Source organism: Delphinus delphis, chromosome 5 (assembly GCF_949987515.2).
Source record: "Delphinus delphis chromosome 5, mDelDel1.2, whole genome shotgun sequence".
NCBI classification, from domain to species: Eukaryota; Metazoa; Chordata; class Mammalia; order Artiodactyla; family Delphinidae; genus Delphinus; species Delphinus delphis.
Window position 1 is genome coordinate 64,228,757 of NC_082687.1, and position 122,690 is coordinate 64,351,446.

A 122,690-nucleotide genomic window follows, 5' to 3' on the forward strand; every position below is an offset into this window, starting at 1 on the left:
AAATAAGTCAGCCACAAAAGGACAAATATTGTATGATCCCACTTCTATGAGGTACCTAGAATTCATAGAAAATTCATAGAGACAGAAAGAAGAATAGAGGTTACCAGCAGATGGGGGGAATGAAGAGTTATTGTTTAACAGATACAGAGTTTCTGTTTGTAATGTAAAGTTCTGGAAATGGATAAAGGTGATAGTTGCATGACGTTTTTTGTTTTTTGGCCACACAGTGCAGCTTGCAGGATCTTAGTTCCCTGACCAGGGATGGAACCTGGGACCCGGGCAGTGGAAGCACAGAGTCCTAACCACTGGAGGACCAGGGAATTCCCCCCAACCTTTTTTTTTTTTTGCATAACATTTTGAATGTACTTAACGCTAATAAACTGTACACTTAAGAATGGTTAAAATGATACAGAAAATGATACATTATAAATATTTTACCATAATAAAAAATATTTTTAACATTTGAAGGAAAAAAAGCAGAATATTGTAATTCATATATAATGAGCAAATCAAATACTAACATGACCTGTTAGTACAGTGTCCAAACAGAACTCCCTTTCTTCTTTCCCTCCTTTCCTTCCTTCCTTGCCTTCCTCTCTCTTTCTTAAGCTATACCAAACAACAAAACATTCTAAGGAAGACAGATGCATGAGGGAATTATAATGAAAATTTAATTTTAAAAAAATAAATCATATTGCAACAGAGACTGGCAGAATGAGGTAATCCAGAGCAGGGATTATAAAAAACTAGCAGGCAGAACCAAAGACCAGGAGGTATTTCTATCTTCAGTAAAAGTGAAAATGAAGAAAAGACAAAAATGTATATGCAAGCCCCAAATTTGTAAGTCATTTAGTTCTAGAACAACTCCTTGTAATTATCTTAAAGGATGAGTTAAATAATTCAGGTGGGGCCAGTCTCACTGGCTGTGAACTACTAGGCAAGGAGACAAAGCAACAGCCTGGATTCCATGCCAGCGGAGGCCAGGGATCACATCTTACACCATCTCTGAAAGTACAGTCTACCACTCTAGCTTCCCAACACTGCAGACATAATTTGTGGGAAATCAATTTAAAACTCTATGTGAGGGGGCTTCCCTGGTGGCAGAGTGGTTGGGGGTCCACCTGCCGATGCAGGGGACGCAGGTTCGTGCCCCGGTCTGGGAGGATCCCACGTGCCGCAGAGCGGCTGGGCCCGTGGGCCATGGCCGCTGGGCCTGCGCGTCCAGAGCCTGTGCTCCGCAGAGGGAGGGGCCACAACAGCGAGAGGCCCGCGTACCGCAAAAAGAAAAAAAAAAAACTCTATGTGAGGAAAAAAAAACCCAACTCTATGTGAATAGTCCTCACTAAATAGTAAGTCCAGATTTCCCAAGCTCATAGCTCATGTTCAACAACAAGCCAGTTTTAAGCATGCTCTTCTGCAGATTACTGCTCAGCTGTTTCACATCTCCAAGAAAAAGGTTTAGGGCCAAAGAAGAATGTTTGTATTCTTCTGCCTTTCACTTGATTTGACAAGAATCATCTATAAAATAAACTTTAAGACCTCAGGAAAGACTCAGCTTATTAAGGATTCTTTTAAAAAATCATGCCACTGTTACGATTGTAACTGGCAGAAATGGTCTCCTAAGATGCATTCCAACTCTAATTAAAACAGAGCTTTCCCAGGGCTCCCACTTAATTTTAATTTATATTACAATAGAAGAGCCATTCAATATACTGAACAACCACCCTAAATCTAGTGGCTTAAACAGGAGCATCTTCCCCTTTCATAAGCCATAAGCTTTGAGATGGGTAATGCGCTGAGAGATAACGTGCAGAATTACCCATGCAAGGGGCATTTTTCCAAAACACTGAAGAAATTGTTTTCTAAAATGCGATTATGCTGTACTTAGTCGACTATGCTGTACTTTCAAAGATGGAGCACTAAAAAGAGTCTGTCCATCGACAGCCATACCAGTGGACCTAATGGAAACTGTAAGAACAACATCTATTTGGAAACTGACTTTAATCAATATTGAAGAGATTGAACTCCCATAGCTTTTCACTTAATTATACCTATGATTTGAGATCTGGAAGAGATTCCAAAGAGTCCCATGGCTTCTTTCACTTCATCCAAAGTTTTCTGGGCTGCTCTGTGGAAACTTCTCACTCCACTCGCTCAGCCTGACTTTCCTTACAGCACTTATCACGACATGACACCGTGCTATATACTATATACTATATGCTATATACTATATACTGTTTCTTGTCCCTCTCTCCCACCAGAATATCATCTTCACAGCACAGGAGCCCTGGCTGTATGTCTGCTTTTGTATCCCAGCACCAAAAGTAGCACCTAGCACAGACCAGGCCCTTGGTAAGTCCCGTCTTTGTTTACTGATTGACCGGACAACTCTTGCCACACCCTTTTGGGTTTTTTTGTTTTGTTTTTTTTGTTTTACAGTACGAGGGCCTCTCACTGCTGTGGCCTCTCCCGTTGCAGAGCACAGGCTCCGGACGCGCAGACTCCGCGGCATGTGGGATCTTCCCAGACCGGGACACGAACCGGCGTCCCCTGCATCGGCAGGCGGACTCTCAACCACTGCGCCACCAGGGAAGGCCCACCCTTTTGTTTTATACACGAGATTATTCGAGGCCCAGAGGAGTAAAGTGACTTGCCCATGGTCACTAGACTAATTAGAGGGAAAGTTGGCCTCAGAGCCAAGCTTAACTCCCAGTCATCCTTCCAAAGTAGATACAATTATGCCACGCCCTGCTTTTGATAGCTCCTAAAAATTGTCAGGATGCTTCAGCCTTCCAAATCTCTCCAAATTTTGCCTGATCCCCTTCCTCTAGTCTTCTCTCCTGCCACTCCCTACCATGCCTGAATGTTCCTGCCACCTCAGTATACCATGGCCTCATGCTTGCCATATCTTTGCTCACTCTGTTCCCTACCTCTGGAATACCTTTCCATCTCCTCTCGATCTGTCAAAATTCTACCCACCCTTCAAGACCCAGCTCAACTATCACTTCCTCTGTAAGCAACCTCCTTATCTTTCTTCATTCTATCCTCCTTCCCCCGAACAGTCACTCCTTCTTCTGAGCCACCATAGCACTTGGACCTTCTATCACAGCACATTTTACATTCTTGTCTTTCTTCTTTACTAGAATGTGAATTCTTGATTTTGGCAGTGCCTGGTATGAACAGCTGGATCAGGGAAAGAAGGAGAAATACAGGGGACATACGCTACCTTTCCATATTCAATATGATTCCCAACATGACAACAAGCCTCCCAGCACCCCTACTGACTGTCCCAATGACCCAAATTAAAAAAAAAAAAATCGGTTACAACTAGAAATGGGACGTGACAGCACATGAAATCAACTAGTGAATTGTATGACATAAATCATAATGCATTCATTCATTCTGCAGCAATGTAAAAACGCTACATTCTTTTCTCAAGCTAGAAACTACAAGAAAAGTTCTCATTCAAGTGACCTGTACTTCCCTAATCTTTGTTCTTTTCACGCTATGTTCATGGTGCCCAGCCCACGGTTCGCAGCACTCAACACACGTCTGCTGACGTGAAATAAACTGGATTTACGATGACTCAGGCTGCATGGGATGTGGATGGTCATGGTACTTTTCATTAAGCTTCATACCGCAGGACACAGTTACTTATTTCTGGCCTACTCCAAGGTAAGCATTTAAGACTGCTATCTTGTTTTGTTCCTCTGATCAACTTCGGTTGTTTGCAACAGACAAAAAGCATAGAAAAATGATCTCTTGATATATTTTTATAAGCCACCCTTCTGGAAGTAATTGCCTATCTTCTCTCAACCTCCACACTGCCCCTAGTAAAAGGATAAGTTCGTGCACATTACTAGCTAGTAGGGATGATGAGAGTAATTGAAGTGTAAAGAGGTTGCCTGACAAAGTTGCTGCTCCTGAGTTGTCACTGATAACAAACTGATAGTAACTTACAACTCTGTATGGGCAAGGGGGAGAAAAAGACAGACTAGATCTGAGCTGCATAATGAAAACATCTTTAAGATGTTAATCTGAGCTGCCTATGTGGATTAGGAAAACAAAAATCTCAACTAAAAATAACAAATTTGGTCCTGAGGTTTTCTTCCTTTCTATCTTTGCCAATTAAAGACTATTATGTCACAAAATTGACAAGAAGCCCCCACTGGGGGCCACGGCTTTCGCACCACCTGATCCTGGCTATTTCTTCTTTGACTGGAACATCAGTCACATCCACGGTTAAGAGATAGTCACTAACAGCTCATAAGCTCTTCCTGTGGAACACCGGCTAAGCAATCTCTCTTCACTTTAGCTCTCCTCCCTCCAAAAGGAATACAGCCTTTAAATCTTGCTGCTTTGTCCTCAAGCGTCATTCAAAACTGTCTGAAATCTTCACAATGTATATTAAAGTATTCACTCAATTGAGCACCATATTTATTCCAGAGTTACAACTGTTAATGTCTAATAATTTAATGTGCTTTTCTCATAACTAAATAAAGCCATAGGGCTTCTGGCCTATAATAGGAAGGTAGAACTGAGCCTAAAAATCAACACCATAAACAAAACAAAGCCCCCCTCCTACACACGCACGCGCATGCACACACACACACAACACACACACACACACACACACACACACATCTGGCATAATACCTAATATGCAGTGACTCAGGCACAGATCTTGCAACATATGATAATTGCCATGCACTAAATGGTCTTTTAATGGTTCAAAGGGTTCCCATCTTCCTGAACACCTAACCTATTAGCAGAGAGAGATTACAGGCAATGGAAAGAACTCAGCTCAGTTACTTAACCTCTGAACTTAGCCTTCTCATCTGTAAAATGAAGGGTTGGTCTAGAACAACACCACCCAATAGAAATATAATGCAAGCCGCATATGTAGCTTTTATTTTTCTAGTAGGTACATTTTAAAAAGTAAAAGAAAAAAAAGGTAAAATTAACTTTAATAATGTTTTAGTCAATCTAACATAGCTAAAACATTATTTCAACATGTTATATTTTTAAATTATCAATGATATATTGTAGATTTTTTTCATACCAAGAGTTTGAAATCCAGTGTGTATTTCAAACGTAGGGCTCCTCCCAATTTGGACAGGCCACATTTCAAATGCTCAATAACCACATGGGGGACCAGTTACTGTATGAGACAGCACTGGTCTAGATGATCTTGGATATTTCTCTCGACACTAGAAGTAATTTTAATAAAGAGAATAAGAGATTTGGAGATGAAGGTATGCTTAAAAAAAACTATAAAGTGTTTTCCGAATATTCTCAGTCTATTCATTCTCATTCAAAATGGTGTTTTGCTTTTTTTAACTGTTATTTTTTTAATTCAAATGGGGTTGGATTTGTAAACAACTGACTAGGTCGTCTAATCTATTACTGTCAGACTTACCCTGTTCTCACTAACAGAGCCACTGTCCTACAAACCTATAAGGAAAGCTAACATTCAAGACAATGTATAACTGATAAATAAATGAGACTTCTAAAACCTCAGAACTAGAAAAAACAACTGTTAAAATGGGAGTTCAACAGAAATGACAAAGAAAATTATGGGACAACCATGTTATCTTCCACATATTAAGATAATGCCAGGAAACACCAAACGTGCACGTGCTTTTGGAATTGTTTCTCTAATTACTCAACATCCACTGAGGAAGATTCATGCTACTCCTCCCACACCGGTCTTGCTTATTAGTCCCTTTGTGATCAATGATCTGCCTTCGCCAGATGGCTGGTCTGCGTTAAGAGCACAATATGAGATCAGAGAACAAAGCAAAGCTAACTGGCCTTCCCGGGAATTGAACCTGTGACCCTGACCTCATTAACTCTAGAAAACAGTTAACCCATCACAAACATGCCTGGGCAGCTGCATCCTAAGTCGTGCCAAACAAGCCCACTGCATCTGTCACAATAATACTCTGGTAGAGAAAAAGTCACTCTACATCTATTAAGAACTTTTCAAAATGAAGAAAAGCTGGAATGCAATCATTGAGGGCAGCTGGAATTCATCGGCAGTGTCTTACCAGCTCTGCTGAATCCGTCGCAGGCTTCCCTAAGAACTTCAGCAGTGGCCCTGGCCTGAGATCACAAATGGCTTTGACAATGGGGTCCTGATGTTTCCTCTTCCAAAAACCATGATCTTGGGGCCATGGACTTTCCTTTTTTTTCTCCCAAGTTGGGAAAGTGTGGGTTAACAATTACATACAAGAACTTTCACAGATTATTTGTTGAATCCGGCTTATCCCTGATTTAAACAATAACTGAGTTTCTCTGTTGCCCCCGCCTGCTCCCCTTCTCCCCTATTACTGCCAGCCAATCCCTGACCAGGGGAGTGGAGACAGGCCCGTGGACCTCTGGGTGGCTTATTCCTACTCTCCCTGGTAAAAAGCCCAACACCTTTTTTACAAGTGCTCCCTCCTTTCTTGTTAATGAGAATAATTCTTAGCAGCTGGTATCAGCTCTAAATTCTACTCTAAAAACCTGTCTCTAGTGAGCTGAGTACTTGCTGCCAATTTAAATATTTCCCAAAGTGTTTCAGGGATGCAGCTTCTGTATCTTTTCCTCAAAGACACATTTTTAAAATATTACCAGTTTCAGAAGTAAGTTTATTAAAATTTCCACGCAAGCCTCAAAGAATACTATTTGAAAAATTCTACAAACATCTGGAAGAGCTGGTGAAGATTTTAAAATCTGAAAATATTTCTGCATTTCATTTTTGACATTTTAAATGGAATCATCTTTCCACATGCAAACTCACTAGAATATAAAAGCTATTACGTACAGTTGTTCTATTTGGCTTCTTAAATATTTCTGATAACATGTGACTAAAGCATTCAACATCTCTTAAATGTTTTTACTCAGTTTTTTCATTTCCACAAAGTTACTTAAGATCATTTTTAAATTTATGGATTAATTTAAAATTGTAATCTTGCACTTCTCATGTAACTGTGGAAATCATACATATAAGTAGATCCAAAATATGCCTATGTATCCGCCTCAAAGGCACTAGTACAAGTACATATCTAAATTGACTTTGCTCTTTTTATCTCAAAGAATTTTCACATCAAGAATAAAAGTAGTACAAAATGTAATGGGAACCCAGTTTACTTGCCTGAATGTAAAAACATCACAGTGACCGTTCAATAGCTGTAATGTTTCTTGATGCTCATAAAAACTATACCAATCCACTAAGGGTCAAGTGTTAGACAAAAGGAATAAATTAATAAAATAAGCATAAAACATAAGCTTATGACAACTGTACACAATTTCGTCAGGGGCAAAACAAGTTTTTGAGGGCTCATCTAAGGATAAAATCTGATGTCCAACAATAAATGAAACAATATACTCACTTTTATCTAATCTTAACAGAAAATGATGGTTTATGAAAAATATGTGGTTTCACATAAACCATGAAACTGCTGATCTTTGTCTAATATAGCATCATGATCTACACAAACTCTGATTTTTAAAAATCGTCAGTTTTGAAAATACCAACCTTAATTCAACAAATAAACTAGTTAAACATACCGGTGAAAGTTCAAAGCTCCATACACACGGAAGCTATAATGCAAAAGCAAAAGCGTATTTATATATCTTTAAGCACCTGGTATTTATCTTATTTATAAGATACACTCCTACGTGTTCAACCAGACACTGAAAAAGGCTGAATCTGTCAGACATAAGTGTGAAAGAAACAGTGAAATTTGCCTTTCCATTGTCATGTAAAATTATCTATTTGTGTTTCAAAGTACTCTTTATAAAATATATTGCCTAAATTCTTTCTCACAATATTTTTTTCACAATATTTTTAAAAGGGGAGGAAAGTCCCAGAACTACCAAAAAATTAAAATTAAAACACTGCTAAAAATTTAAGAAACATTTGCAAGGAAGTGAAAAACAAAAAATAGTACAGTTAGTGGTGGTTTCTTACAAGTACTTTACAAAATAAATACTTTCACTGCCTGGTGAGTTTGAAACAAATCAATATACTATAAAGTATTCTTGTAGCTCTTAAGTCTTCATTTTGTGCCTTAACAAAAGCCGACATTCATTTGTAATGAAATCTTTTTACAGTGACACAGCTATTTCATGTCTCTTCTGAATATGTATTAAACCTTTGGGTACACAATAAAACTGACCAATTGAGTGACTCTGTCATAAAAACCTGAGAAATTATTCCAAAATGTTTACATCAAAGACCAGCCAAAGTCAAAATGAAGTACTAGTCTATGCAGTATACTTTCTTACTTTACTAACTTGAAGATTTTCTTCAAACGGGTCCTTTCAAAGGAAACTACAAAAGATGCACCACAACCGGTAAGTTCTCAATATTACCATTCAAATTTATGCAAAAGAAGGAATGATATGTCTTCAGAAATCACTGTGAGAGAACCTCAGAACACAGTGTTGAGGCTGAAAGAGCATAGAGCTTTGGGGTCAAACAGAACAATTCTTGCTTCAACTCTCACTAACTTTGTGACCTTGTGCAAGTTCCTAAAACCACTTTGAGTCTTAATTTCAATTACCAAATGGAAACAGAAGACCTTCTTACAAGGCTGTCATGAGCACTAAATTAGATAACATACAAAAATAGACTGCTTAGCACTGTACCTAGATGGTAATAAATACTCAATATGTGGTTATAATTACTAAGAATGTTTAAAAACCTATTTTCAGTGTAATTTAATATTCAAATTCCAAAAGATGCTGTAAATCATTAGAGGGAAAAACAAAGATTCAATAACAGATTTTTCTTTAAGGCACTCATTAACCTGATTATCCTTTACATTAGTGCTTTTCAAATTGCAGGTCCTGGTGCATTAACGGGATATGAAATTATTTAGTGTATCTCAACCAGCATTTCTAAATAAAACAGAATGAAAAATATAAGAATGCATTGCACATAGGAAGTCTGAGCACTGATTAATGAATTTTTTTAAATTAAACACACTTGTAATGTATCTGTATGCTGGATGGCAAAGTAAAACTCATCTCTTATTGTGCCCCCAAAAAAAGTTTAAAAGCCACTGCTTCGTTACAATAATGAGAATAAAAGTAATTAGCTGACACTGAATGCTTAGTTTCTACTAGACACTGTGCTAAGCATTATGCTAAGCACATTGTTTCATTTGATCCTCCCCCAAATCCTGTAAGGTAGGTAGGTACTATTACTTTCACCATTTTACAGATGAGAAAACTGAGACTTAGAGAGATTAAGTCACTTGCCAAAGATGCAGAACTAGTGGCTGGTAAATCCAGAGTTCAAGTTTAGTCACCTGTCTCCAGAACTCGCACATTTAACCACTTCACTAAGTAGTGGGTTATAAGATATAACTTTTCCTTATGTAAAAGTTATTCAAAAGGTAGACTTTAATAAGGCCTAATTCAAGAGAGATTTCTGGAGGTGCAGCGTATCTTGGAGAAGACAGTGTGATTCAGAGATGAAAGCACCAGGCGTGAGGTCGAGCTTCTGTCCCTGGCATTGTTGCTTCAGTGGCGAGGAGTTGGCAAGTCATTTAATCTCGCTGTGTCTGGATTTCCTCACCTACAAAACGGGAATGATAGTATCTGCCCTGCCTCCCCACAGGCCATTGTGAGAAAGTATTTGTACATATAACAAGTGAAATGTTCTATTGTGCTACTCAGTTACATGAGATGATCATTAACATGACCCAAGGGGCCCCAGTCTTCATAGAAACATACATCACACATGATCAAAAAAGGAAGGTCACCAGGCTTTTATTATAAACTGTGTGTGGAAACAGTCTGTACAGTTCTTGGCACACAGTAGGACTTCAGTAAATGTTCATTAAACTAAAAGAAGTAAACCAATTCGATCTGTATGCATATTTTATCCATTTGCATTTTATTTTTCATTAATTCATTCTTTCTGCAACTATTTATTGAACACTTAGTATATACCAGACTGTCCCTTACCCTGGAGAAGTTCATATTAATTTCAAGTAATTTTCCCAAAATTGTGTAAGAGAAAACTGTAAAATACAGCTTCTTCACCTAGCTGTATAATATAATAACTTATATTTATTACAGTGCTTTACAGTTTTTGGAAAGAACCATGTGGAAGCTTTTGTTTCTCACACCAATTGCCTAAGTGTGTCAAGTCAGTATTATTATCTTCCTGACTCCAAATTCAGTGCTAAATGACTGCTAAGTCTTTAAAGTGAAAGTTTCCCCATTTCTGAATATCGGATTTGAAGAAGCTACCTTTTAATTCTGGAAAGGGGCAATCTAGTAGCCTGATTTTCCTCCCTTCACATGTCTGAGCTGAAGTAACGCAACCATATCACCTACATAAGATGCATTTTTCAAAATGTTTCTTAAAAAACCTGCCTTTGAAATCTTTTTTTCTTACAGTTAATTTTCTGTTGAATATATTGAACTAGGATTCAGTTTTCTCATAGCATAAAGGAGGGAGTAGTGGAAGTGTCTTTCCTTTGTTGACTTTTTAAAATTACTCAAAATTGTTGTTTTCAGATTTCTGAGTCACATACAACACCAAATAATTGTTAGCCTTTTTATATATAATTCAACAACTACTACAGGTGATTTTTACAGGGAAACGATGATTTAATGACAACTTGATGAACTGAAAATTTGCTACATGATACTAAGAAGCCTTTACTAAAATTGCCTTACCCTTTGTATTCTAACCACTCCCTCTCCATCACCACCACCCCCAACACACACGCACTCCCTCACCTACACCAGATCAGTTTCCGGGCCATTATTCTTAAAACCATATTAAAATTTCACAACACACGGTGGTAGTTACTAGGTTTTCTGCCCCCTGCCACCCCGCCCATTCACTGAATCACTGTGTCTTTAAATATATATATTTTCTCTGAAAATGCAAAATTCAGAAGATGATTACGATGCCTCTATTCTGAGACTATCTCAAATGTAGCCGTCTGCCCTTCTGTTTACTGGTAAGCCGGAATAAAAGCCATACCCCACCCACCGTCTCGGTAGGGTTAGGAGGTCCAATCTCGCCACTACAGAGCTCTGCAAGAAAGGAGGGTTATAGAACCAGAAAAACCTCTGGGAGGAGATAAGGAAAACACATTTTACACCACTGGCAGCGTGCAGTCTCCCGATTCCAGCCCTTGTAAACAGGGAAAACCTTTGTCTTGCCTCAGCCATCAAACTGGTGGCTCATCAGAATTGGAGCAACAAGAGTTCGTGCGAAATGGCTCGGCAGAGGTTAAACAAAGCAATGCAGTTCAGGCCCGGGGAGAAGGCTGAGCCAGGTCAGCGTCCGAGATCCCAGACGGCGAGGTCTCGCTTTGACCCCCGGCACAGTCGGGACCCGAGCCGGGGACCCCGGGACAGGCTGCTGCGGCGCGGGAAGGACAGAGGGAATTAGAAGGTCCCACGCTCTCTGCAAGTTCCCGGGGGCACAGCCGGTCCGCAGGTTCCTCGGGTGGGATCTAAAGCGGCGCACACCACGAGCGGGTGCCTCAGGGAGGGTCCGCGCAGAACGCGCGGGGACACCGCCCCAAAGTCCACGGCCCGCCACGCCGAGCCCACGCCCCCAGGGCAAAGGCAAGGTCGGGGACCCCGGGACGCCGCGGGGGCCTGGCCCGCGGGTCGCGAGGGGAAGGGAGAAGCCCGCCCGCTGCACCCATTGTCTGGCTCTGGCCGCGGGCCGGGAGGGCGCTCACCTGAGGTCCCCGCCTGGAGCCGGGGCTGGCAGAGGGGCTGGACGGCGACGGGCGGTCCCGCGCGGGCGGCGGGCGCGGATGCACAGCCCGCGGCGCTGCCGCAGCACCAGCAGACTCCTCAGCAGCACCGGCAGCGCACCCGCCTCTCAGGCGGCCGCGGCCTCCATTGCTCTCCCCGCCGCCGCCAGCGCGCGGCACTGCGCTCCCGGCCCCGCGCGGCGTGATCACATGCTCCGCCCGCGCCTCGGGCGCTCGGACCCGCGCCGCGGCCCCGCCTGGCTTCGCGCGTGGACCGCCGGGCCCTGCTGCGGGGCGCGGGGAGCCCCGAGTTCCCTTTCGCGCCCTCCAGGAAAGACAGGCGCCGGACGGCTCCCTTCCCGGGGAAGTAGGGGGGGGGGCCCAAAAACCGGAGCCAGGCACAGGGAAGGGCGTGGGATTGGTCAGTGCCCTCCCTACCACTGCAGGGATGTCCCGGCTGAACCCGTGGCGTCGGAGGTTACTGTGGTGAGCTCCCAGGGAGGCTCACGTGGGGCAAGAACCGGGGACCGTAAGTCACCACCCCACGGGATGCAAGTCTGGCCCCTGGTACCTGGATGAGTCAGAGACTCACGGGAACGACCTGGACTCCAGAAGGAGTTGCGCCCTGCAGAGCCCAGACAGTGAGAAATGGCAGTGGACTCCTGAAAGTCAAGTTGAAAGATGCTACACAAATAGAAAGGCTCAAAATTGCTTTGCTGAGTCGCTGTACGTCTGAACAGACTGACACTGACATTGGGCATTATTATCCCTAGCCATAATTAAATATTGACTTTGATATTTTAAGAAAACTATTTATCTTTTCCTTTTTTGGCCTAACTGGAAACACTAAGGTTTTTTCTCCATATGTTTTGCTATGACTATTTCGATGGAACTTGGAAATCCGTTTCTAGTGATCTTTTCCTTCAGTATGCATGCAAAGATGCTAAAAACAATTTTGTATCATTATTAATCAAGAAGTTGAAAACAAAGCAAAAAAAAAAAACAATTTCTGTGACAAAAGATGCAGAAGATGAGGGGTAAACTTAATAGGTGCTCCATCTTGAGTTGGATGTCCCAATGCCAAAACCAGGGCTACTAATTTAAATGCAGGTGCCTGACTTACAAGAGCAACTTTGATAGTGGGAGCATAGTGCATATTGCCTTATCCAACTGAGTTTTTCTAGATAAACAATTAACTACAGAATATGGTTGTGTATTTTTGTAAATATAGATATCATTGTTCAGTGTCTGCATATTCTAAATGATGTCTGCTTTATTCCAAATAAGCATAATGAAGAGTTGTATAAAGGCTTGAGCAAGTTCTCTTTGATTTGATCTAGTAGCACTAGAAGTTCTCAGAAGCCAAAAATTAAATCTGTGTAGAACATATAACTGGGGTCTTTTTCTTGACATATTATAGTCTTGCCAAGGACATGAATACACACACTATAAATATTCAAATTTACATAAATGAAGTGTAGGTCTACTGTCTTTTAATTTTGCAGGGCAAGGAATACCAAATTATACACCCTTAAAATATTGAAAGAGTTCTAGAGGATTTATGCTTATGTTAGAGTTCTCTAGCTCTAATGGACTTTTTGTCTCATGGGCCTCAGAAATCAGCAGCAATCAGGCACCACTTTTGACAGGTGCTGTTTTTTCCCTCACTTTTCAAACACATTGGTTCCTAGTTACTACATTCAGGGCTATAATAACAATGTGGCACATCAAACCAGGTATCAGTCCACTATTCCACTTTTGACATGTAAGACATGGATTTTCAGAGACCATAATACAATACAAAAGAAAGATGCAGAACATTAAGAATTTTTAAAATATTTAACCATTTAACTGCTGTATTAGAGGATACAGGTTAAAGGATATAAGAAAGAAATTATATAGTTAAACCAACAGTTCTCAATTGTGAGTGATTTTTCCTCTAGGAAACATTTGGCAGTTTCTGGAGACATCTTTAGTTGTCACAACTGGTTGGTAGGTGCTACTATGAGCATCTAGTGGGTAGAGGCCAGAGATGCTGCCAAACATTCTACAATGCACAGGACTACCTCCACAACCAAGAATTATCTAACCTAAAATGTCAACAGTGCCAAGGCTGAGAAACCCTGAATTAGATCATGGACTTCCAAAACCTCAGGATACTATACTCTACCATGTCTGCTTAACATCCCTTTCCCTGTGTATTCACATGGAATTTTCGTAGTGCTCAGGAAAGGAGTACAATAGTAAAATCTTTCACTGGGAGGAGAGACCAATGAACTGAATAGGACAAAAAGTAATGGTGCAAATAAAAGTTATATAGGTAATAAATAAATAAAGATAGGAAAAAGCTAAAGTAGTAGAAATACTGTGGTGTAGGAAGTATCGTGATTGTCCCTTGCAACTTCTTCAGAACCGTGTTGTGTTCCCAACAGCCTTAACCTCCAAAGTGAGAAAATTGAAGTATGACATCATTTTGCAAATTTCTATTAGTCAAGGATAAGGTTAGTAATTCCCTTCTGACCACTCCAGGGGATGGGCTGTTGTGAATATTCAGAGTTCAAGGTGAGTGAGGTGGACTTATTTAAAAGACTCAAAGGGCAGGCAGTGGCTCTTGGGATGGGGTGACACTCGGAATAACACCTACCCTATCCATAGTACTGGCTCTGTGTTCTGTGCATGGGATAATTCACTTAATTTCAGACGTTTCTTCAGGTCTGTAAAATGGGGATAATTGTTGCATGTTACATATCTTACATCTAAATTACAAAGTTATTCCTGTGATAAACCATAATGGAAAAGAATATGAAAAAGAATGTATATACATGTATAACTGAATCACTTTGCCATACAGTAGAAATTAAAACATTGTAAATCAAATATATTTCAATAAAATAAATTTTAAAAAATAAATTACAAAGTTATAATGGTGTCTAAAAATAAAGTAACAGCAAAGTATACTAGGCAAACACTAACAAAAAGAAAGCACATGGAGACAACTGGATATTAGTATGCAAAAGAATGAAACACCATCTCACACCATATACAAAAATTAATTCAAAATAGATCATAGACCTAAAAGCAAAAGCTAAAACTGTAAAACTCTTCAAACAAAACATAGGAGTAAATCTTCACATCCTTGGCTTAGACAATGGTTTCTTAGCTACAACACCAAAAGCAAAAGCAACTAAAGAAAAAATAAATAAAACAAGACTACATCAAAATTCAAAGCTTTTGTGCTGCAAATAATATCATCAAGAGAGTGGGACTTCCCTGGCGGTGCAGTGGTTGGGAGTCCACCTGCCAATGCAGGGGACACGGGTTCGAGCCCTGGCCCAGGAGGATCCCACATGCCGCGGAGCAGCTAGGCCCGTGCGCCACAGCTACTGAGCCTGTGTGCTGCAACTGCTGAGGCCCGCAGGCCTGGAGCCTGTGCTCCGCAACGAGGAGTGGCCCTGGCTCACCGCAACTAGAGAAAAGCCAGTGCACAGCAATGAAGACCCAATGCAGCCAAAAATAAATTAAAAAAAAAAAAAGTGAAAATATGACCCACAGGGTGGGAAGATATATAGGTTTCCCCTGCTATCTGAAAGCAGAGCATTCTTATGAAGACTTTCATAATCCAAAGTGGTGTAAAGCAAAGAAGCAATTACCTTAGGGCACAGCTTGCTAACAGATGCACAAAATAAATCAGGGTAAAGCACTTAGACAATAAGGTCCTCCCGTATAGCACAGAGAATTATATTCAATATCCTATGACAAAACATAATGGAAAAGAATATAAAAAAAGAATGTATACATATGTATAACTGAATCACTTTGCTGTACAGCAGTAATTAACACAACATTGTAAATCAACTATACTTCAATAAAAAATAATAACACAATTTTTAAAAGATAAGGCACAGATACATACAGACACAGTTCAAACTATGGCAGCTTGATGCTGAGATGCTTAGTTTCTGGGGAAAGAGCTTGGCAGTGCCACTCTCAGTGCTTGGGATGCACATCTTTTCTATAACAGCTTGCTGTAGAACGCTGACCACTATTTTTGCTTTTTGACTTTTTCTGTAAAGAGAAAATCCTCTTTGGATTTCTTTCAGTTAGCAAAAACAGGTACTAATACAACGAAGCGGCATAAAGCAAACTTTTGAAAATCCGGGGATACCTGTATTTGCAAATCATATATGTATCTGATAAGAGACTTGTAGGCAAAATATATAAAGAACTTGTACAACTCAATAGTTTAAAAGAGAAATATCCGAATTTTTAAATGGGCAAAGGATCTCAACAGACATTTCTCTAGTAAAGATATACAAACGGCCAATAAGCAAATGAAAAGATGCTCAACACCATTAACCATCGGGGAAATGCAAATCAAAGCCACAATGAAATACCACTTTACACCCACTAGGATAGCAATAATTTAAAAGATAGATAATAACAATTGTTGGTGAGGATGTAGGAACATTCAACCCTCACACATTGCTGGTAGTAATGTAAAATGGTGCAGCCACTTTGGGAAATAGTTGGCAGTTCTGAAATATGTTAAATATGGAGTTACCTACCATATGACCCAGAAATTCCACTCCTAGGTACACACCTAAGAGAAATGAAAGATATGTGGCACAAACAATGTACATGAATGTTTATGGTAGCGTTACTTATAATGGCCAAAAGTGGAAATAATCAAAATGTCCATCGACTCATGAATGGATTAAACAAAAGGTGGTATTATCCATACAGTGGAATATTTGGCAATAAAAAAGGAATGAAATACTGATACATGCTACCACACGGATGAACCTTGAAAACGTTATGCTAAATGGAAGAAGCTAGGCACAAAAGACCATATATCACATGATTCCATTTATATCAAATGTCCAGACAGGCAAATCTATAGAGACAGTAGGAGATTCATGGCTGGGGCGAGGGGGAGTGGGGAGAATGTAGAGTGACTCTTAATAGGTATGAGGTTTCTTTTTAGGATGATGAAAATATTCTAAAATTGGTTGTGGTAATGGTTGTACAATGCTGTGAACGTACTAAAAATCATCAAATCATACAATTTAAATGGGTGCATTTTATGGAGATATATAAAGTATATCTCAATAAAGCTGTTCAAAAAAGAGTAGAAAGCATAAGCAGCAATATTAATATTTGATAAAAGAGATTTTAAGGTAAAAAGTATCAAATGCTAAAAGGTACAAGCCAACAACAAAAAAACAGTCTTGAAAATTTACGTATCTAACAATAGAAATTTTGAATTATTTAAGCCAAAAACGGAAATAAAAGGAAAGGTTAAAAATCTGCTGTCATAGTGGGAGAGCTTTCAACTTTTCTTAGAAATTGACACATCACATAAACAAAGATAACTACACAGAAAATTAACAAGCTTGATTTAAAAGATGTCAAGAAATGTGTATCCAACAGAAAACATACACATTCCATACAGCACCATGTGGCACAGTCACAAAACTTTACCAAGTCTTAGCGCCACACACCCCCAAAAGCTCAATAAATTAAAAAAAAAAAAATCCTTGCAGACCACATTCTGTGATTAAAATTCAGTACATTACAAAGTTGTAAAAAGATCCTATGTCCTATGTGAAAAATTTTAATTTCCTTTTAAATAACTCATGTTAAAAATAGGGTGGTTCACCAGAACCTTTCTGGTTCACCCTAAACAGTCCCAGCTTACACTTATTGTCTGGACATAATATGCATATTTCACTCACGAAAGTATCCCAGTTTGGATGGTGAATTATATAGTGACCCCAGTTAATGAATAATCCAGAACAGAAAAAGGAATCTATTTAGAAAGCAATGACAAAATACCTTTGGGGGTACAGCCCAAGGTTCTTAGAGGAAATTTAAGAAAGATTAAAAGTAAACTAAGTATATAACTCAAGAATGAAAACACATAAAGGCAAAGAAAGCAGAAAAGAGGAAATGAAAGCAGAAGTAATGAAATAAAAACAAACAGTAGATGTGATCAGCAAAATAAAATGTTGATTCTTAGGAAAAGGTCAGTCAGTGAAGAGACACAAAAAATAAGCGTTTCACAAGAGAAACAATTAAGGTATGGATTTTTTAAAATCTAGATGAAATAGATTTTCCAGAAAAACTGAATTTCCAAAAGTGACTTGAGAAGGGGAAGAAAATCAGAATAGATGAATATTATAGGAGAAATCAAAAAGGTGGTCAAATGTTTTCTTCTAAAAAAGACACCTACCCAGGTAATTTCATTAGTCAGCTCTAACAAACGTTCAAGGAGTCAACAATTCCCATGTAAGGCAAAGGGTTCCAGGGCATGGGAAAAGAGAAATTTCACTACCCATTCCAGGACATTATTGGCCAGAGACGTATTAATACGTCTTTTGTTACCCGAACGTTATTGACCGGAGACGTATCAATACGTATTTTAGAGAGTGATTAATTAACATCACCTTGTGAAGCTGTTAGAGCTTAAAATTGATCAAGAGTTAATTATACAACTTATGATTGTCGTTATCATTCATATTTTGCTCTGTTAGGTTTTTGTTCCAACCTTGTGTGTATTATAAATGCAAGTTTATTACCATAAAATTTTCAAAAATGACACCATGAAATTTTGAGTGAAGAATTTTTCAGTGAATTTTATGCAGATGCTTTCTCTGATTGTCCAAGTGACATATATACTAATGTCTCAGAAGATGATAGTTCTTCAGACGATGTGAATATGAGACCAAGAGAAAGACAAAAAACGTTAGTGATTGATTCTGATACAGAAAGTGAAAATGAAACTCATGGTGCTGGAGAATGCTCCTTTGCTTCTACAGAAGAATGGATTGAACATTTCATGAAAAGTAGAAGACTTTACAGGTGTGTCAGGTGTAACTACTGAATGTAATAACCCGCAAAGTGTTAGTGAAATAACAGAATTAATTTTGGGTAACGACTTTTTTTTTTGGCTTCATTGGGTCTTCATTGCTGCGCGCAGGGTTTCTCTAGTTGCAGTGAGCGGGGGCTACTGTTAGTTGTGGTGCACGGGCTTCTCATTGCGGTGGCTTCTCTTGTTGCAGAGCACGGGCTCTAGGCGCCTGGGCCTCAGTAGTTATGGCTCACGGGCTCAGTTGTTGTCGCTTGAGGGCTGTAGAGCACAGGCTCAGTAGTTGTGGAGCACGGGCTTAGTTGCTCCACTTCATGTGGGATCTTCCCGGACCAGGGCTCAAATCCATGTCCCCTGCATTGGCAGGCGGATTCTTAACCACTGCGCCACCAAGGAAGTCCCGGTAATGACTTTTTTGAGTTGGTTGCTTCTCAAACAAACTTGTATCGCCAACAGAATGAAGAATCATATAAAAAGTATGATAAGGCTTTAAAATGGACTGATGTAGCCAACAGTGACATGAAGAAGTTTCTTGGATTAATAATTTTGATGGAAAAAATAAGAAAGTCAAACTGGAAAAATATTGGTCAACTGATCCCTTACTTGAAACACTTATCTTTCCAAAGATTATGACGAGAAGAAGTTTCAAACAATAATTTCTTCACTTTAACAATAACTCGGAAACTCCACTTCCTGTGGACAGAATTTCAAAAGTTAAACCTCTTTTGGATTATTTTTTCTACCAAAATTTCAATTGATCTATATACCCAAACAAGAGCTATCGCTTGATGAGGCAATGATAAAGTGGAGAGGACAACTCAGTTTCGAAACCTATAATCTCGAGGACTTCCGTGGTGGTCCAGTGGACTCCACGCTACAGCGCAGAGGGCCCGGATTCAATCCCTGATCAGGGAACTAGATTCCACACGCGCCAACAAAGATCCTGCATGCTGCAACTAAGACCCGGCACAGCCAAACAAATAAATATTTTTTTAAAAATCCTATAATCCTGGAAAACTTACAAAATATGGAGCTTTGGCCAGGATGGTTAGCGAAAGTGGAACTGGATATATATGCAAGCTTGAGATTTACACGGGTGAAGGAAAGAAACTGCAAGAAACAATATTATCAGTCCTACAACCTTATCTTGGTTCATGGCACCATAGTTACCAAAACAATTATTACAACAGTGTGTCCACATCTGAAATATTGTTGAAAAATAAAACCAGAGTTTGTGGGATTATAAGAGAGAATAGTGGTCTACCAAACCAATTAAAGGAGAAATCTAAAAATCTACAGAGGGGAGAAATGACATTCTTACAGAAGGGAGAAGTGATTCTTCTCATGTGGAAAGACAAGAGGCTAGTCCACATGGTGACAACTATTCATGACACCTCCATAGCATCACCAGGAAAGGAAGACAGGAGGACTGGCCATCAGATACCTAAGCCCACTTGTATATTAGAGTATAATAAATATATGGAAGGAGTTGATTGATCCTATCAATATCTGGCAAACTTCAATATCCTCTGGAAAACTCGAAAATGGTATAAGAAAGTGGGTTTCTATTTGAGTAATTGCAGTTTATTCAATGCGTTTAAAATTTATTGTAGCCTTAATGCACAGAATAAAATGACTTACAAGCAATTTTTGTTAGCACTAGCTAGAGAATGGGTAACTGACCATTCTTGTGAATGTAATGGTAGTCCAACACCTGGTCCTTCTTGTGGAGTTTCTAAAAGAGCCCCCTGCAAAGATTCACCTTGCCGATTATCAGGTAAAATAAAGGAATATATTCTAGAGGAAATAATACCCACAGGACTAAGAAAAAAAGTGCCGCCAGAAAGTGTAGTCTGCTCTTCCAGGGAAAGGGCAGTGAAACACGGTATAGTTGTAATAGATGTTCTGTTCCCCTGCACGAAGGTGCCTGTTATAATGCCTATCACACTCTAACAAAATATTAAAATGCCTTAGTATGACATGTACGAAGTTTCAAATAAATACATGAAGTGCAAAAAATGTTGTTGATATTTACTCAAATGCAGGTGTTTTAATATTCACTTACATAACACATCACCGGACACAGGCATTAGTGTCTGCAAAAATCCCCTCGTCAATAATGTGCTGGTAAGCAAGGATGACTATGACATCAAAGCTAGACAACACTGCTTTCACACAAAAGATGACTATGGGCCAGTCCCACCTATGAACACAGATAAAAAATTCAAATTAAATGCAAAACCAGTGGTGCATTAAAAATAATATTACAGCTCTGGAAATGAATAGTGGTGATAGTACTACAACATTGTGAATGTATTTAATGCCACCGAACTGTACACTTAAAAATTGTTAAAATGGTACATTCCATGTACATCTTACCAGAATTTAAAAAAAGGTAACATTACAGATGTTGGAGACAACTCTACACAGAGCTCTCATTTCTGCATGTTTTTTTCGCTGAGGTAGGGACAGTTTTTGTTCTGAACAATCTTTTCAAGGATGCTTGTAAAGCTTTGGGAGGTAGAGACAATGTCACCCCAGAGAACAAGGCAGCTTTGCTTACCATCCAATATAAGAAAGATAACATCTCCTTCCAGGGCAAAGGTTGTGCAGGTTTGCTTGAAGCCCCTTATTTGAGACTGAGGTTTCCTAAATTCCAATTCCTCAGTTGGGATATAAACCCATTGCATGTGCAGCATCCATCTAGGTCTGCCTGAATGCCCCCTGTGGGATATGGGGACAGGAGGAACTGGTGTAAAACTCACACTGCCTGCTGTGCAGTGATAAAGAGCTTCCTCCCTGACCCAGGAGTCTCTTGTCCTCTGCTGGCGCTTGTGAACCTGTGGCAGGCTACATACCAGGCTGTGAGCAGAACCAAGTCTCAGACCACTCACGGTTCTCCAGTTTGGGCCACAAAAGGATGGGTGCTGACAGACATGGCTCTCTGAAAAGAAAGGATGAAGTTAGGGGACAGGAGAAGGTTGCGCAGGAAATGATTGTAGTGAACGCTCTCACCCAAGTGTTGAGTGAAGGCGAGGAAATAGGCGTCCCGGACTGTCCTACCTGTTAGTGAATATTTAGAAGCTGAGCCATGAGAGGTACGATTGAAACAAGCTGTTGGAATGGTGTTCTGCTCAGGTGGGACAGGAAAGAAATGTCATCGTGACAACAGGCAGCAAGCCCTACAGCCCCAGTCGAAAGGCAATACACTGTGGCTGCTGAAATAAATGGTGTCAGCAATAAGGACATAGAACTTTGGTTCAGCCACTTGAAATTAGAAGTCAGTGCAAAGCTTTGCTTATTGGGGATGTCAACTGAAAAAAAAAAAAAGGTACAACCTAAAAGTTGGGAATTATGTTTTATTTGGTGGACCAAACTGAGGACTTAAGCCTGGAAGACAGCCTCTCAGCTCTGAGGGACTGCTCCAAAGAGGTAAGGGAAGGGCCCGGGTACATAAGGGAGGGGCCGGTTTTCTTTGCAACAAAAACCAGGTAGTTGGAACATCAAAATGTTACTGTTAATTAAAGAAAAACAGACCTCTCAAGTTAATGAATTTGGTGCTTTTCTAGGTATGGGAGGATGCAAGGGTCTGGGCTCATTGAAATCATCCCTTTGATATGAACCTTAGCTATCCAGGGCCAGGATCCTGCTTTTGTCCATCCTGAAATGCAGTCCCTGATGCAGTCACTGATGGCTTGATGGCCACAACATCCTTAGCTTACTGATATGGCAGGCGACATTCTTTGTCCAAAGGGAGGAGCTGCTCTCTCCCTCTGCGCCCTCCAATCTCCCCCTCCTTCTTTTTTCTGACCTCAGGAAAGTCTTGTTACTCTAAGAAACCAAATGTTTGGGTTTGTCCCAAAGGAGGGCTGAAGGCCATACACACTCTGTACAAATATACTTAGGAACCTCAGGGAGGGGAGGGACTCAAATTTCTATGGCTTCCTTGGATATAGGCACCCAAGTCACCATCCTACCTGGTCCATTGATGCTCAAATTTAATTGATGGGATTAGGACAGGGTTCTGAATGGGGAAGAGAAGCTAATTTGACCATATGGGTGGAACTAATTCAATGTGCTGCTGTTGCCTGTACATCTGAATAAATAGTAGGAATTGAGGTGCTATAGGCTTATACTCCCATCCTGTAAGTATCAGAGGGGATTATCCCAATCAGGGAAGTATAGAAAGTAGAGACATGCTTGTGAGATGAACTCCCTGCCATTTGTCACTAGTGGGTGTGCCTTTACCCTCTGATTTCAAAGTTTTCACCCTATAGATGACATCCTATTGGTTGGCAAGTCAGAAGCCTCCATCTCAAGGCCCCTATCACACCTACACTAGCGGGGTGGCTGATAAACCCTAACAAAATTCAGAGGCTGGCTTTCCAAGTGAAGTTTCTTGGACTTAAATGGGCAGATTCACAACCCTCTATTTCTCTGGCACCCCAGGAAAAAGTGCTGTATATCTGCTCCACCTACCGTCTTCCTCCAACCAAACCTTTGAGGTTTAGCTTCTTGTTGGACTTTTGGGGAACTGGAGAGAGTATGTGCCCACTTGGGCTTTCTATTTGGTCCTTTATATCAGCTAACCCACAAATCAGCATTTTTTGAGCGGGGCCCAAACCAATAGCAATGAATGCTCTCTTTGTCCCCTACAAAAAGCCTACATTGCAGCCTGCAAAAAATCATATGGTCTGCCTGAAGCAAGAAACTGCAGTGGCTGGCAATCTGACCTGCTGCTGTGTCTGTCACCCCTGTCCACAGGCTATGAAAACAGAAAAACTCATCCACTCTTGAACCATTTATTTTGCTTCGCCCAATGCCATCGATGGAAGCTCCCAGGCATGGACTCCGCCTTGTACCTGTACAAACACACACACCAACACAATCTTTTAAAAATCTGATCGATACAAATTCATATGCTTCTCCTGACTGCTGAGCAGCTTTGGGTTATGCCATGTACAACTCTCAAGGCTATCACTACCCAGTGACATAGCCCAGGTTTCTCAACCAAACCAGTGCGATGATGATCCCAATCAAGTTTAACCACAAACCCCAAACTGGAGTGACTTGTGACCTTTGGGCTATCTGTTTGTATGTGGGGGAGAGATGGCCATGGACTCTCCATTGTGGATGAGGGTTGCTGTTTTGCTCATCTATTGCCCCATTGGCAATGACACCAGAGATTAACCAGTCAATCTAAATTGCATGAGTCATAATGGATAACAGAATGACTTTAGACCACATCCTTCATGTCTAAAATAACACCCTCTGCTCCCCATGATAACTATAGTGGGCTACGTCTGGGATCCTGGAAGGCACAATTGAGATCAGTACTGCTGGTTAGCCTCTTCCTTCTGCTTTTGGGATCTTACTGATATTAGCCTTAATTAATGCTATATGAGACACATTGAACAGGTTTGGTCCCAGCCTCTGTTGGGCATTTTCAGCAGGTGGTCAATGGAGTGGCATACTCAACTTCGGCCAAGAATGTATTAAGATCAAGGGATAGAATATCCTTGGGAGAGGCAATGTGCCATACACCCCTGAGTATCCCTGTACATTCTTTCTTTATAAAAATTTATTTATTTTTGGCTGCATTGGGTCTTCGTTGCTGCACGCGGGCTTTTCTCTGGTAGCGGTGAGCGGGGGCTACTCTTCGTTGTGGTGCGCGGGCTTCTCATTGTGGTGGCTTCTCTTGTTGGCACAGGCTCTAGGTGTGCGGACTTCAGTGGTTGTGTCACGTGGGCTCGGTAGTTGTGGCTCGGGGGCTCTAGAGCGCAGGCTCAGTAGTTGTGGTGCACGGGCTTAGTTGTTCCCCAGCATGTGGGATCTTCCCGGACCAGGGCTCAAACCTGTGTCTCCTGCATTGGCAGGCGGATTCTTAACCACTGCACCACCAGGGAAGGCCCTCCCTGTACGTTCTTGTTGTGGGTATGCAAAGAATGCAAGGCCCCAATTTATCTTCATCCAGGCCATTTCTCAGCATTGTGTTTGCAGTGAGCAACCTTGGGGGATGAAGTGATGCATCCTTCTGGGACAAAGAGCAGGCTTACTAATTGCTTGCTATAAAAGAGATGGATTAACTAAGTTCAGTGCTCTAGGCTGCTACGTGAACCTCTGCATGCTTAGTATTCATCTGGGCCCCTCCACATTGCCCCTGTGGGGATTGAGGAGGTAAGGAGAACCAGTGCAAACATGATGCTTATGCTGCTTGCTGTGCCATGAGTAATAAAGGCCTCTGTCTCTGATCCAGGAGTCTCCTATTTTATTCCTGCATCTAGGAAACAGTAATAGGTTAACTTATTAGCTTGCAACTAAGGTAAAATAAAATCCCAACCATTATATTTGACTGTCTCTCAATTTCTTTAGTACATATTGTTCTCGTTGAGTTCTATTTTATTTCTTGTACCACGTTTCAGCATTTTTAGTTTTCATTGCATTTATCCATTTCATATATTAGCATATGTTCACTCTTCATACTTTTATTTTCTTAATATCTAAAATATTTGTAGTTATTTCCCCCTTCTGTGTTTTGACTATATATTTGTCTTGTTTCAAGTAAAGTTCATTAATCAGTCCTTTTATAGATCCAGCTCTTAATTTTGTAAATCTCAATTTTTGTGGTTGATATTATTGTTCTCCAACTCATTGTTTTTTGTCCTTTATTATTTCTGTTACTTTTGGCGGAGGAGGAGCAGGGATTACTGTTACTTTTTTCCAATCTCTTGATTTAAATGCTTGCTCATTTGTGAACAGTTTTATTTCCTGATTAACATATTTAAAATTATAGGTTTTCCTCTAATTACTCATCTTTAGCTGTGTCCCACAATTTTGATTTTAATGGTTTATTACTTGATTATCAGTCTAAATTATTTTACTTTCTTTATGATTTTCATCTTTAACAAAGGGTAATTTAGAAAGACATTTTTAGTTTCCAGACATATTGAAGTTTTTTCTATCCTTTTGAAAAATTATTTTCTAATTTTATGCATTATGGCCAGAGAAATGACTTATATAATTCTTTTGAATCTGAGGCTTCCTTTAAGGGCTACTATATGGTCTATTTTTTCAAATGTAAGAGATATGCTTGAAAAACGTGTATTCTCAGTTTATAGGGTGTGGAGTTTTATACATGTATGTACATATATAGCCATATGTTTATGTTGGCTATATCTTCTTGTTCTATTGTACTTGTTATTCTTCTTGTTGTTCACCACTATATCACACTTTTTTTCCACCCCAAGATTCTATCTTTTTAGATAATAAGGTTAGTACTCCAGCTTTCTTTTGGTTCCCATTTGCCTGGTGAATCTTTTTCTTTCCTTCTGTTTTCAAATTTTAAAAAGCATACCTCTCTTGTAACTCACATACTGTCTTGTTTTAATAAATTTATTTTTTAATATTTTTTTTTGGCTGTGTTAGGTCTTCGTTGCTGCGCGTGGGCTTTCTCTAGTTGCGGTGAGTGGGGGCTACTATTCGTTGCGGTGCGCAGGCTTCTCATTGCAGTGGCTTCTATTGTTGCAGAGCACAGGCTCTAGGCACGCGGGCTTCAGTAGTTGTGGCATACAGGCTCAGTAGTTGTGGCTCGCAGGCTCTAGAGTACAGGCTCAGTAGTTGTGGCACACAGGCTTAGTTGCTAGATGGCATGTGGGATCTTCTTGGACAAGGGCTCGAACCCATGTCTCCTGCATTGGCAGGCGGATTCTTAACCACTGCACCACCAGGGAAGTCCCCTGTCTTTTAAATCTGATTCTTTTTTAAAAAATAAATTTATTTATTTATTTATTTTTGGCTGCATTGGGTCTTCGTTGCCATGCGTGGGCTTTCTCTAGTTGCTGCAAGTGGGGGCTGCTCTTCGTTGCAGCACGTCGGCTTCTCATTGTGGGGGCTTCTCTTGCTGTGGAGCACAGGTTCTAGGCACACAGGCTTCAGTAGTTGTGGTCGTGGGCTCAGTAGTTGTGGTCGTGGGCTCAGTAGTTGTGGCTCACGGGCTCTAGAGCACAGGCTCAGTAGTAAGCTCACGGGCTTAGTTGCTCCGTGGCATGTGGCATCTTCCCGGACCAGGGATTGAACCCGTGTCCCCTGCACTGCCAGGTGGATTCTTAACCACTGCATCACCAGGGAAGTCCCTGATTCTTTCTTTTTATTGATGGATTTTATCCATCAATTTACAATTTATTGTGGTTACTCTTGCATAAGGATTTATTTCTGCCATTTTGTTTCATATTTTCCATCTACTGTACTTCAATTTCATTTTTTTGTTTTGATTTTTTTTCTCTTTTCCTGCTTTCCACTGCAGAGGTCAAGTGTTCTTCTGCTGGTTAAATATTAAATCACTTTTGAAAGCATCCCAAAATGACTTCATCATTATTAGTTAAGTGGTCATGGGCAAGTCTTTCCTGTGCTCTCATCTGTAAAATGAGAATAAAGGAGAATATGGTTGTTGTGGGAATTAATTAATATATGTAAAACTCTTGAGAAAGTGCCTGGTAAGAATAAAGTTCTATGTGTTTACTGTTATATCATTTTGATAGTTGCTCTTAAGACACCTGTTTGTGTTACCCCTCCTTGCTGATTTCTGAAATATCGAGATTTGTATGTTCTCCTGACAGGTATTTTACCTCATGTGCCTTTCTTCTCTTTCTGTCCTCCTCCCCACTATCTAGCATGTTGGTATTATCCAGATTCTAAAATTTTTGGTCTTAATTTTTATAGATATATTTTGTTTCTTTTTTTGGTCCCTCCTCTTCTTAATATGCTTTACCAAGCTATTTGATTATCTTTAATTATCATATCTCTTGCAGCATCTTCTATACCTACTTCTCTAATTGATTACTTCCTTCAAGTTTTTTCAATGTTGATCTTCATTTGACATTCTGAGACTTTGTATGCCTAAGAACATTTTTATTACACCTTCAGATTTGAATGACAGCATAGTTATAAAATAGGTTCAAAATTCATTTCTTTCAATGTTCTGAAAATACTATGTTGCTCGTTTCCAGTGTAATTATTGAGAAGGTTGATGTTGTCTCAGTCTGTTGGAATTGCTATAATAATTTACCATAGATTGGTAAACAATAAAAATTTATTTCTCATGGTTTTGGAGGCTAGAAGTCAGAGATAAGGTGCCAGCATGGTCAGGTGCTGGTGAGAGCCCTTTTCTGGGTTATAGACTGCTGACTTATTATTGTACCCTCATACAACAGAGAGTGCAAGAGCTTTCTGGGATTCCTTTTACAAGGGTACTAATCCCATTCATGAGGGCTCCATCCTCATGACCTAATTATCTCCCAAAGGCCCCACCTCCTGTCATCACATTAGAAAATAGGGTTTCCACATAGCAATTTTGGGAGACACATTCAGTCCACAACAGATGTAAATCTGACCCTTGTTCCTTTTTAGGTGACCTGTTTTCTCTCTGAAGCTTTTATAATTTCTCTCCTGTCTTCAATATTGTGTCTAAATGTGGGTTTTTCCTTCTCTCCTACTTGGCTTTCTCTGAGCCCTTTTAATAAAGACCTCAGACTTTATTAAAATATGCTTAATTTGGGGACATTTATCTCCATTATTTCTTAAACTATTTTCTACACTCCTGTCTAATATTTCTCATTTCTAAGGCTCATTATTACCTGGATGTTGGCACTCCTACACATATCCTCTATGATGCTCATCCTTTCTTTTACATTTTCAATCTCTTTTTCTGATGCCTTCTGGAAGAAGTCCTCAATCTTATCTTCAAATGCACTATTTTAAAGCTATATCTGTACCTAATCCTTCCTCAAAGAAAAATAGGAGCAGTATCAAACATAACGAAAAAGCACTAAGTGGAAAGATTAGGTATGAAAAAGGTCATAGTGGAAATAAAGAACACATGGGGGTTGTTGGTGCCTTGATAAGAATGGTTTGACTGGAGTAACGGGAATAAATTGTGATTAGGTGATTAGAATAGTTCAAGAAGGAAGGGTGGCATGAAGTGAGTATGGATAACTCCTTTCAAGGAACTTTTGCTCCAAAGAGTATGAAAAATGGAATGGTATGGTTCAAGAGGGTTTTAAAATGGGAGATTAAAAATGGGAGGTATTTTTTGATGATGGCCATTCTGACTGGTGTGAGGTGATACCACATTGTAGTCTTCACTTGCATTTCTCTAACGATTAGTGATGTTGAGCAACCTTTCATGTGTTTGTTGGCAGTCTGTATATCTTCTTTGGAGAAATGTCTATTTAGGTCTTCTGCCCATTTCTGGATTGGGTTATTTGTTTTCCTGATATTGAGCTGCACAAACTGCTTGTAAATTTTAGAGATTAATCCTTTGTCAGTTGCTTCGTTTGCAAATATTTTCTCCCATTCTGAGGGTTGTCTTTTCATCTTGTTTATGGTTTCCTTTGCTGTGCAAAAGCTTTGAAGTTTCATTAGGTCCCATTTGTTTATTTTTGTTTTTATTTCCATTTCTCTAGGAGGTGGGTCAAACAGGATCTTGCTGTGATTTATCTCATAGAGTGTTCTGCCTATGATTTCCTCTAAGAGTTTTCTAGTGTCTGGCCTTCATTTGGGTCTTTAATCCATTTTGAGTTTATTTTTGTGTATGGTGTTAGGGAGTGTTCTAATTTCATTCTTTTACATGTAGCTGTCCAGTTTTCCCAGCACCACTTATTGAAGAGGCTGTCTTTTCTCCATTGTATATTCTTGCCTCCTTTATCAAAGATAAGGTGACCATATGTGTGTGGGTTTATCTCTGGGGCTTCCTATCTTGTTCCATTGATCTGTATTTCTGTTTTTGTGCCAGTTGGCCATCATCAAAAAATCTACAAACAATAAATGCTGGAGAGGGTGTGGAGAAAAGGGAACCCTCTTGCACTGTTGGTGGGAATGTAAATTGATACAGCCACTATGGAGAACAGTATAGAGGTTCCTTAAAAAACTAAAAATAGAACTACCATACAACTCAACAATCCCACTACTCAGCATATACCCTGAGAAAACCATAATTCAAAAGGAGTCACGTACCACAATGTTCACTGCAGTTCTATTTACAATAGCCAGGACATGGAAGCAACCTAAATGTCCACTGACAGACGAATGGATAAAGAAGATGTGGCACATATATACAATGGAATATTACTCAGCCATAAAAAGAAACGAAATTGAGTTATTTGTACTGAGGTGGATGGATCTAGAGTCTGTCATACAGAGTGAAGTAAGTCAGAAAGAGAAAAATAAATACCGTTATGCTAACACATATATATGGAATCTGAAAAAAAAAAATGGTTCTGACGAACCTAGGGGCAGGACAGGAATAGAGACGCAGATGTAGAGAATGGACTTGAGGACACGGGGAGGGGGAAGGGTAAACTGGGATGAAGTGAGAGAGTGGCACTGACATATATACACTACCAAATGTAAAACACATAGCTAGTGGGAAGCAGCTGCATAGCACCGGGAGATCAGCTCCATGGTTTGTGACCACCCAGAGGGGTGGGATAGGGAGGGTGGGAGGGAGACGCAGAGGGAGGGGATATGGGGATATATGTACACGTTTAGCTGATTCATTTTGTTATTCAGCAGAAACTAACACAACATTGTAATGCAATTATACTCCAATAAAGATGTTAAAAAAAAAAAAAAAAAAGAAAGTGCCTGGAATCTGAGTTCAGAGACTTCTCCATATCCCACCATGATAAAATTTGATTTGAATAAATTACACTTAACTTTAGAACTAAGAATATTGCTACCATTATACAAAATTATTTGTAAGAAAGAGAAAATAAATGGACTGGAAAGTTTATTGGAAAATCTATGTCAAGCTCCATAATTTAAAATTATTTAAAACAAATTAAAAACATCTATAAAAGGTCAGAACATTCAGTATTTCAAGATAAAACTACTTTAAAAAATTGTATCATGGTTATGAAAATAACAATTATGGCAAACTATACATTTTTAAATTATAGAAACATTAAAAATAAAATATTGAACAAAATATGCCTTGCTGTTGTTTTGGGGAAAAGGTGGGGACAAATTTTAAAATTTTATTTACATATATTTATTAAAAGATTTTCCATATGACATTGTAAATAGTCCCATTTCTATTGTATTTTGCTGTAATACATGAATTCACACACAGGAGATAGAATACATAAAATTACATAGATGGTGAAAAAGTAAGCCACATCACACCAAATACACAATTACTGCAAAGGGCATAATGAGAACATATAAGGAATATTAGTTTTAGAAAAAGAGTGCTGTCCACCCCCAGGTACACACAAACACTCACACATAAGCTCCACTTTATTAAACCACAGGAGGAAATAAAATGTATCATAAATAATTGGTCTTCCATTTTCCAATGCTAGTTTTTAAGTTCTTTTTCGATCATAATGAAATCTATTAAGAACAGGATTTTCTTCAAATGTATGGTTTAAACACGATTAGTTTTTGTATGACAATCTATTTTGTACTTTTGTTCTTTTATTAATATCTGTATATATCTAAATCCTTTAAAGTTACAACTTTGAAAATTCACTGTAAAAAGCTGTTTTCTATCTAATATGCCACAACAGGTCAGTGTTTACATACTATTCTGGAAGACTGATAAATTACAACACACAGGTTTAGAAGCAAAAAACTGGATATTATTGAATGTATAATGGAATTTTAACAAAATGTTTTACTGTATTTACCCTATATATTGATATTTTTGTATTCAAAATTTTAGATTCGTACAGTGATAAATTTTATTTACTGAAAAGTATCCCAAATTTCTGTTCTATCGTTTTACAAAATTCTAAATACAGCTTTTAGTTTAATTTTGATAGCGTTTATATTATGTGAAGAGTCCATGTGGTAGCCAAAATAGTATATTGTATATAATATATGAATGTATCTTTTCTATCACAGTTCTTCTAGTTGGCAATAACAAATTATATATGGCAACCATTATTTTATCAAGACCTTTGCTATTATAAGAATAGACCTGAATATAGTCCCCTCAATGATAGACAGCATATTGGTGCATAATTAATTTTACATTTAGAAGAAAAAAGTTAAACATGACAGCATAGCATCAAAGTTGATCATCCCTTGTGAATGTATTAAAGATATGGGTTATAAACACAGGCATGGAAATGAGAATATTTATATACATATATCATGGTTCATTAAGAAAAAAATTATTAAAGCATAATGTGAATAATACATCATATTAATTCACAGTATAAACACACTTTGAGAAGTAATTTAAGTCAGGAATAATAAAAATACAGATATAACATTAGCACTATCCATACATATTCTGTTCTGTCATATATATGAAAATATACACATGGATATAGCTCTTTTAAACCAAATTTTTACATAAATATTCACTGATTTAAATAAAAGTTGACAGAGGTAGAATTTGTGTCAATGTTCATAATTTTCAGGAACAAGTGCTTCAAATATTTCATTACTGTCTGTCCTTTAAAAAAATCCATATAGCCAACTCATGAAAGCCATCATTCTGAAAAAGCGGGGAGGGGAAAGGTGGATTAAGAAAAAAATGATAAAATTACTCAGTACTTTCATGAAAAATTGCAATTCAGTAATGTTTTAACTGAAATTATAATCTCTAATAAAATCTTTGCCCACAAATTATAGTTAATAGTCAAGAAGTATTGTTCTATATTTCAAAAAGATATTCCCTTTAAACTATTATACAAAAGCACTTCAAAGTATAAGAGTACTGAAAGAATGATACACAGTGAAAAGAATGGGGTAACATAGAATGTTAATTGAGAAAAATCGTTCAAAAGAAGGGATACTATGATGTATAGGTTTCATAAAATTACAAACAAGTACTGTAAATTATGTTGTCTGAGTCTTAAAATAGCATGTTAAGGATAGTCAAATATTTTTCCAAGTATTTTGACCTTACGTGCTATCTAACCACCCTCCCAATTAAAAAACACAGACATTAAAATATAAAAAAATCACACAATGGAAACACTGAGAAAGTAATTATTTTTTTCTATATTGAGGAAGACATACTTAAGAAGAAATTATCAGGCAGGTTGTCAAATACTGATGTAAAACATTGTTTATAAGAAAAAAAAAGCTGGAAACAAACTATCGATATATGTTCCATAAGAGGAGAATGATTAAATAATTTATGGAATATCCATGTGATCAACTGTTAAACCACTATTTTAAAATGGCATTTTTGAAAATGCTTTTAATGATAAGAATAAATGTATGCAACTATATTAAGGGGAAAACCCCACAGAACAGAACAAAACAAAAAAACTGATAAAAACTATTTTGAGTATGATTTCTATTAGAATTATACATGTATGTCTATGCTTGTGTGTATATTTACTACAAATTAAACATAAGAAAGGAGTAGGGGCTTCCCTGGTGGTCCAGTGGTTAAGACTCCATGCTCCCCTCCCAATGCAGGGGTCACGGATTTGACCCCTTGTTGGGGAACTAAGATCCTGCAAAGATTCTGCATGTCGCGTGTCACGGCCAAAATAAATAAATAAATAAAGTTTAAAAAAAGTAAATAAATAAACCTTTTTTTTCTTTTTAAAAAGAAGAGAGTGTACCAAATGGCTAATTGCTATTTTCTCTGGGTTGTAGGATTAAAAGTGATTTTGATTTGTACATCCATGTTCACAGCAGCATTTTCACAATAGCCAAAAGATGGAAGCAAGCCAAGTGATGAATGGATAAACAAAGTGTGCTATATACATAGTATGGAATAATATTCGGCCTCAAAAAGGAAGGGAATTCTGACACATACTCCCTCCCTCATGGATAAAACTTGAAAACATTATAGTAAGTGAAATAAGTCAGTCACAAAAACACAAATGCTGCATGATTCCACTTACTTAAGGTACAAAGAATAGTCAAATTCATAGAGACAGAAATTGTCACGGTGATTGCAAGAGGTTAGGGGAAAGGGAGAATGGGGAGTTAGTGTTTAATGGGTACAGAGTTTTAGCTGGGGAAGATGAAAAAGTTCTGGAGATTGATGGTGGAGATGATTTTTGCACAAGAGTGTGAATGTACTAACTGCCAGAGAAATGTACACTTAAAAAATGGTTAAAATGATAAATTTGACCTTATGTATATTTTACTCCAATAAAAAAAATATAAAAAGAAGTGATTTTGGTTATCTTCTTTCTACTTTTGTATTTTATGTTTTCTCAGTGAGCATTTTTTAGATGCAATAATCAAAACAGTAAAAGCAAAACTGGATTATATATGTTAACTATTAGAGACACTGTAAATACGACTTGATATGAATATTTCATATTCATTTCTGGGTACTTATGGGGAAATCCCTTAAAATTAGTTTTGGTGACAACGTTAGAAAATATGAATGGAAATGTGCTACCAATTAACAACATCATTAGGATACTCTGGGAATTTGTTAATGGTTGTAGACATTTTCTAATCTACATCTACTAGAATGGCTATAATAAAAAAATGGAAAATAACAAGTGTTGATAAGGACTTGGAAAACTGGAACTCTTAGACTGCTGGTGAGAATGGTACAGTTATGTGGAAAAAGTTTGGCAGGTATTCAAAAAGTTAAACATAGAATTACCTTATGACCCAGCAACTCTAGGTACTCACAAAAGATATTAAAACAGACTAAAACAGATACTTGTACACCAATGTTCACAGCAGCATTATTCACAATAGCTAAGAGATGAAAACAACCCAGGTGTCCATCAACTGATGAGCAAAAGAACAAAATGTGGTATAAACACAAAGGAATATCATTCAGGGATGAAAAGGAATGAAGTTCTGATACATGCTACAACACAGATGAACCCTGAAGACATTATTCTAAATGAAGTAAGCTAGATGCAAAAAGACAAATATTGTATAAATTCACTTATATGAAAATCTAGAGTAGGCTAATTTATAGAGATAGAAAGTAGATTAGAGGTTATCAGGGGCAGGGAAGTGAAGACAGGGGACTGGAGAGTTATTGCTTAATAGATACAGAGTTTCTGTCGGGGTGATAAAAAATTCTGGAAATAGTGGTGATGGTTGTACAACATTGTGAATTTAATGCCACTGAGTTGTACACTTTACAAAATAGTTAAGAAGGCAAAGTTGAGGGACTTCCCTCGTTGTCCAGTGGTTAAGACTTTGCCTTCCAATGCAGGGGGTGTGGGTTCGATCCCAGGTCAGGGAAATAAGATCCCACATCCCTCCTGGCCAGAAAAAAAACAAAACAAAGCATAAAACTGAAGCAATATTGTAACAAATTCAATAAAGACTTTAAAAATGGTACACGTCAAAAAAACTTAAAAAAAAAGTAGGCAAAGTTCATGTTATATATATTTTATCATAATTTTAAAAAGTTTTCTAATTCATTACAGCTTTAGAGATTGCTGGAAAGCACTATGTTCTAGATCAGTGGTTCTTCTTTTTTTTTTTTTTTGCGGTATGCGGGCCTCTCACTGTTGTGGCCTCTCCCATTGTGGAGCACAGGCTCCGGACGTGCAGGCTCAGCGGCCATGGTTCACAGGCCCAGCCGCTCTGCGGCATGTGGGATCTTCCGAGACTGGGGCACGAACCCATGTCCACTGCATCGGCAGGCGGACTCTCAACCACTGTGCCACCAGGGAAGCCCCCAGTGGTTCTTAAATTATAGTTTGGGGATCCCTGGGAGTCAAGCCTCTTTTCATAAACTAAGGAATTACTTGCTTTTTCACTCATATTATCTCACAAGTATACAGATAAGTTTTCCAGGGGCTATGTGACATGAAAGGCCAGTTAGTAAATAAATATTTCAGATTTGTGGGCCACAGGGTCTCTGTCACAACTCCCTAATTCTGCCACTGCAGAAAAGCAGTCTGAGACAATATGTAAACAAATCGGTGTGGCTTAATAAAGCTTAATTTACAAAATTAGGCAGTGGTGTGGATTTGGCCTACAGGGGCCTAGTTTACCAACCCTTGATCTAAAATGCAGCTGTGAATCAAGCATGAAAAAAATGCTTGTGTCACAACTGCCAAGAGGCTTTATAATGAGAAGCAGAACCTCCATCTAATCACATTCAAATTAATGCAGCAGCTTAGAAGTTGTGAGGACAAAGTGACTGCTGCCAGCACTAGGAAGTGGTCCTCAAAGTGAAAGAGGAAGCCAAATGTTTTAGTCAAATAAACAAACACAAAAGCAAAAAGCACAGCAATCAGGAATCATTTAAACATAGGCCCTACAAATACCAATAAACCCTGGGGCATCAGTATATTAAAGAATAGAACATAGCTAATACTCTTATGAGGATTCTGAAGTCACCAAGGAAATGCTTAATTATCTCCTATAAAATTCTATTGAGAGAAGCCAAAAAATGAATAATTTTTAAAAGGACTGACTTTACTATTTCTGTCAATAAGCCTGCACTTTTCAGTCATCTACTTTTCAAACCCTGGGTCTGACATGCTTCTTTCCCATTCACTCCCATCTCCAATGAATGAGCACATCACTTTGACCCTTCCTCAGCCAAATGTGTCCTAGCTCTTTACAATCACTCTGGAAAACTGCTCAAGCTCGAACACATGCACGTCCAGTGACCTGACAATCTCACCCCTAAGTGTATACCCAAAAGAAATGCACACATCTGTTCGCCAACATAAGGTACTAGAATGTTCATCATAATTCTATCTGTAATAGCCCAAACTGGAAATTATCACATGCCCATCAAAAACAGAATGAGTAAATGGACTGTGGTATGTTCACATAATGGAATACTATACAGCAACAAGACTGAACCAACTACAAGTACACAGCAGTATGGATGAATGTCACAGAGGTACTATTGAGAAAAAAGCCAGAAATATATGATTTCATTTATAAAATGTCCAGAAACAGACAAAAGAAATCTATGCTTTTAATAACTGAGACAGTTACTTTTAGAGTAAGGCTTATGACCAGAAGGACACCCAAGAGAGGTCATGTTTTGTTTCTTGATCCGGGTGCAGGTTGCATAGGTGTGTTCAGTTTGTAAAAATTCATTGAGCTGGATATCCTATGATATAGCACTTTTCTGTATGTATATAATAATTTATCTTAAAATATCTAGCTTTCAATATTAAATAATATTTTCTATGTCTTTGTCCACACTTTCACTATCTGTTATTTGTACCTTGAGTTTGGCACTTTATCAAATATTACCCTGTGATACATTGTCATTTAATTTTTGTTGTGGATGTCTTCTCTCTCTCTCTCTTTTTTTAAATCTGCATCGGGTCTTAGTTGCGGCGTGTGGGATCTTCATTGAGGCATGCGGGATCTTTCGTTGCGGCGTGCAGGCTCTTCCTTGCGGTGCACGGGCTTCTCTCTAGTTGTGGTGCGTGGGTTTTCTCTCTCTAGTTTTAGTGGCACATGGGCTTCTCTCTAGTTGTGGCGTGCAGGTTTTCTCTCTAGTTAGAGCGGCACATGGGCTTCTCTCTAGTTGTGGTGCGTGAGTTTTCTCTCTCTAGTTGTAGTGGCGCATGGGCTTCTCTCTAGTTGTGGCGTGCAGGTTTTCTCTCTAGTTGTAGCGGCGCGTGGGCTTCTCTCTAGTTGTGGTGCGTGAGTTTCCTCTCTCTAGTTGTGGTGTGCGGGCTCCAGAGCACGAGGGCTCTGTAGTTTGTGGCACCCAGGCTCTCACTGAGGCGCGCAAGCTCAGCAGTTGTGGTGCATGGGCTTAGTTGCCCCACGGCATGTGGGATCTTAGTTCCCCGATCAGGGATCAAACCCACGTACCCTGCATTGGAAGGCAGATTCTTTACCACTGGACCACCAGGGAAGTCCCCAGATGTCTTCTTTTTTAATTAATGTATAATTTATGTACAATAAAATACATGGACTGTAAACGTTCAGTTCAACGAATTTTTACAATTGTATACAGCCATGTAACCATCACCACCATGACACAGCACATTCTATTACCTGTGAAAGTTCCCTACCACCTTTATAGGCAATCTCCTCTCCCCCCACACAGAAAACAACTCTTGTAATTTTTATAACCAGAGATAAGTTTTGCTTGTACTTGGTGTTACATACATACCTTTCTGATAATCAGTTTGTATGTTCAGGAGAATGTAAAGGAGACTTCAGAGTAGAACTAAGGGGTGGTGTGCGAAGACCGTGCCGACGCATCTCTTGGATTGCTCGTTCTCTGTCAATAAAGACAAAATAAGAGATTATACCAAAAAGTGGTAAACAAATAAAAGGTCCTGTTATTGTTGTTAAGTAATTTCTACTCAATTGATTAATTAGTATTTCTACTAAATTTAAATCCTTTGAAGGGACTTCCCGGGTGGCACAGTGGTTAAGAATCTGCCTGCCAATGCAGGGGACACAGGTTTGAGCCCTGGTCCAGGACGATCCCACATGCTGCGGAGCAACTAAGCCCGTGTGCCACAACTACTGGGTCGGCGTTCTAGAGCCCGTGAGCTACAACTACTGAGCCCACGTGCCACAACTACTGAAGCCTGCGCGCCTAGAGCCCGTGCTCCACAACAAGAGAAGCCACCGCATAGAGAAGCCTGCACACCTCAATGAAGAGTAGCCCCTGCTTGCCATGGCAACTAGAGAAAGCCCACGCAGCAACAAAGACCCAACGCAGCCATAAACAAATAAATAAATCCTATGTCTTTATATCATTTCTAAGTTGAGGATAAAAGATGTCAATTAAAGGAATATGTACTTTAAGAGATTGTTCAAAGCCCTTCTGAATATAGATTTTCAAAGTTGGTTGGTTCCCCTCTCTGCCCCTACCTTTCCCACCTCTTCTTGCACATAAATCTAGTCCTCTTCCTTCCTGTCTCAAAACGCCCAAATGTTAGAAGTAAAATAATCTACTTTCTGTTATGTCTGGGTCTGTCCCACAAAGCATGATGACTGTGTTGCCACCTCTACTGTGGGCTATTCACAGTCCCTGGCCCAGACTTTCTGACTTGAGCTCTTCAGTACCTAGGATTTCTACCTAGACGGGTGCTTCACAAACTTTTTTCATTATAATCCCCTACAAAAACTTTTTTAGATGCCCCTCCCCAAATTATTCCCCCTCCGTCCAATTTTAATACATCAGATTTTAATACATAGATACACTGTTAATACACTGTGGCCCTTCCGAGGGCCATAAATCACTGTAGTACCTAAGGTTTCTTTACCATTCCCTCTTCCCCAAGAATCTATATTGTTCCCTGCAGGGACAATATTGCCTCTTTAAAAATGCAAGATCTAGTTGCATGGTAAACAGAAGGAAAGACATGGTCATGTGGGTCAAGGTTTCTTTGGGGACCAGGGGCAAGGAAAAAGGAGAAGAATTAAGGGAGTCTATAACCCTAGGCAACAGAGGGCTTGGTTTAGGACCCTTGAATTGAAGAGAATTTCAGTTGTCATTAATAAATGAAAATCATTACATATATACAGTTTAGTACATTCAGAAAATAGATCTTCTAAATAACAAGAAATTAACAACACTACTTTCATGACACTGATGCAACCTCAGGCTTCATTTCTCTTTGAAATCACAAATACTGATTTCCTAGCAAATTCCATCTATAATCCAAATTGCACATCACTTAAAAGTTTTGAAGCAAATGGTTAAGAATAAGATTAGAGAACTCAAAATATTGACCTAAATAAGCAATCTGACCACTATTTGAGAATGAAATCTTAGGAATGCTGATGCCTATGGTATTAATACAGTAGGAAAGAATAATGGAAGAAAAGTAAATTGACAAGTTGATTCACAAATTAGACTTGGATTTTAACTGTTAAAGCAGGTCTCATTCCTGTGTGTAACACTTGGAGATTAAAATTTTCAACATAATAAAGCAAATGAACTGAAATATAAGTGTCTATAAAAATTCCTAAGCTGTAGGGAATATATTGAAAAGATTAAGAGCACAGGCTTTAAAATTAGACAAACCTATATGGATTTTAGTCTTGGCTCTGCTATTTACTATTTGCGTGACCTTAGTTTTTAATAACAATATAGGCACAATAATAGATAGTTAATAGGATTAATCAGATACATACATAGTATCTGGCATATATTTGTTAAGTGCCCTTAAGATCATCAGTATCATCGCTTTCATGATGATTTGTATTTGGAATTTCCTATTGGACCATAATGTTTTGGGCTCTTGTAGAATCCTTACTAGCTTGCTGATTCCCTAACTATATCCTTTGAAATAATGCCCTAATTTTGTCCTGAGGAATGCTACAGCAAACATTCATACAATACTTGCTACTTTATTGTGGGGATATTATCTTCTACAACACTTGTTGCCTTTTTAGGAAGAATTACCAAAGAAATTTATTTTACATATTAATGCTAAGAAAAGTTTGCTATTTGTAAGCCATATTAAATCCTTTTGGAATAGAATAGGGAATAAATAACAACGCTGTTCAATGCTAAAAATATATTCTTACCGTTCATATCTTTCAGTTGAAATCTGCCTTTTCAGAACATCAAGATCTGTTTGTAATTGTGCCATTTTAGCCCGAAGCATGGTGTTTTCCCGGCTTTGACTATTTCTTAAAAACAAATTTAGAAAATCAAATAAATAATAAATATTCTGTTTTATAGCATCAAGTGCTATGGATTTTTGTTTTTGTTATTAATAAATACAAATGGAGGTGACATATAAGGATGAAAAAAGAGAAGACTTTCCAACAATAATTCCATAAACGTCTGGAGCTTCTATCACAAAGTTTTCTTTTTCATTCATCTCATTTATTTAACGAACATTTACTAAGCTTCTAGTATGTGCTAGGCACTGCAGCAATGCTGGAGATACCAATGTGAGAAGACATGAATTGTAACATCAAAAAGTAAAGTATCTTTATTGGCTCTTTCTTGATTCCTACCTCAGAAAGAGATATATTTCTAATTCCTTTTAAAAGTTAATTATTCCACTCATACTATCTACTCTATGTTTCCTCCCTTCTTCCAAAAATATGTCCAAACTTCTCCATTATCAATCTCCTAAAAGGTAATCAATATTATGAGGGTCAAATTTCATGGCCTTTTCAAAGTCTTTTTCCTAATCCATAGCATGAAACACAGCCAGTTCTCCCCATTCTGAAATGCTCTCCCCTTCGCTGACTTCTCTCTTCAGTCCTCAAATTTAGGTATTTTTCTAAAGTCCACTCGTTCACTTCCATGGGTACCACCTCTGTGGAGAACATATACAAATTACACGCCCAAACATGATGTCTCTTCTGAGCTAAACCCCCTGAGTTTCCCAAAGCAGCGGCCATGTAATCAAAATACTTTGCTTTGCACTCCCATCCCCCAGTCCCCCAACACTTTGAAAACAAAATTTTTTTCGTTCCTCCACTATTTTTCTATCATTTGTTTTATGCTACAAATCTATAAAAAATTATTCATATTGAAAAATTATTTGTGACAAGCTATTTTCCTCACATAAGTTGATTCATGACGCTTACAATTTGCTTTCTGAAAGGGTTAACTTCTCTTTAAGTAGCTGAATTTCTGTATCCTTCTCGTGGGAGGTTAAATGGGAATGAAATTCTTTATCTCTATTTGTAGCCAACAATGATTCAAGGTTTTTAATCGTATGTCTCTCACTTGACAGTTGTTTTTTTAACAGCTCTGATTCTGATTTTACATTTTCTAATTCCACTGCAACCTACAAGAAAAACAAAGCAAGATTACTTCAGTATAATTTTAGACTTACTCTGAAAAATTATCTGCACAGCTATACACACATCAGTTGCTTCATTTTGGGTACTGATTAAAGATTCTGTAATACTTTTCACATATAGGAAAAACATCTTATTTTCAAAATAATCTTTGTTATTTTTAGCAAAGACCTATCCCAACCCTCAAATAGTTTTCTTTCATGTTATCTTGTCAAGAGGGGGTAATTAACGTAAAATCCTAAAATGTGGCCACCCTATCAGTAAGGAGGCCCTTCTGGTTTATTAAATATGTATATTCTGTTTACATAGTCAAACCAGTCTTGAAGCTTCTCAGTACCTGAAAATAAAGTTACTACTAAATAAGTGAAAACTGGAAACACCCATGTTTAAAAACACACATTGGGTTGTTTAAAGTAATGCTTCGGTTTGGGAATGGGACGTTCCAGTTAACTCGACTTTTAAAATTAAGTAAGATTTTTATCAGGAAAATATTCCACTTAGAAAGGAATCAACTGCTCAGTTCTTCATATAAGTCTTACTTTTAAGCAGAGAAAGAATGTATTGGGATATGGTCCTATTCTATAATTAGAAGACTTATATTCTCCTAAATACCCATCTGCTTCAAAACAGCACCTAATTTTATCATCATGTTTGCCAAAGAAACCTCGACAAAAAATGTAGTAGTCAAATTAGAGTAGGGCTGAATAAAACAATATGCTACTGGGACTTCCTGGTGGTGCAGTGGTTAAGAATCCGCCTGCCAATGTAGGGGACACAGGTTCGAGCCCTGGTCCGGGAAGATCCCACATGCCTCGGAGCAACTAAGCCCGTGCGCCACAACTACTGAAGCCCACGTGCCACAGCTACTGAAGCCCACGCGCCTAGAGCCCATGCTCTGCAACAAGAGAAGCCACCGCAATGAGAAGCCCGCGCACCGCAATGAAGAGTAGCCCCCACTCGCCACAACTAGAGAAAGAGCGCATGCAGCAATGAAGACCCAATACAGCCAAAAATAAATAAATAAGTAAATTTATATATAAAAAAACAATATGCTACAATATTATCTTTTAAGTTCTTACCCTCTCAAATTCAAGGTTTTTGGAATTCAATTGCTGGGTCATAATATCTTTGCCTGAATCAAGCTTAATGCAAAGGTCTCTAAGAGATGACACATCATTTAATACTGCTGCTTTCTCATCTTCTTGGTGTCTCAGCTCTTCTTCTAATCTAGACATGGCTTTTGCCATGGATGAGATCTGAGATTCATAAGCATGATGTGCATTTATGTGCTGAAAATAAGAAAACAGGTAAAAAGTTAAAGTAACCCAGTAATATTAAAGGTTTGAATCTGTGTAACTACAACGTCCCTTTATATAACTATAAAAGCCAATTTTTGCAATTTAAAAAATTTTGCAATTTTAAGATACTCTCAGGAAGCTGTCTTCTATTTAAAGATGGCCTATTTAATGCTTAAAAAAATAAACTGTGTTTAATTATTAATCATGGTAACTAAGTACCTCATGTATATATTTGGAAGATGAAAATTACTGCTTTAGGGTTGTGAACATGAGAGATCTTTTAAGTCATATTAAATTTTTCCTTTATAAACTCTGTTATAATAATGCTTTTTAAAGTAACATATATACTTATCACTCCTCAACTGCCTTTAAATTCTGAATTTCAAAAATGGAGTTTGCTTTAAAACTATATACCTAAACTCATATTTAAATTTAACTTAACCTAATAATAGTATACAACTTTATAAGATTTTAATAACTGAAATGACGAGCAAAATTTGAAATACTGATAAACACTTCTTTCCTAAAGTAATATACATTAAAAAAAATTAATTTATTTATTTTTGGTTGCGTTGGGTCTTCGTTGCTGCACACAGGCTTTCTCTAGTTGTGGTGAGCAGGGAGGGGCTACTCTTCGTTGCGGTGTGCGGGCTTCTCATTGCAGTGGCTTCTCTTGTTGCGGAGCACGGGCTCTAGGCGTGCGGGCTTCAGTAGTTGCAGCACACAGGCTTCAGTAGTTGTGGCGCACAGGCTTCAGTAGTTGTGGCTCATGGCTCTAGCGCTCAGGCTCAGTAGTTGTGGTGCATGGGTTTCATTGCTCCGTGGCATGTGGGATCTTCCTGGACTCCTGGGCTCGAACCCATGTCCCCTGCACATTCTTAACCACTGCATGGGCCACCAGGGAAGTCCCAAGTAATGCACATTTAAAATTTTTCACAATTTAAAATGTGAGTGATAAATACAAACAGATATAAACTCTACTTCTAGAATTTAGGAAGAATTCCACATTTGAAAATTAAATTATTAAACAAGCTTTACTAAAATGAATCAACATTAAAAATCTAATACACTGCTATGAAGATTTAATAAATTTCAACAATTGTAGAAAAGTACTTGGATTTTCCAAATATTAATGAATTAATTAATCAAAATTCCCCCAAAGAAATATAAATATGTAAGTCAATCTTATATACCACATAAGAACATGAACAATGACAAAGAACAAAAGAACTAAAGAATAGTTTCTCCCGAGAACTATTTTGAAGGTTGAAAAACATTCCTTTAGTTATTATACTCTTAACAGAAAAACTTACAGAAATAGTGTATTCGTTTCCTAGGACTGCTGTAACAAATTACTGCAAATTGCTGGGTGGCTTAAAACAACAGAAATTTATTCCCTCACAATTCTGGAGGTTACAAGTCTGAAATTTAGATGCTGGCAGAGTTGGCTTCTTCGGGAGGTTCTGAGGTAGAATCTGTTCCACGCCTCTCTCCAAACTTCTGGTGATTGCTGGCAATCCTTGGTGTTCCTTGCCTTGTAGACACATAACTCCAATCTCTGCCTTCACCTTCACTTGACATTCTCCTTGTGTCTTCTGTGTCCAGATTTCTCTTATCTCATAAGGATACCAAACATTAGGTTATGGCCTGCCCTAGTCCAGTATGACCTCACCTTAAATTGATTACACCTGCAAAGGTCCTATTTCCAAAAAGGTCACATTCACAGGTTCTGGTGGTTAGCATTTCAATATATTTCGGAGGGGCATAATTCTATCAACTCTCTGGCTCCCCCAAATTCATGTCCTTCCCATGTGCAAAATATATTCATTCTATCCCAACATTCTAGCATCAACTCTAAGTCCAAAATCTTATCTAAGTCAGAATGGGTAAGACTCTGGGTATGGTCCTTCCTGGGGCAAAATTCCTCTCCTTCCACAGACCTGTGATACTAGAAAACAAGTTACCTCCCTCTGAAATAAAATGGTGGAAAAGGCATAAAATGGTCCCATTCTGAAAGGGAGAAAATAGAAGGAATAAAGGAGTTACTAGTCCAAAGTAAGCCTGCAGCCAAGTAGGGCAAATTCCATTAGATTTCAAGGCCTAAAAATAATTATCTGTGTCTTGATACTCTGTCCTCTGGACCTGCTAGGGCAGCCCCACCTTCTCAGCCCTCAGGTATAGCCCCATCTCTTGGCTCACAGTGGCAGTGGCGCTGCTTTCTGGAATCAAGGAAGAAATAGCCCAGTCCCCTGGGCCTATGGTAGCGTAGCAGGTCCACCAGCTTTTGAGCTGCCCTTGGCAGCCCTGCTGATCTCTGAGCCACCTTCATTCTTCCCTTTTCTTGAAGGAGAACATATGTTCATAACTCTAGTGGCCTGTTTTCTGCTAGTAGGATCCAAGAAGTTTAACCTTCTTTCCTTGTATCCTGTTTCTGTCCCTTTCAGCCCAAGCTGGCAGTGTTTCTGCTGAGGTGATTGGTTGGGTCTATGAGTCACTCACCTACTCTCTTTGCCTAGCCACACTCTCGGCCCTGCCTCCAGAACACGCTATCTGGATAGACAAGACTTTTCCAAATCATCAAGTCCCAGCTCTTTTTTTGCTTAGCAATTCCTTCTTCAATCTGTCTCTTTCCTTCACATCTTACTATAAGCAGCAAGGAGAAACCAGGTTGCACCTTTCATACTCTGCTTGGAAATTTCCTCAGCTAAATATCCAAGTTCATAACTTATAAGTTCTACTTTCCTAAGAGTATACCATAATTCAGTCAAGTTCTCTGACATTTTATAATAAGAATTACCTTTTCTCCAGTGTCCAATAACATGTTCCTCAATTCCATCTGAGACCTCACTAGAAGAAACATTCTTATTTCTGGACAAATTCCATTCATGACGATTTATGTATTTTGTAAATAATAGAAGTTTTCTCTACAGCTTTCCTCTTTTTTTCTGCGGTACGCGGGCCTCTCACTGCTGTGGCCTCTCCTGCTGTGGAGCACAGCTCTGGACGCGCAGGCCCAGCGTCCATGGCTCACGGGCCCAGCCGCTCTGCGGCATGTGGAATCCTCCCGGACCAGGGCACAAACCTGCGTCCCCTGCATCGGCAGGCGGACTCTCAACCACTGCGCCACCAGGGAAGCCCTCCTCTTTTTTTCTGAGTTCTCGCCAGAATTGCCTTTAATATCCATCTTTCTATCTACAAACTTTTCAAGGTTGTCTAGACTTTTCTATCACGCACCTCAAAACTCTTCCAGCCTGTACCCATTACTCTTCCAGCCTGTACCCAATTCCAAAGACCCTTTTTAGGTTTGTTACAAAAGCATCCCACTTCCTGGTACCAAAATCTGTACTAGTTTCTTAACGCTGCCATAACAAATTACCAGAAACTAGATAGCTTAAAACAACAGAAATGTATTCCCTCTCAGTTCTGGAGGCCACAAGTCTGAAACCCAGATGTCAGCAGGATCGGTTCCTTCTGGAGGTTCTGAATGAGAATCTTTTCCACACCCCTCTCCCAGCTCAAGTGATTGCTGGCAATCCTTGGGGTTCCTTGCCTTGGTAGACACATCATTTCAATCTCTGCCTCTATCCTCATATGGCATTCTCCCCTGTGTCTTCTGTGTCTGAATCTCCCTTATTTTACAAGGACACCAGTTATCAGATTAGGGTCCATCCTACCCAGTGTCACCTCATTTTAACCGTTTTAAAAAACATTTATTTATTTTTGGCTGCATTGGGTCTTCATTGCTGTGCACGGGCTTTTCTCCAGTTGCGGCGAGCGGGGGTTAGTCTTCGTTACGGTGCACAGGCTTCTCACTGCGGTGGCTCTCTTGTTGCGGAGCACGGGCTCTAGGCTCACGGGTTTCAGTAGTTGTAGCTCGTGGGCTCTAGAGTGCAGGCTCAGTAGTTGTGCGCACGGGCTTAGGTGCTCCGCGGCATGTGGGATCTTCCCAGACCAGGCCTCGAACCCGTGTCCCCTGCACTGGCAGGCGGATTCTCAACCACTGTGCCACCAGGGAAGCCCACCTCATTTTAACTTGATTAAATCTGCAAAGATGCTATTTCCAAATAAGGTCACATTCACAGGTACTGGGAGCTAGGACCTAAATATATTTTTGGGGGGAGGGGTGCATAATTCTACGCACTACAGATAATCAATACTTTCTTCTAAAAAATAAAGACCAACTACGATTCTATACCAACAAAACAAAACAAAAGTAGAACTAATAGCCAACTGTTCCTTATCAATCTAACTTATTTAGCGTCCCTATATTTTAACTAAACTCAAAATTTTATCATGAGACTTTTTTTTTTTTTTTTTTTTGCAGTATGCGGGCCTCTCACTATTGTGACCTCTCCCATTGTGGAGCACAGGCTCCAGACACGCAGGCTCAGCGGCCATGGCTCACGGGCCCAGCCGCTCCGCGGCATGTGGGAGCTTCCTGGACCGGGGCACAAACCCACGTCCCCTGCATCAGCAGGCGGACTCTCAACCACTGCGCCACCAGGGAAGCCCTAAGAGACTTTTATTAGACTGTCTTTATGACAAAAGCTTATTTAAATCCATATGCAAAAGAATGAAGTTGGAACCTTACCTTATATCATGTATAAAAATTAACTCAAAATGGATCAAAGACCTCAACATAAGAGCTAAAACTATAAAACGCATAGAAAAAACAGGGGAAAAGCTTCATTATGTTCGATTTAGCAACGATTTCTTAGATATGACACCAAAAATACAGGCAAGAAGAAAAAAATAGATAAATTGGACTTCATCAAAATTTAAAACTCTTGTGCATCAAAGGATAAAACTGAGTGACAAGGTAAGCCATGAGATGGGAGAAAATATTCACAAATCACATATCTAATAAGGGATTGAAATCCAGAATATACAAACAATTCCTACAACTCAACAACAACAGAAAACAACCTGATTAAAAACTAGGCAAAGGGGCTTCCCTGGTGGCGCAGTGGTTGAGACTCCGCCTGCCGATGCAGGGGACACAGGTTCGTGCCCCGGTCCAGGAAGATCCCACATGCTGTGGAGCGGCTGGGCCCATGAGCCACGGCCGCTGAGCCTGCACGTCTGGAGCCTGTGCTCCGCAGGAGAGGCCACAACAGTGACAGGCCCGCGTACTGAAAAAAAAAAAAAAACTATGCAAAGGATTTGAATACATATTTCTCCAAAGAAAATATACAAATGGCCAATAAACACACAAAATACGCTCAACATCACTAATCATTAAGAAAATACAAGTCAAAACCAAAATGAAATACCACTTCACTCCCATTGGGATGGCCATTATTAAAACAAAAAAAAACAAAACAAAAAACCCCAGAAAATAACAAGTGTTGGTGAAGATGTGGAGGAACTGGAAGCCTAACATTGCAGATGGGAATGTAAAATGGTGCAGCCCCTGTGAAAAACTGTATGGTGGTTATTCAAAAAATTAAACATAAAATTATAATATGATCCAGTAATTCCATGTCTGGATATATCCTAAAGAACTGAAAATAAAGACTTGAATAGATATTGTACATCCAAGTTCATAGCAGCATTATTTTCAATAGCCAAAGATGGAAACAAACCAAATGTTCATTGACAGATGAATGTTTAGAATGTGGTATATGCATACAGTGGGATATTATTCAGCCTTAAAAAGGAATGAAATTCTGACACATGCTACAACATGGGTGAACCTTGAGATTTAAGTGAACCTTAGGCCTAAGTAAAATAATTCAGTCACAAAAAGACAAATATTGTATGACTCCACTTACAAGAGGGACATGGAGTAGTCAAATTCATAGAGAGAAAGTAGAATGGTGGTTGTCAGTGGCTGGGGGAGGGGAGAACGAGGAGCTAGTTAGTATTTAATGGGTACAGAGTTTTAACTGGGGAAGATGAAAAAGTTCTGGAGAAGGATGGTGGTGATAGTTGCACAACAATATGCATGTACTAACTGCCACTGTATACTTAAAAATGGTTATAATGGTAAATTCGATATTATGTATATTTTACTTACAATATAAAAGTAATGGGGCTCTCCTAAGCAAATTATCAGAATGACAGATTACCATTGAACTTGATTTTTACCAATGCTTAAACCTCACTTCAATAAAGTGCCTTTGAATGTTTTCTGTTTTACTAAATTCTGTCTGTGCAAGACAAATGAATATATTACCTCCTGAATTTCTTTTTCTAGTAGCTCCACTCTTTCTCGAAGGTGTCTCCTCTCGGTGTCAATAGAAAGAAGTTCCAGTCGAACTGAGCTGCTTTCTCCCTCAGCTTGATGGGCTTTGACCTCCCAGTCTTCAGCACGGTCATGAAGCATCTGAAATCTATCTAACAAATCTTGATTTTCTCTTTCCTGGTTTAACCACAATTAAATTGTTTCTAAATTAGTCATCATTACTCACTGGAATATCCATGTCATAAACATATACACACACTGGGATTTTTGTTTTAATTTAGGAAGCATAAGCTATCTGTGCAGACACTATACTAAGTAAGATCTGTAAGAAAATATACAAAGACAGTAGGCAAGATCTCCACTTTCATATGTTAATATCTAATAGAGGAGACAGAATAAAGAAACATGAAAAAGTTAAAAAAAAAATCAGTCTTAAATCCAACCTAAACAATGTTTTTTCACCTTAGAAGCCATTAAGCTCTCCCATCGTGACACTTCAGTTATGTAATTATGAACTCTACTCTTCATTTCTTCTTTTTCTTGCACTGCTGCTTCTAATTCCAATGAAATTTGCTATAAATCAGAAAATTGAAGACAAATCTAAAATGAATGTAGCACCTAATGTGTTCTATTTATGTTCAAATAGCTCTTTCTGAATTTGGGGAATAAGTGAGAGTAGGAAAAAAGGAAAACTGTTCCTGACCATTATTTTCACATGTTTTTCTGGACTGATCTTGACTTTTTAACCAAATATTACCATATATCTCCCACAACATATGTGACCACATATCTGGTATTTAAACTAAGGGCTAGCTACACTCAGGGGTTGACATTTTTAAAAATTTATATATCAGCAATATACTCTATAATGAATAATGTTTAAAAATAAAATATTTAAAATAAGAAAATTATTGGTTTTCTTGGTGTAATCCTTTAACAAACCAGCACAAACAAAACCAATACCTTTTAGTATTTGCCATTCTAAAATATTCATTAATTAACTTACAGGCATATCTCTAAGCCACTGGAAGTAAGTACGAATAATTAAAATCTATCATGGGTCTTTAAAACACAGCAACTTTGCCCTGGGAGTGATGCTGAGGTCCTCACCCAGTAGAGTAACACCGATTTCTGCCATAGAGAACACCATGCTCCCAGCTTCAGGATTCCTTGCAACAAAGACCACAATGGTGAGGGGACTACAGTTGTACCCATTACACACCCTGTAATATACCGCAGCATTCTAAACCACATTTTAAAATACCCTTATAAACACTATTCTCCTTAAAGAATTATTTCTTTTGTTGTTGATATTTATATAATTAAAATTTAGAAAGCATATTTAAAGCTTTAAAATTTAGCAAACAACGAATACATTGTATAACTGTATACTATAAAACTATCAAAGTTTATGCTTTATGCTCATACCTGGTTTTCTCTTGCCACTGTAGCCAGATCATCCTGTAATCTTCTGTTTTCCTTAAAAGACATTTCTTTAGATCTTCCTACTTCATCAAGTTCCTTGTGAGCTGCATCAAGCTGGCGCCGGAGGCTGCTTATCTCACGGTCCCGATTAATCAATGTTTCCTTTAGGTGGCTGTTACATGGGTGGTATAGCAATAATAAAGAAAGCTTTTTGGAAAATTTAGTTCATTTAACTGTTGTACTCTGATTTAAGTATACTAGGAATGCAAGAAATTACAACTACTCAACCTATGGACTGGGAGAAAATATTTGTAAATGATGTAACCAACAAGGGTGTATACCAACAGCTCACACAACTCAATAACAAAAAAACAAACAACCCAAGTAAAAACTGGACAGAAGACCTAAATGGACATTTCTCCAAAGAAGAAACGCAGATGGCCAATAGGCACATGAAAAGATGCTCAACATTGCTAATTATTAGAGAAATGCAAATCAAAACTACAATGAGGTACCACCTCACACCAGTCAGAATGGCAAACATTAAAAAGTCTACAAATAGGGCTTCCCTGGTGGCACAGTGGTTGAGAGTCCGCCTGCCGATGCAGGGGACACAGGTTCGTGCCCCGGTCCGGGAGGATCCCACATACCGCGGAGCAGCTGGGCCCGTGAGCCACGGCCGCTGAGCCTGTGCGTCTGGGCCTGTGCTCCAGAACGGGAGAGGCCACAACAGTGAGAGGCCCGCGTACCGCAAAAAAGAAAAAAAAGTCTACAAATAACAAATGCTGGAGAGGGTGTGGAGAAAAGGGAACCCTCCTACACTGTTGGTGGGAATCTAAATTGATACAGCCACTATGGAGAACAGTATGGAGGTTCCTTAAAAAAGAGAGTTACCATATGATCCAGCAATCCCACTCCTGGGCCTATACCCAGACAAAACTATAATTTGAAAAGATACACACGCCCCTATGTTCATAGCAGCATTATTTACAATAGCCAAGACATGGAAGCAACCTAAATGTCCACTGACAGTGAAATCTATAAAGAAGATGTGGTACATATATACAATGGAATACTACTCAGCCATTAAAAAGAATGAAATAAAGCCATTTGCAGCAACATGGAGGGACCTAGAGATTATCATACTAAACGAATAAGTCAGAAAGAGAAAGACAAATACCATATGGTATCACTTATATGTGGAATCTAAAATATGACACAAAGGAACATATCGAAGAAACAGACTCACAAACAGAGATTGTGGTTGCCAATGGGGAGGGGGCTGGAGGAGGAAAGGATTGGGAGTTTGGGATTAGCAGATGCAAACTAGTATTACAGAATGGATAAACAACAAGTCCTACTATATAACACAGGGAACTATGTTCAATATCCTATAATAACCATAATGGGAGACTTCCCTGGTGGTGCAGTGGTTAAGAACCTGCCTGCCAATGCAGGGGACACAGGTTCAATCCCTGGTCCGGGAAGATCCCACATGCCTCAGAACAACTACGCTCGTGTCCCACAACTATTGAGCCTGCGCTCCAGAGCCCACGTGCCACAACTACTGAAGCCTGCGTGCCCTAGAGCCTACGCACTGCAACTACTAAAGCCCGTGCACCTAGAGCCTGTGCTCCACAACAACAGAAGCCACCACAATGAGAAGCCTGCGCACCGCCAACGAAGAGTAACCCCCGCTCACCGCAACTAGAGAAAGCCTGCGCGCAGCAACGAAGACCCAATGCAGCCAAAAAAACAAAAAAAACATAATGGAAAATAATATGATAAAGAATATATATATATAACTGAATCATTTTGCTGTATAGCAGAAATTAACACATTATAAATCAACCATACTGCAATAAAATTTAAAAAAAGAAATTACAACTACTGCATTAAGATACTGATTAATTAGGTGAAGCAGATATTTTAGATCTCTACCAATCATTATGTGCAAATAAAGTCATAAAATAAATTTATTATTCCAAAAGTCAAGTAAAAACAGAAGACTTTCAAGTGTTAGGAGAACATAAACGATTTAATTGGCAAACACTTATTTAATGTTTAAGTCCCCACTATTATATAATATGTAAGGGTGTATAAAATAAATACAATTAGTGACTTTCGTCTTGAAGTAGAGACCAGACATAAAATGTAAAGTCTTGTAACAATGTTCAAAAAGGTTTAGATGTGGAATAAATTAAACACTGGCTACTAGGGTAATCTAAGTTTTAATGATTAGGGCCTGCACAGGGTAATTACAGTAGAAATAAGGAGCAAGTAGGTATGTAAAAGAATAATTAATAAGACATAATTGTTTAGATGTGGATGACAGAGGAGGGAAGAAAGTTAAAGAGGATAACATTTCCATGCAGGAGACTGAGAAAATAACTGCTACTGATAAAAATAGGAAAATAGAAAAAGAAATTTTCCTATTGCCAGATTGCTATTCAAATAGATAAAGCTGCATTCACTGAAAATTTCTAAAAAAACCTGGATGCCGGGGCTTCCCTGGTGGCGCAGTAGTTGAGAGTCCGCCTGCCGATGCAGGGGACACGGGTTCGTGTCCCGGTCCGGGAAGATCCCACATGCCGCGGAGCGGCTGGGCCCGTGAGCCATGGCCACTGAGCCTGCGCGTCTGGAGGCTGTGCTCCGCAATGGGAGAGGCCACAACAGTGAGAGGCCCGCGTACCGCAAAAACAAAACAAAACAAAACAAAACTGGATGCCGTTCCATTGATTACTTACTTCATAGAAGATTCATACTCTGAGACTGTTATCTTCATCTGAGTAATAGCTTTTTCCTATAGAAATTATAAAAATATGTAAGATTCTAAACCATTCATATAGAAATGTCTTCATTTGAATTGATACAATGTCACATTTATATAGTTTAAATCCAATTATATAAATTATATTATAAAAGAAACCTCCAAGTAAACATATTTCCATGTACCAATTATATTTCATATATTGGCATATTTCTACTCACTAAGAATTTGAATTGTTCCTTGAGTTTGCTATAATCATATATGATAAAACTGTCTTCTAGAAATAGAACTTTTAAAGATTCAAATTATTGGTATAAAATGAAATTTAAACACATTAGAAGATATGGCTTTGGGTCTTAGGAGCTTGTACACAGGCAATAAGAACTGCATATCTAAAACAGAGAATAAAATAAGCTTTTCTGTTCAGATGCTGGATAACATTACTTAACAGTCACATACTTTATTAGCTAGGTTTTCATGCAAGTTTGCAATCTTTTCTGTCTTCTCATCTACAGTCTCCTGAAGAATGTCTTTTTCTTTATCAATAACACCAATGGTCTTTTTCATTACATGAGCCTCTTCATTCTGTGAAGTCATCTTGAAGTGTAGTTTATCTATAAATGAAAAAGAAATGTTTGTTAGACAAAGTAAATTAGGATTGCAAAAACAAAATTGAAGAACACTTACCTATTTTTTCCTCCAGTATTTTAACTTGTGCTTGTGCTGATTCAAGTTCACTTCTTTTCATGGAAAGTTGGTGCTGATGGTCCTCAAGTGACCGCTGTAGCTGCTCATTTACTAGCCTAAAGAGTCAGTGGACAAAAACAAATGGTATTCTTTATCTCTGGTAGAAATAATTTTTTTTAAATGAAAGATCTTAAAAAATATTTTTATTTTTAAAGTTTCTTTTATTCCTTATTTTAAAGCTCTTCCAGTATAATCAATGGCATTATACTATATATATTATTCCTTTCTTCAAAACTGTTCCATCTTCCTCAAAATAATACAGTGTAAAAATCAAATTAATTGTATACTTTTTTCTAGAGGCTTCCTAGTAGTTTTAAAGCTTTTCTCCGTTTCCTAATCACAGCCCTCTTTCTCTTAAAATCTATTTTCAATAGTCAAGGCAAAGGAAAAGTCTTGCTTTTACAGAATGGCCTAGCACTTCAACATCCTGACCATCCTGACCAGCAAGCTTTGAATTCTGCTTCCCATTCTGACTTTTTTTGATAGGTAGTCAACGGGAGGTCACAGTAAACAGGGAAATAGGTATTAACTGTAGTGCAATGAGGATTTAAGACTAAAGATTGGTTTCAGGGAGCAAAAAAAAAGACATACAGCAAAAATAAAGACAATTTCAGACGAATCCCTTACTGATCAGTAAGATTAATTTTTTTTCAGAAGTAACAAGAATTTGCTCTCATGTCATCTAGGGTCTTTGGAAGCTTTTAGTCCTGGCCTAGGAATTCTTAGTCTGGCCTTGCTGGAAAAACATGGCTCTCACATTAGGCTATTTATTGGGGACTTCCACAGGTTCCTTTTAGGGTTTGTTTGAAGATGAGATAGTAGAAGATACTAAAGGTGGCTTAGTTTAGAATTGCCTAATAGGGAGGAGGTTGGATTCTGAAACCACTAGTAAGATGGGACACCTCCCACAGAAATGAAAAAGTTTTACATGCAACACTGAGATATTCTGAAACACAAAAGACATGACCCTGACTGCTCTAATAGCAAATGAATGATGACCCAGAGGCAGCGAGGGAAGTCAAGGTGAGGCTGACTTCTTTAGAATTGCACAACCAAATAAAACCTAGTCAGAAAGACTCTCGGTTCAAGCAATTTTACTTCATAAAATCATCTGTGAGGTCCAGGTGACTCACTGTATTCAAGCTGCTTGTAAAAGCTACAACTATTACTCTGAGGGATATAACTACACGGAGTGGAGAAAAAAGAAAGCTAATATTCACTGTACTGATAATTTACAGACATTACCTCATTTATTCCTAGGACAGTTCCATAATTAGAACCATTATCTTGATATTATAGAAACAAATAATAACTTGTTCAAGATGGCAAAGCTATTAAGGCAAAGAAAATATATAAATCCAGTTTAGTCTACCCTGATATCAATGTTTTTCTACTACATCACACTGCCTACTACGAAGAGCACAGGACATCTTCCGTGTGGAAGGGAAAATGTCTGCCAGTAAGCTATAAAGAATCCTTTCAAAACTGGAATGGCTCCCAGAGTTCCTACTGAAGGACACTGAGTAGTTGGCAGTGCTTGAAATCCTAAGTAGAAATGTAAAGATTTTTTTACATCTAAGTTCATTAGCAGGGTTAATTCCTAATGAAAGTAGGGTTGATAAATGAAGGCAGGATAACATCTTGATTGATTATACATATAAAGGAGGCCCTTAGTGAGTCTTAAAAATAGCTTTGCCTTTTCATATTCTAGTGCAGGCAGGCAAGGGAATAATAGAGATTCCACACAGACCTCGGCAGTAACCTTCTGACAGAAGGATTGCTGCTAAGATAAAGGTCTTCTTAACGAAAGAACTGAGGTATAAAGTTCATAGGAAAGAACAGTTGAGTGACTATCATATTATTTGTCATCATGGTGTTTGGAAAGGAAAATTTGAGAACCTGTTGAGAAGTAAGTTGCTAGGATGAGCTAATTTCTTAGCTTCGAAAGTGCTATAAGCAAAAAGCAAAGGGAAGTGATGACTTCCCACCAGAGAGTGAAGCAATAAAACTTAGAATCAAAATTCTAGCTCTCCACTTACCAGCCATGTGGCTGGATAAGACCATCTCTCTGAGCCTCAAATTCCTGAGTTTTATTACAGTACATGGATGTATACATGCTCTCATCTTAGGGGGCAAAAGTAATTACTTCTCTTCATGATAGAGTATATTTTAAACAAAGACAGCATCATAAAGGGTCCTTTATTCATAAGAAGTGTTCAAGTTGTAAAATGGAGCTGAAGCTCTATCTAAGAGGCATAGGTTTGGAATTTTAATGGCCTCTTAGAAGAAAGAGAGATTGATATGGTATCCCTGTTTTTTTTTTAATTAATTAATTTTTGGCTGCGTTGGGTCTTTGTTGCTGCCCATGGGCTTTCTTAGTTGCAGAGAGCGGGGCTACTCTTCATTGCGGTGAGCAGGCTTCTCATTGCAGTGGCTTCTCTTGTTGCGGAGCATGGGCTTTAGGCGCATGGGCTTCAGTAGTTGTGGCTTGCAGGCTCTAGAGTGCAGGCCCAGTAGTTGTGGTGCATGGGCTTAGTTGCTCTGCGTTATGTGGGATCTTCCCGGACCAGGGCTCGAACCTGTGTCTCCTGCACTGGCAGGCGGATTCTTAACCACTACGCCACCAGGGAAGCCCAGTAACGCTGGATTTTTTTTTGGTATCCCTGTTTTATTTCAGATGTCTTCAAGACTCTATGGTTATGACCACCACTAACTGAGAAAGTATCATCTCTTGATAACTGAGAGAGGGGAATAGGGATAAGGACTGGCTTTTCTGTCACATTTCTGCAAAAGGATGATGATTTATATCTGGTGGTCCTAGGTCCCTTGGCCCTTCTAAGTCCAGTTCCATGAGCTCAGCTGTCTTTACTTAGGGCCCTGGCTCCTCTTCCTGTCTTGGTAGAAAAAAATGTTAGACATGCCCAGAAGATAATTCTTAGGCATCCTAAGGAATCTATGAGCCTTATCTAAAATGGTTCTCAATTCCCTTAACAAATAAATACTTCTCAAAGGAGACCAGTTATATTTGGTTTTCTGAATATACAAACACACTCTACTATAAAAGCTGATACTTATTGCCATAATAATAACTCTAACTAGAGCTTATGGGCTCTTCCCAGGAAAATCAGCTAATGCATTTATTTGATCCTGGATAAGTACATAACCCTCTAGTTTTAAAGAAGGTACACAGAATAACTGAAGACTAAGGTGAAATGAAAACAGTCTGACGGTATTTTCAGCTGCAGAAATCTAAATGTTTAGAGGCTCATAGCTAGCAGTGGTGAGGATTAAGGCTATTGTCCTCTGCTGCTGCACCAAGAGACTAGACCAAAGATCCTCTATTTGGACAATTAGAGACTGTGCTTGATATAGAAAAGACTGTTTGGTGGCACTGAAATTTGATGAAAAATGCCTAACTCATGAAGGGAAAGAGAAAATGGGCCCACCAGGTGGATGAAAAGGAATATATGCTTTATCTATCTGAGTATCAGCTTCTTAAATGTCTTCATGTTAAGGGAAACAGAACTTGATGTGATTAAAGCGACAGCAAGATCTCTATTAAACATATCAAAAGTTGCATGAGGTTTGGACAAGGCGACTTCATTTCCATACAGTTCTTGGTATTATGTTTGTATTGGGTTCAGCTTTGGATGTGAATCTGACAGCTTGAACTCATAGTTCTAATGTTTACTGATGTATACTGATATGGAGAATGTGACTGACACACCTTCCTCAGAGACAAGTCTGATATTTGTCAGAGCAAAAAAAGTTATGGAATCCTGCAATCCCCCCATTATTACCTGTCTCTGTTTACAGACAAACAAAGGTAAAGAGAAAATTCTCCACAACCCATTCCTATAACAAGGTAAAGAGAAAATTCTCCACAACCCATTCCTATAACAGTGACTGGATTATTCCTAGGTGAGGGAAGTAGGAGGCTGGGTAAGAGAAAAGGGTATTAGTATAGTGGAGAAAACGCCCAAGGAGCTGCACTGTAGGGGATCCAAGGGAGGGCACTGAAAGCTCTGTCTTATAAGACTGGAAAGGGTATCCTATGAGGGAAGGAAAGGGAAGTTATAGCTATAGTTTGAAGGAAAAAGCAAAATGGACTAAATGCAGCTCCAATCATCTGGACACAAAACGGAAAAGGGTAGACTAGTAATTCTGGGTGACAGAAATATACCATGGTATTTGTACTTTGGAGTTGAACATAGATAGACATGAACCAGAGGGGGAGAGGCCATTCCATTCAGGTAGCTCTCCTTCATAGGATGTATGTAGTGCCTTGCAAGGAAAAAAAAAAAAAAACGGAAAAAGAAGCTTCTACCTTAGTTCTTCCTAAACAGTATTCCTTAATTAAACAGACAAACAGCCAGTTCTTGGTCTTATTACATAGTTTGTTTTGATTTTGTGTAACAAATGTTTCCTAAATCTCGCCACTGTTCTCCAAGTTCATTGCCACTGTTTCACTCCAGACACATTGTCTCCATTGTCTGCCATCAGTCTCTTAAGACTCCAAATTCACCTTCCCTATTTTTGTGAGAGTTCACTTCCTAAGAGGCATGGTAGGAAGTCACCCCCTTGGTTAAAAATTTGTTTGTTCTCCATGTTTATAAGATAAAATCCAGACACTCTTGGTTATCATACCAAGTTCTTTATTACCTGACTTCAACCTGTAGATACAGCCTACTTGGGCCATACTGACTTTTTTTACCATTTTTCAGACACATCACCTTTTAGACTCTGTATATAAATATTCTGATTTTACATTTCTTTGAAAGAAGAACGAGAAGAACAATGACATAGGTAGCAAAAAACTCTGTAATTTCCAGCAATTCTACACTAAAGAGTACAAATAATCTGAAGTACAGGCATACCTTGGAGATATTGTGGGTTTGGTTCCAGACCACCACAGTAAAGAAAATATGGCAATAAAGTGTATCATGTGGATTATTTGGTTTCCCAGGGCATATAAAATTATGTTTAATACTCACAAACATAAAAAACAAACTTACGGTTAACAAAGGGGAAGGGGGAAGGGGGAAGGGGTAAATTAGGAGTTTGGGAATAGCAGATACAAACTACTATATATAAAATAAACAACAAGGTCCTACTGTATAGCACAGAGAACTATAATCACTATCTTGTTACAAAACATAATGGAAAGAATATGAAAAAGTATATATGTGTGTATATATATAAATATATATATATATGCATATATGTATTAGTGAATCACTTTGCTGTACACCAGAAACTAACACAGCATTGTAAACAACTATACTTCAATAAAAAATATTAAATTAAAAATTCAAAGCCATTAAAAAAATAAACAAATGAAAGTTATGTCTGTACTATACTGTAGTCTATTAGGTGTGCAATAGCATTATGTCTGAAAAAAACGATGCACACACCTTAATTTAAAAAACCTTATTTCTATAAAATAGTAACCATCATCTGAGCCCTCAGTGAGTTGTAGTAATAGTCAAAGCTCACTGATCACAGATCATCATAACAAATATAATAATTACGAAAAAGTCTGAAATATTGCAAGAATTACCAAAATGTGACACAGAAACATGAAGTGAGCAAATGCTGTTGGAAATACGGCACCAATAAACTTGCTTGATGCAGGTTTGCCAAAAACCTTCAATTTGTAAAAAACACAACATCTGCAAAGCACAATAAATTGAAGCACAATAAAACAAAGTACACCTGTATCTGTTAGGGAGATTTCAGAAGGAGGTAGGTACAAAAATTTGCCTGCAATCATATCAAGCTATGAAAGTCTTTAGAAGTACAGATACTCAAAACTTACCCAGATTCACTCAGTGAACAGGAACCTCCAGAGATCAGTCCCTAAATCCATACTTTACAAAAGCTACCCAAGTGATTCTGCTGCAAAGCCAACTTTGAGAACTACTGCTTTTCAAAGGCCTAGTTCAAAATGCCACCATTATGAACCTTATATAGCAACAAGCTTGTTCCCAGAAGAGAAATGAAACTTCCAATAAACTTACCTAAGTGAGTTCATCTCTGTTTTCTGATGAGATGAGTCACCAGCCACATGGCTAAGTTTTTGAGCTTGGAGTTTTACTTTTTTCTCTAAAGACTCTATTGTTTCTTTCATTTTTAACATTTTAGACTTTAATTCACATTTTTCGTTTTCAAGCTATAATTAAATTTTAAAAATTAATAGGTATATGTCTCAGTTTCTTTTCCTTAAGCACTCTGGAAGAAAACTAAGGAAATAAATTAGATTTATTTAAAAATACTTTAAAAGTCACGTGTACACTTTAGGTTCTAGATGTCAGAATAGGCAAACACATTTTTCTCTCTCTCCTCTTCAGTATCATTGAAATCAAAGAAAAGATACCAAAAAAGAAAGGCAAGAAAGGAAGAAAAGAATGTATCCATAACAGCAATGAAGGGAAACCACTAGCAGGCCAAAATTTTGAGAAATTTCTAAAAAAAAATGTAGCTAGGACTGAACTGAAGAAAGATCAGAGCAGAAAATACCGTAACCCAAACACAAAATGGACAAGATTTACATGAGGAACCTGTAACATGTTCCTGAAGAGCATAAAACACAACCTGACAATGTGAAGACACACCATATTTCTGAATGGGAACACAATATTGGAAAGGGATTAAAATTTCCTGAAATAATTGTAAATTCAATAAAATTTCAGTAAGAATCCTGACACAACCTTTTTAAAATTAGATGGGTGACTCAGATTTCATTCTAAAATTTATTTAGGAAAAAAGAAAGTTAAGAAAAAACAGTAAAAATGGGGGGCGGGAGGAAGACTGCAGTTAGGCTTGCTTTATGAGATATCAAAATAAATGAAAAAGCTACTATAATTAAGACAGTATGGATTTCACATATGGATAAGCAGATACATCACAGATGTAAGTTTAGAAAAGGCAGCATTTTAAGAAAGTGGGAAAAGAATAAACTTTTTAAAAATAGAGCTGGGATAGCCACTCATTGAAGACAAAAAATTAGCTAGATTCTATTTTATTTTACGTACAAAAATAAACTCCAGATGCAATAATGATCTATATACAAAATTCAAAACCAAGAAACATTAGTGATAAATTTCAGTCTTCCAGTTGAAACTGTAGACTGACCACACACATTTTTAACACCCTTCTTCTGGAAACAGTGCTAAAATGACAGTAAAGAAATAAGGTTATATACTCATAAGGACAGAGAGAACAAGAGGGAAAACAAGGGTGAACAAGTGACTTCAAAAACTTGTGGAAGACAGAGCAGAGAGTGGTTCAGAGTGGAAGAAAGATATATACAATCTAAAGCAGGGTCTGAACCTAGGAACTAACGACCTTTGAGGCCAGATAATTGTTTGTTGTGAGGGCCGTCCTGTGCACTGTAGGACGTTTAGCAACATCCCTGCCTTCTGCTTACCAGATACAATAAGTACTTTTTCCCCTAATTGTGACAGACAAAAATTCTCCAGATATTGCCAAATATCTCTTAGGAGGCAGAACTGGCCCCAGTAGAGAATCACTGACCTAAAATGGCCACAGTAGGGAATACCAATGAGCGCAGCCAGTTGACTTAGCCTGAAGAAGCTCAACACGTGGAGGCATGAAGCCGTGAGGGGGGGGTCACAAAGAGAACTGAACAAGGAGATTGGCTGCAAGTCTATATACTGGGACACTCATACCCCAGTTATCTCTTTCTAGAAAGTTCTCTTGGAAATCAAATATATTTAAAAAATCAATAGAAGGGCTAAAAGACAAAGTTGAGGCAATCTCCCAGAAAGTTCAACAAAAAGTCAAAGAGAAAATAAAGGAGAAAGGATAAGAATATTAGATCTCTTTAGGAAGTCTAAAACCAACAAATAAAGCTCCAGAGAGAGAAAACAGAAGAGTATAGTAAATTGAAGACATAAGATAAAGAGAAAACCCCAAATCCTTTCAGAAATAAAAACATGTCATGTACAGAGGACTCAGAAAAGAATAGCATCAGACATCTCAAAGAAAGTTGAAAGACCAATGGAGAACAGTATTCAAAATTTTTAGTGAAAATAATTTTCCAATCTGGACTGCCACATGCCTAAGCCAAATCATAAATTATAAAAGTTCAATAAAGACATTTTCAGACAAGTAGAGTACCAAAAAAATTTCCTCCCGTGTATTCTTTTTCAGGAAACTGCTGGAGAAGATGCTATACCATAATGAAGGAACAAAGAAAAGAAGAAAACATGAGGTTCAACACAGGAGAGGGGGACAGGGAAAGTCTTATGAGGACAGCTATGGAGAGACATAGCCCATAATGAATCAAGACAGAAAGCTCAAGAAGGAGGAAAAAGGGGGAAAAAGACCAGAACTGGTTAAGTTTGAAAACTCAAAAAATATTGAAAGGCATGTGGCAGAGATGGAGTTCTTGATAAAAATTAGCAATGAAAAACAGAAAAGTAACAAAAAACAAAATGAAACAAAACAAAACAAAAGCAATTATTAACTCCAGGAAAATGGTCTACAAGAAAAAAGGTAAGAGTAGTACTGTCCCACTTGGCTGAGCCGTAAACCACGAGAAGTCTTGGTAATATAAACAATAACTACTTAAGTGAGCAAAATATGTAATTAAACTATGTAATGGGGGAAGAAAAGGGGAGTGCTAATCCATCATCTACCATCACGGAGACTCACTAAATAACCTTAAATCAATAAAGACTAAATAGCACGAGCACATTATTTAGAAACAGGGAAGTAAACACCAGGAAAGAGAGTTGTGGATGGTAATTTGTGGGATATGGAGGTGGGAAAGGAAAAAAAAATTTTTTTGCACTAAAAATCTTCCAGAATTCTTGTTCAAACAAGAGTACATGTGTGGTATAAAGACTAAAAACAGGAACGTTTGTGTACCCATCACCTGGCTTAAAAAATATTACCTGAACCTTTGACACTACTGTGAGCAGTCTCCAGTGACATCCTCTAACTCCTGCCCACAGTATCCACTAACCTGAGTCTTCTGTTTCTCATTTCTTGCTTTTCCTTAGCACACCACATTTGTATGAATCTCCAAACAATTTACAGTTTAGGTTAGCATGTTTTTCAACTTTACATAAGCAGAATCATACTGCATGTTTTCTTCAACATCATATTTGCAAGATTCATGCATGTTGATGTTTGTAGCTATTATTCATTCATTTTTGTTGCTCTGTAACATGCCATTGTATGACGTACCACTGTTTATTTTCCTCACAACTGACATCCAGATTGTTTTCTTTTTTCTGTCAGAGAGTAAACATTTTAGGTTTTGTGAGCCATATGGTCCTTTGCCACTACTCTACTGTAACAAAGACACAGCCATAAACAATGTATTAACAAATAAGCATGGCTGTGTTCCAATAAAAACTTTATTACAAAAACAGACTGGAGACCAGATGTGGTCTAGAGGCCATAGTTTATTGACTTTGATCCAGGGTTCATATCTAGAAATGTATTTGCTGGCTAATAGAGTATGCCTTTGCTAACCTAGAACAATGCCAAATTATTCTCCAAAGAGGTACCACCAGTTTGCACTCCCAGAAGCTTCACAAAACTAATAATACTAGCTATAACTTGTTAATTTCTGATGGATGTGAAATGATTTTGCTGTGGTTGTAATTGGTATTTTCCCTCTTATTGAGGTAGAACATCTTTTTATATTTATTAACCATTTATAATTTCTTCTGCCATGAAGTGTCAATTCACATCTTCTGTTGAGGTTTTTTTAGGTTAAATGTATAGTAAGTTGTTCTCTGCATTATTGGCTTGTCTTTTCAATTTATGGCAATTTGATAAACAAAGATGTTCTTGTCAATGTGGTCCTATTTATCTATGTTTTCTTTAAAGAAATAAACTTATTTGTGTCTTGTTTAGGAGCAAACACTGGCACCTGACACCTGCTAGCTGTGTGATCTTGGGCAAGCTTCCCCTCTGTTTCTTTATCTGTGAAATAAGGATAATATTAGCATTTACTTCTTATGGTTGTTGTAAGAATTAAAATTATATACATAAATATATACAAAATGTTGAGAATAGTACCTGACACACAGTAAATGCTATATAAATGATTGCTATTATTATTATTTTGTCAAGGTAAAAAAGATTTTTCTCTTGTATTTTCTTCTAAAATTTGTAGCTATTTCTTGAACATTCAAGGTTGCAAGTAACCTTGAACTGATTTTTGGGTCTGGTATATTTTAGGTAGGATCCAATTCTCTTTTATTTTTTATTTAAAAAAATATCTATCTAGCTAGCTAGCTATCTATCTACCTATCCATTCATCCATCCATCCATCCATCCATCCATCCATCCATCCATCCATCTAGCTAGACTGTGCTGGGTCTTAGGTGCAGCACACGAGATCTTCATTGCGGCATGTGGGATCTTTTAGTTGCGGCATGCAGACTCTTAGTTACGGCATGCGTGTGTGATCTAGTTTCCTGACCAGGGATCAAACCTGGGCCCTCTTCATTGGGAGTGCAGAGTCTTTCCCACTGGACCACGGGGGAAGTCCCCAATTACTTTTTCATATACATATATATGAACAATTGTCCCAGATACAATTTTGTGGGTTTGCTCTCTACTGGGTTTTATCACTCTCTTAATCCCTGAGCACTACCACCCTATCTTAATTAATGACTCTAAAGCCTTTATATCTAGTAAGACAAGTTCCACACCACGTTCTTCTTTAAAATTTCTTTGTGATTCTTGGCTCTTTGCTTCCATGTAAATTTTAAAATCTATTGTCAGTGTTCACTCTCACACACATCCACCCACCCAGCCATCTTCTTGGGATTTCAGCTGAAACTACAACTCTACAGATGAATTTGGCAAGAATTTACATTATTTTATAAACATAATATCTGTCACCTTTTTAATAAATTGGATATATCTCTCCACTTATTTAGGTCTTCCTTAATGTCTTTCAGTAAGGATGCAAAATGTTTTCTATTAAGATCCTGCAAAATTATACATAGGTATCTTGTATTATTTATTGCTACAAAAATGGTATGGATTTTCTTTTTATCTTGCTTAGGATTTGTCATGCTACTAGAATTCACTGTACATCCTGAATCAGAGGATTCCTGTGTTTTCTATCATACCTAGAAAAGTATCAGTTATTATGTCTTCAAATACAGCCTTCTCCCATATTTTATTATATTCTCCTAGAATTTTGACTAAATAAATGTTGGACCTTCTCACTTTATTCTCTAAGGCTTTAGCTTATTTTATATTTTCTATCTCCTAGTCTCTTTCCAATGACTTCTAGTACTTCAGATATATTTTCCAGTTCATTAATTCTTGCTTTCAGATTCTGGGCAGGCTAGAGTGACAGGGACCCTTCTACCTGAAATAACTAAAAATTTGGGCAAAGCATATGGAACAATGGTTTTCAAAACACTGGCCATTAGGCAATGATGGATAGTGACCCCTGAGAGATGAAACAAGTGAGATGAGCCCTATAATTGTTCCAGTTTATTGCCTGAAGAATTTCCAAGCTGTGGCACAGGGAAAGAAACCAGCTGGACCTGGTGATTCCCGTAAGTTCAGAATACAGGACTGAGAGTCAAGGGAGGCCAAAGCCGTTAGAATTCGCAGGGCGGATACTGGAGGAGAACTGCACAGAGTAAGAGCACCAGAGATCTATAAAGCGTGCCCCTTGAATCTTCAGCTGAGGAGAGCACAGCTCACAGAGAGCTACCCAAGGCCAGGGAAAGAACCATCAAAGAATTAGAGGGAACAGTACTGAGGGCTCATGCAGGGCCAGGAATAGGTTCTTTTCCCATCAGTCATTTGAAAACCTCATAATTCATGAGGCAACTGGTAGTAAGCGTACTCAAAAAGATTTGGTTTCAGTAGTAAAACAAAATTAGTCCGAAACTAAATGCCATTCTAGTCCCACCTAATTAAGCTTAAAAGCAAAATCAAAAAGTAACAAGCTACTTCCATCTGACTTAAGCGTATCCCAGAACAAACTTCAAGAGTGTTTCTAGGAATACAAGCTCTCCAGCAACCAAGAAAATAAAATTCACAATGTCTGACATCCAATCTAAAGTTAGCAGGCATACAAAGAAGCAGGAAAATACAACCTATGAGGAAGAGGGAAAAAAATCAAGTGGCCCAAAGCTGATAGAAACAGATGATAGAATTAGCAGACAAATAAAAACAATGAAGACAGGGAAAAAGAAACTAGTCAAAACAAAACACAGAAAGCAAAAAAGACTATCAGAACACATACCAATTTGTTAAAAGCCCTATCTCTAGTGAGAGCAATAAGGAATGAAAATGATTTTCACTTTTTACTCTAAGTCTGTATTACATGACTTTTTAAACAAGAGCAAAACAACAATAATCATAGCTAACACTTACTGAGTGCTTACGATATGTCAGTAACTATACTAAGTTCTTGATATCTATTAACTCATTTAATTTTCACAAAAACTCTAAGAAGTAAGTATTAGCACCATTTCTATCTTACAAATAAAGAAATTAAGGGATGAAAAGTTTAAGAAACTTGCCTACAGGTAACAGGTGACAAAGATGGATTTGAATCTAAGTAGTCAACCTTCAGAGTACATACTCCTAGTCACTGTTATACAGTTTCTCTAACATATTATTTTTTAATTTTAAAAACATAAAAAAAAGAAAAAGAAAAACAAATACCATATGCTAACACATATATATGGAATCTAAAAAAAAAAAAATGGTTCTGATGAACCTAGAGTCAGGACCGGAATAAAGACACAGATGTACAAGATGGATCTGAGGACATGGGGGCTGGGCGGGGGAAGGGTAAGCTGGGATGAAGTGAGAGAGGGCATGGACATATACACTACCAAATGTAAAATAGATAGCTAGTGGGAAGCAACTGTATAGCACAGGGAGACCAGCTCAGTGCTTTGTGACCACATAGAGGGGTGGGATAGGGAGGGTGGGAGGAGATGCAAGAGGGAGGGGATATGGGGATGTATGTATACATATAGCTGATTCACTTTGTTATAGAGCAGAAACTAACACAATATTGTAAAGCAATTATACTCCAATAAAGATGTGAATTAAAAAAAATGATAAAGAAAAACAAACAAACAAAAAAAACATACAGTACATTAAAACTATAATTAAAATAGTCATTCATACAACAAAATATACCCCAAATTCAGTTTGATAAATTACCTGGTGATTAACACATGTCAAATGTTCAACAGTTTTCTCTAATTCTGATTTTCCCAAAATACTCATTTCATGGAGATTCTGTAAGAGAATTTTATAGATGTTCACTCACGTCAGATAATAAAACAAAATTACCAAAGTAAGCAATGCAAGTCTACAGTACTATTTTATCTGTCTTTTTATAACATAGAAATGTTTTAGAAAGAAAATCATTCGAAATTTTACCAAAACAATGCTTTTGGTTGAAAACAAAAACACAAGAGGTTCTCATCTTTTATGCTTTACCTCCATGTATGACTATAACAGAAGACACAGATTGGTATGGGTTCATTTATAAAGATTTGCACAGATCAATCCATTAGCACAACTATAAAGGGAAAAACCCAGCAGGTTAAGTAAGCTCAGAATGCCCTCATGAGAGGAGATGAAAGAGGAAAAGAGTATAAAGGAAGAACAGATGGGATCAGAAAGACACAGGAAGCAGAACACTACAGGGCCATGCAAGTGATCAGTTTCAACAATGAGCTGGTCAACAGTGTAAACACGAGTGTTGTTATTTTTGGTTATATTACCTTATCCAACTTTTGCTGATGCTAAGTCTAGGACAAGTGACATGTTGGTGTTCTGTGAGAATTTTTCGTGCAAATTCTTACTTCCATCCATGTTATTCATTAAAAATAAGTAAAGACATCTGATGTTTGGATTATATATTTCATTGAAAAGATCACTGTGCTGTATGCATTTTTTTGTTTATTAAATCATTCAACTGGTATTGAGTACATACTATATACCCAGCACCAAGTAAGGTATTAGGAATACAGTAAAATGGATAAAGTCTCTGATGTCATAGACATTATAGTCTATTAAAGACAAACCTTAAACATATTAAAATAAAATCCATGAATATTCTGCTAGGAAAAGGAACTTTATGGCGACATACTGAAAGGGAGTCTAGGATCTAGGGTTCATTTCCTTTGTGAGGAAATGATGTTTAACTTGGCTATAAAGGATGAACAGGAATTAGCCAGGTGAGGGGACTGGAAGGGGTGAAGGATTTTTTCCTTAGAAAGTTGAGGGCAAGAAAAAGTCCATTAAGCCTAGCGTTGAGAAACTGAGGGGTGAGGAATAGGGGGGATGAGCTTGGGGAAAAGAAGCTAGACCTTGAAGTAGGCAAGGGCCAATCATCGAAGTCCCTGAAAACAGTTAATGGATTTTAAATAGGAAGTGATGTGATCGGATTTATATCTTTGAAAGATGACTCTGACTTCAGTGTGAAATACAGATTTGAGAGGCCGCTAATACACTAGTGCAGTTGAGAGAGAATAATGGCCAGAATAGGATGGTAGCAGGGGAACAGAAACAAGTAGGCTGATTGAAGAGAAACCAGTGTGAGCTGAGGAGCCAGATTCTTTGTGACTTCATTAGCAGGTGATCTTGGACAAATTATTATTACTGCTTTTTTAAAATTAAGGTATAGTTGATCCACAATATTATATGTCTTAGGTGTACAACATAGTGACTCACAATTTTTAAAGATTATACTTCATTTATAGTTTTTATAAAATATTGGCTGTATTCCCTGTGCTGTACAATATATCCTTGTAGCTTATTTATTTTATACATAGTTGTTTGTACCTCTTAATCTCCTACCCCATTTTGCTCCTCTCCCCTTCCCTCTCCCCACTGGTCACCACTAGTTTATTCTCTGTATCTGTGAGTCTGATTCTTTTTTGTTATATTCACTAGTTTGTTTTATTTAGATTCTATATATAAGTGATAACAGACAGTATTTGTCTTCCTCTGACTTACCTAAGCATAATACCCTCCAAGTCCATCCATGTTGTTGCAAACGCCAAAATTTAATTCTTTTTTTATGGCTGAGTGGGTACTCCATTGTGTGTGTGTGTGTGTGTGTGTGTGTGTATACATATATATATATATATATATATATATATATATATATGTATATATATCACATCTTCTTTATCCATTCATTTGTTGATGGACACTTAAGTTGTGTCCATATCTTGGCAACTATAAATAAGGCTGCTATGAACATATATCTTTTCGAATTAGTGTTTTCATTTTCTTCAGATATATACCCAGGAGTGGAATTGCTGGATCATACAGTAGTTGCATTTTTAGGTTTCTGAGGAACCTGCATACTGTTTTCCACAGTGGCTGCACCAATTTACATTCCCACCAACAGTATACAAGGGTTCCCTTTTCTCCACAACCTTGCCAACATTCGCTATTTGTGTTTTTTTTTTTGACGACAGCCATTCTGACAGGTATAAGGTGATATCTCGTTGCGGTTTTGAATGTCATTTCTCTGATGATTAGCAATGTTGAGCATCTTTTCACGTGTCTGTTGGCTGGGCAAATTATTTAAACTCACTGTAACTCAGAGACCACATCTGTAAGCATTACCTGACTAAAAAGGCAATTGTGAAGATTAGTTGAGATAGCTCTTGTAAAAAGCACTCAGAACAGAGCTTCCCACATGGAAAGGGCTTAATAAATGTTAACTATTATTTAAGAGGTAGCATCAATAGGACTTTGTGATTAAATGAGAGATAGGAGCTTTCAGGGAAAGAGGACTCAGTGCCTGGGTTCAACAACTGGGTAGATAGATAGTGGAACAACAGGAAACTACTAGAGAAGACTTAAAGACTGAGAGGATTAGTTCAGTTTTTATGTAAAAGACCTATTGCAAACTCATAAATCCTGACTCTTGTAATCCAGAAAGATTCTGGTCATATGAATGTCACTTTTTCTGAGTTTTTGGTACAAGCGCATTTTTTTAATCCTGTTTTTACATTCCTTAGTCATTTCAATGATATGGAAAAGGCTAAACCAGTAGCTTGTACTAAAACTTGCCATATTGCACAGAAGTTTTCCATTTGGTAATTTTAACAATTATTTTTATAAAAAAGCACTTTCTGGAAGGCAATATTCCAAAGGATCCCAATTAAAAGTATTTTGTAGGGGTAAAACTTTAACTGAAAATTTATGACATAAAGACTACCCTTATAATACTTAAAATGTTTTTATTCTTAATCTTAGCGACTAATTTCTAAGCATTAATTCAATAATATTTATTGGAAGTAAACTATGGACTCTGTAATAGTTAACAGTAATAGTTTAATATTGAGTTCTTATAATGTACTGAGCAGTATGAAGTGCTTTATGTATATTAAAATTTTGGGGGAGATTATAAAATATAAAATACTGTCCCTAGATATTATACCAAAAGCACACGCAATAAAAGAAAAAATAGATAAATTGGACTTCATCAAAATTAAAAACTATCTGTGCTTCAAAGGACAATACTAAGAAAATGAAAAGACAACCCACTGAATGGGGGAAAGTATTTGCAAATCATATATCTGATAAGGGGACTATATTGAGAATATATTGATACAAAGTATTCTTATAATTCAATAATAATGAGACAACCCCATGTAAAAATGGGCAAAGGATCTGAATAGACACTAAAGAAGATATACAAGTGACCAAATAAGCACTGAAAGTAAGCACATTAGCTAACAGAGAAATGCAAATGAAAACCACAATGGATACTACTTCACACCCACCAGCATGATGATAATAAAAAACCTAATAACAAGTATTGGTGAGGATGTACAGAAATTAGAACTCTTGTACACTGTTGGTGGGAATATAAATGGTAAAGCCACTTTGGAAAACAGCTTGGCAGTTGCTCAAATGGTTAGTTATAGTTATCATATGAATCTAGGTATATGTCCAAGATAAATGAAAACATATATCCACATAAAAAGTTGTATACAAATGTTCATAGCACCATTATTCATAACAGCCAAAAAGTAGAAACCACTCCAATGATAAAATATTTTCTATCCATAAAATGGAATATTATTCCACAATAAAAAGGAATAAAGTATTGATACATACTACATAATGGATGAACCTTGAAAACATTATGCTAAGCTATGGAAGCCAGACATAAAGAAACACTTACTGAATGATTCAATTTACATGAAATGTCCAGAGTAGGTAAATCTAGAGATAGAAAGTAGATTAGTGGTTATCTAGGCCTGAGGAGGCTGGGGAAAATTAAGAGTGGCTGCTATTGGGTACAGGGTTTCTTTTCGAGGTAATGAAAATCCTCTAAAATTGATTGTGGTGATGGTTGAACAAGGCTGTGAATGTACTAAAACCAAAGAATTGTACACTTTAAATGGGTGAATTATATAGTAAAGTGAATATCTCAATGAAGTTGTTTTGCAAAAAAAGATAATGCCCCTCCACATGAAGGACTTCCTATTGAGATCAGAGGTTGGTTCTTTTCTATAAAGAACCAGATGATAAATATTTAGGCTTTGTGGACCATACAGTTTTTATCGCAGTTACTCAACTCTGCCACTGCAGCACAAAAAAAGCTACACAAAACACATAAACGAATGAGTATTCCAATTAATGAGTATTATCAACAATGAAATCTGAGTTTCATAATTTTCATGTCTCATGAAATATTTTTCTTTTGATATTTTTTCAATGATTTTAAAATGTAAAAACCATTCTTAGCACACGGGCCATACAAAAACACAGCGTTCTGGATTTGGCTCATGTGCCATTGTTTGCCAACCCCTGATCTAGATTCAAAATAGTCATGTCACAGGAAAACATATAAAAAGACCTCCCCTTTTCTCAATAAATTATCTTTTAAAAATAAGTCAATTAAGTCAATACGTACTTTTAACTTTTCTTTTAAAGCTTCTCTTTCTGCCATAATCCTTCTTAAGTCAGATAATGCAAGTTCTTTTTCCTTTTCCATAAGACTAACAGTATTATGGGAGACTGTGGTTTGGGCAGATTCTTGTCTGAGTGCAGATAATTCTTCCTGAGCCTTAATGTATTAAAGATATAAATTAAAAAACATTGGACATGCTCCCAGTTTAAAAAAGGCAACTAAACATATGCTACTTTTGCTCTCTTCCCAAATGCCACCAAAATGAGAGTAAAAGGATTAATGTAATAACAGTAATAATAAAAACAAAGGACAAGGAGATTGAGGGAAGTGCCAGCCACAAAATTTGGGAAACCAAATAGCACATGGACAACTAGTAATAAACTAAGCAGTCCCAAGAAAGCAGAAATCTAAGCTAACAGTGGGAAAAGCCCAGAAGTGGATCAATTTGTACTGCAGAATCCCAAAAAAGCACCAGAAGTGAAAACGGCTTTTTCAACTTGGCCTCTTAACCCGTATGTCCTTCTCTCCCTCTAAAAAAAGCAATAGGATTTCATGGGAGATTGGTATGGGAACAAATTTTGGTGATAAACACCATGCTTTGCTCAGACTCACCTTGCCCTCTAACAACTGAGGCTTTATAATTAGCCCAAACTGTATTGAATCTCCCCTCCCTATCCCTAGAGGCTAAGTCCTTAATATCCAATTAGTGAGTGCTACCCACTGTTTCATAGACATACCCCAACATGTCTGAATCCCAAGGATACACTTGGCTCAGAGTCAGGCTGAGACTCATTCAGTAGTTTTAGAAATAGGGAATTATCTCTAACTGACCTGACCCATAGATAAGCTAGAAAAGAGGAAGAATAAATATGAAAAAGCAATAGAAATCTCTGCTTTGGGAACAGAATGATAGTAGAAACTATTATTAATTCTAACTCTGAAGGAAAATCACTAAGGTCCATATATTACAGTAATTTAAAGGATATATACTGGTACCATTACAGTTAACTGGTGCTATATAATCTGTTGGCTTAATTATAATCAATATCTTACTTCATTATATAAGACACTTAGTTTATCTCTTTCTGCTGTCAATAATTTAACATTGGACTGTATATCCTCCATATGTTTTTCAAATCTTTCTAGCATATGCTGAAGTTCATCTCTTTCTCTTGTGATCACATGAATTTCTGAGTTGTAATCACCCTGAAACATAATTCAAAAACAGAAGTTATCATTTGTTATAATTATCACCATGTGGTTGCCACAAGGATGCTGATGATGAGACTGACTGAAAGATGCTAACAGACAAAAAGAACACAACTTCCTTTAATGTAATTAAGGAACACAATTTTTAATCTATAAGGAGAGAAGGAGAGAGAGTGCTGGCAGTACTGGGGCAAATTTCCTGGCCTTCAAGTTCCCAGCAAGGGACCCAGTTGCCACTGATACTACTTGATCAGATTCCATGAGCTGTTTCAACTGTCATTCTCCCTGAGTTGTTTATACTGGTGGTAACTAAAGTATAATCCCCAGACCAGAAGCATGTAGCATCTGGGAACTTGTTAGGCATGCAAGTTTTGGGGCCCACCCCAGACCTACTCGATCAGAAACTTTGGGGACAGGGCCCAGTAACTGGTTTATCAAGCCCTCCAGGTGATTCTGATTCATACTGATTGTTGGGAATCCCTAGTTTATAACCCTCTCCAGGGGAGGAATTAAGAGGGTATGTGTATAGCTGCTCATCCAGTACAAGTAACTGTACAGCCCAGCACATTCCTCAGTGTCTTCTGTGACTGAATCTAAGATCAATTTCCCTAGCACACCAAACCCCAACTATCCCAGCTTCAAACCTATGTGAGGTCTATTTTTGCAATCAGATAAATATAAATATTTCTTTTTTTTAAGATTTATTATTTATTTATTTTTGGCTGCATCGGGTCTTAGTTGCAGCTCACGGGCCCTTTGTTGCGGCACGTGGGATTCTCTCCAGTTGTGGAGTGTGGGTTTTCTCTTCTGAAGTTGTGGTGTGCAGGCTCCAGGGAGCATGGGCTCTGTAGTTTGTGGCACGCGGGCTCTCTAGTTGAGGCGGGCGAGCTCAGTAGTTGTGGCGCGCGCAGGCTTAGCTGCCCTGCGGCATGTGGGATCTTAGTTCCCCGACCAGGGATCGAACCCACGTGGCCTGCATTGGAAGGCCGATTCTTTACCACTGGACCACCAGGAAAGTCCCAATATAAATATTTCTACCAGACGGTGTACATTAGGGATGTTCACTGAATAAGCAACTACTTCCAACATTTCTAAAACAAGATTTTGCCTATTATTCCAGTACAATTCAAAAAATCCACTATCTTCATAGCTATTGTAGAAAATAAATACAGTAAATGTAGACTTGGGATCTGTGGTATATTAATGTTCAAGTACTAAATGCAGAAGCTCCAGATAGTGATAATCTGATAATTTGGTACACTGGGAAGCATCCTAATCTATGTTATTCAGTATCTACTGTGCACATACCATGACCAATATAGACTTGGTAAATGGTAGATATCTGTGAAGTTCCCTTCACCTGCCACTTGGAAATAAGTTATCCTCTTGGTTAAACAAGCAAAATTAAGGCATAATGGATGAGATTAGCTATATGGACACCTTAAAGGACAAGATGTATTATAGGACAAAAGCAATTAGGGTGAGGACTTAATCAAGGTTTAAATAACAATAAAAGAAAATCTGTAACTTAACAGTATCTAAATAAAAATATCTTACAGAAGGGAGGTGGGCTGCCTATGTTTTAGAAAGGAGAGCTCAATGAATAAGGATTTGACAGTCTATTTTCATTACTGTCTAGGTCTCAGCTTAAACATCACTTTCTCTAAGGAGTCCTTCAGGATTCTCCAACCTAATTCAGATCTCCCTCAATGTACTCTCATAGCATTCTGAATCTTTCCTGTATTCTTTCCTCATTAACACTTACTTTACATGAGATTATAAAGTTATTTACATGATTGGGTGTTTAATGTGTCTTTACCACTAAAATGTAAGCTCTATCAGGGACACAGTAGGTATCTGGTCTTACCACATCTTCAGAACCTAGCACGGTACCCAGTAAAACGAATGAATTCTCTACTTTTCCAAATAGATCTTGTATGTAGGCATTTATATTTGTGTTAATAATTCCCTTTTACCACTCCATTGTTCCTAATACACACACACACACACACACACACACACAGGCACACACACAATGCTAAAGACTGTGAGGATAGGAAACAGGTCTTCTTTATCGCATATTCTGGGTGTCTCATTCATAGTACATTCTCAGTGTATGTCTACTGAACTGAACCTAACTTTCTACCTAGACCTGATGTGCTTTGAACCAGCAAATAATAAGGAAATGAAACATTTACTAGGAACTAGGTGTTAATGCTGAACCCTTCTACAAATTATCTCATGTAACCTTCACAAGAGGCTGTAGTTACTTTCCTCACTTTGCAAATGAGGAAACGTGGAGTTAGGTAACTTGCCTAAGGTCATAAAGCCAGTGTGCAGAGTTGAAACTTCTATCAGGTTTCCAAATCCAAAGCACTTTCTGCTACACTATACTCAAAACTCACATTTGGAACCCTAGTCAGTACAACGTGAAAGAGGACAGTGCCGTCCCTACACAGACAACAGAGAATCAATGGGTGTACTGTTGACAAAAATCATTGATATTAAAAATGTCAATATTTTACTGAGTTGCTGCAATCCCAAGAAACTCTGCCTAACAATTTGCCATAAAGCAGGGGTTGAAAACTCACAGCCTGTACCTAATTCAGCTTTAGAGAAGTCTTTGTTGTCTGCCAACAAGTGTTTCTAAGCACGTTTAAAATACCCAATTTTAGGTGGGAATTTACTCTAGTTCCCAGCACTCACAACTGTCTTACACTCCACCCATTTCACTCATGTACATCACCTATTATTCCCCACCATGCCTGAAATTTATTACTGGGACTTTAAAATGCTATCAATGTCCCAACTTTCTAAACTTTAGAAAGTGAATTCTTTATCTACGTCAGGTAACATTAGAATATTTCAAGAAGTAAATAAGTTGAAGGGGGAGAAAGTCTCTCCTAATTTCACCAGTACCTTACCAGTACATCTCAATTTGTCTTTCAATTATGAATTCACACCAAGCAAACAAATCAAATATTTAAAAGCGTTGAGGTACTTATCTACTCAGTTCTATTTAATAAATACTTGATTAAACTCATCAACCATCTTGTAGAAGATTGTCTGACACAATGAAGGTGATCAATTCAGTGATTTTTCCCGATCCCTAGGTATATATGGAGCTTGAAAACAACTCAGTACACATAAATTAACTTACACTGCATTTTCCACCAATTCATTGTGCTTGTAACAGATAACACAGCATAGTGTTTAAACTAAACTTTGTAAGTCAAATTCAGCCACTAGCCAATGAGGTTAAAAAACAGTCTAATCAGAAAATGACTCAAAACCATTTGACAATGGACAGAGATCTTCAGGAAAAAGATGACATAGTTGGTTAATAGAGCCAAGTCTGAAATCAAATGTTCTGAGTTTTAATGATTTTACTCCTAACTTCCCCTAATTTTATCTAGTGTGTAGACAACATTAGGGTCACATAAGCCTCCAGGACTCCCATAGCTCCAAAGCTTAAAATAAAGAAAAATCTAAAGAACCCAAATGATATTTATAAAATGTTGAAAATAATTAAGACCTAAAATAGAGACACATGCTTTTAATCTCTTATAAATCATGGTTAACTTTAAGTAATATATGTCTTTAGACTACCGAGTTGCAAATGTGATTGTAGTGGACAAATGGGATGATCTCTCCAGCACTCACTGACATTTTGTACCTTCCCCTGTTGCATAGTTATCATGGAAGATGACTGGTCTGTACAATGTGGCCTGGCTTTCTGACTGGTCCAAGGCTGGGAATGGCATGAAGCCATATAAACAAAGCCACTTTGCTTCAAGAGACAAAATGCATCTGATACAGAAAGTAAAGGATAGAAAGAGAGGGAATATCCAATAGCATGAGTTCCTGATTCCAGTTTCTGGAAGCTCAGATGCCCCTGCACTCCTCCCATATATATAATGAGCTATTCAATCTTTCCTTAATTTCCAGGAGTCAGTATGCTTTGCTTTGTTCTTAAGTAGTTTTCCTAATTAATACAGTGTTCCTAAAGTACAGGTCATGGAAGAAAACAAAAATCAAAATTAAGAAAGACTTCTTAAAAGCAAGTAGAATAACGTTAGATTTAATACAATAATAAACCATAAAAGTTTGCTCATAAAGATACTTTCTTGCCTTATCAATTACTCTCATAAAGAGATATTACCTTTTCTAGTGTCTTAATTACTGGAATTTTTTCACATGTAGAATGACTTCGAGAGCAAGATCTTCGCTGTATTAAATGCTGGAGTCTTTCTAGCTCTTTCTTATAAAAATCTCGTTCATCTTCTATACCTTTCAGAAACGTATCTAAACGAGAAGGTGACTTGTCTCGTCGTTTTATTCCATGTTCTAGCCTCATCCTCTCAACTTCCAAAGTAAGTTCTCTTTCTGCAAATTAAAGTATAAAATATTAAAACAATGTTGCATATAAAATGTATAATCAGCCAAATAAATTGTATCAATAACTTTTACAATGTAAGTTACTAAAAATCATTAGCTATTTCGTATATCACCTATAACTGCCAGGTATCAAAGAGGTAAATGCTGAAAGGAAAAGAGAAAAAAAACAAAAGCAAAAATTAAAAGTTTAAATAAAATCCAATAAGTCAAAGTCCTCTGCTTTTGTCATATACAAGGATAGGTACTATTTAGTACTACACAGTGAAGCAGTAAATCATCACATGGTACATTCTGATGACCTGAAAATGCACTAAAAGAAAATTTACCTGTAAACAATTGATCATAATGTGGGCAATTTTAACATTAAGCTTGAATTTAATATAGTATATATACAAAGAGGTCAAAACAACTAGTCTTTCTTTAAATAAACACAATTATTAACTTTTACCATAGAAATCACCTTTTCAGGAGTCATAAGTAGCCTAATACTGGCAATTTCATATAGTTCAATTTAACTGATATTCTTTACAGCTCTAAAGCATGAAATGATTTTCAAGACATATTCTGATTCACTTCCCATCTTTTCTTTCATTCATTCCACAGATAATTATTGAGTATTTACTATATGCCCAGCATGAGCTAAGGATACAAGTATGAAAAACATAGCCAAGGTCAAATAATTATTCTAGTTGTAGTAGGACAAGAGCTACAAAAGAACAGCATGCAATGCAATCTGGAGGATGAATAGGGAAATTCATTCTGAGGAGTGACCAGAGAGGTAAGAAAGTATGAGAGTGGAAGGAACAGGCAAATGTGTTAAATGCTAAGTCAAATAAACTGATGAATGGAAAAGTGTCCACTGCATTCAGCATAATGGAGGTGAGTGGTGACCTTAACAAGAGCTGTTTTATTGGTGACGTGAGGACAGAGCCAACTGGAGTGGACTGAGGTGATAAAGGGTAGTTGGTGATCAAGCAGAAAAGTACAGATGACTTTTTAAGGTGTTAAAGCTATGATGAGAAGGAAAGAGTGGCTGGATAGGAATGGGTACAATTTTTGCTTTTAGAATGGGAGAAGGGTAAGCATGTTTGAACACTAATGGGAAAAAAACAGTACAAAGGCTAAAGTTAGGAAAGGAGATAATTAATATGAAAGCATTATAAAATTAGAGAGAATGGGATCTAGAGAACAGATGGAGGCAGTGGCCTTTCCTAAGAGGTACAAGTAACAGGAGGGAAGATAAAGATGGACAGGTTCAAGATCTGGGGACAGGAAACCGACAGAATGCCTCCCTGACGGCTTCCATTTTCTTAGGGGAAACCAAAGGTTAAGATCATCCTCTTAGAATGGGTTTACTGAGAATGAAAAACACTTGAAAATGTTCCCTGCAGAGACTGGGCAACTAAGCAGTAAGAAGTATAGAGTAAGATTTCCACACATCACTGAGGGGTGGGTGCTGTGGTTTGGGACCATACAAGTTACAGTGCCGTTGATACTGTCGGGTGCACACGCAAGGACTGCTTAGCTGCTCATGTGTGAGTACTTTGGTTGATCCATGGCTAGGTTTTGTGCAGGGGGATATATTCAAAACACAAAGGAACGAGGGAGTTTCAGGTATCTGAAAAATTACACTGAAATGGCAGGATAGAGCTAGCATGAAAGGAAGTAAATTGCAAAGTTTTATATGTAGGTCTAAGCACTTTAATAATATATTAACCCATTTAATCCTCACAACAACCTTCTGGATTAGGTGCCACCATTAACCACACAGATATGGAAACTGAAGCAATGCTAAGGAACATGCTCAGGTCATACAGCTGGTAAGTTGAGAAGGTTAGACAGATTATCCACATGAATGCTGAAGAGCCTAGGATATAGCTTCTTCTTAAAATAGCACACTGGCTTTCTTTCACTACATGGAGTTTGATGGCACCAGGCTTCCACACTTGCCATCCCCTCTGCCTGGAAAATTGCCCCAGATCTTCATATGGTTGGTGTCCTGTCACTAAGCCCTTGGATCAGTTGATCTCTAGCATACCCTCCCATTGTATTTGAAAATTCTTACCACCTAAAACTAACTTCTTCACTTATGTGCTACTAGTTTGTCTCCCTAACTAGATTAAAGCCACCACAAGAGCAGGGGCCTTTGTGTATCTTGTTTACCATTATGTACCCTGGCACCAAAACCGGTTCATAAACACTTGTCAAATGAATGAATGAACAAATGAATGAATTCTTACAAGTTCCTTAAATCAACTCATTTAGGATGGGGTACCTGGCAGAAAGCCTATTTCAAGTGTGTGTGTGTGTGTGTGTGTGTGTGTGTGTGTGTGTGTGTGTGAGTGTACTTTAAGGTGATAAAACTGCATTTACTTAAAAAGATTCTATACTTCAATTTTCCACTATTTCAGAATGGTCTTCCGCGTAATCGTAATTAATTCTATTACTGCATGCCTCAAAGAAGGATATATGTACATTGAAAAATATTCAAACGGGGTTCCCTGTACCAACTAGTCAGAATGTAAAAGGCCCCTGTAAGGTCCCTGAGGCAGAGAGGTTTTCTACTGTATCTCAGTGCCTACTCTGGTTTCTGATACACAGCAAGCACTCAACAAATATTTATTGAATGAATGAATGAAAGATCATCTACTACTAAAAATAATACATTAAGAAGACATCACAATCATTTTTTAAGTTACCAACATTTCATATTTTACCTGTAACTGCGAAACTTTCAATTTTTTTGTTAAGTCTTTGCTTTTCTTGTTCAAGCTGATGAACAACAGTTTCCAGGTCTGATTTTATAAGGAGTTCATCACTCAGCCTCTCCTTTTCTTTATGACATAAGTTTAATTCCTGAAAATTTTAACACTATAATTAAGATTTCTAGCAACTTTATAAATATAGCACTTAAAACAGATATTTGTAAGCACATTTATTTAAGAGTAAGTCACATACACACTTTTAGTCAGTCAAATATATATGGTTTCAATGAAAGTTAATTATCAATTATGGCTAAAAGCAACAATAAAACCCAAATTCAACAGTGCTCCTTTCTAAAGTAGTAGAACTATCGGATTTTATTTTCTTTTAATTTGTTTCTTTTAATTTGTTAGCATACTGTCTTTTTAAAAAATGAATATGTACTTGTGCAATAAAAAATTTTAAAGTTTTTTATGTTTAAAGGAAAGCAGAAGTTAAGACAGTGCTCTAAGACTACCATAGGTATACATAAGTACAAAGGTTTCTCTCTCAGCCTCATCTGCACAATGAGGATAAGACCAGTACCTGGACACTGAGGATTCATCTATAAATGGATGACTCTGTGAATGTGAAGCACTCTGTACAGTGTCCGGCACATGGCAAGTACTTAATAAGTGTTAGCTAATGATATCATTAGTATTTACCTTAAAAAAACAAAAAATGTAGTGCCAATGGAAAAAATAAGGTGGTCAGAAAGTACAGCAACATCTTGCTGTCAGGCAACAATACTAAAATTTGGTCAGAGTTCTGAGATAAGCATTATGAATCACATATAACTGTATACAGCGTGCATAAAAACAGCACTGAACAAACAATAAAAATCCCTGTCCTCACAGAGCTTACACTGTAGTGAAAACATCAAAACATCTACTTTACATTTATTGACCTCACTGGAGAATTTAAAAATATCTACGAAACTCAAGAGTAGACAACATTTAGCAGGTTTAGCTAATTCAGTTATTCAATATTGAGCTCAACTGAATACCTGCAGTTGAGTAAAACAGGAAGCCATTGTGATGCACTGTTTATAGTGAGCATATAAAAATCAACAAGTATTTGAACACCTACTATGTGCCAGCATATCACAAATGGCTTTGTTTTTTAATTTGCCTTATGACTGCCACCAGAACATTACAGCTTGACTGTAAAAAGAGTATAAGTAATGAGAAAACTTGGAAATTAGTATTAGTCTTTTCATTATTAGTGGAAACTCATCCAATTTAACAGGCTATTAAAAAAATTCTTAACAATCTTTTGGATGACCACCTAGAAATTTCTACCTGTAAGACATTCTTTCTGCCAGTTCTAGACTCTAAGACTATATGCTATATCTAGGTTTATGCTGGGATGATTATTAGTTTTCTCATTTGAAGACCACCAGAACAAACAATATGACTAGTAAAACGGTTTGTAATGCCAAACAAAATTATTAAAAGACGACTGAGTGCTTTTAATAAAAGTCAACAAAATTTTACAAAGTAACTATCAATTTTTAGTTTAAATATTAGTAAACTGACAAGTCATGAAGTCATTTAAAGAATATAAAATTCCTAACAGGTTTTCCAAATTTGAGTGTAACTTGCTACCTATTATATATGACATAAAAGAATTATAAAAATATAAATGAAACTAAATATATACATACAATGGAATATTACTTAGCCATAAAAAGGAGTAACGATACATGCTATGACATGCTTGAACCTTGAAAACATTGTGCTAAGTGAAAGCCAAACACAAAAGGTCACATATTATATAATTCTATTTATACAGAATATCCAGAATAGGCAAATCTACAGAAACAGAAAGCAGACCAGTGGTCGCCAGAGGCTGAGCAGAGGAAAATGAGGGGTGACTGCTAATGGATATGAAGCTTTTTCCTGGAGTGAAAAAATGTTCTGGAATTACATAGTAATGAAAAAAACCACTGCACCTCCTATCTTCCTCCTCACTCTTTTGCCCACGCCAGCCTTGCCAATGGCAAGTTAAAGACTGACCAGACAGCCCCTCAGGGAGTGGATACAAAACTGTGGGAGCAGAGTAGCAATGAGACCCCCGAGAGATGAAGATCATTTTAATACCTTAAATTACTTTCCCACATTTTCTAAGAAACCAGTTCATTCATTGGAAACTCTGATGCCTTTGTCTTACTCTGCTTACACTTTAGATGGCTTTCTACTGTCCACTAGAATAAAATCCAAACATCCTGCCATAGTTTAGAATGTCTTCCATAATTTGGACAAACTATGGTTGCACTCCTTTGTGCCTATACCAAAACCGCTGAATTGTTCACTTAAAAGAGTGAATATCATGATAGGTTAATTGTATCTTAGTTAAAAAAAAGTATAATAAAACATAAAAATTTTCTTGATGAAAATGCTGGCAATTCAATATAACAGCAGTCCCCAACCTTTTTGGCACCAGGGACTGGTTTCGTGGAAGACCATTTTTCCACGGATGGGGGTGGGGATGGCTCAGGCGGTAATGCGCGTGATGGGGAGCAGCAGATGAAGTTCTGCTCATCCGCCGCTCACCTCCTGCTGTGCGGCCCGGTTCCTAACAGGCCACAGACCGGTACCAGTCCACGACCCGAGGGTTGGGGACCCCTGCAATATAACACCTACTTACCAGTTGAAGTTTTCCCATTGTTTCTTCAAGATTCTGCATTTCAGATAGCTTTTTTTTAATCTCTTTCTAGGAATAAAAAGCCTATTAGGTAAATACCTAAAAGTCAAGAATACTTATCACTAAGTCACAGTGCAAATGAGACCAAGCCATTTTCCGAGCAGTTCATGTTCCCTCTCACCAGTGAGACCTGAGGCATTAGCCAGCCCTAAGCCTCAGTTTCAATGAGGAGGAGGCAAAGTTTAGGTTTCTCTAATTTCTTGGTATCCTGAATGCTTACAGGGACCTATCTGTAACATATGAAACGAGAGGGCTACTTGAAAATCTTTTTCTATCTGTATACTTGTAGGACTTTTCTTGATCCTTGATTTTTAGGATTCATCTTGTGGCCCTGTCATTTCCTGACTTTCCTATCTTATTTGCTTTCTCACCACCTGCTACTACCAACCTGGATCCTCTACACTGCAACTGAGAGTGCTGAATGCCAAGATTAAAATATTATAACCTAGGGGCTTCCCTGGTGGCGCAGTGGTTGAGAGTCCGCCTGCCGATGCAGGGGACACGGGCTCGTGCCCCAGTCCGGGAAGATCCCACGTGCCACGGAGCGGCTGGGCCCGTGAGCCATGGCCGCTGAGCCTGCGCGTCCGGAGCCTGTGCTCCGCAACGGGAGAGGCCACAACAGTGAGAGGCCCGCGTACCGCAAAAAAAAAAAAAAATTATAACCTAATAGGAATCTTCTATTGAGCCAAGGTGTCATTCTTGATTACTGCCAATTGGACACATGAAGCTGTGTTCAATATGTTGTATGCACAGCACAGAATATGCAAAAGGAAGTGGAAAAGGAGAGGAATGAGATATAGGAGTGTTGCAATGAAACTAAAGCCACAAAAGCAAAATTAAAACCGCAATAATTATGTTCTTCATTTTCAAGGCTGTCTTGACTATTCTGGGTCCCTTAAGATTCCACATGAATTTTAGGATTTTTTTCCTATTTCTGTAAAAAATGCCATTGGGATTTGGAGAGGTATTACACTGAATCTGCACATTGTTTTGGGTAGTATGGACATTCGAGCAGTATACAGTCTTCCAATCCATGAACACAGGATATCTTTCCATTTATTTCTGTCTTAATTTCTTTCAGCAGTGTTTTACAGCTGTCAGGGTACAAGTCTTTTGCCTCCTTGATTAAGTTTATCCCTAAGTACTTTATTCTTTTTTGATGCTATTGTAAATGGGATTATTTTCTTAATTTCCTTTTTGTATTTTAATTACTAGCATATAGAAATGCACCAGGTTTTTATGCAATGATTTTGTATCCTGCAAGTTTGCTGAATTTATTAGTTCTGTTTTTGTTTTTCTTTTTCTTTTTAATGGAATCTTTAGTGTTTTCTACACATAAGATCATCTCATCTGGAAACATAATCTTACTTCTTTCTTTTAATTGGATGCCTTTTATTTCTTTTTCTTGCCTAATTCCTCTGGTTAGGACTGCCAGTACTATGTTGAATAGAAGTAGTAAGAATGGGCATCCTTCCCTTGCTCCTAACCTTAGAGGAAAAGTTTTCAGTCTTTTGTCACTGGGTATGATGTTAGCTGCGGGCTTTTCATAATATGGCCTTTATTATGTTGAGGTAGTTTCCTTCTATTCCCCTAATTAGTGGAGGTGACACTATAAAATTAACTCATATTATTCAACTGATGTAAAGTAGTGATCTTCAAACTAGGTTATACTCATTCCTGGGATAACATAAAGACTATCCAAGTATTATGTAAAACTATCATATATATATATATATATATATATATATATATATATATATATATACACACACACACACACACACAAATAATATATTATTTACAATATATATTATATATATGTATATATAGTTTCAAGGAATCAATATCTGGATTCTTTTTCTTTTTTTTTATAAATTTATTTATTTATTTATTTTGGGGTGTGTTGGGTCTTCGTTTCTGTGCGAGGGCTTTCTCTAGTTGCGGCGAGCGGGGGCTACTCTTCGTCGCGGTGTGCGGGCCTCTTACTGTCGCGGCCTCTCTTGTTGCGGAGCACAGGCTCCAGACACGCAGGCTCAGTAGTTGTGGCTCACGGGCCTAGCTGCTCCGTGGCATGTGGGATCTTCCCAGACCAGGGCTCGAACCCGTGTCCCCTGCATTGGCAGGCAGATTCTCAACCACTGCGCCACCAGGAAAGCCCTGGATTCTTAAATTTGCACATACAGTCCTTCTTAAAAATTATCTACCTGAGAACCTGCTTGTGCTCTAGGTATCATGTGAGTCCTTCTTTCCCACTTCCCCTTCCAAAACTGCCTTTTCCCCACTTTTCAAAAGAAGGGCATGCATCTAATGTAATTCTATCTCTACTTATAAAAAACTTCCGAAGCACCAGACAAAAAGATAACCTGAAATGTTGGAGCTGGCCGAAGCCTTTGATTAAGACACTATTTTCTCCCATTATATCTTACTAAGAAATGTATTTCCAATAAAATTTTACTTTTTAATTTAATAAGTATTTATCAACATTTGTACTACAGTTGTCACTTTGATCCACTGATTACTAATAATTATAATGATAACACTATTTAGAGGAAAATACTAAATACTAACACTCTGAACCTTAAAGTCGCAGGACATTTTTTAAAATAAAAAATTTCAATTCATGTATTTTTTTAACTGCAGAGACATTTGATATGAGTTATTATAAAAAGATATTCAAGCATAAAATATGTTAAAATAGGATAAAATTTTGTGAGGATTTCAAGAAGGGTCATTTGGATTATACTGGCTATATTTAAAAGAATGATATGACAGTTTTAAGAGATCAATACTTACAATTGATTAGAAATTACATCCTTTGCATCTATTTAAACCTGAAGATGAAAAATGTTAGCTATCAACTTAAAAATGTGCAAGGACATACACAGTTTTAAAAAATACCTTTAAAGGTTCATGAGCACAAAATGACCTAGAGGACAAACTTCAGAAGCCTGCTCACAATGCAGAGATAAAAGGACAGAGATGAAAATCTTGTAGAAAAAGAGGATAGAGTCTGGAGAGCTGTCCTAGGAAGAGATGTGCTTCAGAAAGACAAACAACTAGAAAAAGGGCAAGAATTTAGGGGATGTAAACAACACCTTAGAAAAACGTGAATTACAAAACAAACCAAAAGGCCTGAATAGGACATCAAAAGGTCTCAAGCTCACCATACTCTAGGAGAATTAATGAGCACCTCCACAACCTAGACACACCTTTGCTTCCTCAAGTTCTTTGTCGGCAGTCTCGAGCACTTCTTCTTTATGTCTTTCCAACTGCTGTGCTAACTGGTCTATTTCAGTTAATTCCTGGCAGAGTTTTTCATTTTTGTTACTTAAATTAACAACTTCAGTAGTTACTGTTTCCTTGGTTTCCATAAGCTCTTGTATATGCTTTTCCAGGTCTTTATTAGCTTGCTGAAGAAAGTCAACCTAAATTGAATTTGTAATTCATAAGGTATATAAATTGGAAAATTATTAAAATACTGAACTTCCAAAATATTTCAAAATACTATATTTAAAAAAAACCCAAAAGTTAAAACCCCAGCTCTTTTACATTTGCAAACTTATACTGTTTCTATTTGCAAAACTGACAATGTGTGGTTTAGTAAAAATATATATCCACTGTCTTCAATTTTCAAGCATGGACGGAAAGGATAAGTAAGAAATTTGTGTGAACTTTTTCCCAATGCAGAGTTTTAAAAATATGACAAGATTATCACTACGATGATAATATTAGTCTAGAGTGCTGTCCAATATAGTAGCCACTAGCATCCACACATGGCTACTGAGCACTTAAAATGTGGCTAGTCCAAACAGAGATGTGCTATAGATGTAAAATACAAACAGGATCCCAAAGACTTAGTACAAAAAAAAGTAAAACGCTGCAATGATATTTGACATTGATTACATGTTGAAATGGTAATATTTTGGATATATTTAGGTAGATACATTATTAAAATATATCTCATCTGTTTTCTTTTTACTTTTTTAATCAGGCTACTAGGAAGTTTTAAATTACATATGTGGCTCATATCCTATTTCTATTGAACAGCACTGCTCGAGAGTTACTGCTGATATTTGGGGCTTACTCTATTCTGGTTGCAGTCTAGGTAGCAGTGACATTTAAATTTCTGAAGGTCATGGAAACAACCTAAATGTCCATCAGAAGAATGGATAAAGAAGTTGTGGTGTGTAAATATATACACACACACAACGGAATATTACCTAGCCATAAAAAAGAATGAAATAATGCTATTTACAGACACATGGATGGGCCTAGAGATTATCATACTAAATGAAGTCAGAAAGAGAAAGACAAATACCATATGATACCACTTATATGTGGAATAAAAAATAATAATACAAATGTACTTATTTACTAAACAGAAACAGACTCATAGACATAGAAAACAAACTTATGGTTACCAAAGGGGTAAGGGGATGGAGGATGGATAAATCAGGAGTTTGGAATTAGCAGATACAAACTACCATACATAAAACAAAGAACAAGGTCCTACTGTATAGCACAGGGAACTATATTCAATATTATGTAATAAAACATAATGGAAAAGAATATGAAAAAGAATAATATATAATATATATAACTGAATCACTTTGCTGTATACCAGAAACTAACACACATTGTAACTCAACTATACTTCAATTAAAAAACAAATAAATAAATTCCTAAAGGTCATTTGTCATGCTTCATAGAAGTCTCTTGTTCTTTCACTCTTAGGTCAAATGCATGACAAGGGAAACCACTACATAGGTAAGTGAAAACTATATGTTTAATTTTTATATTTATTTTAAAAAACCACCTTTTATATATTATAAAAGAAATACTGTCATAAAAATTTTGAAAATGGAGAAAATCATAAAGAAGACTATCCCATCACACAAAGATAAACATTGCTAGTGTACTTTGGTGTATTCTCTTCTAGTGTTTTCTCTTTCTGAATGCATACACACATTTTTTTGGTGTGTGTGTGTGTGTGTTCACCTAGTGTTTTTTTTATTTTTTTATACAGCAGGTTCTTATTAGTCAGCAATTCTATACACACACACATTTTTTTTTAAAGCAAATTGAAGGTTACATTTTACCTATGGTTTATTCTCTTCTTTTAAATATTTATCATTATGGTGTATATATTCCTACCTCATTAAATATTCTTAAAAAACATGAGTTTTCAATAGCTGTACCCAATTTTGGATACTTTGACTCCATCAAATTTTTTCCACCGTAAGTAATAGCCAAGAAAACAACGCTGTCACTTTCACAAACCCACAGACCATTATAAACACTTATGATTTCATATGCTCAGTGAAATAATTATAAAACTCATTACCTGAATATTTAAATGAGCAATAAGCTTTTCGTTGGCTTTATTTTTAGTCTCCAGAGAAAGGATATCAGGGGAGCGACCCCCATCCAATGCAACCGACAGTCGTTCTATCTCTCGTTCTCTTAGTTCAATCTGAAGACATAAAGTCGTGCTATCATTTTAAGAACTCGGGTTTTCAACTGACATGATTAACACTGGACAAACATTTATTTGGATATACTTCCATTTTTCTTAGGTCCCACAATATATACAAAAGATTAACATTCATATATATACCCACACATAAATGGGATTACGAAATGCATTTATGCAGAGCAAAAATATACACAGAAAATATCAACCTAAGAACTGTCAACATAGGTTTCATAAGTATTTTTATTGAAGAGATTCTTCCTAATTTTTTTGTTTTGTTTTTTCCTCCTCTAAGAGTGGGCAATGTTTATATAAAAAGAAACTACTAACTACTGGAATTGAGTCTGAACTACTTCACTGCCTGGTGGAATAAATGTGGGATAAACAAATGAATGTAAAACACAAAGGAAAGTGATTTGCTACTGAAACTCAATATTAAAAAGGATATGAGGCTGGAGTGAATTTAATTAATTATCTATTATTTAGAAAACAACAGACTATGATTAAAAACATCACTACCAACCACGAATTCACATACAAGAATCTGGAAAAACAACCTGAACCAAGATGGCGGAGTAGAATGACGTGCTCTCACTCCCTCTTGGGAGAACACGAGAATCACAACTAGCTGCTGGACAATCATCGACAGGAAGACACTGGAACTACCAAAAAGGATACCCCACATCCAAAGACAAAGGAGAAGCCACAATAAGACTGCAGGAGGGGCGCAATCACAGTAAAATCAAATCCCATAATTGCTGGATGGGTGACTCACAGACTGGAGAACACTTACACCACAAGTCCACCCACTGGAGTGAAGGTTCTGAGCCCCACGTCAGGCTTCCCAACCTGGGGGTCCAGCAGCGAGAGGAGGAATTCCTAGACTTACAGACTCTGAAGGCTACTGGGATTTGACTACAGGATTTCGACACGACTGGGGGAAACAGAGACTCCACTCTTGGAGTGCACACACAAAGTGGTGAGTGCACTGGGACCCAGGGGAAGGAGCAGTAACCTCAAGGGAGACTGAACCAGACCTACCTGCTAGTGTTGGAGGGTCTCCTGCAGAGGCGGGGGGGTGGCTGTGGCTCACCGTGGGGACAAGGACACTGGCAGCAGAAGTTCTGGGAAGTACTCCTTGGTGTGAGCCCTCCCACAGTCTGTCATTAGCCCCACCAAAGAGCCCACCATAGGCTCCAGTGTTGGGTTGCCTCAGGCCAAACAACCAACAGGGAGGGAACCCAGCCCCACCCATCAGCATTCAAGCAGATTAAAGTTTTACTGAGCTCTGCCCACCAGAGCAACACCCAGCTCTAACCACCACCAGTCCCTCCCATCACGAAACCTACACAAGCCTCTTATATAGCCTCATCCACCAGAGGGCAGACAGCAGAAGCAAGAAGAACTACGATCCTGCAGCCTGTGGATCAAAAGCCACATTCACAGAAAGATAGACAAGATGAAAAGGCAGAGGGCTATGTACCACATGAAGGAACAAGATAAAACCACAGAAAAACAACTAAATGAAGTGGAGATAGGAAACCTTCCCGAAAAAGAATTCAGAATAATGATAGTGAAGATGACCCAGGACCTTGGAAAAAGAATGGAGGCAAAGATCGAGAAGATACAAGAAATGTTTCACAAAGACCTAGAAGAATTAAAGAAGAAACAAACAGAGATGAACAATACAATAAACTGAAATGAAAACTATACTAGAAGAAATCAATACCAGAATAACTGAGGCAGAAGAACGGATAAGTGATCTGGAAGACAGAATGGTGGAATTCACTGTTGCGGAACGGAATAAAGAAAAGAGAATGAAAAGAAATGAAGACAGCCTAAGAGACCTGTGGGACAACATTAAATGCAACAACATTTGCATTATAGGGGTCCCAGAAGGAGAAGAGAGAGAGAAAGGACCCGAGAAAATATTTGAAGAGATTATAGTCGAAAACTTCCCTAACGTGGGAAAGGAAATAGCCACCCAAGTCCAGGAACTACAGCAAGTCCCACATAGGATAAACCCAAGTAGAAACACAACAAGACACATAATACTCAAATTGGCAAAAATTAAAGAAAAAGAAAAATTATTGAAAGCAGCAAGGGAAAAACGACAAATAACATACAAGGGAACTCCCATAAGGTTAACAGCTGATTTCTCAGCAGAAACTCTACAAGCCAGAAGGGAGTGGCATGATATACTTAAAGTGATGAAAGGGAAGAACCTAAAACCAAGATTACTCTACCCGGCAAGGATCTCATTCAGATTCGATGGAGAAATCAAAAGCTTTACAGACACACAAAAGCTAAGAGAATTCAGCACCACCAAACCAGCTATATAGCAAATGCTAAAAGAACTTCTCTAAGTGGGAAACACAAGAGAAGAAAAGGACCTACAAAAAAAACCCAAAACAATTCAGAAAATGGTCATAGGAACATACATATCGATAATTACCTTAAACGTGAATGGATTAAATGCTCCAACCAAAAGACACAGGCTTGCTGAATGGATACAAAAACAAGACCCATATACATGCGGCCTACAAGAGAACCACTTCAGTCCTAGGGACACAGACAGACTGAAAGTGAGGGGATGGAAAAAGATATTCCATGCAAATGGAAATCAAAAGAAAGTTGGAATAGCAATACTCATATCTGATAAAACAGACTTTAAAATAAAGAATGTTACAAGAGACAAGGAAGGACACTACACAATGATCAAGGGATCAATCCAAGAAGAAGATACAACAAATATAAATATATACGCACCCAACATAGGAGCACCTCAATACATAAGGCAATTGCTAACAGCTCTAAAAGAGGAAATCGACAGTAACACAATAATAGTGGGGGACTTTAGTACCTCACGTACACCAATGGACAGATTATCCAAAATGAAAATAAATAAGGAAACAGAAGCTTTAAATTACACAATAGACCAGATAGATTTAATTGATATTTATAGGACATGCTATCTGAAAACGGCAGATTACACTTTCTTCTCAAGTGTGTATGGAACATTCTCCAGGATAGATCACATCTTGGGGCACAAATCAAGCCTCAGTAAATTTAAGAAAATTGAAATCATATCAAGCATCTTTTCTGACCACAGCGCTATGAGATTAGAAATGAACTACATGGGAAAAAAGTAAAAAACACAAACACATGGAGGCTAAACAATACATTACTAAATAACCAAGAGATCACTGAAGAAATCAAAGATGAAATCAAATAATACCTAGAGACAAATGACAATGAAAACACGACGATCCAAAACCTATGGGATGCAGCAAAAGCAGTTCTAAGAGGGAAGTTTATAGCTATACAAGCCTATCTCAAGAAACAAGAAAAATCTCAAATAAACAATCTAACCTTACACCTACAGGAACTAGAGAAAGAACGCAAACAAAACCCAAAGTTAGCAGAAGGAAAGAAATCATAAAGATCAGAGCAGAAAAAAATGAAACAGAAACAAAGAAAACAATAGCAAAGATCAATAAAAGTAAAAGCTGGTTCTTTGAGAAGAGAAACAAAATTGATAAACCATTAGCCAGACTCCTCAAGAAAAAGAGGGAGAGGATTCAAATCAATAAAATTAGAAATGAAAAAGGAGACGTTATAACAGACACTGCAGAAATACAAAGCATCCTAAGAGACTAATGCAAGCAACCCTATGCCAATAAAATGGACAACCTGGAAGAAATGGACAAATTCTTAGAAAGGTATAACCTTCCAAGACTGAACCAGGAATAGAAAATATGAACAGACCAATCACAAGTAATGGAATGGAAACTGTGATTAAAAATCTTCCAACAAACAAAAGTCCAGGACCAGATGGCTTCACAGGTGAATTCTATCAAACATTTAGAGAACAGATAACACCCATCCTTCACAAACTATTCCAAAAAATTGCAGAGGAAGGAACACTTCCAAACTCATTCTATGAGGCCACCATCACCCTGATACCAAAAACAGACAGAGATACAAAAAAAAAAAAAGAAAATTATAGACCAATAGCACTGATGAATATACATGCAAAAATCCTCAACAAAATACTAGCAAACAGAATCCAACAACACATTAAAAGGATCATACACCATGATCAAGTGGGGTGTATCCCAGGAATGCAAGGATTCTTCAATATACACAAATCAATCAATGTGATACATCATATTAACAAATTGAAGAATAAAAACCATATGATCATCTCAATAGATGCAGAAAAAGCTTTTGACAAAATTCAACACCTATTTATGATAAAAACTCCCCACAAAGTGGGCATAGAGGGAACCTACCTCAACATAATAAAGGCCATATATGACAAACCCACAGCAAATATCATTCTCAATGGTGAAAAACTGAAAGCATTTCCTCTAAGATCAGGTACAAGACAAGGATGTCCACTCTCACCACTATTATTCAACATAGTTTGGAAGTCCTAGCCACGGCAATCAGAGAAGAAAAAGAAATAAAAGGAATACAAATTGGAAAAGAAGAAGTAAAACTGTCACTGTTTGCAGATGACATGATACTATACATAGAGAATCCTAAAAATGCCACCAGAAAACTACAAGAGCTAATCAATGAATTTGGTAAAGCAGCAGGATACAAAATTAATGCACAGAAATCTCTTGCATTCCTATACACTAATGATGAAAAATCTGAAAGAGAAATTAAGGAAACACTCCTATTTGCCATTGCAACAAAAAGAATAAAATACCTAGGAATAAACCTACCTAGGGAGACAAAAGACCTGTATGCAGAAAACTATAAGACACTGATGAAAGAAATTAAAGATGATACCAACAGGTGGAGAGATATACCATGTTCTTGGATTGGAAGAATCAACATTGTGAAAATGACTCTACTACGCAAAGCAATCTACAGATTCAATGCAATCCCTATCAAATTACCAATGGCATTTTTTACAGAACTAGAACCATCTTAAAATTTGTATTGAGACACAAAAGACCTAAAATAGCCAAAGAAGTATTGAGGAAAAAAACGGAGCTGCAGGAATCAGACTCCCTGACTTCAGACTATACTATAAAGCTACAGTAATCAAGACAATATGGTCCTGACACAAAAACAGAAACATAGATCAATGGAACAAGATAGAAAGCTCAGAGGTAAACTCACGCACCTATGGTCAACTAATCTATGACAAAGGAGGCAAGGATATACAATGGAGAAAAGACAGTCTCTTCAATAAGTGGTGCTGGGAAAACTGGACAGCTACATGTAAAAGAATGAAATTAGAACACTCCCTAACACCATACACAAAAATAAAATCAAAATGGATTCGAGACCTAAATGTAAGAGCAGACACTATAAAAGTCTTAGAGGAAAACATAGCAAGAACACTCTTTGACATAAATCACAGCAAGATCTTTTTTGATCCACCTCCTAGAGTAATGGAAATAAAAACGAGAATAAACACATAGGACCTAATGAAACTTCAAAGCTTTTGCACAGCAAAGGAACCCATAAACAAGAAAAGACAACCCTCAGGATGGGAGAAAATATTTGCAAACAAATCAATGGACAAAGGATTAATCTCCAAAATATATAAACAGCTCATGCAGCTCAATATTAAAGAAACAAACAACGCAATCCAAAAATGGTCAGGAGACCTAAATAGACAGTTCTCCAAAGACATACAGATGGCCAAGAAGCACATGAAAAGCTGCTCAACATCACTAATTATTAGAGAAATGCAAATCAAAACTGCAATGAGGTATCACCTCACACCAGTTAGAATGGGCATCATCAGAAAATCTACAAACAACAAATGCTGGAGAGGGTGTGGAGAAAAGGGAACCCTCTTGCCCTGTTGGTAGGAATGTAAATTGATACAGCCACTATGGAGAACAGTATGGAGGCTCCTTAAGAAACTAAAAATAGAACTACCATATGACCCAGCAATCCCACTACTGGGCATATTCCAAGAGAAAACCATAATTCAAAAAGACATGTGCACCCCAATGTTCATTGCAGCACTATTTACAATAGCCAGGTCATGGAAGCAGCCTAAATGCCCATCGACAGACAAATGGATAAAGAAGTTGTGGTACATATATACAATGGAATATTACTCAGCCATAAAAAGGAACGAAATTGGGTTATGTGTTGAGACATGAATGGATCTAGAGACTATCATACAGAGTGAAGTAAGCCAGAAAGAGAAAAACAAATATTGTATATTAACGCATGTATGGGAACGTAGAAAACCGGTTCATCTGTACCATTTTTCAGGGCAGAAGTTGAGAGACAGATGTAGAGAGAAAACATATGGACACCAAGGGGGGAAAGCCGCGGGTGGGTGGGGGGATTGTGGTGTGATGAATTGGGCGATTGGAATTGACATGTATACACTGATGTGTATAAAATTGATGACTAATAATAACCTGCTGTATAGAAAAATAAATAAAATAAAATTCAAATATTAAAAAAAAAGAAAACCCCACACACTTTCAATATTTGGTTTTGTTTTCCAAAAAATTTGAAAACAAAAACCAAGTATTCAATTTAACAAACAATTATTGAGCTTTGTTCTTAAGTATACAAAGATGAATAAAACACAGTCCCTTACTTTCAGGAACACACAGCTTTACAGGAAAAGCAAGCAAGCTAACCAATAATTGCTTTAATATGTTATTCAATGGTAGAAAAATAGAAATAGGTATACGGTACCAAAGTAGTCAAGGGAATAGAGTGATTTAGACTCCATTATACAATCATTTCTATCGAAATTAATGAAGGCCTTATCAAATAAACAAGTCTAAAAAACTTATAAATGATGCTAGTCAGAGAAGAAAGGAGGGATGTTCCAGGCAGTGACAGAGAAGCATAAAGCAACACGATATGTTTGAGAGAGCAGAAATGACTCAGTATGACTGGACTGTAATGTGCGAGGAAACTAATAGTTGGAGATGAGTCTGAAGAATTAGGCAGGAACTAATTATGATAAGCACTGAATACTTCGCTGGGAGAAATATTACTCTGGACTAAAGGATGAATTTGATAAGAATAAGACCAGAGGCAGGAAGACCATTGTAGGAATATATGAGAGATGATTAGGGCCAGTGGGATAGGGCAGAGCAGAAGTAGTAAGTTTAAGAAGCACTCAGAACTGACAGAGCATGGGAGTGGTGTGTGACAGGAGGAGAATGAGATCTAGAAAGACTACAGAATGTTGGCTTGGGCAAATGCTGATGCTCCCAACCAAAGTAGAGAATATAGGAGGAAAAAGAGATTTGAGACAGAAGTTGGGAAGTTCAGTACTAGGCATATGTGTACAGAGAGCATTCATCCAAGTGAAAATGCCCAGTGTCAAGTTGGGTATATGGGTCTGGACCTCAGCAGAGAGGTCTGAGCCTGAGACACTGGGGAGCCATCAGTATTCAGGTAATAAACTAAGAGAGTGGATGAGACTATTTGAGAAAACACAGAGGGAGAGGAGAAGGAGTCAAAGACAGAGTCTTGAGAGACAGTGATATTTTAGGGAGCAGGCAAAGGAAAAAAGCAAAGAAGATATTATAAGAGGTTAAAAAAAAAAAAAAAGCAAGAAAAGGAAAACCAACAGAAAATGAAGCCATGGATGAGTTTCAAAGAAAAATTATGAATGATGTCAAATACTACAGAGTGGGTCACAAAAATGAAGACTTAAAGTATCCTTCTGGAGGTAGCAATTGATGTCAGTGGTATCAATTACTAGGTCAATTTATAAAGTGTGGGACAGAAGCCAGAATGCAAAAGGTTATGGAGTGAACAGGAGGTGAAGAAGCAGAGAAAGAAGAATAAGATACTCTTTAGAGAAGTACTTATGAGGGAGAAAACATTAATTAGCAAGAGGGAAAAGTAGTTAAAAGAGATTTTTAACGGGATATTAGTGATGACACTACTGCCTCCTCACCGGACTGTTAAGAAGACTAAAAAATTTATAATTGTAAAGCGGCCATGTAAGCTTGTTGAAGAATAATTGATTAAAGCAATATCCTAAGGAGAAGAGAGGAAATGGGGCCAAGTGCATAGGCAGAAAGACTAAACCTTAAACAGGAAGAAGTACCACCCTACCCACTAAGTCTTAAGGAGAGCCTGAGTGTGAATATTGCTCATTTTAAAGGGGTAGAGATAGGAAATTGAGAAAAAGGTGATATCCTGAGAAGGAGGGTCTTATAGTCCAGGGAAAGAGCTTGAAGAGAACAGTAAAATCTGGAATATATGCTGAGAAAAACAGAACAAGCTCAAACAAACAAAAAAAAACTGATAGGGAACACAGTGGACTCAATCAAGATTGATAACCACAATAGATTGGTGGTTTCAATCAGAATGGTCAGGTTATTTTCTCCAAACACCCCAGCCACCTCATGCAGAGATAGTAAAGATTGGTCAGTTTATGTTCATAAAGTACTTGGAAAAAAATATGATGAAAGAATGACTGAATATAAATTGAAAAATATCAATACAATTCATCTCATGTGCATATTTGATATCTTCAACATCTCTCCATGAAGTAAGTTTTTTGGTTGACATTATAATTCCTTTTAACTCCATTTTATCCAAGTAATCTTCAAAGTACTTTATAAACTTAACAGTTACACCAACACATAAGTTACATCTATATTTGTATGTGCAGATTTCTTCACTCCAAAAAAACGTAGTCATGTGCAGAAAATGAAAAACATGTTACCCAATTTAAACTTCAGTAAGCTGTTAAGAAAGAAAGCCTATAATTATCCAAGTCAGAATTTAGCCAAGACGTCAACAGAAAGTAGGAAAGAACAAAGCTTGTTAAAGTTATAATCTAACTCTGCATCTATTAATTCCCCTGCTTCTTCAGAAAACCGTGTTATGGGGTACTAGTGCTTGTAGCAAAAACATGCAACAAATATGGTAACACAGAAAAGTAACTTTCGAAGAGCCTTATATTCAAAATGACAAAATCTATAGTAAGATTAAAAAATTATTTAAAATACCATTACAAAGCATAACACACTTTAATAAAATACCTCCTGAGATGGAAACAGTTAATATGGTTATATTTGGGGAGACAGATGATTCACCTTAAAAAAATCAAAACAAAACAAAAAACTACTATTCACCTCCATGCATAATGAAGGGAATGGACTGAATGCCCTGAAGCCATCTAAGTCATTCCATCTATTAATTCTAAATATTAACAAATTTATGAAAAAGAAGAGCTGTTTTAAAAACTCAGTATCAGTAATATCAAATATAACTTAATTTCACATACAATCACACCTACTATGCAAGTAAATAAAAATCCTACCTGCTTGTTATAATCTCTCAGTCCACTTTCCATCACTGCTAACTTTTCTTGTAACTGGTAGACTTCTTGCTGAAGTTCTTGAATTCTGAAACACATTTATAACTAATGTCAATATACTTTTGTTAAGAAATACAAAATAACAAGAAATTAAACTACATGCCTTCTCTTAAAAACCCTCTACTTTTTGTTTCTCAGTGAGGTAGGAGGTGCTGTGCCAAAGGGTTCCGAAGCCACGGCATAGAGTACATCATCTTGCAGATTTAATTTTCCAAGAATAGATAAAAAATTGAGTGGTAAATAATTTGAAACTCAGATACATTATGCCTACTACTGCATTTTAATCCTCAGGACAACTCTTCCAGGTACTGTTGCCAATTCTCAGGTTCAGGGAACTAAGCGTCTAGTCCAAAATTCACAATATTATAAAGTGAAATAAGGGATCCTACATGACCCTGTATTTTCTAATGAACTATCCTGCAATCCTAGAAAAAAGAAAAATATTGAGAAATACTACCACTTTCCAAGTAACTACAGTAAAAAACCTACTCCTTTCCAGAACTCGTTAATTCTAAGAGAAACAAGATTTGTCTAAATTATCTGAATTCTGCAACTGCCCAAATGTATTTGTTTTACATCAAACTTTGCCACGCATTAATATAAATATGACACAACCACTTTCATACCGGAAAAATAAAGCCTGAAGCCAGGTCTGCTTTTAAGAGAGGGGCTTCCCTGGCGGCGCAGTGGTTGAGAGTCCGCCTGCCGATGCAGGGGACACGGGTCCATGGCCTGGTCCAGGAAGATCCCACATGCCACAGAGTGGCTGGGCCCGTGAAGCCATGGCCGCTGAACCTGCACATCCGGAGTCTGTGCTCCACAACGGGAGAGGCCACAGCAGTGAGAGGCCTGCATACCGCAAAAAAAAAAAAAAAAAAAAAAAAAAAAAAAAAAAGAGATTTTCCATGGAGTAGGGGTGAGTAAGGCTAAACACTGCTCGTCCCTGCCATTACTGGAACCAACATTTCCTACCAATCTAGGTGTAGGAGAGGAGTATGTATGCAACCACACTTACATATGCACGAATGACTCTGAATACAGTTAAATGTGCACATGCAAATTAAAACAAACAAGATAATCAAGAGACTAATGCTACCTATGATGGTTTGATAGAAAAGAAGAATGAAGAAGAACATTAAGGTGAAAGAAAAAGACAGAAAATGATAACACATGTAGCCCCCAAAAACTTCTTGCATAATACTAACACACTAAGTCCTAGATTATAACTGTACCATAAAAACAAAACATGAGATATTTCATGGGTAAGGTCAGATAACTATATAAATACAGGTACATAATACTGTGTGAGATGAACTGAGCTAAAAGATCCTAATTGGTCCCTCAATGTCTTTTTTTTTTTGCTATATTGAGATTAATAAAGTAGAAAACTCCCCCATATTCTCTGCATAATCTACAAAGTAAAAAGCTAACTGCACTAACCATTTCCACTAGTGTGTTCCGTACTTTAAACTGTTTCTGCAGCTAAGACCACAGAGGCTGTCACTAGTGCTCTCTCACTCCTCTGTACCTCTTATAATTTTCTTAATGGCATTTTGTGTATTCCTTTGTCTCATCTTTATTATACTGGGTTATAAGCTTCTCAAAAGCTGCAACACCACCTTATTCATCTTTACATCCCCAGAACAGTTACATAGTGCCTTTTCCAGAGAACTTAATGAAGTTTTAATTAAAACAATTTATATCTGATTCCAATTTAAGGAAATATCAACATATACAGTTAGAGAATCATGAAGCAGAATTTCAAAGCCAGTTACAAGTCTACTCATGTCTACTGGTATTTGACAAAAATCTGAAGTAATAAGGAGTCTGTAAAAGATTTACTGGGTGATGAAACTAAATGTCAAAGCAACTCTACTGAAATAGGCTCTAGATGGCACTAAATTGTTTTAAATCAAATATACAGAAACATCAGATATATGATCTCTTTGAAATCAAAAGTTTCAAAACAAGTAAAAACCTTCTATATTCAGAATACACTCAGAAAGCATTTACTGAGTGCTTGTGCAAAGTTCTGTGCTAGGCACCAGAGATACGCTAGTTAAGAAGACAGAAGCCCTACTATGAAGAGACTGAAGGGGAACCAAGTGATCAATTAACTGAAGCCAACAAAGAATTATTTAATGCACCTGTTATCAGCCACTTGCAGGAGGTCTGCAATATAAGGGTCATCTGGCTGAGGAACTGGGTAACAACTGACTTCGGAAGGAGGGACTGGTTCATCAATTTGCATACGCTGGCGCCTGAAAGCAATACTTCTTTTCTTGCCACCTAAAAAAAGCAAATGTGTATTTCAAAAAAAAAAAAAAAATTAAAAACAAAACAAAACACTGTCTTAGAATTAAATATTTCAGAAGGTTAGCCTTTTAGTTATAAAGTGTGTCTCTAGCTCATATTACATACTGATAAAATGTTTTCTCCCTTATATATAAATACCCACCTGATCTTTAAACAATGCATTCCTAAAAACCTCAACAAGATATGGTTATAAAACAAGCTTTATTTTCTGCATGCTTGGTACATATGCCCAGATTTAATCCGTTCCTCCAAGAGATGACCAGACTTCGGCAAGATGAAAGTTGAGTGTGCCTTGTGGTATTCGCTATTATGAGCTCAAGAAATCATCACCAGCAGAAAACTGTCAAACGAGGAGCTTAAGGTAGTGATAACTAAAATAAACATGCTTATTAAGCAATGCCAAAGGAGAAGATAACTGAAACTTTAAGAAGCCAAATTAGTATATAGTGGAAAGTATACCCTGAATTAGTATAATTTCTTAATTAGTAAATTGTCTCAATTATCCTTAAAACTAGCAGGAGTAATTTATTTTTATGGTTAGATATATCCTGCCTTGGTCCAAGCCACATGGATAATTTACCTTTTCCAGTATCTGGCCAAGATTAGACATGTACTTGAAAAACTAATCGACCCTCACAAAGAACAAACATAACTCTCAACTTTGTCTTCATTAGATTCCTAACAAATTTTTTATACTCCTAATCTTTTGTTTTGAGGATGAAGAAACTGGGTCAAAAGTATTTAAATGACCTGCTTGTATACACACCTGAACAGGTAAACCATTTTCTTCTTCCCTTATCTCCTGGTTTTCCTCCTTGGTTGCTCCTCAGTTTCTTTCAAAGACCCTCTTCTTCCACCTGTGCCTTAAATGCCAATTTTCCTAGGGTCTGTCTTTGGTTCTCCTCTCTTTCCAGTCTACATAATCTTACTAGATAATTCCTACCACATTCAGAGCTTCAATTCTCATGATATTCCAATGATTCCCAAATGTGAATCTCCATCTGGGATCATACTGCTGAGAACAGATCTACATATCCCACTGCATACTAGAAATCTCAGTGTGAATGTCCTGTAGGTATAACATACTCAACACACCCTTTGTGGAGGGTGGACTCCTGTTCTGCTTTCCACATTCTCTACCTTAAGAAATATTACCATCATCCACCCACTCATTCCCTTCAAACAGAAATTTAGGAATTCCTCTACTTCCCAAGTCTACCATATTCAGTCACTAAATTTTAGAGATTACACCTCCTAAATCTCTCTTGAATCTGTCCCACTCTTTTCTCAGAGAATCCTTTTTTGTTTTCTTAATCTTCTAGGTACTTCTGAGATCTTCTCCCACATTTCTCCATCTTTTCTGCCTTTGGCTCATGGTCCTCCCTCTCCAACTCGCTTCCTGCCATTTCAAATCCCACTGATTCCTCCCCGACCCTGACCCCTCGGTTCACAATTCCTCAACTCCAATGAGTCTCCTCTTCACTCAGCTATAGGCCCACAATAACATGATTACGCCTGGACTTTGTCACTGGTTAGAACTGTGCCAGTGCCCAGATCTTCAACTCTCTTCTGATGGCAATCTTCATTCTGACCAAATTACTTCAGTCTCTACCTAGTCTCATAATTCAGCACTTTCCTACACCTCACTTACTTCCATAATCTTAATCCCATGGTTTAGACATCTCAATGATCTGGTTACTAGTACTGGAGATTGTTCCACTGACTTTATGACCAGACAACCACCAACTCTGCATATACCCCGTCATTTCTTTTTTCTTGCTTGAGAACTACTGAGCATAAAGCTAAAAAGAGTAAAATAGGGCTTCCCTGGTGGCGCAGTGGTTGAGGGTCCGCCTGTTGATGCAGGGGACGCGGGTTCATGCCCTGGTCTGGGAGGATCCCGCATGCCGCGGAGTGGCTGGGCCCGTGAGCCATGGCCGCTGGGCCTGCGCGTCCGGAGCCTGTGCTCCGCGGCAGGAGAGGCCACAGCAGTGAGAGGCCCGCGTACCGCAAAAAAAAAAAAAAAAAAAACAGAGTAAAACTAAGAAATAAGAAAGTACATCATTTCCAAATCCTTTAATGAGTATGAATTACTTTTATAACTGAAATAATAATAATGATAAAAATAATAGAAAAAAGAATTTAAATTAATGATTAAGGAAATAAAACTCTGGGCACTGAAGCCAGACTACTTGTATCTAAGAAGTTATTATTACATAAATTTCTAAGCACATGTATAGAATATAAGCTGGATCTTCAGAAATAAATTTAAAAGTTTTTGTGACTAGCCAAGTACATCTTTTCAAATACTAAATTCTAAGCATGAAAATCCAAAGTCCCATTTCAGTCAACAGTTCTAATATCTTTAAAATATTACATACGTACAATTTGTTTTGAGAGGGAACAGACTCACCTGGAGTTTGTACTATAGCTTGCAAATTCTTTTCTTGAAGTTGTTGAATTTTTTCATTCTTAGCTTTACTCTCTTTCTCCAAAAGTTTGAGTTTATGAACATATTGATTATTTAGAAATTTCAGATCAGCTGTTTCACGTGCACACTTTTTCAATGTGGTTTTCAACTCTTAAAATGAAAAAGATTCAGAGTATTTTACAATCTAGAAATTCTTCCATTTCACAAAATACAAAAAGTCATAGTAATTTGAAAGGCTCCACCTGATTCTCATGTATGCTTTGTTAGAAAGGCTATACCTTTTCTACCACTATTAACAAACTGCAAATAAGTCACTAAGCACAAAAAGGAATTATATTTTTCTTCTGTGGTATGAGCCTAATGTAAATCATGACTTTTGATCCAGTAAATTGAATATGAAGCTAAGGGATTATGAATTCATGCCAGGTATCAGACAGGGCTTCCTATTGAATATGAGAAGATTTTATAATAAGTTAGCCATATAATTACCCTTTGCCCAGTACCTTTGAAATCATTCTAATTCTACCTTCCAGATCAAAGACGGGATATTAAAGAATCAGAACGACAGATACATGGCTTTCTCTCAGTTAAGAGAAAAACAAAAGTTATTTCAAGAACATTTCTTCAGTTCCAGCATTTAATATTTTCTACAGCAATTTTTTAAAAAATTAATTTATTTATTTATTTATGGCTGCGTTGGGTCTTTGTTGCCATGTGCGGGCTTTTCTCTAGTTGCAGCGTGCGGGGGCTACTCTTTGTTGCGGTGCGCGGGCTTCTTCTGTTGCACAGCATGGACTCTAGGCACACAGGCTTCAGCAGTTGTGGCACATGGGCTTCAGTAGTTGTGGCACATGGGCTCAGTAGTTGTGGTGCACGGGCTTAGTTGCTCTGCGGCATGTGAGATCTTCCCGGACCAGGGCTCAAACCCATGTCCCCTGCATTGGCAAGTGGATTCTTAACCACTGTGCCACCAGGGAGGGCCCTCTACAGCAATTTTAATTCTAAAAATTTAATCCACATAAAGTAAAAATGAATACAGTTATGGAATGCAAATTTACTTTCCTTCTTGGAAACTCTTCAACACACCCTACAATATTTCAAGAGGTGTCAATAGGATGACTACCACATTTTCTAATCAACAGTTTTAAAGGTAGACTAGCCTTTCTTACATATAAAATAAAAAGGGCAAAAATATTGCATTTTAAAAATCACAAAATTTGGGCTTCCCTGGTGGTGCAGTGGTTGAGAGTCCGCCTGCCAATGCAGGGGACGTGGGTTCATGGCCCGGTCCGGGAAGATCCCACATGCGGCAGAGCGGCTGGGCCCATGAGCCATGGCTGCTGAGCCTGTGCGTCCAGAGCCTGTGCTCCGCAACGGGAGAGGCCACAACAGTGAGAGGCCCACGTATCGCAAAAAAAAAAAAAAAATCACAATATTTTACCTTTAATGTGTTGGCCTGATTGTTCTCTCAGTTTCATTAATTCCAGGTATAATTCATTATTTTCCTTACTCAATTTTGCATTTTCAAGTTTATAAGGTTCCAATACAAAATCAAAATTGGCACTTTCTTTTTCAGCTTTCACAGCAGATAATTTTGATTTCCGAAGACTTTCTGTTGTATGAACTAGATCACTAATATTCAAGAACAGAAAATGTAAATACAAGGAAACATTCCATTAACTTTTAATAACTAAAAACATATTTGTAAAAAGACTTAAAATAAATGTTAATCTTAAGTGAGCTCAAATCTAAAAACAAACAAACAAAAACAAACACTAGGAGTCTTTCAAGGTACCAGAAAGTACTCAAAAACTTCTCAAAACAGGAGAGACTTCCGGGAAGATGGCGGAAGAGTAAGACGCGGAGATCACCTTCCTCCCCACAGATACACCAGAAATACATCTACGCGTGGCACAACTCCTACGGAGCACCTACTGAACGCTGGCAGAAGACCTCAGACCTCCCAAAAGGCAAGGAACCCCCCACGTACCTGGTTAGGGCAAAAGAAAAAACTAAACAGAGACAAAAGGATAGGGACGGGTCCTGCACCAGCGGGAGAGAGCTGTGAAGGAGGAAAAGTGTCCACACACTAGGAAGCCCCTTCGCGGGTGGAGACTTCGGGAGGCGGAGGAGAGCACAGCAGCAGGGGTGCGGAGGGCAAAGCGGACAGATTCCAGCGCAGAGGATCGGGCCGACCGGAACTCGCCAGCCGAGAGGCTTGTCTGCTCGCCCGCCGGGGCGGGCGGGACTGGGAGCTGAGGCTCCGGCTTTTGTCGGAGCGCCAGGAGAGGACTGCGGTTGGCGGCGTGAACACAGCCTGCAGGGCGTTAGTGCACCGCGGCTAGCCGGGAGAGAGTCCGGGGAAAAGTCTGGACCTGCCGAAGAGGCAAGAGACTTTTACGTCCCTCTTTGTTTCCTGGTGCACGAGGAGAGGGGATTAAGAACGCTGCTTGAGAGAGCTCCAGGGACGGGCGCTAGCCGCGGCTAGAAGTGCGGAGCCCAGAGACAGACATGAGACGCTAGGGCCGCTGCTGCCGCCACCAGGAGGCCTGTGTGCGAACACAGGTCACTGGCCACACGCCCTTCCGGGGAGCCTGTGCAGCCCGCCACTGCCGGGGTCCCGGGATCCAGGGACAACTCCCCCGGGAGAACGCACGGCGCGCCTCAGGCTGCAATGTCACGCCGGCCTCTGCCGCCGCCCCGGCCTGAGTGAGCCAGAGCCTCCGAATCAGCGGCTCCTTTAACCCCGTCCTGTCTGAGCAAAGAACAGACGCCCTCCGGCGACCTACACGCACAGGCGGGGCCAAATCCAAAGCTGAGCCCCTGGAAACTGTGAGAACAAAGAAGAGAAAGGGAAATCTCTCCCAGCAGCCTCAGAAGCAGCGGATTAAAGCTCCACAATCAACTTGATATACCCTGCATCTGTGGAATACCTGACTAGACAACGAATCATCCCAAATTAAGAAGCCCTGTGGATGAAAGGCTCTTGGGGCTGCAGCCAGGAGTCAGTGCTGTGCCTCTGAGGTGGGAGAGCCAACTTCAGGACACTGGTCCACAAGAGGCCTCCCAGCTGCACATAATATCAAACAGCAAAAATCTCCGAGAGATCTCCATCTCAACGCCAGCACCCAGCTTCACTCAACGACCAGCAAGCTACAGGGCTGGACATCCTATGCCAAACAACTAGCAAGACAGGAACACAACCCCACCCATTAGCAGAGAGGCTGCCCAAAATCATAATAAGTCTACAGACACCCCAAAACACATCACCAGACGTGGACCTGCCCACCAGAAAGACAAGATCCAGCCTCATCCACCAGAACACAGGCCCTAGTCCCCTCCACCAGGAAGCCTACACAACCCACTGAACCAACCTTAGCCACTGGGGACAGACACAAAAAACAACAGGAACTACGAACCTTCAGCCTGCAAAAAAGGAGACCCCAAACACAGTAAGATAAGCAAAATGAAAAGACAGAAAAACACACAGCAGATGAAGGAGCAAGATAAAAACCCACCACACCTAACAAATGAAGAGGAAATAGGCAGTCTACCTGAAAAAGAATTCAGAATAATGATAGTAAGGTTGATCCGAAATCTTGGAGATAGAATGGACAATAGAATGGACAAAATGCAAGAATCAGTTAACAAGGACCTAGAAGAACTAAAGATGAAACAAGCAATGATGAACAACACAATAAATGAAATTAAAAGTACTCTAGATGGGATCAATAGCAGAATAACTGAGGCAGAAGAACGGATAAGTGACCTGGAAGATAAAATAGTGGAAATAACTAATGCAGAGCAGAATAAAGAAAAAAGAATGAAAAGAACTGAGGACAGTCTCAGAGACCTCTGGGACAACATTAAACGCACCAACATTCGAATTATAGGGGTTCCAGAAGAAGAAGAGAAAAAGAAAGGGACTGAGAAAATATTTGAAGAGATTATAGTTGAAAACTTCCCTAATATGGGAAAGGAAATAGTTAATCAAGTCCAGGAAGCACAGAGAGTCCCATACAGGATAAATCCAAGGAGAAATACGCCAAGACACATATTAATCAAACTGTCAAAAATTAAATACAAAGAAAACATATTAAAAGCAGCAAGGGAAAAACAACAAATAACACACAAGGGAATCCCCATAAGGTTAACAGCTGATCTCTCAGCAGAAACCCTACAAGCCAGAAGGGAGTGGCAGGACATACTGAAAGTGATGAAGGAGAAAAACCTGCAGCCAAGACTACTCTACCCAGCAAGGATCTCATTCAGATTTGATGGAGAAATTAAAACCTTTACAGACAAGCAAAAGCTGAGAGAGTTCAGCACCACCAAACCAGCTTTACAACAAATGCTAAAGGATCTTCTCTAGGCAAGAAACACAAGAGAAGGAAAAGACCTATAATAACGAACCCAAAACAATTTAGAAAATGGGAATAGGAACATACATATCGATAATTACCTTAAATGTAAATGGACTAAATGCTCCCACCAAAAGACACAGATTAGCTGAATGGATACAAAAACAAGACCCTTATATATGCTGTCTACAAGAGACCCACTTCAGACCTAGAGACACATACAGACTGAAAGTAAGGAGATGGAAAAAGATATTCCATGCAAATGGAAACCAAAAGAAAGCTGGAGTAGCAATTCTTATATCAGACAAAATAGACTTTAAAATAAGGACTATTAAAAGAGACAAAGAAGGACACTACACAATGATCAAGGGATCGATCCAAGAAGAAGATATAACAATTGTAAATATTTATGCACCCAACATAGGAGCACCTCAATACATAAGGCAAATACTAACAGCCATAAAAGGGGAAATCAACAGTAACACATTCATAGTAGGGGACTTAAACACCCCACTTTCACCCATGGACAGATCATCCAAAATGAAAATAAATAAGGAAACACAAGCTTTAAATGATACATTAAACAAGATGGACTTAATTGATATTTATAGGACACTCCATCCAAAAACAACAGAATACGCATTTTTCTCAAGTGCCCATGGAACATTCTCCAGGATAGATCATATCTTAGGTCACAAATCAAGCCTTGGTAAATTTAAGAAAATTGAAATTGTATCAAGTATCTTTTCTGACCACAACGCCATGAGACTAGATATCAATTACAGGAAAAGATCTGTAAAAAATACAAACACATGGAGGCTAAACAATACACTACTTAATAATGAAGTGATCACTGAAGAAATCAAAGAGGAAATCAAAAAATACCTAGAAACAAATGACAATGGAGACACAACGACCCAAAACCTGTGGGATGCAGCAAAAGCAGTTCTAAGGGGGAAGTTTATAGCAATACAAGCCCACCTTAAGAAGCAGGAAACATCTCGAATAAACAACCTAACCTTGCACCTCAAGCAATTAGAGAAAGAAGAACAAAAAAACCCCAAAGTTAGCAGGAGGAAAGAAATCATAAAGATCAGATCAGAAATAAATGAAAAAGAAATGAAGGAAACGATAGCAAAGATCAATAAAACTAAAAGCTGGTTCTTTGAAAGGACAAACAAAATTGATAAACCATTAGCTAGACTCATCAAGAAAAAAAGGGAGAAGACTCAAATCAATAGAATTAGAAATGAAAAAGGAGAAGTAACAACTGACACTGCAGAAATACAAAAGATCATGAGAGATTACTACAAGCAACTCTATGCCAATAAAATGGACAACCTGGAAGAAATGGACAAATTCTTAGAAAGGCACAACCTGCCAAGACTGAATCAGGAAGAAATAGAAAATATGAACAGACCAATCACAAGCACTGAAATTGAAACTGTGATTAAAAATCTTCCAACAAGCAAAAGCCCACGACCAGATGGCTTCCAAGGCGAATTCTATCAAACATTTAGAGAAGAGCTATCACCTATCCTTCTCAGACTCTTCCAAAATATAGCAGAGGGAGGAACACTCCCCAACTCATTCTACGAGGCCACCATCACCCTGATACCAAAACCAGACAAGGATGTCACAAAGAAAGAAAACTACAGGCCAATATCACTGATGAACATAGATACAAAGATCCTCAACAAAATACTAGCAAACAGAATCCAACAGCACATTAAACGGATCATACACCATGATCAAGTGGGGTTTATTCCAGGAATGCAAGGATTCTTCAATATACGCAAATCAATCAACGTGATACATCATATTAACAAATTGAAGGAGAAAAACCATATGATCATCTCAATAGATGCAGAGAAAGCTTTTGACAAAATTCAACACCCATTTATGATAAAAACCCTGCAGAAAGTAGGCATAGAGGGAACTTTCCTCAGCATAATAAAGGCCATATACGACAAGCCCACAGCAAACATCATCCTCAATGGTGAAAAACTGAAAGCATTTCCACTAAGATCAGGAACAAGACAAGGGTGCCCACTCTCACCACTCTTATTCAACATAGTTTTGGAAGTTTTAGCCACAGCAATCAGAGAAGAGAAGGAAATAAAAGGAATCCAAATCGGAAAAGAAGAAGTAAAGCTGTCACTGTTTGCAGATGACATGATCCTATACATAGAGAAGCCTAAAGATGCTACCAGAAAACTACTAGAGCTAATCAATGAATTTGGTAAAGTAGCAGGATACAAAATTAATGCACAGAAATCTCTGGCATTCCTATATACTAATGATGAAAAATCTGAAAGTGAAATCAAGAAAACACTCCCATTTACCATTGCAACAAAAAGAATAAAATATCTAGGAATAAACCTACCTAAGGAGACAAAAGACCTGTATGCAGAAAACTATAAGACACTGATGAAAGAAATTAAAGATGATACAAATAGATGGAGACATATACCATGTTCTTGGATTGGAAGAATCAACATTGTGAAAATGACTCTACTACCCAAAGCAATCTATAGATTCAATGCAATCCCTATCAAACTACCATTGGCATTTTTCACAGAACTAGAACAAAAAATTTCGCAATTTGTATGGAAACACAAAAGACCCCGAATAGCCAAAGCAATCTTGAGAACAAAAAAAGGAACTGGAGGAATCAGGCTCCCTGACTTCAGACTATACTACAAAGCTACAGTTATCAAGACAGTATGGTACTGGCACAAAAACAGAAAGATAGATCAATGGAACAGGATAGAAAGCCCAGAGATAAACCCATGCACATATGGACACCTTATCTTTGATAAAGGTGGCAGGAATGTACAGTGGAAAAAGGACAGCCTCTTCAATAAATGGTGCTGGGAAAACTGGACAGGTACATGTAAAAGAATGAAATTAGAACACTCCCTAACACCATACACAAAAATAAGCTCAAAATGGATTAAAGACCTAAATATAAGGCCAGAAACTATCAAACTATTAGAGGAAAACATAGGCAGAACACTCTATGACATAAATCACAGCAAGATTCTTTCTGACCCACCCCCTAGAGTAATGGAAATAAAAACAAAAATAAACAAATGGGACCTAATGAAACTTCAAAGCTTTTGCACAGCAAAGGAAACCATAAACAAGACCAAAAGACAACCCTCAGAATGGGAGAAAATATTTGCAAATGAAGCAACTGACAAAGGATTAATCTCCAAAATTTACAAGCAGCTCATGCAGCTCAACAACAAAAAAACAAACAACCCAATCCAAAAATGGGCAGAAGACCTAAATAGACATTTCTCCAAAGAAGATATACAGACTGCCAACAAACACATGAAAGAATGCTCAACATCATTAATCATTAGAGAAATGCAAATCAAAACTACAATGAGATATCATCTCACACCAGTCAGAATGGCCATCATCAATAAATCTAGAAACAATAAATGCTGGAGAGGGTGTGGAGAAAAGGGAACCCTCTTGCACTGCTGGTGGGAATGTGAATTGGTTCAGCCACTATGGAGAACAGTATGGAGGTTCCTTAAAAAACTACAAATAGAACTACCATATGACCCAGCAATCCCACTACTGGGCATATACCCTGAGAAAACCGAAATTCAAAAAGAGTCATGTACCAAAATGTTCATCGCAGCTCTATTTACAATAGCCCGGAGATGGAAACAACCTAAGTGCCCATCATCGGATGAATGGATAAAGAAGATGTGGCACATATATACAATGGAATATTACTCAGCCATAAAAAGAAACGAAATTGAGCTATTTGTAATGAGGTGGATAGACCTAGAGTCTGTCATACACAGTGAAGTAAGTCAGAACGAAAAAGACAAATACAGTATGCTAACACATATATATGGAATTTAAGAAAAAAAAAAATGTCATGAAGAACCTAGGGGTAAGGCAGGAATAAAGACGCAGACCTCCTAGAGAACGGACTTGAGGTTATGGGGAGGGGGAAGGGTGAGCTGTGACGGGGCGAGAGAGAGTCATGGACATATACACACTAACAAACATAGTAAGGTAGATAGCTAGAGGGAAGCAGCCGCATGGCACGGGGATATTGGCTCGGTGCTCTGTGACAGCCTGGAGGGGTGGGATAGGGAGGGTGGGAGGGAGGGAGACGCAAGAGGGAAGAGATATGGGAACATATGTATATGTATAACTGATTCACTTTGTTATAAAGCAGAAACTAACACACCATTGTAAAGTAATTATACCCCAATAAAGATGTTAATTAAAAAAAAAAAAAAAAAAAAAAAAATCTTCCAACAAGCAAAAGCCCACGACCAGATGGCTTCCAAGGCGAATTCTATCAAACATTTAGAGAAGAGCTATCACCTATCCTTCTCAGACTCTTCCAAAATATAGCAGAGGGAGGAACACTCCCCAACTCATTCTACGAGGCCACCATCACCCTGATACCAAAACCAGACAAGGATGTCACAAAGAAAGAAAACTACAGGCCAATATCACTGATGAACATAGATACAAAGATCCTCAACAAAATACTAGCAAACAGAATCCAACAGCACATTAAACGGATCATACACCATGATCAAGTGGGGTTTATTCCAGGAATGCAAGGATTCTTCAATATACGCAAATCAATCAACGTGATACATCATATTAACAAATTGAAGGAGAAAAACCATATGATCATCTCAATAGATGCAGAGAAAGCTTTTGACAAAATTCAACACCCATTTATGATAAAAACCCTGCAGAAAGCAGGCATAGAGGGAACTTTCCTCAACATAATAAAGGCCATATATGACAAACCCACAGCCAACATCGTCCTCAATGGTGAAAAACTGAAAGCATTTCCACTAAGACCAGGAACAAGACAAGGTTGCCCACTCTCACCACTCTTATTCAACATAGTTTTGGAAGTTTTAGCCACAGCAATCAGAGAAGAAAAGGAAATAAAAGGAATCCAAATCGGAAAAGAAGAAGTAAAGCTGTCACTGTTTGCAGATGACATGATCCTATACATAGAGAATCCTAAAGATGCTACCAGAAAACTACTAGAGCTAATCAATGAATTTGGTAAAGTAGCAGGATACAAAATTAATGCACAGAAATCTCTGGCATTCCTATACACTAAGGATGAAAAATCTGAAAGTGAAATCAAGAAAACACTCCCATTTACCATTGCAACAAAAAGAATAAAATATCTAGGAATAAACCTACCTAAGGAGACAAAAGACCTGTATGCAGAAAATTATAAGACACTGATGAAAGAAATTAAAAATGATACAAATAGATGGAGAGATATACCATGTTCTTGGATTGGAAGAATCAACATTGTGAAAATGACTCTACTACCCAAAGCAATCTACAGATTCAATGCAATCCCTATGAAACTACCACTGGCATTTTTCACAGAACTAGAACAAAAAATTTCACAATTTGTATGGAAACACAAAAGACCCCGAATAGCCAAAGCAATCTTGAGAACGAAAAATGGAGCTGGAGGAATCAGGCTTCCTGACTTCAGACTATACTACAAAGCTACAGTAATCAAGACAGTATGGTACTGGCACAAAAACAGAAAGATAGATCAATGGAACAGGATAGAAAGCCCAGAGATAAACCCACGCACATATGGTCACCTTATCTTTGACAAAGGAGGCAGGAATGTACAGTGGAGAAAGGACAGCCTATTCAATAAGTGGTGCTGGGAAAACTGGACAGCTACATGTAAAAGTATGAGATTAGATCACTCCCTAACACCATACACAAAAATAAGCTCAAAATGGATTAAAGACCTAAATGTAAGGCCAGAAACTATCAAACGCTTAGAGGAAAACATAGGCAGAACACTCTATGACATAAATCACAGCAAGGTCCTTTTTGACCCACCTCCTAGAGTAATGGAAATAAAAACAAAAGTAAACAAATGGGACCTAATGAAACTTAAAAGCTTTTGCACAGCAAAGGAAACCGTAAAGAAGACAAAAAGACAACCCTCAGAATGGGAGAAAATATTTGCAAATGAAGCAACTGACAAAGGATTAATCTCCAAAATTTACAAGCAGCTCATGCAGCTTAATAACAAAAAAACAAACAACCCAATCCAAAAATGGGCAGAAGACCTAAATAGACATTTCTCCAAAGAAGATATACAGAGTGCCAACAAACACATGAAAGAATGCTCAACATCACTAATCATTAGAGAAATGCAAATCAAAATGACAACGAGATATCATCTCACACCAGTCAGAATGGCCATCATCAAAAAATCTAGAAACAATAAATGCTGGAGAGCGTGTGGAGAAAAGGGAACCCTCTTACACTGCTGGTGGGAATGTAAATTGATACAGCCACTGTGGAAAACAGTATGGAGGTTCCTTAAAAAGCTACAAATAGAACTACCATATGACCCAGCAATCCCACTACTGGGCATATACCCTGAGAAAACCATAATTCAAAAAGAGTCATGTACCAAAATGTTCATTGCAGCTCTATTTACAATAGCCCAGAGATGGAAACAACCTAAGTGTCCATCATCGGATGAATGGATAAAGAAGATGTGGCACATATATACAATGGAATATTACTCAGCCATAAAAAGAGACGAAATTGAGCTATTTGTAATGAGGTGGATAGACCTAGAGTCTGTCATACAGAGTGAAGTAAGTCAGAAAGAGAGAGACAAATACCGTATGCTAACACATATATATGGAATTTAAGAAAAAAAAAATGTCATGAAAAACCTAGGGGTGAAACAGGAATAAAGAGACAGACTTACTAGAGAATGGACTTGAGGCTATGGGGAGGGGGAAGGGTAAACGGTGACAAAGCGATAAAGAGGCATGGACATATATACACTACCAAACGTAAGGTAGATAGCTAGTGGGAAGCAGCCGCATAGCACAGGGAGATCAGCTCGGTGCTTTGTGACCGCCTGGAGGGGTGGGATAGGGAGGGTGGGAAGGAGGGAGACGCAAGCGGGAAGAGATATGGGAACATATGTGTATATATAACTGATTCATTTTGTTGTGAAGCTGAAACTAACATACCATTGTAAAGCAATTATACTCCAATAAAGATGTTAAAAAAAAAAAATCTCAAAACAGGATTAAAGATTTTTTTTTAATATAAATTTATTTTATTTTTGGCTGCATTGGGTCTTTGTTGCTGTGCACAGGCTTTCACTAGTTGCGGTGAGCAGGGGCTACTCTTTGTTGTGGTGCACGGGCTCTAGGCACGTGAGCTTCAGTAGTTGTGACATGTGGGCTCAGTAGTTATGGCCTGTGGGCTCTAGAGCGCGGGCTTAGTAGTTATGGCCCGTGGGCTCAGTCACTCCGTGGCACGTGGGCTCTTCCCAGACCAGGAATCGAACCTGTGCCCCCTGCATTGGCAGGCGGATTCTTAACCACTGAGTCACCAGTGAAGTCCCAAGACAAGATTAACTAAAAGTTATATGAAACAGGCTTCCCTGGTGGCACAGTGGTTGGGAGTCCACCTGCCAATGCTGGGGACACGGGTTCATGCCCAGGTCTGGGAGGATCCCATGTGCCGCAGAGCGGCTGGGCTCGTGAGCCATGGCCGCTGCGCCTGCGCGTCCGGAGCCTGTGCTCCACAGCGGAAGAGGCCACAACGGTGAGAGGCCCACGTACCGCAAAAAAAAAAAAAAAAGTTATGAAACATATACACACAGGCAGAATCATCTTTCAATCTCCCCTCTAACTTACCCCCCCATGTCTAATTAGTCACCTAATCCGGTGGAATCTGTGAAACTTATTTGTTCATTCAGCAAACATTTACTGAATGCCTGCTATATGCTGTGTCAGGGACACAACAAATAATGAGTCAGTTCCCGACCTCTAAGAACACAGACCAGTGGAATATTCATTCCATCAACATTTATTGAGCAGGGCACATGGTAAAGAACCCACTATCACGGAACTTACATTCTACTAACAATTTGTCAAAAGTTATAATACTATGTGATAACCTCAACAAATATTTCAGTGCCAACAATGTGTTCAGTCTGTTCTAGGTATGCCAGTTATAAAGTCAGTCTCTAGTCTCATGGAGTTTGCATTCTATCGGGAAGATAAAACAAGTTTCCAACAATGATAATAGCTAATAACATGCAGCAGATGTGACAGAGTCCTGCAGGCCATATGGCTAACTGAACATAAGGGCAAGGCAGGAGGGAGAGGAGAAAGGGACTTTATAGGCAGATAGAATAGCATATGGAGAGACCAACGGAGAAAGTGAACACATGTTTAGGAGCTTCAGGTGGTTAATACAGGGGAGATGAAGGTGTACGAGTATAAAATCACTGTGGAAAAAGTTTGTCAGTTTCCTGAAAAGTTAAATATACTTCTACCCTATAACTCCGAATTGTCGATCTAGTACTTGATCATGAAGGATTCTGCAGGCCATGCTAAAGACCATAGAGTATCTTTCATCCATTCTCTCCTTTCCATCATCATCACTTATAGTCCTACTGCAAAAGCCTCCTAGGCCACTTCCCTGCTCTAGTCTCAAATCACAGTAGTAGAATTCATGCGGAAAAGAACAAAAATCACAAAGACTCTTTCAGTTAAAGTAACAAGTAACAGCTAAAGTCATGGTCAACCACATTAGAGAAACATTATAAATGTAACAGTAATTAGAGACCAGTGACTAACATAATGTCAACTATATTTCAATAAAAAATTAATGACCAGTGAATAAAGCAGTTACAGAACTCTCAACTAGATCAGAAAATCACATTAAAAATTGTACTTTTACTCACAGACAAAACCTGCAGAAACATTCACTCTGAATAGTATAGTGTGAATGGTGACCCTAGAGTTTTGCAATGTGGAGGCCCTGAATGACGACAGCAGAGTAGAATCTAAGAAGAATAGAGAAACTTCAGATGACTTAGGACTTTTAAAAAATCTACCCATTTCTCTACTGAAGGATAAAGTTCAATCAGAAACTAGATAAATGGGATTAAGGATCACACAGGTTTAGAACCGTATTTTCATCTTTACCTGAAAAGTTTTTCTACCAAAGGTAAACACTCCACTGTCAGAGTCTGGCGGTATCCCAACTGATCCAATCTTTTCCTAATATTAATATATTTTCTTTCTGCAGCTGTAGTCATCTTGTCTTCCAAACTGGTTTTATTCATTTCCAAAAGTTAAAATCCTAAAAGAAAAGAATGAAACATCATTCTGTTATCAGCTATTATTATTGTTTCACGTTAAGAAGAAAAGAATCTTTTAATATGAAGCACTTATTCTTTGTTTCTTTTCAGGTAGGCAGTCTTCTGGAATATTTAGATTGATTTAAATCCAATGTTTATGATATTCACATTGCTGCATTAAAATAAACATCTCCTCATAAGCCTATACAGAAAAGTTAAAACAGGGACTTCCCTGGTGGTGCAGTCGTTAAGAATCCGCCTGCCAATGCAGGGCACATGGGTTCGAGCCCTGGTCCAGGAAGATCCCACATGTTGCGGAGCAACTAAACCCCTGTGCCACAACTACTGAGCCCGCGTGCCACAACTACTGAAGCCTGTATGCCTAGAGCCCGTGCTTCACAACAAAGAGAAACCACCGCAACGAGAAGCCCACGCACCACAACGAAGAGTAGCCCCCGCTTGCTGCAACTAGAGAAAGCCCACGTGCGGCAACGAAGACCCAATGCAGCAAAAAATAAATAAATAATTTTTTTAAAACAAGTTAAAACAATAAAGCTTCTAGGAAAAAAAAAATATTTTCCCAAGCCTGAGACAGGCAAAGAATACTTAGAAAAGCCTCTTTTAACAGCATTAAATACAAAGGAAAAACTTGATAAATTGGATTTCTTTAAATTGAAAAGTCTGCTCATCAAAATATGCCCTTTTATTTGACAAACAAAAACAAAAGAGTAGGAGAAAAATATTCATAATATCTAACAAAGGATTTGTATATGGGATAAAGAACCCTTACAATTCAATAATAAAGACAACCCAATAAGAAAATGGGCTAAGACTTGCAAAAGATACCTGAATGGGAATAATCATATGAAAAGTTGCTTAATACCATTAGACATCAGGGAAATTGAAACCACAATGAGATACAATTATGCCCATACTAGAATGGCTAAAATTAAAGGTACAATATCAAATGTCATTAAGGACTTGGAGTAACAGGAATCTTCACATTGCTGACAGGAGTGTAAAATCTCTGTGGAAAAAGCCTGGTAACTTCTTATAAAGTTAAACATACTTCTATCCTACGACTCTCTAATTCTATTCCAAGGTATTTACTCAAGGAAATGAAAATAAGCATCTACAAAGAGACTCTACAAGAATATTCGAAGCAGCTTTATTCATAATAGCCCCAAACTGCAAACAACCTATTTATCCACCAATAGAGGAAAGATGTTACATAACATACATATACTGTATGATTCCATTTATATGAAGTTCAAGAACAGGCAAAATTAAACTGTGCACAGAAATGAGAACAGCAGTGGCCTAAGGCTATGCGGGTGTGAGGAGAGCCTGACTGGATGGGCTACAAGGGAACTTTCTGAGGTAATGAAAATATTGTGTTGATGGGGACAGACGTCACACCAGTGTATACATTTATCAAAGCTTTTCACATAGCACACTTAAGATCTGTGCATTTCACCATGTAAATTTTACTTAGTTTAGAAAGAAAAAAAGACACAAACGCATAAGCATCTCTGTACATGTTTTTATCCTTGTCTTTTTAAATATTTATGAATATATTATCTATCAACCTGCCCTAAAATGGAGTCATTCAAAAATCACTTCTTGGGCTTCCCTGGTGGCACAGTGGTTGAGAGTCCGCCTGCCGATGCAGGGGACACGGGTTCGTGCCCCGGCCCGGGAAGATCCCACATGCCGCAGAGCGGCTGGGCCCGTGAGCCATGCCGCTGAGCCTGCACGTCCGGAGCCTGTGCTCCGCAACGGGAGAGGCCACGGCAGTGAGAGGCCCAAGTACCGCACAAAAAAAAAAAAAATCACTTCTTTAGAAAAATGTGCTCTTTTCTAATTTTGCCAGGTAAATATGGTCCTAATACTCGTTATTTCTAAACCAAATAAAAACTCTGTTATATATCTCTACTGTTCACAATTTATAAAACATGCAAGTATATGAATACATGGAAAATTTGGTCCTCACAACTACCCTGTGAGGGAGACAGGGTGCAGGACACCCTCCCTGTTCAAAGATGAGGTAAGACTGCCTCAAGAGAGTAACTTTCGGGACTTCCCTGGTGGCGCAGTGGTTAAGAATCCGCCTGTCAATGCAGGGGACACGGGTTTGAGCCCTGGTCCGGGAAGATCCCACATGCCGCGGAACAACGAAGCCCGCGTGCCACAACTAATAAGCCTGCGAGCCACAACTACTGAGCCCATGCACCTAGAGCCCATGCTCCGCAACAAGAGAAGCCCACGCACCACAACGAAGAGCAGCCCCCGCTCTCCGCAACTAGAGAAAGCCCGCGCGCAGCAATGAAGACTCAAGGCAGCCAATAAATAAATAAAAAGAGTAACTATATTCCCAAACCACAAGGCCACGAAGTAGGTGGGCATTCAGGTCCCCTGAGTCCTGATCCAGCACTCTGGTTTCTGTACTATGCTGCCTCAACTTATCAAATCACTAAATTAACACCTCTCCTTGATTACTCCTTTCTACAAATCTTTCCTTCTCTTGCTAGCCTTTTCTTTGAATGGAGTCCCCATTCTATAGTAGGTTCTTTCTAGGTTCCTTCCACAAGAGGGACCTGACTGATGCAGGGTGTTCTAGAAAAAGTCCTGGAGACATCAGAAATTCACCGGTCAAACCAAGAACTAGTAGGGCCTCAACATTCAAACATGTCTCCATTTTGTCTGGTACCCACTTTGGTTACCCAGAAATAATACTTCCTCACATCCTTCTGAGAGAGAGGGAGAATATGAATATGAATCAAAAAATCATCCACACACAGGACAGATGAAAAAGATTAAAATCCTCCCAACAAGGACAAAAAACACGTATTAGGCTTTCCCCACCCATAGGCTGCTGTCCTCCACCACCGCCCCCATCTCCATTACCCAAACACTGTGGCTATACTGAAAATTTCTAGCAAAACATAAAAGGTAAGGTTTGGAGGTCCTCCACACATACGTGTTTAGAACCACCCACTTGCTTAACTCTGGGGGGTTGACGTCTGAAAGCCAGTACATCTTATTTTTTCAAAAATATCCTGTGCGTACATATGCACAGGGGCCAAAAAAACAAAACATAACAAACCCCCAAACCAACCTTAACTGAGTTTACCTCGGGAATCCTCACTCATTTCAGAGAGTGGAAGCAAGAGGGGATGTTTACTAAGGTGCTGGCCAAGGGTTAATAAACGACTCTCGTCCTACGCTTTGGGGCACTTTTGTTTTTACAAAGAACCTGTATGATTCTTATATGAAAAGAACATTTTAACTTTTAAATCAACCCATCAGTCAGTAGGAGGCGGGTCCGCGGGGGCCGTACAGACGCTCGCGGCGAGAGGGTTAGGAGGAAACAGGGGGTTCCCGCGGCCCCAGGCCGACCTCTGGGCCGCAGCTCCGCAGTCGGGTGTTGAAGGGAAGGGGTGTCAGCAGCGGGGCGGCGGGGAGTCTCCGCGCCCCGTCCGCCAGCCCGCCCGGGCCCCACTTCCTCCCAAGGTTGCGCGGCCTCTCTCCCGGCCGCGCCCCGGCCCGCCGGGACCGCCCGGGAGGCGGAGGCACTGCCCAGCTCGGCCCTTCCGCCCCGCGCCGCGCTCACCCGCAGACCCGGCCGCTGCTCCCTCCGCCTGCGGTCGCATTCTCCCTCGCGCCTCGCCTCCCTTGCTGGCTCCTTCCGCCCCAGACACCGGTTCCGGCTCCAGGACAGTTTGAAAATGGCGCGGAGAGACTATCGGGGCCGGCGCGGAGGAGGCGCCGCGGTTGCCTCGGTAACGGGAGCGGCAGTCGTTTCGCCGCGCGCGGCGGGGACGCGCCCGACAGAGATGGCGACGCTAGGCCCGGCCCGGAAACGCAACGGCCCGCACGGCGCGACGCCGCGGCACCCCTAGCGGCGGGCGAACCCCGAACCTCAGCGGGCGCCAGAAACTGTGTCATCCTCTCCGTCGTGTGCCTTAACCTTCTGGACGCGGGGTTAAAACCCTGCCCAGCCCTGGTCCCTGCTGCGGATTGGCCTTCACCTGCTAGGGGGACGCCTACTCACCACGTAAACTCCAACTTAAATAGCCGATTGTCTGTGCAACTTTCCCTGAGAACCACCCACACCCACGTCCCCGATGCGTAGATCCTTATATTATATTCATCCCATTATGATGAGTATAATATCACTATGTTTTGATCCCATGAGTTATAACTCATCCCGTCAAAAGGTAATTATTTGTTTATATGTCTCTCCCTGCCTCCTCCAATTTTGAATTCCTTGAGTCAAGATTATTTTACTCAGCTAGTTTCTCTGGCACCGACCGCAGTAAACATGTGTGAATGAAATTACATTTAAATCAACTGGTTATAGAGAGCCTGCTCATATATAGAAAACACATGGTCAAATCCTAGAATTCCATTTCTCGCGTGAAAACTTCTAGATGATCAGAGAGAAGCTCATTTCCTCCTTTCTATTTACTACTCTCTCAAGTAGGACTTCCGTTCTGAAAATGTACCTAATCTTTGGGTATCACCTAACTGCTCTGTGGGTTGTGAATACTTTGTACTCATTCATATATTGCTTTAACCATTTTCATTGTGTGTGCCTTGTCTGTTTTCCCACGTGCTTTAATAAGTTGTTTTATGAATTGTGGGGCAATCCTGTTGGGGCCACCCTCAAACCTGATAACTGGGGGGAGGGAGAGCCAGATGCAGAGAGAAAAAAAAATAACCTTTCACTGAAAGTGCGCTTACAAACGAAAAACAATGAAGAAATCTAATGCTAACAAGGATAGCCAACAAAATAAAACATCAAAACATGAATTCTCTCTAGATGAAATGAAAGAGTCTGATGAAGCCTTTAAAATGAATATGTGTAAGGTGATCTAGATCGAAGTTTCTCGACCTTGGCACTTTTGACATTTTGGGCTGAATAATTCTTTGTTTTAGAGGGCTTGTCCTGTGTATTGTAGAATGTTTAATAACATTCTTGGCTTCTACCCACTAGATGCCAGTAGCATCCCCCAAGTTGTGACAACCAAAAATCTCTCCAGACATTGCCAGCTGTCCCTTGGGGGGATAAATCACTCCTGGTTGAGAACCACTGGTCTAGATAGATGGAAGGAATAACAGCCATTAGAAAGAACAAGAATTGTTAAATGAAACAAGAACAGATGCATATGAAAGGGAGTCAATCAGAAAAATTGGAAATTAAAAATACAGTCATCAAATTTTTTTTTACATTACGTGGGATGAACTGTAGATTAGATATAGTGAAAAGAATTAGAAAATTTACCTATAACCTAGTGCAAAGGAATATATTTAGAAAGCAATAAAGAAATACAAATAATAGCTTCAGAGACTCAAAGAAGGTCCCAGAGCTATGAAAGGCAGACGCCCCCCACAAAGGTGTCTACACCCAAATTTCTGGAACCTATGAATATTACATGGCAAGAGGGATTTTCCAGACATAACTAAGGTCGTTAAAGGCCTTAAAACCGGGAGATTGTCCTGGATATTCCAGGTGGGCCCAATGCATTTGCACAAACCCTTAAAAACAGACAAGTGTGAGCAGGACTTGACGGCTGTTGGGGGTTTGAAGATGGAGGGTGCAGTGTGATGAGGAATGCGGGGATCCTAGGACAGCTGAGGGAGGCTAAGAGCCTGCAGAGTATCATGAACCTCAGCCCTCCAGGAGCAAGGAATGGAATTCCTGCCAACAACCTAAGTGAATGTGGAAGCAGATTTCCTCCTTTATTCTCCTACCTTGAGATAAAAGCCAGGCTACTGACACCTTGATTTTGGCAGCAGGGCCTACCTAGACTTCTGACCTACAGAACTATGAGATAATCAATTTGTATTGTCTTAAACTGCTATGTTTATGGTGACTTGTTACAGTAGGAAGAGAAAAACTAATTCAGCAAAGAAACAATGTTTGAAGAGATAATCGCTAAGAATTTTCCAGAACTTAATCAAGGTACAAATCTTCAGATAAAAATTTTGCATCATTTTAATTAAAGATGGCAGATTAAATGTACACATTAGCTTCAGCCTTCCTCTCGCCCTCCCTCCCTCCTTCATCCTTTTAAAATGACAGTAAAGGTACTTTCATTAATTAATTAATTAATTTTGGGCTGTGTTGGGTCTTCGTTGCTGCGCATGGGCTTTCTCTCTCTAGTGGCGGCGAGCGGGGCTACTCTTCGTTGCGGTGTGCGAGCTTCTCATTGCGGCCGGAGCACAGGCTCTAGGTGCGCGGGCTTCAGTAGTTGTTGCACACGGGCTCAGCAGTTGTGGCGCATGGGCTCAGTTGCTCCGCGGCATGTGGGATCTTCCTGGACCAGGGCTCGAACCCACTTCCCCTCATTGGCAGGCCGATTTGTTGTGGTGTGCGGGCTTCTCATTGCAGTGGTTTCTCTTGTGGAGCATGGGCTCTAGGCATATGGGCTTCAGTAGTTGTGGCTCTTGGGCTCTAGAGCGCAGGCTCAGTAGTTGTGGCTCAAGGGCTTAGTTGCTCCGCGGCATGTGGGATCTTCCTGGACCAGAGACCGAACCCTTGTCCCCTGCATTGGCAGGTGGATTCTTAACCACTGTGCCACCAGGGAAGTCCAAAAGTACTTTTTAAAAGCCTTTAGAACCAAGAGAATAGTGGAGGAGACAAGATCAGTAAAATTTGGGGACTGGCAAGCAGTTGGACAGCAGAAAACAGACTTCTCAGCCTTGAAAAATCTGAATCCCAAACAGCAGTGGTAAAAGCTAAGAAGTAAGCTAACTACTCTGCAGAAACCCCAAAGGCCCAGGAACTGGTAGTATCAGGTAGCCCTGAGGGGGCTAACAGCAGCAGACTTGTTCTTGGTAGTTTCCTACTGTCTTGCTCTGTAGGCAATCTGGAGCTAGTTCCATGTAGCTCCACCTTCATCAGGAATA

General features: G+C 38.4%; 1 protein-coding gene across 1 annotated transcript; it reads right to left on the reverse strand.

Annotated features, from left to right (window-relative positions):
- Nucleotides 1-30,372: 30,372 nt before the first annotated feature.
- Nucleotides 30,373-119,661, reverse strand: CEP135 (centrosomal protein 135). Its single transcript, XM_060012486.1, has 26 exons — nt 119,389-119,661; nt 115,621-115,777; nt 103,681-103,871; nt 102,222-102,389; nt 99,640-99,781; nt 97,436-97,520; nt 88,015-88,143; nt 85,880-86,095; nt 82,614-82,679; nt 79,940-80,078; nt 76,987-77,210; nt 72,669-72,821; nt 71,619-71,771; nt 66,887-66,964; nt 59,713-59,864; nt 53,633-53,748; nt 53,405-53,559; nt 52,923-52,978; nt 50,179-50,347; nt 49,213-49,323; nt 48,742-48,927; nt 42,345-42,554; nt 41,050-41,252; nt 40,030-40,134; nt 37,652-37,762; nt 30,373-32,098 (listed from the first exon to the last, which is right to left on the reverse strand). The coding sequence occupies exons 2-25, from the start codon at nt 115,758-115,760 to the stop codon at nt 37,663-37,665; spliced, it is 3,447 nt and encodes a 1,148-aa protein (XP_059868469.1). The 5' UTR covers nt 115,761-115,777; nt 119,389-119,661; the 3' UTR covers nt 30,373-32,098; nt 37,652-37,662.
- Between the last annotated feature and the right edge of the window lie 3,029 nt (nt 119,662-122,690).

Bases quoted from the DNA above. Each gene is read 5' to 3' on its own strand.
- CEP135 (XM_060012486.1), bottom strand. From the start codon at position 115,760: ATGAATAAAACCAGTTTGGAAGACAAGATGACTACAGCTGCAGAAAGA. The intron at 99,782-102,221 runs GTGAGTCTGTTC...TGCTTTTTTTAG, and splicing joins AGCTATAGTACAAACTCCAG to GTGGCAAGAAAAGAAGTATT. The intron at 52,979-53,404 runs GTATGTGACTGT...TAATTTCTATAG, and splicing joins ATGAAAACCTAGCTAATAAA to GAAAAAGCTATTACTCAGAT.